General features: G+C 44.0%; 2 protein-coding genes across 2 annotated transcripts; one reads left to right on the forward strand and one right to left on the reverse strand.

The window, feature by feature from the left end:
* Window positions 1–9662: 9662 nt before the first annotated feature.
* mrps34 (mitochondrial ribosomal protein S34) lies at window positions 9663–16360 on the reverse strand. Its single transcript, XM_068055734.1, has 3 exons — window positions 15979–16360; window positions 10658–10700; window positions 9663–10062 (listed from the first exon to the last, which is right to left on the reverse strand). Exons 1-3 carry the CDS (start codon window positions 16333–16335, stop codon window positions 9770–9772), a joined length of 693 nt encoding a protein of 230 aa, XP_067911835.1. The 5' UTR covers window positions 16336–16360; the 3' UTR covers window positions 9663–9769.
* A 64-nt stretch (window positions 16361–16424) lies between these two features.
* Window positions 16425–82249, forward strand: LOC137383229 (group 10 secretory phospholipase A2-like). The gene is made up of 5 exons (XM_068055735.1): window positions 16425–16544; window positions 53706–53867; window positions 67034–67196; window positions 76623–76729; window positions 80697–82249. The coding sequence occupies exons 2-5, from the start codon at window positions 53828–53830 to the stop codon at window positions 80966–80968; spliced, it is 582 nt and encodes a 193-aa protein (XP_067911836.1). The 5' UTR covers window positions 16425–16544; window positions 53706–53827; the 3' UTR covers window positions 80969–82249.
* Window positions 82250–144179: the final 61930 nt, after the last annotated feature.

The raw sequence follows: 144179 nt of genomic DNA on the forward strand, positions 1-144179 counted from the left end.
GGGCTCTGAAAACATTTCGGCAATAGTACAGAAGACTTGTGCTCCAGAACAAGCTGCGCCTCAAGCATAGCAGTTCCAGTACAGCTACAACACTGGCATCTACCCGGAAATGTGGAAAGTTGCCCAGATATGCCCTATGCACAAAAAGCAGGACAAATTTAACCCGGCCAATTACCGCCCCATCAGTCAACTCCCGCTCATCAGCAAAGTGATGGAAGGGGTCATTAACGGTGCTATCAAGTGGCACTTGCTCAGCAATAACCTGCTCACTAATGCTCAGTTTGGGTTTCGCCAGGGCCACTCAGCTCCAGCCCTCATTACAGCCTTGGTCGAAACATGGACCAAAGAGTTGAACTCCCGAGGTGAGGTGAGAGTGTCTGCCCTTGTCATCAAGGCAGCATTTGACCGAGTATGGCATCAAGGAGCCCGAGCAGTACTGGAGTCAATGGGAATCGGGGGAAAACTCTCCGCTGTTTCATGTTTGTGGTCGTTGCAGGTCAATCATCTCAGTCCCAGGCCATCACTGCAGGAGTTCTTCATGGCAACGTCCTTGGCCCAACCACCTTCAGCTGCTTCTTCGATGACCTTCCCTCCATCATAAGGTCAGAAGTGGGGATGTTCGCTGTGATGATCATCTTAAATATATGCCCTCTACTTACAGACTCTCTGGTAGTGGGGAGTGGAAATAATTTTTCGTAATTTACCTGGTTGAAACCTTTCATAATCTCAAACGCCTCTTTCAATTCTTCTTTTCTCCTTTTTTGGTCTAATGAAGAATCCCAGTTTCTCCAGTCTTCCCTCATCATAAAATCCTGATCCCTGCAGTCTTCTTGGTGACTTTGGTCAGCTCTCTTTACAAGGTCTTGGTATCTTTCCTAAAGTAAGATCCCAAAACTGGACACAATATTGTGACTATAGCCTAACTGATTTGAATGAGTTTGGCATTATCTTTTTGTGTTTGCATTTTACATGCTTATTTATAAAACCAAGGATCCCATTTTTTCCCCTACAGCTTTATGAACTTGTCTTCCCACTTATAAAGATGTTATTATTTGAACGCTTAAGTATCTCTGCTTCTCTACTTTTAATGGTTTATCATTTAGCGTATATATCCTCACATTGCTTTCTCTCAAAATGAATGGAGGGAAAATCACAGGCAATGCATCATCAGTTTCTAATGAGCCTGGTTCTACATGAAAAGTGTGGAACTTGCAAAATATTCTCCCCATTCTCTTAAGGAGGGGGAGGGAGCAAGCAAGTTTTCTTTGGGTGGAGATGGTAAAATAAAAATATTGTTGGTGACATTGTAGTCCTGTAAGAACCAGTAGAAATCCTGGAAGAGGATGTGATTTGAAGGGCCAAATAATCTCTGCAGGCCCAGCTCCAAAAATTGCAGGCCTGCTCACGAACCACAAAGGGGGTAATTTTAACCTAACCTGCTGGGTGGGTTTGTGTGAACAACTTGCCTAATCTTTACTTTCCACTGACTTCTCTGAAGACTACAACCAGGTGGAGAGTAAAATAAACAGTTGATCTGAACCTGCCCAGTCGGTTCAGTTAAAATTACACCCAAGTTTCCATTTCCCCAATGCCAGCATGCAGGTTACAGTAACTCTCACTGTGAACTGCAATAACACATATCCCATGACAAGTATGGGTGAAACATCCATGGGGCACAAAAAAGCAGAATAAGTGATGCCCATAACAGGGAAGATACCAGGCAGTTTGGGGCCCCCTTCTGAAGGCTGATGAAACATGAGCATCCCTCCCCACCTAAATCATCGTGCAATAGGAGAAAACAGATCAACACAGGGGAAGGGTGAAATAAGCCAACATAAGCTTCATGTCTGAAACCTTGCTCTCCAATCTTTTTATTTACTTATCTAACCTCTTGATCTCTATTATTTGGATTTCTCACTCCTCTATTTATCATCATAGTCTGGATCTTCTTGCCTGTATTGGCTGTCTCTTCTATTGAGGTTCTCACATATGAACATATGAAAAGTGACAAATAGGAAGAGGCCGAATGGTCCAATTGACCTATCCCATACAATTGCGATGTTGTGTGCAGTGAACTTCCCAAGGAAGTTCATCAATGAGATTGCTGTGGACGACAGAACAATATAACAGAGTAGAAATATTTTAAAAAACGCAAATGTTAGAAATCTGCAATACGAACAGAAAATGCTTGAAATAGACAGCTGTCAAATCTGTAAATGGGTGAACATTTCTGGTTTAGTCATTGTCAGAAATGATGGTTATTCCAAAATTGTACATCTTTGAAATGAGATCATCATATTAGCCTGCGGTTTCCACAGGGGTTCTCACAATTTACTGCCAGAACCTTGGCAGATCAGCCATTTACATTGTTCCTCCAGGGTTTTCACTGAAGTTACAGCAATAGATCAGAAAGACACAATTTAAATTCTCCCCCATGTGTAGTCTGACAACTATCTTTTGTTGTAGTTTCTTTCCAAATATTAATGGAGAATTTCATAGGAACATAGGAACAGAAGTAGGCCACTTGGCCCCTCAAGTCTGTTCCACCATGCAATGAGATCATGGCTGATTTGTGGCCGAACTCTATATATTTATCACAGATGCACATGTCCATGACAGTATTGGTAGGACTGACCACTACACAGTCCTTCTGGAGACTAAGTCCAGTCTTTACACTGAGGATACCCACCATCATGTTGTGTGGCACTCACATCACGCTAAATGGGACAGATTTCGAACAGATCTAACAACTCAAAACTGGGCATCCATGAGGTGCTGTGGGCCATCAACAGCAGCAGAATTGTATTCAAACACAATCTGTAACCTCATGGCCCGGCATATCCCCACTCTACCATTACCATCAAGCCAGGGGACCAACCCTGGTTCAAAGAAGAGCACAGGAGGGCATGCCAGGAGCAGCACCAGGCATACCTAAAAATGAGGTGTCAGCCAGGTGAAGCTACCACACAGGTCTACTTACATGTCAAACAGCGAAAGCAGCATGCGATAGACAGGGCTAAACGATCCCACAACCAACGATCAGATCTAAGCTCTGCAGACCTGCCACATCCAGTTGTTGGTGGACAATTAAACAATTGACAGGTGGAGGAGGCTCCACAAACATCCCCATCCCCAATGACAGGGAACTCAGCACATCAGTGCAAAAGACAAGGCTAAAGCAATTGCATTCATCTTCAGCCAAAAGTGCCAAGCGGATGATCCATCTCGGCCTCCTCCTGAGGTCCCCAACATCACAGATGGCAGTCTTCAGCCAATCCAATTCACTTCACATGATATCAAGAAACAGCTGAACGCACTGGAAACTGCAAAGGCTATGGACCCTGACAATCATACTGAAAACTTGTGCTCCAGAACTAGCTGCACCCCTAGCCAAGCTGTTCCAGTACAGCTACAACACTGGCATCTACCCAGCAATGTGGAAAATTGCCCAGGTACGTCCTATGCACAAACAGCAGGACAAATCCAAACCAGTCAATTACCGCCCTGTCAGTCTACTCCCGATCATCTGCAAAGGCCACTCAGCTCCTGATCTCATTACAGTCTTGGTCCAAACAAGGACAAAAGAGCTGAACTCCAGAGGTCAGATGAGAGTGACTGCCTTTAACACCAAGGCAGCATTTGACTAAGTATGGCATCAAGGAGCCCGAGCTAAACTGGAGTCAATGGGAATCAGGGGGAAATTCTCCACTGGTTGGAGTCATATCTAGCCCGAAGGAAGATGGTTGTGGTTGTTGGACATCAATCATCTCAGTCCCAGGACATCACTGCAGGAGTTCCTCAGGGCAGTGTCCTAGGCCCAACCATCTTCAGCTGCTTTATCAATGGCCTTCCTTCCATCAATAGGTCAGAAGTGGGAATATTTGCTGATGATTGCGCAATGTTCAGCACCATTTGCGACTCCACAGATACTGAAGCAGCCCATGTCCATATGCAGCAAGACCTGGAAAACATCCAGGCTTGGGCTGATAAGTGGCAAGTAACATTCACGCCACACAAGTGCCAGACAATGACCATCTCAAACAAGACAGAATCTAACCATCTCCGCTTGATGTTCAATGGCATTACCATCGCTGAATCCCCCACTATCAACATCCTGGGGGTCACCATTGACCAGAAACTGAACTGGACCTGCCACATAAATGCTGTGGCTACAAGAGCAGGTCAGAGGCTTGGAATTCTGCGGTGAGTAACTCACCTCCTGTCTCCCCAATGCCTGCCCACCATCTACAAGGCACAAGTCAGGAGTGTGATGGAATATTCTCCACTTGCCTGGATGGGTGCAGCTCCAATAACACTCAAGACGCTTGACACCATCCAGGACAAATTCAGCCAACTTGATTGGCACCCCATCCACCACCTTCAACATTCACTCCCTTTACTACCGACGCACAGTGGCAGCAACTCACCAAGGCTCCTTCAACAGCACTTTCCAAACCCATGACCTCTACCACCTAGAAGGACAAAGACAGCATATGCATGGGAACACCACCACCTGCAAGTTCCCCTCCAAGCCACAGACCACCCTGACTTGGAACTATATCACTGTTCCTTCACTGTCTCTGGGACAAAATCGTGGAACTCCCTCCTACACCCCCAGGACTGCAGCAGTTCAAGAATGCAGCTCACCACTACCTTCTCAAGGGCAATTAGGGTTGGGCAATAAATACAGGCCTAGCTGGCGATGCCCACATCCCCCAAAAGAATTTTAAAAAACTTTGTCCCATATCCCTTAATGTCTTTGGCTAACAAAAAATCTATCAGTCATATTTCCAAATCGATTAAGTAAAATTAAGAACTTTGAAGGTTTGAAAACCGACACAAATTGCAGAGGTTTTTTGTTCCACATCAGGGGATTGTAAGGATGATTTGGAGCATTACCTCACGGTTGAACAGTATACCTACACAACATATGCAAACTCCACAGTGCATGTATGCATTCATGTGAGACAGGAGTGTCTTTGCTACTTTGTGAGGACTTTATAACACCAGTAAGGGTATGAAGCATAAAATGTTTTAGGAAATATCCCTTAAACTCTGTTAACATGATATTAATTCAACCACCAGCTACTCATATATTTTAACAAGGTTTTTTTTTAGGGCTAATTTCAGAGAAACAAAAGGAAAATTTCTGTGGTGCTCTGCCACAATTTCTTTTTAAAATTTTGTTAGCGAATCAACACTACATGATTTACAGAAGTTACAACCAGTAAGTGCAATAATATGGAAGTTGAGCAGCACTCTAGGGGTAAAAGCAGAACATGCTGGAAATATTGAACAGAATAGATCTTCTAATGAAGGTCATTGACTTGAAATGTTAATTTGTATTTCTGTTTCCATAGATGTCTGATCTGCTGAGTATTACCAGCATTTTCTGTTTGTATTTCAGATTTGCATCACTCTAGGGCCATGTTTTAGAAGAGTTTTGCATTGTAGTAGTTGATTGATTGTACCCCATCGCTATGTGTGCTCAAAGACAGACTCATCGTGCTTTAACTGTACCATCTACTGGTTAGCTGCAGAGTAACACTGAGAGTGATCATGAACAATTCCATAGTTCAGCCCACTCCTCTACTAATCTGATCTCTGAGGACAAAGTGATGAGTGGCATCAACAATTGAAAAAATGGGAGATGATATAAACATTTTGAAGATGAAAAGTGTCAGTAATCGCTTCAAAATCTGCCATAGTTGTTACGTCCTCACTTGGTCATAAACACGGGCTGGGCACGTCCTCACAGGTGCTCCCTTTTTGCTGCTGTAACTCCGCTGGAAGTGTGCTAGCAGCCCGTTTACATGCATAAATGTGGTTTTCACTGCATTTCCAGCAGTTATGATAACAGAGTGAAGTAGGTTCTAGGAAATTCTGGCCTGTGGCATCCTGTGGCCACCTCTCATGTTGCCTACATTCATAGTACCAGGCCATTTCTTTATTAACTTTGTAAAGAAATGATTGCTACAATTATTCAGTCTATTTGCTTATCACTAAGCAACTGTCTGATTAAATATGTTGCTTGATTTCATATGTAGACTGTAATTATTTATGGCTGTTAAAAGTGAGGCATTCAGTCCAAACTACAAATTAAAAAATATAGCTTTTAACACCATTTCTCAGCAGTTTTCACAAATGTTGCCCTGAAGTTACAAAGGACATTTGTGAGAAGCTCAGCAAAAATTCAGTCCCTTAATATCTTTGCCTACCAAAATCTATTAATCTCAGTTTGGAAATTTTCAATTGAATTAGCCCCAATAGCTTTTTTTTTGGGGGGGGGGGGGGGGCGCTGGTGGGAGAGTTCCAGATTTTCATTACCATTTGAGAGAGAGAGCTTGTGGTACAGTTTCATGCACACATTTATAGCAGCTCTGAATATACAGCACAAAGAATACGAATATGTTGTACCACTCCAACACTTTTCTATACAAGGCATGCTACAACCATCAAATAAAGGGTCCACTTAGTAGGAACTTAGAACAGTACTACAGCTCCATCTAGTGCCAGTTATGCCTCAACCTAATTGGTTTCATATAATGCACAGTGAAACAAATTAATATTGCAGAATCCATTTTTCATACATCACTTCTAGGCCAGCCCCATTAACAGGTAAAAACTGGTAATTCCTGTGGAAATTCTATTACCTGATTCCTAATTATTAATATCTGATTAATAAGTAGGCATAGGACAGGTGAATTACAGGGCAGAAGGAAACTCAAATACTACCCAACATGCAGAAGTAGTGCTATATTAACCTGTTTCATTCTAGATTTCTGACATGGGCCACTGGTTATCAGTTGTAACATCAGAGTAGCAGGGCACTAGAAGACACTGGGGTAGAATTTTCAGAACTGTTTGTCTCATCTCTCACTGCAACTTCAGCAGAAATCAGGGAACAGTAAAATGGGCATTTGTGCTGATTTCCCAGGGTTTCCACCAGTTACAGTGGGAGATTGGCAGAAACCCCACAGTGCAACCCCATTAAGGTCAGAGTTTGGATGAATAAATTGTACTATTCTGCTGCATGCTTTTCAAGTACAAAGTAACTTTTCATTTGGAGAGGCATAGGTTAATCAAGGAGAGCCAATATGTATTTGTTAAAGGTAAATCCTGCCTAACTTGAGATTTACTGATGAGGTAACAGAGAAGGTTGGTAATAGGGCAGATATTGTACAAATGGACTTTCAGAAGGCATTCGACAAAATGCCACACAGGAGATGTGTTAAGAAAATGGAAGTGCATGAGAATTAAAGGGAAAGTGGTGGTATGACATAAAATTGGCTCAATGAGGAAGCAAAGGATGGTGATAGATGGATGTTTTCTGATGCAGTGGTCTTCCCCAAGGGTCAGTTTTAGGTCAACTACTTTTTGCAGTTTTTATAAACGATCTAGACTTATTTAGGGAGCAGAAGTTTGTAGATAACACAGAACTCAGAAAAGTAGATAGAACAAAGAACAAAGAAAATTACAGCACAGGAACAGGCCCTTCGGCCCTCCAAGCCTGCGCCGATCCAGATCCTCTATCTAAACATGTCGCCTATTTTCTAAGGGTCTGTATCTCTTTGCTTCCGGCCCATTCATGTATCTGTCTAGATACATCTTAAAAGACGCTATCGTGCTCGCATCTACCACCTCCGCTGGCAACGCATTCCAGGCACCCACCACCCTCTGCGTAAAGAACTTTCCACGCATATCCCCCCTAAACTTTTCCCCTTTCACTTTGAACTCGTGACCCCTAGTATTTGAATCCCCCACTCTGGGAAAAAGCTTCTTGCTATCCACCCTGTCTATACCTCTCATGATTTTGTACACCTCAATCAAGTCCCCCCTCAACCTCCGCCTTTCTAATGAAAATAATCCTAATCTACTCAACCTCTCTTCATAGCTGGCGCCCTCCATACCAGGCAACATCCTGGTGAACCTCCTCTGCACCCTCTCCAAAGCATCCACATCCTTTTGGTAATGTGGGGACCAGAACTGCACGCAGTATTCCAAACGTGGCCGAACCAAAGTCTTATACAACTGTAACATGACCTGCCAACCCTTGTACTCAATACCCCGTCCGATGAAGGAAAGCATGCCGTATGCCTTCTTGACCACTCTATTGACCTGCGTTGCCACCTTCAGGGAACAATGGATCTGAACACCCAAATCTCTCTGTACATCAATTTTCCCCAGGACTTTTCCATTTACTGTATAGTTCACTCTTGAATTGGATCTTCCAAAATGCATCACCTCGCATTTGCCCTGATTGAACTCCATCTGCCATTTCTCTGCCCAACTCTCCAATCTCTGATCATAATGAGGATAGTTATAGGTTTTAGGATGGCTTAGACAAATTGGTGAAAGGGACAGAACATGGCAGTTGCAGTGCAATGCAAAGTACGAAGTATGGAAGGACAGAATACAACAAATTACACAATTTTGAAAAGTGCTGATGAGCAGGGAGATATTGACGCCCATATACATAAACCCTCGAAGGTGGCAGGGCAAGTTGATATGGTGATTACAGAAGTATATGGGTTACTTGGGTTTATAAACAGAGGCATAGAATGGAAAAGAGATCGTGCTAGAATTATATAAATTACTGGTTATCCCGCAGCTGGAGTATTGTGGACTATTCTGGGCACCATTCTTCAGGAAAGATGAAAAGGCCTTAGAAAGGATACAGAGGAGAGTTACCAGGGCGTTACTAGGGATGAAGGTACTGAGGTGAGCTTAGGAAAGACAGGACTTTTCTCCTTGGAACAGAGGTTAAGAGGTGACCTAATAGAGGTTTTCAAGATGATGAAAGGTTTTCCTCAGAGTAAATGGGGAAAAAAAATTCCTTCTGGCAAGTGGGGCAATGACTAGAGGTAATGGATTCAAAATCATTGGAAAAAGATCGAGAGGAGAGATGAGGAGAAATGCTTTCACTCAGTTGCCAGGAGCTCGAATGCTCTATCTGAAAATGCGATGGAAGCTGACTCCATAAATAATTTTAAAAAGGAGTTGGACAGGTACTCGAGGGTTTATGGACACAAAGCAGGGTTGTGGGACTAAGCGTGACTCCCCTTTTAAAGGGCCAGCACAGGCACAATGGGCCGAACGGCCCCCTTCTGTGCAGTACGTTTCTATGATTCTATGAAGTAATAGTGAATTTTACAGACCAATGCCCAATAAGATTCTTTTGCAGTTTTCAGCTATAAATCTGACATTGAGGATTGGATTACTTTTAGCACTTAAAGCATAATCAATACATTTTCAATTTAAATTAAAAATAATTTTCACAATATCATCCAAATAACGAAGCATAGTCATAACACTGCACTTTGCTACCACCTTCATCCAAGGGAACCAGGCCATTCTGCCATATCAAGAACACAAAAAGGGGAGTTTTCTTGGGGGGAAAGTTGCTTGATACCGTCAAGAGGCAGCTGGACACATTCTTGGCTGGGGCAGAGAACACATCATAGAAAGTAAGCAGCATTTTAGATAACGCTTGGCCCAATTGATCACATAGATTGCCTGAGGGGGATCATCTAGACTTTTTTGTTTCCCTTATTGGCCCTGGGTTTTCATTCTGCTTCTTTGCCTCTCCCAGGAGATTACATGGCTGTGGAGCGGAGGAAAAAAGGGTGCAGGTTCTAGTCATGATACTGAGTGTTTGAGAATTTAAAGCTTAGTACAAAAAAATTTATTATACATAACTAGCGTGGTGTAAATTTCTGGAAACAATAACATTTAGTCCATCAGTAGCTATAAGTAATGCAGATTCTCATTATACTGGGGTGCCCTCCGCCTGCTTCTTCAAGTCTTGGTTTTTAAAGTAGTCCTTAGGAAAGTGACGATTTCTTTCCAGATCAATCATAGGTTCCTCTCGTAAAGGGTCCCTCACTTTCTGTCTATGAGCCAGTATCATGGCACGAAGCAAAGGAGGATAAGGGACATAGCGGATACTCGTCTCAGGAACAGGTGTAAAGCTCTTGAAAGCTTCTTCTTCATGTTTTGGTACCAGACGCCAATCATGGTACATGACTTTATCTATTTCTTTAACCGTATCTTCAGTCTTTCCTATGTGCAGAAAACAAGAAAAATAATTTGCCTGACAAAACACAAGTCTTGGAGGTTCAGTAAACCAAACCCAAGAATCAAACGAAATGCCTGCTTGAATCACATGCATTATTACATATAGTACAACAGTTTAATTTTGTTCTTACTCTACTTTTCAGAAATAGTTTCAGTTTTTCTACACCTATTTAGGTCTCTCCATCTCATGATCCACTTCCACCTAAGTTTTTAGGCTATATCTTTGCTTAAACTAGCTGTCAGAATCACAAGAGGTGATTTGCTCAATTTTCCTTCCATTTCAGAGAATATTTGTATCCCAAGGCCTTCCTCCCATTCCCACGCATCCTGACTCCCTTCCATATCCCTCCCTAAGCACCCTTCCTAACAGACCTCTCCATCTCCAGAGGTGCCTCCCCTCCCTCCCCTCATGCCCTCCCTCCTCTCCACACGTCCACTTTCCTTCCCCTCTACTGATGCTCTCCTTCAGATGATCAAATGTGATATCACCGACAAAGCCAAGTCCCAACAAGTCAGCTACCATTTTTCTGTAGAGTTTTACGATAAGGTAGCTGTTAAAAGTGTACTGCCAAAGTTTTACCTCTGAATGTTAGCACTCCCCATGCTTTTCCATGGTCCATATCCTGTAAAGAGAAAAACAGCTTCATTACAGTAACAGCAGTAACTTTAATCATTTACTTTTACAAAGTTTTGGATGATCACTTAAGGGGATGCTGATGACAGCTGGAAAATTAGTGACACAGGAAAATATGCTAATGAAAAACTAGCATTTAAAATTTTACAGGATATGGAATGTGATATGATTATGTACTTTCAAGTATCCTGTCGAAGCTCAGTTTTACACAAAATCTGGAGTAAGATTATCAACAATCTTATTCAGTACAATGTCTGTCCTGCATGGCCCCATGTATGCGATATGAAAAATCAAACTAAAAAAATTAACATTTGCAATTTGGTTTTCAGCAGAACCTTGCTGTGCAGGCCTCACAGACACTGGAATCACAGAGATCCAATTGATGTTCTAATGAAAGGTCAATGACCTTAATTCTTGATGTTAACTCTATTTCGCTCTCCATAGAGGCTGCCTGATCTACTGCTGAGTATTTCCAGCATTTTCTGTTTTTGATTGAAACATAGAAGGTCTTGACAGGGTGGATCTGGAAAGGATGTTTCCCCTTGTTGGAGAATCTAAAACTAGGAGTCACTGCTTAAAAATAAGGGGTTGCCAATTTAAGACAGAGATGAGGAGAAATTTTTTCTCTCAGAGAGTCGTGAGTCTTTGGAATTCTCTTCCTCAAAAGGCAGTGGAAGCAGAGTCTTTGAATATTTTTAAGGCAGAGGTAGATAGATTCTTGATAAGCAAGGGGGTGGAAGGTTATCGGGGGTAGGTGGAAATGTGGAGTAATCAGTTCAGCCTTGAACTTATTGAATGGCGGAGCAGGCTCGAAGGGCCGAGTGGCCTACTCCTGCTCCTAATTCGTATGTTCAGATTTCCGCATCTGCAGTATTTTGCTTTTGTTTTAATGTACAATAACGCCCTTTGGTCATTCTTTCTAAATAGGATTATTCTAAATATAGAATAGGAAATAGAATGCTCACCCGCAGCATTTTTAAAATAAGGGTTTATGTCACAAATATCTGCTGTTTTACATTCACTACAGAGCAGGAAACACTTCAGGGACAGCTTCCTGCACAGCATCCATGTCACATCATTGGTGTCAGCAGGATTGATGCATGCAGACTATTTACTGAAATATTCAGTTGATGCTACAAAATAATAAATCTTTAAACCACAGTTTTTCAAACTGTGATCCATGAAGGCATCAGATTTCTGTCGACTGGGAATGAGCTCCACACAATGAGCTTAATGTCTTAACAATTCTGTATTCTTTCCATCGATTTGCTGCATTTGATGATGTTTCAGTATGCTACTTCTGTTGCTATGCACTCTCTTTCAATACAGAACAGCTGTACAAGTGTAAGTTAAAGTTATTGCAAAAGGACCTTTTTGTAGTGAAGGTACTGCTTTCTTTTCATAACCCGACAGGGCTCCCAGCACAAATAAATGCACCGTAAGATAAATTCACCAATATGTTCCTAGCAGGGCTATAGAACTGATTCTCTGTCCCACTGACTGTGAAGAATTGCTAAATTTAGCCTCAAGATCATCTGCTCAGGCTCTACAAGTGTGAAGCTTACAGAATGAAGCAACAGCCTAGGACACCTTGGAGGAAAACACTATCATTACAGCACTTTCCATGCTTAAACTCTCACGCTCCCAATCCAACAGTAGAGCTTGATTTATAAATTTTCCCAAATCATGTGGTTTTCCAAATATAAATATCGGTTTGCACCCTTACCAGTGCATAGCATAAACAATTGCATTATTGAAATGTACACTTCAGAGGGGAATCTTGAACAAGGCAACACATCCATAATCAAATTCTTGTCCTAAACCAGCTTTCATTTTGCAGTGATTGGCAAGGTATTTCAATTTTTCATATGCACATTATTTAGCATCACATTTGTGTGAGTGCTCTTCTCAAATAAGGTTAGTGCTAATGGCAATTGTGCAACATCAATGGTGGGATAAGGCAAAACAAGTTTGTTCTATTGTTTTAGAAAAGGTGCATAATTATATTACTCCTACAGGACCATGGTCAAAAAGATGATATTTAAATGTATAGGGTTATAAAGAACCTTGTTCATATTGCAGCAAAACGTATATATATAATTACTAGTTAATACTCTATAGTCTACATGCTTTAGAGCTGCCAAAGTCAGTGCACTACAAACTAGGAATTTCAGCCTCATTTGATGTTAATTTTATATTATAATTTTCAGCTATATGCCCATTTGGGTGCTGTTAGTCAAGTCACAATTATCTTTAAGACTGGTCAGAGAGACAATAGTTTTTGTTTGATTAAGCTCTTTGACCAAGCTATTGGTCACCTGGCCTGATATCTCTTTTATAGAATAATAGAACGGTTGCAGCACAGGAGGAGGCCATTCTGCCTGTTGTGTCTGTACCAGCTCTCTGCAAGAGCAATTCAGCTGGTCCCACTCCCCCACCTTCTCCCTGGAGTCCTGCAAATATTTTCTCTTCAGATAATTATCCAGTTCTTTCTTGAAGATCTCAACTGAATCTTCCTTCACCACACTCTCAGGCAATGCATTCCAGACCCGAATCACTCCCTGCGTAAAAAGGTTTTTCCTCATGCCACCTCTAGTTCTTTTGCCAATCACCTTAAATCGGTGTCCTCTGAAAAACAGCCATTCACAACTACTCTCTGTTTCATGTCACTCAGCCAATTTTGCATCCATGCTGCTACTGTCCCGTTTACTCCTTGGGCTCTAACTTTGCTGATAAACCTGTTATGTGGTACTTTATTAAATGCCTTTTCAATTTATATTCTCCCAGCTGCCATGGTGGGGCTTGAACTCATGTCCCTGCAGGCCTCTAGATCACTAGTACATTAACATTACTGCTATGCTACAGTCCCTCCGCTGCTACAGTACCCTGTTCAGTGTCAAATTTTGTCTGATTGTGCTCCTTTGGCGTGCCTTGGGCTGTTTTACTACATTAAAGGCACCATATACATGGTATTTGTTGATGTCCTTCTCACTCCTGCACATTCCTATGCACTTAACCCTCTCCACCTTTGCACAATTGGGTTTGTTCTGGATAATTTAGAATCGTGATACAAATTTAATTGAGAAATAGCCACAAAATTCTTGCCACTGCCCTGCCATTGCCTCATACAGTGATTGTGACATTTTTAATTGTATGGGAGGGCAAACATCCCAAAATAGAAACACCCAATCACATTAAAGCACAAGCTGAAATGTAGGATTGCTACCAGCCTGCAAATGATTTCTAAACTGTAAATCTTTTCAACAGAAAGGTTTCCGCCTAATCCTGTGGCTGATGTAGTGACACCACCAACTTGCATTTATATAGCACCTTTAATGTACAAAAACATCCTAAGGTGCTTCAGAGGAGCAAAAATTGACACCGAGCCAAAGGAGGACATATCAGGACGGGCAGCCAAAAACTTGGTCAAAGAGGTAGGTTTTGTGGAGTGTCTAAAGGGAGGAGAGAGGTAGAGGGGTTTAAGGAGGGAGTTCCAGAGTTTCAGACCTAGATGGCTGAAGACAACACTGGCAATAGTGGGGTGAAAGGTGTGAGGGATGCAAAGGCCACTGTTCAGGAATGCAAAGTGAGATGCCTACGAAAGGTTAAACATAGGGAGGGTCGAGGCCACATTGGAACTTGAACACGAGACTGAGAATTTTAATTTTAACATCGAGGCTTTTTGTGGACTGGAAGTCAATGTAGCTCAGCTAGCAGAGAGTGATGGATGAACAGGATTTGGTGCAAGTTAAGATACTGGTAGGAGAGTTTTGGACGAGCTCAAGTTTACAGAGGGCTGAAAGAGAGGCTGGTTGGGGGACGTAACAAAGGCAAGGATGAGAGTTTCAGCAACAGCTAAGTTGAGGCAAGGGTGGAGATAGGTGACGTTATGGAAGTGGAAGTCAGCAGTCTTAGAGATGGAGAGGATAAAGGATTGGCAGCTCAACTCCAGGTCAAATAGGACACTGTGTTGTGAGCAGTCTGATTCTTGAAGTCATTCCTTTGGATGATGCCATTAAGGGACAGCATGTATATCAGAAATAGGAGTGGGCCAAGGATAGATCCTTGGGGGAACTGCAGAGCAGGGAAGATAAGCTATTGCACAAGCTTCTCCGTCAACAATCGGACGGGAAAGAGTGGAACCAGGTTACGGCAGTCCCACTCAACTGAACAACAGAGAAGGATGGTGTAGTCAACCATGTCAAAGGATGCAAAGAATTAAGGATGAGGAGGTATTGTGTCCTATAGTTATAGTCACATAGGATATCATTTGATTAAGGCCATTTCTACACTGTGACAGGGGCAGAAACCTGATTGGAGAAGCTGAAACATGGAGTTGCAGGAAAAAATGTGCAGAGATTTTGGAGGCAACAGCATATTTGAGGACTTTGGAGAGGAAAGGGAGATTTTATATGGGACATTAGTTTACAAGGCCAGAGAGATAATGGGTGGGTTCTTCAAGGAAGCGGTAATAATCGTAGATTTCAAATGGAGGAGACAGTAGGTGAGGAGAGGGAGCCATTTACAATATTAGCTAGTATTGGAATCAGGGAGGGAAGTCAGATGACCAGCAGTTTAGTGAGAATATGGTCAAGCAGAATGTGGGTCTCATGGAATGGGCAAAATGAGTTACGATGCACGAGAGATGAGCTAAGTTAAAGAAAGATGCAGGTTCAGGGCTCGGGCAGCTTAGCGAAGGAAGGGAATTGGCAGTGGCAGAGGCAGCCGAACAGATGGTCTCAACATTAGTGATAGAGAGAAATCCTCACAAACTGCTGGAGGTTATGGTGGACAGGGGTTTAAAAAGACAATCAGTAGTGGACAAAAGAAGCAGAGATAAAAACGGAAAATGTTGGAAATACTCAAGTCAGACAGCTGTGGAAAAAGAAACAGCGTTAATGTTTCAGGTCTGTGACCTTCCATCAGAACTGGGAAAAGTTAGAAATGCAATAGGTTTTTGCAGGTTTCCAGTTCTGATGAAAGGTCATCGACCTGAAACTTTGATTCTGTTTCTCTCTTGACAGATACTGCCAGAACTGCTGAGTATTTGCAGCATTTTGCGCTTTTATTTCAGATTTCCAGCATCAGTGACCAGTGTAGACAGAGGACAGCATGGCCAAGGCTGTCTGCTGTGGCCCAGCCAGATCTGTTTATTAAAGTCTTCCATCGTCGGCAAAGGCCTTGACCGAGCCCTCAGCCTCGGTTTTGGAGTTAGGGGCAGCCCCGGGATACCGGGGGGGGTTGCTTTCAGGCCGTGCTGGGCTAACCTGGGCCGTGTAATCCACCTTGACCTTGCTGATGATCCAGTAACAGGGCTCGTCGTAGGCCAGAAGCCAGGACTTCTTGGTGACGAGGCGGCCGATGCCGAAGAGGGGCAGGCGGTTGAGGAACTGGAAGAGGCGGCTCTCGGCGCGGATGTCGCGGTGCGCCAGGATCGGCAGTTTCTTGCCGCTGGCCAGCCGCCTCATGGTCTCATAATCCAGGGCGAAGCGCTCGCTGTCCCGCGGCCGCTGCTTCAGCGCCCAGTATTCGCGCACCTTGCGGGCCAGGGCAGCGATGGCGCGGACCTTCTTCTTGCGGCCCATCGCTCGGCTTCTAACCCGGCAGGCCGGACCCTTCAACATGTAACACCGGCAGCTGTGCTACCTTCCCCCCCCCCCCCCCCCCCCCTCCGCCCCGAATAAAGGTTCCGGCCTGAGCTGTGGAATCCTGGCGCCTCTCACAGGAGCAGCTGGCACTGAATTCACCCAGAAACATCAGAGGCAGAGACACAGCCCGCTCCTCATCATCTCAATAAAAAACAAAACCCAAAAATACTGGAAACAATCGACAGGTCAGTTCATATTCTGCAGAGAACAGATAGGTCAGGTGCAGAATCTTCCTGATCATTTAAAATCGTTTTATAGCACTAAAAATCCAATTATTTGAATTAAGCAAGGTAAATAAGATAATAGTGAGAATTTAGCAGTAGAAATTACCCAACACTGATTTGAATTAGGCAACTTTGAAATATCAGTAGACTTGTCAGAAAAGTCAGCACCTGAACAGTTCTGCCTGAGGTCCATCCCATATTGGGCCTCATTTATTTCAGGCCAGCAGGCTGCCAACACCTCCTGGACATCCCTGGCATCTCACCAAAGAAGAACATTTGAATTTGGGAGTAGCTGTCTCAAGTTGACCTGGAGCGGAAGAATGACCAGGAGATTGGGGAGGAGAAAGAGGAGGGGTTGAGTGAGGAGGAAGTAAGGAGGGTTAATGAGGAGAAAGAAGGCAGGCGAGGAAGAGGGCAAGGGTTGGGTGAGGAAAGGAGGGGGAATGTAGGGAGGAAGACAGGCAGAGTAGGGCGAGGAAGAAGAATGGGAGGGTGAGGGGAGGGGTGAGAGGCAATCAGGAAATTGAGGGAGGTGACTGGGAGAGGGGAATGACTGGGAGAGGGAGGAAAGGGTAGAAAGGATGGAGAGAGAATGGGAGGGAGAAAAGGAAGGGAAGAACTGGAAGAGAAGGGAAGGGTTGGTGGAGCAATGGGGAGAGAAAGAAACGGGAGGACCGGGAGAGACATGTTTTTCTTTTCAAGGAGCTTAAGTTAGGGAATCCATGCTGCAAGAATCAGTTACACATACACCACATGAATATAATGAAATACTAAATTACACCAGTATTTGTTTTAAAATTTATAATTTATAAAATTTCATACTTAGACGACATAATTAAATAACCAGGTTACTTTTGTCTCTTTTTGATTCAACCGTACATTGGTCAATTAGAGGAACTAAGTGCTCCATTTACTGTAACAAAAGCCAAAAACTTTAAAGGAAACTTAGTCACTCAAATTAAAGTGACATTTCCAGGGTGATGATGCATTCCAGTCCCCCTGGTGCCCACCCATCGCAGAAGACCCCAAGCATACCAGCAGCACTGTGTGCTCTCTCTCCAGGGACACCCGGGTGCAGACATACCTGCAGTAGAGGAGCACGTAGTTGGGACAAACAACTCCCTCGACTGCCCGCTGCCTTGTCCTGTTAATGGTCACTTTGACAAGGCCCAGGAGCAGTCCCATGAGGAGGTCCTCCGATCTGCCCGCTCCCCTCTGCCCCTCCGGGTGGACCGAGATCAGAAGGGTGGGAGTGGAGTGCAGCCAGAAATTGATGAACAGTCCCCTCAGGTAATGAAAGATGGACTGCAATCTCATATTACCTATATAAAGGTTAAACATGGGCTTCTCCAGGCTGCGGAAATTACAGGTGCCCTGGGAGTCCATGAATCGACTTAACCTTCTATTGCATGGGACTGTAGTGTGCAACACCTTCTATGCCAAATCTCCAAAGGACAAAGGGAGGAGTCCTGCATAGAGAGCCTCCCACCGGAGAACCCCACCTCCTCCGGTCGGCAGGATGGAACACCATGGCATGTCCAGACGGCAGACGGAGGCGAGGAACGGGAGGGTGTGCAAGAGCAGCCTGTACAGGAAGCCCCTCCATGCAGAGTGGAATGGTACAGAGGAGGTTTCCAAGAGACGGCTCAAGTTGGGGGGCGGGGGTGTCTGAGGGAGGTTTCAGAGCCGACAAGAAATTCTGTCCGAGCAGGGCTCAGCTGGGATGGGAGTGTTTCACACACTTAAGATACCTCGATACATCAAAGAACAAAGAACAGTACAGCACAGGAACAGGCCATTCAGCCCTCCAAGCCTGCGCCGATCTTGATGCCTGCCTAAACTAACACCTTCTGCACTTCCGGGGCCCATATCCCTCTATTCCCTTCCTATTCATATATTTGTCAAGATGTCTCTTAGACGTCGCTATAGTATCTGCTTCCACCACCTCCCCTGGCAGCAAGTTCCAGGCACTCACCACCCTCTGTGTAAAAAACTTGCCTCGCACATCCCCTCTAAACTTTGCCCCTCGCACCTTAAACCTATGTCCCCTAGTAACTGACTCTCCCACCCTGGGAAAAAGCTTCTGACTATCCACTCTGTCCATGCCGCTCATAACTTTGTAAACCTCTATCATGTTGCCCCTCCACCTCCGTCGTTCCAGTGAAAACAATCCGAGTTTTTCCAACCTCTCCTCATAGCTAATGCCCTCCAGACCAGGCAACATCCTGGTAAACCTCCTCTGTACCCTCTCCAAAGCCTCCACGTCCTACTGGTAGTGTGGCGACCAGAATTGCACACAATATTCTAAGTGTGGCCTAACTAAGGTTCTGTACAGCTGCAACATGACTTGCCAATTTTTATACTCTATGCCCCGACTGATGAAAGCAAGCATACCGTATGCCTTCTTGACTACCTTATCCACCTTTGTTGCCACTTTCAGTGATCCGTGAACCTGTATGGCCAGATTTCTCTGCCTCAAGTGCAGTTTTTTATTTTTTTTATTTATTTAGAGATACAGCACTGAAACAGGCCCTTCGGCCCACCGAGTCTGTGCCGACCATCAACCACCCATTTATATTAATCCTACACTAATCCCATATTCCTACCACATCCCCACCTGTCCCTATATTCTCCTACCACCTACCTATACTAGGGGCAATTTATATTGGCCAATTTACCTATCAACCTGCAAGTCTTTTGGTGGTGGGAGGAAACCGGAGCACCCGGCGAAAATCCACACAGACACAGGGAGAACTTGCAAACTCCACACAGGCAGTACCCAGAATTGAACCCGGGTTGCTGGAGCTGTGAGGCTGCGGTGCTAACCACTGCGCCACTGTGACTAAGCACCACTTTTTTGAGCTTCTCGTTGGCTTTGGCTGTGAGCTTGATGCCACCCAAAGACGCATGCCAGCAGGTTACTTCTGACTCATGTTCAACAGTATATTAGTGAAATCACACACAATATATAAAACATCAAATTATATGTTCTATGATAAATCATTTTAAAAAATAAAACTGAGGTTAATATCTGTGTGGGTCGGTTCCAGCCTGCCAGTGGCAGCTAAAACTCTGGTAGCATTTCCAGGTGGATCTAGCCTAATGAATGTGTTATGTATATAGTGGGCTACTGTGGCCTCCTTCAGTGCTGACCAATTACAGTGCATTAGCTACAGTGATCTTGGATTCTGACAAATCCTTGGACCTTTGCAGATTCTGCTTACATTTCTCAACAGAAACACCTTGGATAAGACCACATAGACAAGTTGGTGGAATGGGCAGACAGGTGGCAGATGAAGTTCAATGCAGAGAAATGTGAAGTGATTCATTTTGGTAGGAAGAATATGGAGAGACAATATAAAATAAAGGGTACAATTCTAAAATGGGTGCAGGAGCAGAGGGACCTAGGTATATATGTGCAAAAGTCATTGAAGGTGGCAGGACAGGTTGAGAGAGCGGTTAATAAAGCATACAGTATCCTGGGCTTTATTAATAGGGGCTAGAGTACAAGAGCAAGGAAATGATGTTGAACTTGTATAAGACACAAAAACAAGAACTGCTGGAATCACTCAGCAGGTCTGGCAGCATCTGTGGAAAGAGAAGTAGAGTTAACGTTTCGGGTCAGTGACCCTTCTTCGGAACTCCGAAGAAGGGTCACTGACCTGAAACGTTAACTCTGCTTCTCTTTCCACAGATGCTGCCAGACCTGCTGAGTGATTCCAGCATTTCTTGTTTTTGTTTCAGATTTCCAGTATCCGCAGTATTTTGCTTTTATATTATTGTATAAGACACTAGTTTGGCCTCAGCTGGGGTATTGCATCCAATTCTGGGCACTGCACTCGAGGAAAGATGTGAGGGCATTGGAGAGAGTACAGAGAAGAGTCACGAGAATGGTTCTAGGGATGAGGACCTTCAGTTATGAAGATAGATTGGAGAAGTTAGGACTGTTTTCCTTAGAGAAGAGACGGCTGAGGTGATTTGATAGAAGTATTCAAAATTGTGAAAGGTCTGGACAGAGTAGATAGTGAGAAATTGTTACCACTCGTGAAAGGATCGAGAACGAGGGGGCACAGATTTAAAGTATTTGGTAAGAGAAGCAAAAGTGACACGAGGAAAAACTTTTTCACACAGCGAGTGGTTAAGGTCTGGAATGTGCTGCCTGAGAACAGAGGCAGGTTCAATTGAAGCATTCAAAAGGGAATTAGACAGTTGTATGAAAAGGAAGAACATGCAGGATTACAGGGAGAAGGCAGGGGAATGGAACTGAGGGAATTGCTCTTTCAGAGAGCCAGTGCGGACACGATGGGCCGATTGGCCTCCTTCTGCATTGTAACGATTCAGTGATTCTGAGAACTTTGGTAATGTCTTTAAAGAGTAGCATCCTGAGCATGGCCAATGGATATATTTGGCTCTTTCACACATTGGACGCATAGATGTTGTCCCACTGTGTCTCCTGACAACACAGATCAATTACCCATGTCATCCAAAATGCGTCCAAATAATACAGCATTTGCGCATACGGCTGTAGTACACCACCTATTGGTGGTGGTGTGAGCAAACATGTTCATGTTGTCCAGGAAGCACCTTTGGAAGGTACTACAGCTATATGGATGCCAGCTAAGTTCACAAACAGCTGTCTCCTACATGATAATATGCATATAACAGTACTATGCAATGGCTCCACTACAGACTCCTTCCCTATCAAAACAGGTGTCAAACACAGTGTGTCATTGCACCAACACTATTCTTAATCTTTCTTGCAGCAACGCTGCAGCTTACTACTAACAGGCTCCCCCCAGGTGTGGGAATGACTTATTGCACTGATGGTAAACCCCTCTACCTCAGTTGGCTGAAGGCCAAACTCAAGACAAGAACCACTTCTGTAATAGAACAACAGTATGCTGACGACGCCCAAGTTAGTTCTCACTCTGAAGAAGAACTACAACAGATAGTTGACGTATTCACCGAAGCTTACAAGAGCATGGAACTTGCCCTGAACACCAGAAAGACCAAAGTCCTTTACCAACCCCCACCAAATGTATCAAATCCAATGCCTTCAATTGCGATTCATGGTGAAGTGTTGGAAAATGTTCCTCACCTTCCATATATTGGAAGCTATCTGTCCCAAAAGCTGACATTGATGAAGAGGTACACCACCAAATCCAATGTGCTAGCTCAGTCTATGGTAAATTACATACTGGAGTTTTCAAGAGTCATGAAATCAGACCCGATACTAAACCCAAAGCCTATTGGGCAGTGGTTCTTCCCTCGTTTCTCTATGATGCTGAAGCTTGGACAATTTACAGATGCCATATCAAAGCCCAACAACAACATCATCAGTGCTGTCTTAGGATCTTGCAAATCAAGTGACAGAGCAAAAGAACAAACATGAGTATCCTCCAAGGCACAGATCTGCCAAGTGTAGAGGCCATGATAATCTCACATCGACTGAGATGGATGATACATGTCAGAATGCCCTACTCAAAACTGCCCAAACAGATCCTCTACTCGGAGCTACGCTAGGCGGCCCACTCACACGGGAGCTAAAAGAAATGTTTCAAAGACCATCTCAAAACCTCCATGAAGGTCTGCTGTATTAACAACATCACACGGGAAGCAGATGCCCAATTGCGACCAAAATAGCGATCCATTATTGAAAATGATGTCAAGACTTTCAATCAACAAGAGCAGCCAGTGACAGAGAACGTCGAGAGAGATGGAAAGAGAGGGCAGTTGCTTGAGCCAACGGTCTGCCACCACCTTTACCTACCGACAACCAATGTTCTCACTGTGGGAGAGCCAGAAAGGCTGCGATAGGGCTGATAAGCCATCTGCGGATTCACAGCCAACACTGAAATCTCATTTTCATCCTTGCAAGGAAGAATCATCCTCGACTTGAGGGATTGCTGATGTCCAGGATTTTGCTCCTGAAAAGCATTACTGGAGGAGTCTCTTCCCCTGCAAAGGTAATGTTACACTGAAAGCCTACATACAGAACCATCTTGACTTGGCAAACATTTTCAGATTCAAATTCGAGTAGATTTAACAAAAAGCTACCACCATTCTAAATGCTATTTACTTGCAGGGGATTAGCACTGCCTAAGCCTTAAACCACCTATCAGGCAAGCATTACCGCAAAAGGCTGTCCACAGAATATTAGCACTTCTTGGGGGATCCAATACAAAGGTATCTGATCATTTATCAAGTCTCCGCGCCTACTGCCGACCTCCTAGACAAGACTCTGGAATATCAATTGCACTGCCTTGGTAAAACACTTATCCTCTTGCATCAGAGATGCCAGGCACACAAAAATAAAAGCAAAATATTGTGGATGCTGGAAATCTAAAATAAAAACAAGAAATGCTGGAACCACTCAGCAGGTCTGGCAGCATCTGTGGAAAGAGAAGCAGAGTTAACGTTTACTCTGCTTCTCTTTCCACAGATGCTGCCAGACCTGCTGAGTGGTTCCAGCATTTCTTGTTTTTATGCCAGGCATACAATCTGGCCAGCAGTGCTTCAGAGTTTCTAGGCTCAAATTATCTAGAACCAGCATCCTGAAGAGTTTGGCCTGTTGACGTCTATGTTCTCTGCTGTACAGAAGTCTGTCTCCAGATGTGTCACATTTCCTGCTGCAGCAATCTTAAAGGGTGGCAGAATTAATGGTAAAGGCAATAGAAGGACAACCAAATAGCAGATGCTGCTATTGTAAGGAAGCCTTATGTCTGTTAGCATGCCTTCCACTGATGGGGCACTCATCCTAAACGAGACTTTTCTTGAGTTCACCTCAAGCTACACATGTTCGACATAATCCTGAAACCATTGTTACATGAGCATGATTTCCTAATTACTGGTGAATGATGGCTTGTATGTCAAGATTGCATAGATTCATCTGGACACTATGCAAAGTTCAGCAATTGGGAGGCTCGGCATTTTCTTTGTCAGGACTCCATCAAGAGGCCTGAATCATCATTGCTGACTCAGGAAGTTTTGAAATAACCAGCGTTGGTACTATGTTAAGCTGCTTCATCTGTAACAGAGACTGCGTAATTAAACTCCTTTCTCAGTAAGCTGGTCTGGCCACTCTGACGTCCTATTTACTTCAGGGTCATAGCAAGATTAATATAAATCCACTTGTTTGCCTTTTCTTACCTGTCAAGAAAATTTCTATTTGATAAACAGTTTGTGGCTGATTCAGTAAGGTCCAACCCAGCTCTGTTAAAAACTTTTTGACAGTCATTGTTTTGGTGGCTGTAACGGAAGTGAACCACTTTGAGGAAGATTTTCATCTTAACTGCCTAGACGTTCAGCGTCCCCTTGTTTGAAGCGCATTTAGGGAAATCTAATTGGGAGGACTGCAGACCAGGAACACAATCAGCCCAATTTCCTTCCAATGAAATTAATCCAGGAAAAAAATTCCAGGGTTTGGTGAGGCCAATGGCATGGTGCTGATGCTGGGTTAGTGGGAGCATGGCTACACAGTCAACATGGCATCTCTGTGAAGCGGCAAAAAATTCCACATCCTTCTCTGTTCATAATGCTCACATCCTTCTTTCCTAAAGTAATGGGAGACAGAAGGAAGAAGATGTTGATCACGGAGGATACTGATGAGGGAAAGGAAGCCCACCTGGACCTAGATCCTACTCCATCTTCCTCTGACACAACCCCTTCAATATCACCATTTGTATCACTTGCATGCACCATATATTTTCATACTTTTATTTTTTCATTCACAAGATGGTATCACTGCAAGGCCAGCATTTATTGCCCATCCCTAACTGCCCTTGTGAAGGTGTTTATAACAACTGAATGGCTTGATAGGCCATTTCAGAGGACAGTTAGGAGTCAACCACATTGCTGTGGGCCCAGAGTGACATATAGTCCAGACTGGGTAAGGACAGCAGATTTCCTTCCCTAAAGGGAACCTGATGGGCTTTTACAACAATCTGGAAGTTTCATGATCACAATTACTGACACTAGTTTTTTATTCCAGATTAATTAATTGAATTTAAATTCCTGACCGGCTGTGGTGGATTTAAACTCTATTGCAGAGCATTGTCCAGGCCTCTGGATTACTAGTCCAGCATCATAACCATTATCCCATGGGTACTCATAAGAAGGATATTTGAGGAATATTATACATACTTACATACATACAACATCAAAGAAGCTTTTTCTTTGTTACAGATGTACGTGGAACATGTAGCACCTTCATTGGAACTTGCAATAGCATTCCCACCTTAAAAGCAGACGGGAGTCAGTTGCTGCCTCCTCCTCCACTGAAGCCCAGATTGCACCACTGGTGGTAGTAGGGGGCTGATTACATAGTCCACCACATTTCAGCTTTCAAGATAGCTGCCCTCAGACCAGCCAGCTCACTGATCAGCAGGGACATGGATCCAGGGACCAGAGGAATTGTGATGGCTGGAAGGGATCAATCTGAGGCCTGTTGTTTCTCAGACAGCAGCCCATGCCAGGCCTCCAGCCATCCCCCACAGAACATCGCTCCAATAGCACATAGGAAGTGACACAATTCTTCCAGGACAAAGCAGTGATGCAGCCATTAGTGGCTTTCTCCCAAACTACCATGAGAAGAGGGGCACCTTAGTCCCATTGGTCTTTTGTAGTATAGGAAAAGCGAACCACCTCTTGTGACTCTCCAGTTGCACCAAAGAGAAGCACTTTAACAGGAGAAAGAAAGGCACATTCAAGCATCCAGGGGAAGCACAAGGTCAGGAAAGTATAATAAAAACAGAAAGTGCTGGAAATACTCAGCAGGTCTGGCTGCATCTGTGGAGAGAGAAACAGTTAATGTTTCAGATCTGTGACCTTTCATCAGATATCAGGCAATTGTGAGGGCATGAGAGCTGCACTAGCTAAAGTGAACTGGCAAATTAGATTAAGAGATAGGTTATTAGAGATGCAGTGGCAGACATTTAAGGGGATATTTCAGAATACACAGAATAGATTCATTCTAACGATAAAGAAAAATTCCAAGGGGAGGACTCAGTCTCTGGTGAACTTAAAAAGTTAAAGGTAGTATCAAACTTAAAGAAAAAGCATTTAACTGCGCAAAGATGGGTGACAGGTCAGACGATTGGACAGAATATAAAGAACAGCATAGAATGACTAAAAGATTGATAAGGAGGGAAAAATTAGAATACGAGAGAAAGCTAGCTAGAAATATAAAAACAGATAGTAAGAGTTTCTATAGATCTTTAAAAGTGAAAAGAGTTAACAAAGTGAGCATTGGTCCTACAGAACATGAGTCTCGGGAATTATTGGAAAATAAGGAGATGGCAGATGAATTGTACAGGTATTTTGCATCAGTCTTCACTATAGAGGATACAAGTAACATCCCAGAAATAGCTGTAAATCAGGAAATGGAAGGGAGGGAGGAAGGAACTCAAGAAAATTACAATCACCAGGGAAGTGGTACTGAGCAAATTGTTGGAACTGCGGGCTGACAAGTCCCCAGGTCCAGTTGGATGTCAGGCTAGGGTCCTAAAGAAGTGGCAAGTGAGATAGTTGATGCATTGGTTTTGATTTTCCAAAATTCCCTAGATTCGGGGAAGATTCCATTAGATTGGAAAATAGCGAATATAACTCCTTTATTCAAAAAGAGAGGGAGACAGAAAGCAGTAATTTACAGGCCAGTTAGCTTAATATCTGTTTTAGGGAAAATGTTAGAAGCTATTATTAAAGACGTTATTGCAGGGCAGTTAGGAAAATTCAAGTTATCAGGCTGAGTCAACATGGTTTTGTGACAGGAAAATCATGTTTAACCAAATTATTGTTCTTTGAAGTAGTAACATGGATAAAGGGGAACCGGTGGATATACTGTACTGAGATTTCCAGAGGGCATTTGATAAGATACTGCATCAAAGGTTATTGCAGAAAATAAAAGCTCATGGTGTAGCGGGTGACATAATGGCATGGATAGAAGATTGGCTAGCTAACAGGAAACAGACATTAGGCATAAATGGGTCATTTTCTAGTTGGCAAGATGTAATGACTGGTGTGCCGCAGGGATCAGTGCTGGGGCCTCAATCTTTTACAAGATATATAAATGGCTTGGATGAAGGGACCGAAGGTATGGTTGCTAAATTTGCTGATGACACAAAGATAGGTAGGAGAGTAAGTTGTGAAGAAGACACAAGGAGGCAACAAAGGGATATAGGTAGGTTAAGCAAGTAGGCAAAGATCTGGCAAATGGAGTATCATGTGGAAAATGTGAAATTGTCCATTTTGGCAGGAAGAATAAAAAAGAAGCATATTCTCTGAATGGTAAGAGATTGCAGAGCTCTGAGACGCAGAGGGTGTTCTAGTGCATGAATCACAAAAAGTTGCTATGCAGGTTCAGCAAGTAATTAGGAAAGCTAATAGCATGTTATCATTTATTGCGAGGGGAATTAAATACAAAAGTAAGGAGGTTATGCTTCAGTTATACAGGGCATTGGTGAGACCACATCTGGAGTACTGTGTACAGTATTGGTCTCCTTATTTAAGGATTAATATCTGGAATGGGCGGGTTGTCTTATGAGGAAATTTTGGACAGGCTAGGATTGTATCTGCTGGAGTTTAGGAGAGTAAGGGGCGACTTGATTGAAACATATTAGATCCTGAGGGGTCTTGAAAGGGTGGATGTGGAAAGGATGTTTCCCCTTGTGGGAGAATCTAGAACTAGGTGTCACTATTTAAAAATAAGGGGTCGCCCATTTAAGACAGAGATGAGGAGAAATTCTTTCTCTCAGAGGGTCGTGAATCTTTGGAACTCTCATCCTCAAAAGACGGTGGAAGCAGAGTCTTTGAATATTTTTAAGGCAGAGGTAGATAAATTCTTGATAAGCAAAGGGGTGAAAGGTTATCGGGAGTAGGCAGGAATGTGTAGTCAAGGTTACAGTCATGATCTTATTGAATGGTGGAACAGACTCGAGGGGCCGAGTGGCCTACTCCTCAACTAATTTGTATGCTCGGAAGTATGTTCGTAATTGCTGGCCAGAAGAAATACTTGTCCTGCTTTAATACAAAAACAGTAAGGGACTTCAGAGCCATCTCCCTTATCCAAGCTGCACATTTCTTTACTGTTATCAAATTTTCTAAGGTACAGGGATTTCTTGGAGCTCAGATGAGCTCATATAATAACATGAGGCCTTTCATGCCCTGAGGTTTGTGTTGAACTTGATTCAGTTACGATGGTGTCTTTATTTCAGGACTTATTCTGTTACATGTTTAGACCCTTTTGAGTGTACTTGGCTTTCTAAGTGACTGCTGTTGTAGCTCTGCTGCTTTTTTCACAGACAGCTTTGCAGGGTATTAGCAGCAATTAACCCTTTACTTTTGTATGTATCTTCTGATTTAATTAAAACATTAGCACTTCAGCAAACATAAGCTTAAAACAATACCAAAACTTCAAACTTTTATTTCTATCGTCTCTGCAAGGCTTCAGTTCACTTAATGTACTTAGATGCTATGGATTTACAATGGCATTAGATTACATTTTGAAAGTTAATCTCAGTTTAATAATACTCCCCAAAACCTTGGGTGGTTCTAGTCCTGGATGGGCCCCTAATAAATGTAAAAGCACTGGGATCAGTGCCCTCATAAATCTGGAAAGAGATTTAATCAAATGGCAAGAGATATTAATCAAATCCTAGACTGTTTCACCTTAACTCCTCATCAAAGAAGCTTGTGGAAATTTATTATCCTTCTATATAATGAAATACTGGATTCCTGAATTTGTTTCATTGCCTCCATCTTACACCAACCAGACCAAATTTTATTAACAATTATGCTACTAGACCCCATCAGGATGCGTATCAGCACTTGCTAAATACATTAAAGAGGAAGATGAACTATAAAAATCATGAACTAACATATCTTCATCAACACACTGATGATAATGCAATTCACACTATGACAATATTAAACAGTAAGGAGACCCAAGATACTGAGGTAGATATTATTTATTTATTTAGAGATACAGCACTGAAACAGACCCTTCAGCCCACCGAGTCTGTGCCGACCAACAACCACCCATTTATACTAACCCTACAGTAATCCCATATTCCCTACCACCTACCTACACTAGGGGCAATTTACAATGGCCAATTTACCTATCACCTGTAAGTCTTTGGCTGTGGGAGGAAACCGGAGCATCCGGCGAAAACCCACGCGGTCACAGGGAGAACTTGCAAACTCCGCACAGGCAGTACCCAGAATCAAACCCGGGTCCCTGGCGCTGTGAGGCTGCGGTGCTAACCACTGCGCCACTGTGGCGCCCTATTGACTGATAGAATTCAAATCCAAATTTACAATGTCAGTTCAAGTATATCACAGTATTGATTGGGCTCGACTTGTTTTAAGTTGTTATATGCCAGTGACAAATTAACACTCACTCTTCTACACTCTAAAAAGCAACAATTTCCCACTTAAAAATTTAAGCAAAAAGCAGTAGCAATTAAAATATGTACAAAATTAATTTGTTCAAAGTACCAACTGCAAATTGGAGAAATGGATGTGCTCACTTTGTTACACAAGAGAAAATTGGTTCAATATCTGCTAAGGTTGATGTTTCTATGGTAATGCACACTGAACCTGACCTGAAAGAGTCAATATCATCCTTTCTGATAAATGAGAGTTTACTTAAGACCAATGGAATCCTTTACTAAAATGTACTGGCAGTTCTGTGGAAGATCAGCATCAATAATTAGGTGAGTGAGTCTGAATAGAACTGAATAGAATTCATAGATCTGTTCTGTAAAGAGTCAAATTAATCATACATCAAAGGCTGAAGCTGGGCATAAGACATGGGAATGAGAGGAGATGTTTTTGTGGGCAATGACCATGTCATACAGCATTATAACAGCTGTAGGGGCATGTTGGTCTTCAAGGTGTGCAGCCATGCAAAGAATGTAACTTCTGTGCTAATCTAGTAATTTTCAGATCATAGCTACATCCTGATCCCACGCTAATAGCTCACTACTCTACAAGAAATGATGCACCAGGTTCTGACACATTATAAATTCCAACATCAGGTAACATTTCTAGATTCTGGAAAAAGGAATCGGACCATCTTAATAACAACCTAGACTGTTACTATAAGAATTTTCTTTACCTTGTTATAATCATTCGTTTAGGGTGTTGCATACAGGGCTAATTTACAACAGTATGGTGTTGAATGGAATGAAAATTGGGCAGGTTGTACAATGGGTGGGCGATCTGCTCTGCCAGGTTACCGCTCAGGCGATGAAGTTGAAAGTTACCACCTCCCCCATTGCCTTTGTAGTGTACAACAATACAACACGCAGTATATGTGTTACAGAAAAATAATCCATGATCCATTGCAGTGGCTTCCATACAACCCTTAGCTTTTCTCATATAGTTAGCAAGGCCTTGTTTCCACACAATGAGGATAATTTTCACAAAAGCCTTTTTGATAAAAAGTGTATTTCCCAATTACTTTTCTGATGTTTAGAATGATTGAAGTTGGCAAAGGTGCTTTTGATTAAATGAAAAACTAGAATTTATAAGCTGCCTTTCACAACCTTAAAATGTCCCAAAGTCGTTAGCAGCCAAAGAAATTCTTGTTAAAGTGTAGTCACTGTTGTAATGTAGGAAATGTGGCAGCCAACTTACACACAGCAAGCTCCCAAAAACAGCAATGAAATAAATAACCAGCTAATCTGTTTTCTTGATGTTGTTTGAGGGATAAGTGTTGGCCAAGGCACCAGGAAACCTCTCCTGCTTTTCTTCAAAATAGTACGGTGGGATCTTGTATGCCTACCTGAAAGGGCTGATGGGGCCTCGGTTTAAGGCCTCATCTGAAAGACGGTGACAGTGCAGTACTCCCTCAGTACTGCACTCGAGTGTCAGCCTAGATTATGTGCCCAAATCTCTGGAGTGGGTCTTGACCCATAACTTTCTGACTCGGAAGTAAGAGTGCTACAAACTAAGCCAAGGTTGACACTTAATCAATTAAAGTATTTTTAACTCAAATAAAAGGGCTTGCAAGTTCCATTCTTAATACTTTTAATTTGAACTAGAATCAAATGACTGCAGGCAAACCCGGTCAACCAGAACCAGATTAAAATACAAAGGGCAGGATTTTAGATGCCACTGGGGGCTGGAAGGGAGGCGGGCAGGGCCTGAAAATAGCAGCGCCAGCCGGTGTACCGGTTTCCCATCATCATTCCTATCACCAGTCAGTTTCACCTGAATGAGGGAAGGCTAGCTCCGGAAACATGTCCAATTCAGCAACAAGACCAGTTAAGCTAGTTGAGGAGCTCAGTGAGAGCTGGTAGAGGGCCAGTTTGGGATTTGTGGGTGGACGCACGGTTTGCACACTGGGTTGGGGCAGACATGGAGGCAGCAACACAACAGGGAGTCAGTCATGGGCGTTGGCTCATAAAAGGGAGCATGGCTGAGATGGGCATGCAGCCAATGGCACACAGGTAGTATCTGGTGTGCACAGGTTGTGGGAGAATGGTCACCATGCGCATGGGCATTGCAGAGAGTCATCACCCTCCTGGCATTGCCGGGCCATAAGAAGAGTGGGGGTTGGGGGGAGGAAGGCTTCCAGACTTTATTGGGAGTCCATCTGAGCACAAGGAAGGCAACAGCTGGTGATGGGAGCACGACTCTCTGATTTTGGGCCTAGTGACAATGAGGAGGAACATCCTCTGCAGGAGATACAGAGCCCCGGGCATGAGGAGGACAGTGGAGAGGGACAAGGGGCATGAAGGCAATGGAGGCCATACCCTCAGCATAGGATCTACTACTGCCAAAGACAGAGCTACCTGGACATGTCGGAGCAGCAGTGCCGCAAGAGACTGCGACTCTCTGGCAGATGGTTACAGAGATTTGTGCCCTCGTAGCACCTCACAGCACTGGTCGCCATGCCCTGCCAGAAGCTGTCAAAGTCACTGTGGTCTCGAACTTCTTCGCCACTGGTTCCTAATAAGGATCAGGTCAGGATCTTAGTGACATCTTACAAACGACTGCATACCATTACATCTCGCAGGCCATTGATGCCCTTTTTGCCAGAGCTGGACAGTGCATTCAATTCCAGACAGATGGAGCCTCACAGGCAAGAAAGGCAGTGCGTTTCGCCTCCATCGCTGGATTCCTCCAGGTGCAGGGTGTCATCGACTGCCCCATGTGGCATTAAGGCACCCAGTGACCGACCAGTGACATTCATCAACAGGAAGGGCTTCCACTCCCTCAATGTTCAACTGATCTGCGACCACAATATGAGCTTCCTGCATGTGTGTGCTCACTTTCCTGACATTCTCCTTCATTCTTTAACACAATCCAGGCTGCCACAGCTCTTCATTCCACCCCCAAACTACGAGGATGGATTCTAGGGGACAAGGGCTGTCACTTGAAGAGATGGCTACTCATTCCTTTATGGGACCCTGAGGCGGAGTCACAGAGATGCTGCAACTGAAGCCATTAACTCACAAGGGCAACATCAAGCAGGCCATTGAGCTTCTGAAGATGTGGTTCTAGTGCCTGGACTGGTCGGGTGGTGCCCTGCAGTATACTCCAGCAAGGGTCTCCCGCATTGTGGTAGTTTGCTGCGCTGTCCATAACATGGCACTCCAGAGAGGTGTGGGCCTTGATGAGGGTAAGGCCCTGGAATGACACTGTTCATCAGAGGAAGAGGAGGAGCAGCAAGTGGAAGAGGAGGAGGAAAAGGAGGCGGAGGGGGAAGATGCAGAACACAGAGGTGCCAAGGCTGCACAGGGAGGTGGCCAGGGCCGGCGCAGGACTCGAGGTTCTGGTCAGGTGCCATCAACATCAGGGATCATCTGATCCAGACACGTTTCAGCTAAGCCCATCTGACCCAGGAGGATGGCATGAACTGGAACTCACTTGGAGTTGCCTGTGAGAACATTTCGATTGAAGACACAGCCTGAAATATATCCACTCTTACTGCTAATGAAGGCTGGAAATCTGTCCAGAGGTTTCACAGACTCCTTCAAGGCCCTTGCTTCCCTTCACCACCTCTTCTTTCTTTTCCGGTCTTGCCGTTAAAGTATGAATGCTCAGGTCTGGCATAATGTGTCCATATTTATATTTATACACATGCTTCCCATGTTCAGGAGCAGCATGTACCCTCGGGCTCCTTGGCTGGTGTATCTGCTGGAGCTGCAATACCCAGAGGCCTGTCCTGAGGGTTTGGCATTGCACTCACCTTGCCAGAGTGAATAAGGTCATTGAAACGTTTCCGGAACTGGACATAGTTCCTCCTAACCACACTTCGTCTGCCAACTTCAGCAACCTCAATCCATGTCTGCTTGGTTTGGGAGGCTGGCCTTCTCCTGCCACCCTCCGGAAAGAGGACCTCCTTCCTCTCCCTCACTGCCTCAAGGAGGACCTCCAGGATAGTGTCTGCGAAATGAAGGGCAGCCCTGCCCCAGGTTCCAGCCCACTGCCTTACCTCTTCTTTGACTGCTACTGTAATTCAATGAGTAAAGCAGCAGTCACAGTAATGGCTGCATGGTCTCTTTAAATTGTGCCGCGCTCGCACTGACCCGCCTGCATGACTGCTAATTGGCAGCGCAGTGCACCCTCCAGCCAATTAACATGCTGTCCCCGTGAAAATTGTGGCCCATGACTGCTTGCCCATCACCCAAGAGGGGATGGGGACCTAGAAACAGCCCCGATGTCTGTATCCTAACCCTGGAAGGTAAATCAGGCCCTGAGAACATCTTGCAAATTTACCCATTCAATCAGTGCAGATATTACCAGAATTTTCAATGCATTTCCATCAGCTCCAACTGCAAAGTAAAAAAAATACTTGCATTTATATAGCACCTTTCGTGACTGCAGGGCGTTCCAAAGCACTTACAGCCAATTAAGTACTGTTTTTTGAAGTATAGTCACTTGTAATGTGGGAAATGTGACATACTCCTTTGGCCAGCGTGAGAATGCAATGGCTTAGAAATTTACTTGCATGCAAAATAGGCACACAGCAGTCACTGCACACGCCTGTTAACATTGACTAAGGCAGCACATAATAATTCTGCTAGCTGCTGATTATCATGAGCCAGGCATGCAGTTAGCACTGTGCATTGGCTGCACACCTGTGTGGGGAACTGGATATTGGGCCTCTTTGACATCACATGTAGTTAGCCAGAAACTCTTAAAGGGGCTGTAGATGAAGACAACAAGGAGACAGTTGTGAATTGGAGAAGTGGCTATTAGGCCTTTAGATCATGACCCATGTTCAGTGATGCTGCCTTGGAGGCCTTGGGCAAGGCAGTGGACAAGAGGAGGGACAGCCTCTTGCCGTGCCCCACTCGCCACAGGATGCCCTTCAAGGATCAACTCTGTTGCTAATGGGACGAGGTGGTAGAACAAGTGCCTGTCAGGAGCTTAGCTCCCAGGACATGGCAGGAATGCTGGAAAATTTCAATGATCTCACTAGAGATATCAAGGTAATGTAAGGAAAGGATTAATTAGACTGCCTCGATGTCTTTTCATATTGCAACAATATTAACATTTAGCTTTTGCCTGTTACGTGAGCCTGTTGAAAGAATGAAAGTGCAATCATAAAAGATGCTTGCTTTATTTTATTAATATAGATGGAGTGAAAAGCATTGGTCAGTTTAAGAAATGGTCAATTTAAGCAACAGTCAGTTCGAGCAGTAAAACCGAACTAAAGGACATTCCACTCAGAAAGCTTTAATTGATAAGTTTTCTTTTATTCATTTACTGGATCTGGGCATAACTGGCCAGGCCAACATTTATTGCCCATCCATAATAGCCCTTGAGAAGGTGATGGTGAGCAGCCATCCTGAACCGCTGCAGTTTGTGTGATGAAGGTGCTCCCACAGTGCTGTTAGAAAGGGAGTTCCAGGATTTTCACCCAGTGACAATGAAGGAACGGCGATATAGTTCCAAGTCAGGATGGTGTGTGGCTTGGATGGGAACTTGCAGGTGGTGGTGTTCCCAAGTACCTGCTGCCCTTGTCTTTCTAGGTGGTAGAGATCACGGGTTTGGAAGGTGGTGTCTAAGGAGCCATGGTGAGTTGCTGCAGTGCATCTTGTAGATGGTACACACTGCTGCCACTGTGAGTCGGTGATGAAGGGAGTGAATGTTTAAGGTGGTGAATGGGTTGCCAATGAAACAGGCTGCTTTGTCCTGGATGGTGTCGACCTTCTTGAGCGTTGCTGGAGCTGCACCCATCTGGGCAAATAGTGAGTTTTCCATCACACTCCTGATTTGTGCTTTGCCGCTGGTCAAAACACTTTGGGAAGTCAGGAAGTGAGCCATTCACCACAGAATACCCAGCCTCTGACCTGCTCCTGTAGTCACAGTATTTATGTGGCTGGTCCAGTTAACTTTCTAGTTCATGGTGAACTCCAGGATGTTGATGTTAGGGAGTTTAGCGATGGTAATGCTGTTGAATGTCAAGGGGAGATGGTTAGATTCTCTCTTGTTGGAAATGGTCATTTCCTGGCACTCATGTGGCACAAATATTACTTGCCACTTATCAGCCCAAGCTTGGTTGTTATCCAGATCTTACTGCATGTGGGTACAGACTGATTCATTCTCTGAGGAATTGTGAATGGAACTGAACACTGTGCAATTATCAGCGAACATCCCCACTTCTGACCTTATGATGCAGGGAAGATCACTGATGAAGCAGGTGAAGATGTTTCGGACTAGGTCATTACGCTGACCTGGAGCTGAGTAGATTGGCTTCCAGCAATCATCAGTTATTGGACACAGAAAAGGCAGAGATGTTTTCTTTGTTTATTCAAGCATTGAAAGGTAAAAGATCGACCTGAGAAAATTAGGGAGTGTGACATGCTAGGGAATTACGGATCTGTGTGTTGCAAGGACAGGACAATTAAATCAGTGTTGAGTGATAACTATGCATTAGGTAATACTACAGAACATGCCAATTGTCACAAAAAGGATATAAAGCGTGGGTGGTAGAACAGTTGCTTTGGAATTCAAAGGCTCGACCAATCTAGTACACAGAGCTCGGAACTGTAATCTGAAGATTCTGTTGTAAGTGCTGTTGTTAAGTTTATGTTTAATTATTGTTAATAATAGTTGTTACTATATTTTTAATGATTCTGTAAATGTCTACATTCAATGCGGTGAACCATATTATCTTGAGGATTAGCAGTTGGGATCCTAAAAAGGTAACATTTATATAATAAAAGCAAAATACTGCAGAAGCTGGAAATCTGAAATTAAAACAAAAAGTGCTGGAAATACTCAGCAGGTCTGGCAGCATCTGTGGAGAGAGAAACAGAGTTAACGTTTCAGGTAAGTGACCTTTCATCAAGTAACATTTATGTTGACCTAAAGGGGTATCCTAATGGTGGTTTTTAAAATGATGAAGGGGTTTGACAGGGTGGACAGAGAGAAGATGTTTCCACTTGTGGGGAGTCCAAAGCTAGGGATCATAAATATAAGATAGTCATGAATAAATCCAATAAGGAATTCAGGAGAAACCTCTTTACCCAGGGAGTGGTGAGAATGTGGAAATTGCTACGCCAAGGAGTAGTTGAGGTGACTAGCATAAAAAAGAAAGACTTACATTTATATAGTGCCTTTCATGACCACCAGACATCTCAAAGTACTTTACGACCAATGAAGCAATGTGATAATGTCCAGATAATCTGTTTTTGTGGTGGTGATTGAGGGATAAATATTGGCCAGGACACAGAGAAAGCATTTAAGAGGAAGCTAGATAAGAACATGAAGGAGAAAGGGATAAAAGGCTACTCTGTTTGGGTGCGATGACGTAGGAGGTTCATGTGGAGCACAAACACCATTTCTCTGATCGGTAGAATAGTGCTTCAAGCCTTCTACTGACTTTCAGTTACATTAAATAAATGCACGTCAGAACATAAACTAGATGAGAATTCACAGAAATTTATTCTTGACCATCAAGGATTGCAATTTGCATTGGGCACAGTCAGACAAGAAGATGTATTTAAGTGGTTTAGAGCATTCTTTGATGAGGGGTCTTAGACCAAAAGGGGCCCGTCCAAGGGTTATCGATAACCCATCAGGTCTTGATCAAGCAATTACAACACTGTAATAAATGAGTGAGAAGGTATGTAAGGAGTGTACTCATAGCTTAAAGGAATGTGGAGGAATGTTTGTTCAGCATTGAAACCATCAGTGGGAGAGGCAGTGATAAACTTGAACTTTTGACTGGTGCCCCAGTGCCTCATCCTCCTGTATTCTGTGGCATTACACCTCTCCCTGTGTGCAAAGTGAGGACAAAAAAGAGAGAACAAAGAAAATTACAGCACAGGAACAGGCCCTTCGGCCCTCCAAGCCTACGCCGATCCAAATCCTCTATCTAAACCTGTCGCCTATTTTCTAAGGGTCTGTATCTCTTTACTTCCTGCCCATTCATGTATCTGTCTAGATACATCTTAAAAGACGCTATCGTGCCCGTGTCTACCATCTCCGCTGGCAATGCGTTCCATGCACCCACCACCCTCTGCGTAAAGAAATTTCCACGCATATCCCCCCTAAACTTTTCCCCTTTCACTTTGAACTCGTGTCCCCTTGTAATTGAATCCCCTACTCTGGGAAAAAGCTTCTTGCTATCCAACCTGTCTATACCTCTCATGATTTTGTACACCTCAATGAGGTCCCCCCTCAACCTCCGCCTTTCTAATGAAAATAATCCTAATCTACTCAACCTCTCTTCATAGCTGGCGCCCTCCATACCAGGCAACATCCTGGTGAACCTCCTCTGCACCCTCTCCAAAGCATCCACATCCTTTTGGTCATGTGGCGACCAGAACTGCACGCAGTATTCCAAATGTGGCCGAACCAAAGTCTTATACAACTGTAACATGACCTGCCAACTCGTGTACTCAATACCCTGTCCGATGAAGGAAAGCATGCCGTATGCCTTCTTGACCACTCTATTGACCTGCGTTGCCACCTTCAGGGAACAATGGACCTGAACACCCAAATCTCTCTGTACATCAATTTTCCCCAGGACTTTTCCATTTACTGTATAGTTCACTCTTGAATTGGATCTTCCAAAATGCATCACCTCGCATTTGCCCTGATTGAACTCCATCTGCCATTTCTCTGCCCAACTCTCCAGTCTATCTATATTCTGCTGTATTCTCTGACAGTCCCCTTCACAATCTGCTACTCCACCAATCTTAGTGTCGTCTGCAAACTTGCTAATCAGACCACCTATACTTTCCTCCAAATCATTTATGTATATCACAAACAACAGTGGTCCCAGCACGGATCCCTGTGGAACGCCACTGGTCACACGTCTCCATTTTGAGAAACTCCCTTCCACTGCTACTCTCTGTCTCCTGTTGCCCAGCCAGTTCTTCATCCATCTAGCTAGTACACCTTGGACCCCATGTGCCTTCACTTTCTCCATCAGCCTACCATGGGGAACCTTATCAAACGCCTTACTGAAGTCCATGTATACGACATCTACAGCCCTTCCCTCATCAATCAACTTTGTCACTTCCTCAAAGAATTCTATTAAGTTGGTAAGACATGACCTTCCCTGCACAAAACCATGTTGCCTATCACTGATAAGCCCATTTTCTTCCAGATGGGAATAGATCCTATCCCTCAGTATCTTCTCCAGCAGCTTCCCTACCACTGACGTCAGGCTCACCGGTCTATAATTACCTGGATTATCCCTGCTACCCTTCTTAAACAAGGGAACAACATTAGCAATTCTCCAGTCCTCCGGGACCTCACCCGTGTTTAAGGATGTTGCAAAGATATCTGTTAAGGCCCCAACTATTTCCTCTCTCGCTTCCCACAGTAACCTGGGATAGATCCCATCCGGACCTGGGGACCTGTCCACCTTAATGCCTTTTAGAATACCCAACACTTCCTCCCTCCTTATGCCGACTTGACCTCGAGTAATCAAACATCTGTCCCTAACCTCAACATCCGTCATGTCCCTCTCCTCGGTGAATACCGATGCAAAGTACTCGTTTAGAATCTCACCCATTTTCTCTGACTCCACGCATAACTTTCCTCCTTTGTCCTTGAGTGGGCCAATCCTTTCTCCAGTTACCCTCTTGCTCCTTATATATGAATAAAAGGCTTTGGGATTTTCCTTAACCCTGTTTGCTAAAGATATTTCATGACCCCTTTTAGCCCTCTTAATTCCTCGCTTCAGATTGCGCCTACAATCACGATATTCTTTCAAAGCTTCGTCTTTCTTCAGCCGCCTAGACCTTATGTATGCTTCCTTTTTCCTCTTAGCTAGTCTCACAATTTCACCTGTCATCCATGGTTCCCTAATCTTGCCATTTCTACCCCTCATTTTCACAGGAACATGTCTTTCCTGCACGCTAATCAACCTCTCTTTAAAAGCCTCCCACATATCAAATGTGGATTTACCTTCAAACAGCTGCTCCCAATCTACATTCCCCAACTCCTGCCGAATTTTGGTATAGTTGGCCTTCCCCCAATTTAGCACTCTTCCTTTAGGACCACACTCGTCTTTTTCCATGAGTATTCTAAAACTTACGGAATTGTGATCACTATTCCCAAAGTAGTCCCCTACTGAAACGTCAACCACCTGGCCCGGCTCATTCCCCAACACCAGGTCCAGTATGGCCCCTTCCCGAGTTGGACTATTTACATACTGCTCGAGAAAACCCTCCTGGATGCTCCTTACAAATTCTGCTCCATCTAGACCTCTAACACTAAGTGAATCCCAGTCAATGTTGGGAAAATTAAAATCTCCTATCACCACCACCCTGTTGCTCCTACATCTTTCCATAATCTGTTTACATATTTGTACCTCTATCTCACGCTTGCTGTTGGGAGGCCTGTAGTACAGCCCCAACATTGTTACCGCACCCTTCCTATTTCTGAGTTCTGCCCATATTGCCTCACAGCTCGAGTCCTCCATCGTGCCTTCCTTCAGCACAGCTGTGATATCCTCTTTGACCAGTAATGCAACTCCTCCACCCCTTTTACCTCCCTCTCTATCCCGCCTGAAGCATCGGTATCCTGGGATATTTAGTTGCCAATCATGCCCTTCCCTTAACCAAGTCTCAGTAATAGCAATAACATCATACTCCCAGGTACTAATCCAAGCCCTAAGTTCATCTGCCTTACCTACTACACTTCTTGCATTAAAACAAATACACCTCAGACCACCAGTCCCTTTGCTTTCATCATCTGCTCCCTGCCTACTCTTTCCCTTAGTCACGCTGACTTCATTATCTAGTTCCTTACAGGCTTTAGTTACTACCTCCTTACTCTCCACTGACCTCATTTGGTTCCCATCCCCCTGCCACATTAGTTTAAACCCTCCCCAACAGCGTTAGCAAAAGCACCCCCAAGGACATTGGTTCCAGTCCGGCCCAGGTGTAGACCGTCCAATTTGTAATAGTCCCACTTCCCCCAGAACTGGTCCCAATGTCCCAAAAATCTGAGCCCCTCCCTCCTGCACCATCTCTCAAGCCACGCATTCATCCTAACTATTCTTTCATTTCTACTCTGACTATCACGTGGCACTGGTAGCAATCCTGAGATTACTACCTCTGAGGTCCTACTTTTTAACTTGGCTCCTAACTCCCTAAATTCTGCTTGTAGGACCTCATCCCGTTTTTTACCTATATCATTGGTGCCTATGTGCACAACGACAACTGGCTGTTCACCCTCCCCCTTCAGAATGTTCTGCAGCCGATCTGAGACATCCCTGACCCGTGCACCTAGAAGTTAAAAGCTCACTGCAAATAAATGGATGGGAGGAAAAGGCGGTACAAGTAAAAGGCTGCAGGATTTCTTCTGTTCTCGTTGTTCTGTGGCTTTAAAAATGTCTGTGAATAAGTTCACTTTTTCAGAGCCTGATGGCAACGACTGGTTGCACCCCTTTTCCAGCTGCAGTGTTAACCCTTTTCTGTAAACCTTACTTTAGACAATATTAAGTATATTACAAAGATTTTAATCTTTATTTAACTGCAAAAGCTAATATTTTCTTCAGTTATATTCAGTTTTACAGTCATTTGGAAAGGAGCCTGCAGAATGAACAAGAGGAAGATGTCTTGTAACTTACGGGGTAATTGGTGTCTTCTATAACTTTATATATATGTATATTCAAATTCTCCAATCCAATCCCAACCCACCACCAAACCACCCACTTCCAGTTTTAATGCATGGAGGCTGGACTTCCCGGCTGATTAAAAAGAGGTGGGAAAAGCTGGATCTGAGGTAAGTGCCTTTATTGCACCCCTTGTGGGTCAGGAGGAGCAGGAATGTTCCCCCAGGCTCAACAAACCTATCTCTTCACCACCTGCCGTTGTGCTCAATTTCCCCCTGCCCCACAATTTCCCACGTCTCCCATCATGTCTGACCCTGCCCCGTTTTCTCTGACCCCAGTTATATCTAACCCTGCAATATCTCATCTTCCCTGTAATGTACCACCTCCCCGTGATGTCTGACACCCCGCGATGTCCTAAGCCCTCCTGCAATGTCCGACCCACCCCCCAATTGTGTCTGACCCCACCAGTGATATCTAACGCCACCTGCGATATCCACTGCCTCCACCGTGATGTCCGATGCTCTTCCGCAACCCCACCCAGCAATGTCCGACCCCTTCCGCAATGTCTGATTCTTCTCTCCTCCCCATGATGTCCAACCAGTCCCTTGCCAGCCCTACAATGCCTGACACCTCCTTTGCCCCCCCCCCCCCCCCTCCCCACCCACCATGTCCATTTCCCCATTAATTTGGCTGGCTGTCGGGAGGAAACCTGCTGAAAAAATATAAATTTGGCATGTCATGTGAGAAATCCTTACTTGCAGGTTTCCCATTTTAAAATACTTCCCTACCTCTCCTGTTACCCCTTACGCTCTCTTCCTGGCTTCCAGTAAATATTGAGGGCCATCGAATCCTTCCATTTTTAAGGCTGAACAGAATTGGAGTAATTGAGGTTAACCTGAGTCTACAGATCGAGTGTCTGATCAAAGTATTAAATTATGAAAACTCGAATTTTATTGTGGCCACAATAAAATACTGATTATTGTAAATTATGTGACCAGTCTCTGGTTCGTGACTTGGGATTGTCATATAGCAATTGGCACTTATGAGTTCATCACCCATAACAGAGTATCAGGCTGGTGAATAGGAGATTACAAGCCAATGTGTGTGTAGTCTGTGACACCGTGGACCCTGGGGAACCCTGCCATGCAGGCAAAACCTTGTGCTGCCTCATCCTGCTTTGCTCTGCCCATGGTGAATGAGATGTAGGTGTTCCTCTTGATGGAGAGCCTCAGTGACCCCTTTGATATAGCAGTGACTGTAAACTGGAACATGTCGCTGATGTTTCCTGCTACAGCCCGAAAGTAGCATCTCAGTTAAGTTCCATGATGACCTTGACAGCCGCAAGCAGTGCTGAACATGCCCTTGTTCGAGATGTGGCTGCTGCAGGCAAAATAGCTCAATGACAGCCTTCTTTGTAAAGTAAAGGCACTGGAGTCCTTGCCCAGTAAAGCTGAGGTAAGAAAGGTGCTTCCTGCCCACCCCTGTGGGTATGACCTTTTGTGCAGTGACCTCCTCCTCTCTCCCTTGTGACAGCTGCACCTACTTGCTGGTGTCTTCTTTGCTGCTCCCCCTCATTCTCCAGCCTCAAAGGCAACCTTTCACCACCCCTGATTGCAGTCAAACTACTTATAAGGCAGTCAACATCAACAAAATCTTGCTTTTTTTTGACAAAGTGAATCTTTCAGAGTGATAAAACACACCAAAAAAATGGATAAGTTAACCAGCAGCCTGAAATGACAAACCAGCAATTAACCTGTAAGTTTTGCATAATCTCTTTAAATAACACCACTGACGGGGTCTTTCTTGCCTATTATCGCTGCATGTCGTGGGCAAGTTCAGCATGTGGCAAGTCATGCACTGAGGCAAGCTAAAATCAGAACAGGGTTTTGCAAAAAGCACAGGACCACAATTTACATTATGTATTCATTGTTTCAAATAGTTCTGTGCACTCGTGACACCAACAGAGAAGCCCAATCCAATATGGGGAGCCGCGCAGTTCCAGCTGGAAATGTGCTTGCTGTTCCTGCCTGCATTACTGGATGCCTAGGTGGTTGTTAGCACCCGAAAAATCAGAACTGTGCAATTGAATTCCTACAGTAGTTTAAGTATATCATATTTGATCTAGTAACACTGGTGTTAATGGCCAGAAGATACTTTTATGAATCTTGTGAAGTGCTCTTGTGAGCTTGGTAAGTCAAGTGCATTGTTTACATGTTGGAACACTACCTGGTAACTATTACAATGTGGTTCTGAACTAGACAGGAGAGGCAGATTCAAGCTATGATCCTGTGTCTATAACCCTGTATGAGCCAAGACACCATTGGGGGCACAGCTCCTGGGTTGAGGAGAGAGAAAAAAACAGCCAGGTTTCCCAGTCAGCTCTTGTCAAATAGCCAGGCAAAACTTCACAATCTAGACTAACGTGAAAAATGGTTTAAGAGCACTGCTGGAACACCTGTGACCATACTTCAACATAAGTTGCAGGAATTGAATCACAGTGACTTGACAAAATAAAACACATTTTCTCTACTTGAGGTTTTCGGGTTTTATTGTTTTGGAAATCATAATTCGTCATTCATTTTGTCATTGCTTATACAACGTGCCAAACGGCTGTTTTAGGTGGTAGTCCTGGACACCTGAAAAATGACCTGCCCTAATTTTGTGCTGGGCATTATTCAGGCATCCTTAGGGTGCAAGGTGCTGGTCCCCGAAATCATACCTCATTGCACTCGTTTTACACCTTTAACATGTGTGCAAAGAGTTTCTGCTCGCTATATGTTCTGTGCAGTGTTTCTGTTTCTACTTCTGCGTCTCTGTGTTTGTCCAGGATCTGTTACTTATTGATTTGGGTGGCACTCTGGTAACTGGTAAGATGTTCCTTTGTTCTTTGCACATAGGGAGTATGTATTTTCTGCTGACAATTGATATATTTCATCTACGCTCTGGTAACTACTGTAAACACTGGTGTAGTTTACTCTGCATTTAATTTAGTTTTCCTCGATTTTGCTAGACAGCTCAAGTGGGCAGGTCTCTCACCTCTGAGTCAGAAGGCTGTTGATTCAAATCTCACTCCAGAGACTTGAGAATAAACTCTAAGCTAGCACTTCAGTACAGCACTGAGGGAGTGCTGCTCTGTCGGAAGTGCTATCTTTTGGATGAGACATTAAGCTGAGGTCCTGTCTGCCCTGTCAGGTGGATGTAAAATATTCCCATGACACTGTTTTGAAGAAGCGCCTGGATGTTCTTCCTGGTTGCCTGGCCTGTATTTATCCTTCAATTAACATCACTAAAATAGATTATCTGGTTATTATCTCTTTGCTGTTTGTGTAAACATGCTAAGCACAAATTTGCTGCCAGACTCATTTAAATGTGGTGGGGGATGGGGATAGATCATGGAGGAAGGGGTTCCAGGGTGGCAGCGGCTCTGACTATTTTTGTGAACTCCGAAGGAGTACTGTTGTTCTGCCAGTACCCATAGAATTAATTCAGCACTAACATTTGCTGGGCTTCTTTGGCTCCACTGCCTGTGGAGCTGGTCAGAGCATTCATGGCACAGGCTTGGACCATTTCTGACCTAAAATGGCAATTAGGGTCGTATTTATGTCATGGAACCCCAATTTTAATATTAAAAGGTGCCTATTGCCTGAAACAGCTAGGGGACAGTAATGGTCTCAAAGTTGGGACAGTAGCCTTGCCAGCCTATTAAAACTGACAATGTGGCCGATTCCATTTTGAAAGGCACCTCCTGCCAGGTGCTTTGGACACCCACAAGGAGGTTCCTTTCAAAATAGCGTTAATGGGACCGTAAGCCTACCAACCCCATTTTGAGTGAGAAGATACAGTTGCCTGAGTGAGATGCATTTACCAGAGTGAAGTTGGAAATTTGGTGCACATGAGAATTCGGCGCAGAAGTGGAAAAAGGGGCTCCTTTTCCTATCTTTTTCAACTGCCAGCAGCTGGTGAGTCTTCCTTTGACTCCAAGGTAGTTGAGTGAAACTTTCCATTACTTCAGCTTAAATTATTAACTAATTGATTAATTCAAAAATAAGGTTGTACAGAGATGACAAGGCTGGTGGTGTGCTGCAACTGCAGCATGTGGGAATCTGTGGAATGCCCAACAGTCCAGGACAACCATATCTGGAGTAAGTGTCTGCAGCTTGCACAACTTCAGCTCAGAATTGCTCAGATGGAGACTGAGTTGCAGACATTGTGGAGCGTTAGGGGGAGGAGAGTTATCTGGACACTTTGTTCCAGGAGGCAGTCATACCCCTTAGAGTAGGGAGACCATTAGACTTGACCAATGGTCAGGGACAGGAGGGTGTGACTGTGAGTGAGGCAGGTAGGGGGAATCAGCATATAGTGATGGAAGAGCCTCAGCCTCTGACTGTGTGCAACAGGTACGAGGCCCTTGCTACCTGTGTGAATGAAGAGAAGAGACAGTGGTCTCGAAGATGAATTTGTAGAATGCTTTTGTGACAGTTTCTTGGAGCAATACATTGTAGAACTAACTAGGGATAAAGCTATCTTAGATCTCATATTGTGTAATGAAGCAGGGTTAATAAGCAATGTCATAGTAAAAGATCCACTGGGAAATAGTGATCATAAGACCATTGAATTTCATGTTAAGTTTGAAAGTGACACATTTCAATCACAAACAAGAATCTTAAACAAAGCCAATTACAAAAGTATGAGGGGAGAACTGGCTAAGGTTAATTGGGTAAATAGACTGAAAGGTATGGTGGTAAATGAACAGTGGGAAACATTTAAAGAAGCTATTCAAAGGGTTCAACAAAAGTACATTCTGTTCATTAACAGAAACTCATCAAGAAAGACCCATCCGTGGCTCACTCAGGAAGTTAAGGAGAGTATTAGACTAAAAGAAGAGACTTACAATGTTGCAAAAAATAATAGCAAGTCTGAGGATTGGGAGTGTTTTAGAAACCAGCAAAGGGCCACCAAAAAGTTGATAAAAAGGGAAAAATAGAATATGAGAGTAAACTAGCCAGCAATAGAAAAATAGATTGTAAGAGTTTTTATAAGTACATAAAAAGGAAGAGAGTAGCCAAAGTAGACGTTGGTCCCTGAGAGGCAGAGACAGGAGAAATCATCCTGGGGAATGAGGAAAGTGGCAGAGGCATTGAACAAATATTTTATGTCTGTTTTCACAGTAGAAGACACAAGTTCCATACCAGAAATAGGCAGTAACCTAGGGGCTAAAAAGAGTGAGGAAATTAAAGATATTGATATCAGTCGAGAAAAAGTATTGGAAGTAGAGTGGCGCAGTGGTTACCACTGCCTCACAGCTCCCTAACGAACTGAGGTTCGGTTCTGGGCACTGTTTGTGTGGAGTTTGCAAGTTCTCCCTGTGACTGGGTTTTCGCCGGGTGCTCCAGTTTCCACCCACAGCCAAAGACTTGCATGTTGATAGGTAAATTGGCAATTGTAAATTGCCCCTAGTGTAGGTAAGTGGTAGGAGAATGGTGGAGATGTGGTAGGAATAGGGATTAATGTAGATTTAGTATAAATGGGTTGTTGTTGGTCGGCACAGACTTGGTGGGCCGAAGGGCCTGTTTCAGTGCTGTATCTTTCTATGACTCTATGACTAAAATCTGACATGTTCCCAGGATCAGATGGCCTACATGCTAGGATTCTAAAAGAGATAACTGCAGAAATAGTGGATGCACAGGCAGTAATTTTCCAGAATTCCTTAGATTCAGGAATGGTCCTGTCAGATTGGAAGTTGGCAGATGTTACACTGCTTTTCAAAAAAGGAGGTAGAGAGAAAACAGGGAACTACAGGCCAGTTAGCCTAACATCAGTCATTGGGAAGATGCTGGAAACTATTATTAAAGAAGTCTTAACATTGCACTTGGAAAAGCAGAGTATGATTAGAATAAGTCAGCATGGTTTTACTAAAGGGAGATCCTGTTTGACAAATTCATTAGAGTTTTTTGTGGATGTAACTAGTAGGGTAGATAAAGGGGAACCAGTAGATGTAGTATACCTGGATTTTCAAAAGGCATTCGATAAGGTGCCTGTCAGGCAAACCCCACTTGCCAAAATTGAGGCACACATTATTTCGCCACATGAACATTAAAACTTTAAAAATTGCAAAATCTGACTGGAAGAACATTTGCATAGTACTAGACAATGTGGAGACAAAGGGAGCCAATCCCTGTTCCTCCAATACATAGAAGTGGTCAGACCAGTTTTAGTCACATGACTCACTGGCTGTTGCAGAGTTTTTGAACTCCCAGCAAAGTATTAGAAGAGACAAATCCGTGTGTTCATGGAGTAAACACCCCTCCTGGAACTGAAACAAGAGTTACAGCCTCCCCTGTCTGCCTTCATCTCTTCCCAGGGAACTGAATCTTGTGAAAAAATGTGAAACTAAAAGAGAGAAAGATTTCCTAAGTGAACAAGGTTTAAGACTAATACTGGGCTCCAATGCAATGCAAGACCATACCTTCAATCAAGGGCTACAGTGAGCTCGAGGAACCAGTGACAATATATTGCCTCAAACTTTTCTACTTATCTTTTCTTCTGTTCTTTTCTGTCCCTATTTTGCATGTTGATATCAGATGTGCATGCTAACGTGGGTGTGTCGTATATCCGTAAGCATGAACCGTATTAGAGTTTAAGTTTAAGGTTTAATAAATGTCACCTTTCTGCTTTAAACCAAAGAAAGCCTGTTTGTGTTCAGTTATTTGCCTTATAATTGGAAACTGTGAACAAGGATTCACACAAAGGGGAGTTCAAAACACAGTGTGTTTAAAAAATTAAACCCTGTTACAATAAGACCAGGTAAAGATTACAAAAGACCCCGAGACATTGCTCACCTGCTCGTAACAGAAATTGGGTGCTAGCGTCCGGGTTGTTACCCACAGACAAACAAGTGAAAATTGAAGTGGGAAGCTAAAGTGTTCCCAATCAAAAACAGCAAATCAATTCAGCTTTTCTTGTGGTTGTGTGTGATTGTATACTAACATGTCTGCAACTGAAGTGAGTAGCTCTCCAAGCCAGGGTGAAGTAACGTGGGATGAGTTAAAAGCACCTGTCTACAGAGGAGTTGAGAAAAATGGCTGAGCAGTGTGGGATCACTGTACCTGGCAAGGCTAGGAAGTCTGAACTCCAAAAGCTCATGGCCAGCCATTTTTCCCTTGAATCTGATGAAGCCGAAGCAGTGTTATAAGCAGACCCAGACAGGGTACTTCTAGCAAAGATACAGTTGGAACAAAGGAAACTTGAATTAGAGGGAAAAAAGAGAGAGAAGCAGGAGAGGGAGAAAGAAAGAGCCTTCCAAATGGAACGAGAAGGAAAAAAATGACAGGAGAAGGAACGAGAGAGAGAAGAGAGAGAAAGAAAGAAAATTCCAGAAAGAATGCGAAGAAAGAGAGTTAAAGCGGCTTGCGCTAACTAGGGGGTGACAGAGAAACCTAGTGAAAGCATGGCCAATATGGAGGATCAGAATTCAGGCTTGGGTACAAGATCCCTAAAACTCACCCAATTGATTCCAAAATTCAATGAGGAAGATGTGGAAATGTTTTTCGTGTCTTTCAAGAAACTGGCAAGGCAGCTAAAATGGCCAACTGAGACCTGGTGTCTTTTACTACAAAGCAAACTAACTGGTTAAAGCCCATAAGATCTATTGCTCACTGCCAGATGAGAGTCCATCAAACCATGAACTGACCAAAAATGTGATCCTCGGGGCATATGAATTAGTACCCGAAGCCTACCGCTAGAAGTTTAGAACCCTCAAAAAGCAAGCCAATCAAACCTATTTGGAGTTTGAAAGAAGCCAGCAGCTGGCTTTTGACCAGTGGCTGAGGGCTTTAAAAATACAGCTCAGCTACAAGACTCTCAGAGAAGTAATCCTGTTAGATGAATTTAAAAACTCTCTCTCATTCTCAATAAAAACTCCTGTCGTGGAACAGCAGGTTCAGGGAGCCCAGCAAGCAGCCTTTCTGGCCAATGAATTTTCTTTAATCTATTCCCAGGGGAGAACCTTTCCTGATCACCCCCTTAAATCCGTAAACGACAATGGGTGGGAAGGTGATAGAAGCCCAGGCAGTGCTGGAAGAGAAAGGATAGCAGGAGACACAGGGGGCCCTCCTCCAGCCAAAAAGGAAGGTGTTGTGAGCAAAAGTGAGACCCGGAGACCTATGAGCTTCCATTGTAACAAGGCAGGGCATTTAAAGGCTGACTGCTGGAAACTAAAGGGGAAACACGTAGGATTAATCAGGGCACACCCACTCAGCGAAGATGAGGGCCTGATCGAAAACACAGAACGATCTGTGGCTTTGACTGCAGTAAGGGTGCAACCCAGGAAGCTTAGTATGGCCAGTGCAGGAAAAGATAATAGGATTCCTGAAGGTTATCAGGATTTTGTATCTGAAGGGAAAGTCATCCCAAATCTCTCAAGTGGGGCAAGCAAGCCCATAGTGATTCTCAGAGACACAGGGGCCACCAGATCCCTTTTACTGGGAAAAGGCCTGACCTTTCCCCCAGAGAGCACAGTGAACACCAAAATAGTAGTGAATGGTATTGGAGGGAAGTGTATTTCTGTACCTGTACATCAGGTGCACCTGGAGTGCGACCAGTTTCGGGACCTGTGACTGTAGGGATTGTCCCTAGTTTGTCTGTGGACTAGGTTGACCTGCTCCTAGGTAATGATCTGGCAGGGGTGAAGGTGGTAGCCGTCCCCCCCGCCCCCCGCCATAGTGAAAGAAAGATCGCAGGAGGTCAGAGAGACAGGGCAGTGGCAGGAGACGGTCTCCTGTAGAGTCCCTGAATGTGTAGTGGGTCAGGTCATGATCAAACCAGCTCCCCCAGAGGAGACTGCTTTGGCACTGCAGGCAAATGACCATGAGGTCTGCCTGTCCGAGACTTTCTTTGGAAAGTTAGGAGAACCAGGGAATTAATTAAATGGATTTTCCCCAGCTGAGGCTCAGCGAGCTGACCCAGTATTGCGAGGGTTAGCACAGGCTGCCCAGTCTGAAAGTGAAGCAGAGGGATCCCTGATTGCTACTATTTAAAGAATGAAGTACTGATGAGGAAATGGAGTTTTCCTCACAGATCTAAGGGCCAGAAGTGGACAGTAGTTCACCAGTTAGTGGTGCCACAGAGGTACCGGGGAGAAATATTAAGAAGGGCCCACAGGACTACAGTAGCTGTATATGCCGGTATACAAAAGACCAAAACCTGCATAAGACAGCAGTTTGATTGGCCAAAACTCTTCAAAGATGTGGTGGAGTACTGCAGGAGTTGCCACATGTGCCAGGCTGAGGGGAAACCCCAACCTACAGTGAAACCTGCACCCCTAAGTCCTGTACCGGTGTTAGGAGGACCCTCCAGCAGAGGGCTGGTAAACTGTAAGGGACCCCCTCTGAGAACAAAAGGGGACAGGCAGGCACATGGCTGGCAAAAGTTTAGAAAGACAAGGGGAAAAAGTGACCCAGAGGGCAGGTTAAAAAGAAGTCCGGGAAGAATCCTGATGCAAACTCCTACCGCCCAGTCAACCAAACCAGAAAAATGTGAAATGTTAGACCCCACGCCCTCCTATGTAAAGGCAGACTCTAGAAGCACCCCACCAGAGTTGCTAACAGCATTTACAGGAACCTGCAGAGACAAAGAGAGACCTCTAGGGGGTAGAGATACCATGACGGCAATGCCTCACCTAGTTGAAGTATCACTAGAGAATGCAGTTAAGTCTGCACAAATATCTGCAGGTAGGAGTGTCCCAAAGAACCAGGGGGAGAGTAACAGAGACCCCTCTCCCACAGTCAGAGGAAAAGGGAACCACCCATACTCTGAAGCCAAAAGTCTTGGCATGAATCAGGGAGTTCAGGATGGACACCCCCCACCCCCCATACTAACTCTCCTGGAGAAAAAAAAGGGAAATTAAAGCAGCCCTGGACCCCCAGAACAGACCGTGTTAATGAGTTTCAGGACTGGTGAATGAATGGAAATGAATGAGAGAAATGCATGGTTTTCTTTCCAGTATCTTATATTTCTCTCAAACTCTGTAATGAAATGCGCTATTTTCTTCAAATCGCATTTCATTCCCCTCGGTGTGGAAGTGTCAGGCAAACCCCACCTGCCAAGACTGAGGCATGCATTATTTTGCCACATGAACATTAAAACTTTAAAAATTGCAATCTCTGACTGGAAGGACATTTGCATAGTACTAGACAATGTGGAAACAAAGGGAGCCATTCCCTGTTCCTCCAATACACAGAAGTGGTCAGACCAGTTTTAGTCACATGACTCACTGGCTGTTGCAGAGTTTTTGAACTCGCAACAAAGGATTAGAAGAGACAAAGCCGCATGCTCATGGAGTAAACACCCCTCCTGGGACTGAAGCAATAATTACAGCCTCTCCTGTCTGCCTTCATCTCTTCCCACAGAACTGAATCTTGTGAAAAAACGTGAAACTAAAAGAGAGAAAGATTTCCTTTGTGAACAAGGTTTAAGACTAATACTGGGCCCCAATGCAATGCAAGACCATACCTTCAATCAAGGACTACAGCAAGCTCGAGGAACCAGTAACAATATATTGCCTAAAACTCTTCTACTTATCTTTTCTTCTGCTCTTTTCTGTCCCTATTTTGCATGTTTATATCGCATGTGCATGCTAACGTGGGCTACTTGGATGAGATACCAGAAGGTGATGTATGCCTGTGGAGCATATCAAAGCAAGGAGTCAATGCCAGCAAGAGAGGAGGGGAGAGGAAAAACTAGGAGAGAAGAAAACAAAGACTCAGGTTTTTGGGTGAAGTGGCTAGCACCCTAAGTTTCAATTCTTTCAAACAGGTACAGTTGAAGATTTGAATAGTGTTCTATTTCATTATTGGTTTGAGCTGTATCCAAGCAAAAATAAGGGAAAATTGAAATAGAGTCACCGTTGGATGATTTCTGGTGTCTGCTGACAGCCAATAACAGAGGCTGTGCCAGTGATCTTGGAGCAGGTTATGAACCTTCTCTCAGCTCTAGACATTAAACCTGACTGATAAACTCTAACCCTAATCCTACCTTTTCGATTAACATAAAAATATAGCAGTTAAAAAGGAATTGAGTGCATTTCACATTAAAGCTGTTTTAGTTTTACTAAGTTTTTATCATCTACCTTAAAAATCTAATTTTTCATGAAATATCACTTCACAGTTGCAATGTGTAAGTCAGCACAGCTATTGCCTAAAGTAACAAAGACTGAAAACAGTGAGATTTTCATCCAATATTGCCTGCAATTGATAAATCCATGCATTTCCACATTTCTAATCCCGATTAGTTTGGATTAGGGCCAACAAAACAGCTGATCTCGAACCACTGAAGGATTGCCCATGTGCAGAAAAGGTGAATCTCAATGTATTACATGGCCAGTTCAACAGTTCTCAAATGAAGTCTTCTGTGGTCCCCATATAAAGAGCACTAGTTCCAATTTTAACCTGGAGCAGCACTCAGGCAGGTGAAGAGTGAGGCAAGCACTAAATCCCTCTGATCTCAGCAGTTTTAACCCTCTGGGTTCATCTGCATGATGTTGGTCAACTGCCCACCTCAAAAGGGCTGGAATTGCCAGTGGGCGGATGTGGAATTCTGGGCAGCAGAGGAAGCTGGTTGTCATCAAAGGAAGGCTTCCTCACAGGTAAGTTATTCGAAGGGATTTCGGAAGGGACCACTGGAGGAAGGGATAGCAACCAGGGGCAGAGGACATCTAGATTTTTCTTGTGGGACCTGGAGGACAGCTCCTGCTGCTCCTAACCCCACAATGAAAGTTAAAAAAATTACTCTAAATGGCTTTTTCTGGACCTTGATCCTATTCGCCATGTCTTCATCTGGGAGAAAAGCCACGATGGCTTTCCTGCTCAATCAGAGGTAAAATTCCAGTCAGGACCTGATAACATCAGTGGACCCCAATTTGAATTTTTAAAGAAAGACTCCGTCTTCTTCAGAGGACATTCAGCAGATCAAAATTGAAGACAGTGGATGTCAGCAACCAAGTCACTCGGTCTATTTGAACTACCTGCCTGCCCACTCTTTGCCAGAGGGATAGGGTCAGAATTGGCCCTAGCATGTCCACTCCAAGAGTGGACAGTTCACAACTATGAATATGAAATAACTTTGGGCAGTTTCAATCCAGTTCCCAGCAGGCATGGGCCCATAGCATGCAACTTTCCCTAATCAGCCTCTAATTGGCAAATTCACACAGAGGCTAGACAAATGCAAAATACTGCCGATGCTGGAAATCTGAAATAAAAACAGAACATGCTGGAAATATTCAGCAGGTGAGACAGCATCTGTGGAGGGAGAAACCGAGTTAACATTTCAAGTTGATAACCTTTCATCAGTTCTGACAATAGGTCATTGACCTGAAATATTAACTCTGTTTATCTCTCTACAGATTCTGCCAAACCTACTGAGTATTTTCAGCATTTTCTGTTTTTATTCCACCAGAATGAGTGATGTGGAGAAAACATGTTGCACTAGTTCAGTCAAAGGTGCTTTACAAGGTTGGGAGCAGGGCATGTTAAACAGTAGATGGAGGAATTCTTATTTGGCTCTCCTTGACTGGGAATGCCTGATCCCTCAGTATATCACCTTCACCTCAATGCAGACAAAATGTAACTCAGAATGGTGATAATTACCTCTGAGGTATCCTGTGTACCAATGTGAAAAAGTGCTGATTCAGATTCTACAAAGTAATCTTACATTACTTTGAAATCCAGGAAACAACATACTATGGACTGAAATTAACAAAGTCTCCCTTGTACTCATGCAACAAGGACAGGTTTAAATAACCTTGCGTTGCACGCTTTGAATTTTCAAAAACTTTGAGATTTTCTTTCACGCTACACTGTACCAGAAATTTTGCTGCTTGAGTTACTGTGATTTGTGGCAGTGCAGGGCATTCTCGCTGTGGAATAGATATTGGCATGTCGAGAAGCTTTTCTAGTACAGATTTGCATTTGACTGAATATGAAAAGTGTTAACTTCCAGTTCCTTTTCAACAACCATGTAACTCAAAAGTGGAAGTATAAGACTACTTGGTAAACCTAGCTGGAACAGAGCTGTTACTATATGTCTGCTTTCAGGAAATGATGGTGTTGGAGCGTTTAAGCAGCTGGCATTAGTTCCAGACCATTTGAGAAAACCAGAAAACCATCAGCTCATCCCATTCCTGAGTCCAAACCTAGATCTGTCAGTGCTTTCATCAATGGAATCCTTGCTGTTTGGTCTATTTTTACTGCTATCAGGTAAACAATTTTTAACATAACTCTTTATTAAATTCTCTGATTTTGTTTCACTTTTGTCACTTTAATTGGAGACATTTAAGGACTAATACTTTGTTACGAAGAGTATTTCTACTAATACCATGCTTCAAAGTTCTACAAGAAACACTAAAAGAGTAATTATGGTAAATTTAACCATGCATTTAATATTGCATATTTAAAGATATATGTATCCCAGCGAGTCATTAAGGGAATTTAACTACATGTGGAACTTCTTTTGTCCGTCCTAATGTAGAAGATCTCAGGTAGATAACAGAAACTGGTGAATAATTGAGCATTCCCAAATTTTGGTCCTAAATCTATGATGCAGCAATATCCTGGGAATGAAGTACAAAATGAGAATAGCATAAATTGAACTTGATATTTCAAAGCTGTGAAATTTATTTGCAATAGATGGGATGGATTTTTTTTTGCAAGCTTTCTAACAACAAGGTTTTATCCTGTGAAAAATCTGAAGGATAATCAGGAAGGCAGTTAATTGGATTACAGATAATAGAGGTTCCACTGTAGTGCCCTGCCAGAATTGCTCTTTTTTCTCTTTCTTTATGCTCACTGATAGTGATTTCCATAGAGACAATGAATATCGGTCCGATATGCAGGGCTATGTCCTGGAATGAAGGAGTTAACAGTTTACTGCTCCTTTGTTGTTGTTTTGATTTTTGATTTTTTTGTTCTGACTCTATATAGGCTTCATTGTATATAATTTGGTTGCTTAATTCGAGGTCTGCTTCACTTCCTTTTGTGACTTGTGTGACTTCGAAGTGGCCCAAGCTGCCATTATCTTTTAGATGTTGTGTTGTGCGGATGCCAAGATTAGCTGTTGCTGATACAATGATTGACTGGTATGCACATCATTTCATCAGTGAGATTCCAGAGAGCACTGGGGTGTGTTTTTGTTTTTAAAATTGTAAATGCCACAGATTTTTGTTATTATAGTATATAAATATGACCAGACAGCAACAATGACACTAGTGCCATTTTTTAAGTCAATGCCATTTATTGAAAATACATTCTTTTAGTGTTGAATATATAGCTTTTAAAATATAGTATGGATCATAGAACAGTGCAGGATCAGAAAAGACTGCAGTTCATCTGGTCCCAAAAACTAATATAGAGCAACATGAGTAAATCATTCAGCCCCTCGGGTCTATTATATTTTTCAGTGAGATCATGGCTGATCTGTATCTTAACTCCATCAACCTGCCTTGGCTCTACATCCATCCTTTTTATTTTATCATGGGATGTGGGCATCGCTTGTAAGGCCAGCATTTATTGCCCATCCCTTATTGCCCTTGAGAAGGTGGTGGTGAGCCACCTTCTTGAACTGTTGTAGTTCATATAATAAAGGTACTCCCTCAGTGCTGTTAGGAAGGGAGTTCCAAGATTCTGACATAGCAATGAAGGAACGATGATATATTTTCAAGTTAGAATGGTGTGTGACTTGGAGGGGAACTTGCAGGTGGTGGTGTTCCCCATGAGATGCTGCCCTTGCCCTTCTTGGTGGTGGAGATCACAGGTTTGGGAGGTGCTGTCAAAAAAAGCCTTGGCGAGATGCTGCAGTGCATCTTGCACTCATGGTGGAGGGAGTGAATATTTAAGGTGGTGGATGGGGTGTCAATCAAGCTGCTTTATCCTGGATGGTTTCAAGCTTCATGAGTGTTATTGGAGCTGCACGCATCCAGGAAAGTGGAGAGTATTCCATCACACTCCAGACTTGTGTCTTGAAGATGGTGGACTCTTGAAGATGGTGACTTTGGGGAGTCAGGAGGTGAGTTAGTTGCCACAGAATACCCAACCTCTGACCTGATTTCATAGCCACAGTATTTTTTTGGGCAGTCCAGTTAAGTTTCTGCTTAATGGTGACCCCAAGATATTGATGGGTGGGAGATTTGGCGATGGTAATGCTGTTGAATGTCAATTGGAAGTGTTTAGACTCTCTTTTGTTGGAGATGGCCCTTGTCTAGTACTTGCGTAGTGCGAATGTTACTTGTACTTATCAGCCCAAGCCTGAATATTGTCCAGATCTTTCCACATGTGGATATGGACTACTTCATTAACTGAGGAGTTGTGAATAGAACTGAACACTGCACAATCATTAGCGAACATCCCCACCTCTGTCCTTATAACGGTCATTGATGAAGCAGCTGAAGATATTTGGGCCGAGGACACTGCCCTGACGAATTACTGCAGCGATGTTCTAAGGCTGAGATGATTGGCCTTCAGCAACCCCAACCATCTTCCTTTTGTCCTTTTATACCCTTGTCCAGCAAAGATCGATCAATCTCAGTGTTACGACCTCAGCGAGATCGTTAACGTGAAAAATACAAGATATGAACTCCCAGACCAATTTAACGAATTACATGACTAGATGACTAGGGCGGCACAGTGGCGCAGTAGTTAGCACTGCAGCCTCACAGCTCCAGCGACCCGGGTTCAATTCTGGGTACTGCCTGTGTGGAGTTTGCAAGTTCTCCCTGTGTCTGCGTGGGTTTTCTCCGGGTGCTCCGGTTTCCTCCCACAAGCCAAAAGACTTGCAGGTTGATAGGTAAATTGGCCATTATAAATTGCCCCTAGTATAGGTAGGTGGTAGGGAAATATAGGGACAGGTGGGGATGTGGTAGGAATATGGGATTAGTGTAGGATTAGTATATATGGGTGGTTGATGGTCGGCACAGACTCGGTGGGCCGAAGGGCCTGTTTCAGTGCTGTATCTCTAAAACTAAAAAGATCTTACATTTTAAATCTTCTTTTGTAACAGCTAAGCTAAAAGAAACCCCTAATTAACTAAATTGTACTTTGTAAGTAGCTTGTTACGACTGGGTGAGAAAGGGATCTAGGGTTCCCTCTCAGCCTTCACCTGGTCTTACCATAACAGGGCTTTATTTTTAAATACACCATTTTCTTAGCTCTCCCTTAGTGAATCCTTGTTCACTAACTTCCAATTATAAGGCAAAGAAACTAGCCAAACCAGGTTTTCTTAGGTTTAAAAAAAAAAGGTTGAACTTCATTAAACTTAAACTCTAATTCAGTTAACACTTACGGATACCCGACGCACCCACGCTAGCATGCATGCGCAATACACACATGCAGATAGAGACAGAAAAGAGCAGAGGAAATAAAGTGGAAAAGTTTGAGACAATATCTGATGACAGTTTTGGTTACTGCTCTTTGAGCTCGCTGTAAAGTCCTTGATTGTAGGTAGGTCTTGCTTTTCGTTGGGGCCCAGTATTCTTCTTTAACCTTGTTCGATGTAGGAGACGTTTCTCTCTTGAAGTTCATGTGTCCTCAGTGGGTCCAGAGGCTTGTGAGAAAGAGATGGGAGCAGACAGGAGAGGTCTTCTCACTCCAGGAGCAAAACAGTCTTTTCTTTCAAACTCTTTGTACAATTCAGAAAAAAACAGGTTGCCAAGCAGGTTAGTCATGTGACTAGCTGGTCTGACCATGTCTGTTTGTGGATACTCTTGTCTTAGCTGACCCTGGAATGTCTCTTCTTACACACAACACCTGGTGCTCAAAGTCCATTTTGTGTTAAATTGGAGTAGGGAATAGCCCCTTTGTCCCTTGAAGCACTGTCTGATAGTATGCCAATGTTTTTACCGACCACGGATGATCTGTTTAACAGGTCATTTCCTCGGTCCAGCAACAGTTTAAAATCAGTGTTCATGTGACAAAATTAATATGCTTCCTTCTTGGCAGGTTGGGGTCAAGCATGACAAGCTGATAGCCCTAAATTACAAACAAAGGTATTTTCTTCACATATTCAATACTTGAAAATCTCACACCACACTTGCACGTTACACAGTCCTTTTTGATGACAAAATCCTTTGCGGTTAAAAGTTCCAAACCCCTCCCAATTGCAGTGGATTGGATCTCCCAGACTATCCAAAAGTCAATCAATGTTTTCTCACTCCCTTCTCCGAGCACTTTGAACCTGGACATCCGTGGTTAATGTGATTTCTGGTGATCATGTGGGTCCTTTACTCCACCACATGCTTCGACTCTCAAAACAGCTTCAAATCCCCACAGCCTTTCGCTGTATATCTTCAGAGAGTAAGCATTCTCTCTCTCTCTCCAGCTGCCACTGCTGGGTGTCTTCCCTGTGAGGCTGCCACCACTGATGGCTTCCCTTCTTACAGCCTGCTTGAGCCACAACGTTATGGTTCCTTCCTTACAACCTGATTTCCTCCAGAAAGTCTGTTAAATTTTAGCTGGACTCAGAATTCAATAATTTATTGTTCTGCTCCAAAATGCAGACACCAGTAATCTGAGTTCCACAAAGCTACTTGGCCTTTCCATTGTCCGTGGGTATTATCACCTGCCTGATTCAATTTGCATGTTCTCAATGGCTAACTCCTTGTTTTATGATCCAAAAGTCTGCAAGGGTGAAATGCATTGTTCTTCAGGTGTTAGTGCTAGAGTCTCTGTTTTTCAGAAAACAGTCTGATCTGTTCTCTCTGGTAACCTTTTGCAGAGTGAAGGTGAGGTCAGCTGAGCTTCTGGATTCTATCTTGAACATTTGAAAACCACAATCTTTAGGACATAATCATGTTACAAGATCCAGCATTCATAAACCTCCATCCTAAAATTAGAAACGTCATTACCATAGTAATGAATTTTCTTACAACATAGTCACATATAACATTGCAAACATTTGATACCTTACACAGGGAACAGCAATATTTTATATTTCAGAGTTGTTTGTCTCCATTATACCCCATATTTAAATTCTGGCTAGAACATCGACAGTTATATTGCTCTTTCCTGGAACATGTGCAATCTTTAGGGTAAACAGTTGTAACATTAGGTTCCGTTGAAATAACCTAGCGTTCTTGGTTTTGTATTTTCCTAGAAACCTCAATGGATTATGATTGGTGTAAACTGCTGTTTCTTCTTTGCCATTATTGACGTATACTTCAAAATGTTGAAGACCCAATGCGAGATCTAAAGTCTCCTTCTTAATGGTAGTTTATTTCTTCTGGTACTCATTGAATTTTCTAGAAAAATAACTAACTAGTCGTTTGATTCCATTATCATCATCCTAGAGTCGTACTGCTCCTACTCCCACACCACTGGCATCAATGGCCACTTTAAAAGACATGCCAAAATTTGGTTCCGCTAGAATGAGTTCATTGATTAAAATGGACCTGAACTTTACAAATGCCATTTGACAGGGTTCTGACCACTGGATCTTCATGCCCTTTTTTAATAGAATCGTCAGAGGAGTAACTACTGTTCTGAAGTTAGCTACAAACTTCCAGTAGAACCCACACATCCCTAGGAATCTTAATATTTCCCTTTTTGTCTTGGGGACCAGAAAGTCTATTATCGCCTGAACTTTAGCTTCACTGGGCAACACTTGGCCTTGACCCACTACATATCCTAAATAGGTGAACTTAGCCTTAGCAAATTCACTCTTTGCTGGTTTTGCTACCACATTTGCTCTCTCTACCTGTCGAACAGAGCCTTTATGTATTTAACATGGTATTTCCAGGTGTCACTATATACCAACAGATCAACAAGGTACACAACACAATTGCTCATTTCAACCTGGTTGGTCAACCTTTGAAATGTGGCTGATACATTTTCATACCAAACGGCATGGCCTTACACTGAAATAGGCCATCTGGGGTCACAAAGGCAGAAATCTCTTTAGCTTGGTCGGTTGCAAATATCCTGTCCGCAAATCAATTTTGCCAATAACGATTGAATTCCCCACTCTGTCAATATAATCCTCAAGTCATGAGATTAAGAGTCTGATTTAGTTATTGCATTGACTTTCTGATCATACAAAATCTTTTAGAACCATCCAGTTTTGATATTAGCACCACTGGTGAATTCCAGTTACTTTGACTAGGTTCAATTATATTGCTCTTTAGCATATATTGAACCTCCTCTTTGACCTGATTCAATTTATCAGGATTGAGTTGATAAGGGTTCTGTTTAATGGGTGTAGCCGTTCCCACATCAACCTCATGAATAGTCAAAAGAGTTCGACTTGACTTATCTGCACATGTGGCTTTAAACTCTATTAGCAGTTCAGCTATATCCCTTTTATGCAGTTTAGAAAGATAGTGTAAGACTGTATTCAGGTTTTCTGACACTTCTGTGTTTGCCAGTTACATCACGGGGGTTCAATCTGAGAGTTCTCAGTCTCTGTCCTTTCTTCCAGCTCCTCAAAAGCAACACCATCTTTCACTTCCCCTTCTGTCATTTGATATATATTTACTGGCAAACAAGGTTCATGGTCATAGTATCTTTTCAACATATTTACATGAAATACCCTTTGATATTTCCTCTGTCTGACATACTAACCAAATAGGTAACCTCACTGAGTTTCCTCTTAAGTAAGTAAGGTCTGCTGAACTTAGCTTTGAATGGTTCCCCAGGCAAAGATAACAAAACTAACACCTTGTCTATAAGGCTGCAAACTACAAACCTTAGCTTTTCTTTCTGCTTGGATTTTCATCACTCGTTGATAAATCTTGAGATATTTTCTGGCCATCTCACATGTTTTTGTGAGTCTCTCTCAAAATTCTGATACATAATCTAAGAGGGTAGTTTCCTCTTCCTGTGCTAAGAATTTCTCCTTAATGAGTTTAAGGGGACTCCGAACCTCATGCCCATAGATCAATTCAAATGGACTGAAGCCAGTGGACCCATTAGGTGTGTACCTGATGACAAATAATAAAAATGATATCCCCTTATCCCAATCATGGGGATATTCAAAACACTATGCCCTTATCGTACTTTTAGGGTTTGACGATATCTTTCCAAAGCGGGTGAAAAGCGGACGATTTGAGCTGCTTCACTCCCAAATTACTCATGACCTCTTGCAATACTCCTGTCGTGAAATTTGACTCCTGGTTTGACTGAATTTCTTTAGGCAATTCATATATAGTGAAAAACTGAATTAACGCCTCAATCACAACCCTCGGAGTAAAGGCCTGCTCGTGTGTGAAAAAAAAAACCCGAACCAAGCCCGACAGAACCACATCGGACCTGAGCCTGACCTGGCCCGAGTCCTTCCATTTTTTCCCGCGCCCGACCTGACCCGAGCCGGACCTGACCATAGTGCACTCACTGTACTTACCATTTTTGGATGGAATTAAAGGAAGCTGTAGCATGAGCACGATGACGTCATAGAGACGCTCACTCGCTCATTGCGCAGACTCAGAGTCTGTACGTTTCAGAGATGCACGTTTCCCTCCTTGACGTCCCGGACTCCCAGCTCAGGCAGGCTTTTCAAATTTTGACGCTTACTTACTCAACCTCCCTTTTCCTCCCAGCAGAACAAAAGGTACTACTGTGTGTGTGCCCGACCCAACCTGGACCTGGCCCGACCCGGCCCAAGCCCGAAAGCCAGACCCGGGAGAGCGACCCGACCCGAACCCAACACATGTCGTCGGGTCCCGTTGGGTTCAGGTCGGATAGCAGGCCTTTACCTCACAGTGATCTTTTTTAAAGGTATTGCCTCTGGAAAGCTAGTGGGCAAAGCCATGATGGTTGGGAGAAACTCGTGACCTGACTTACTTGTGGGTAAGGGTCCGACACAATCCACAAAAACCCTACTAAATGGTTCGTCAAAAGCAGGTCTTAGTATCAATGGGGCTGGCTTTATCGAAGGCTTCAGCTTCTCAACTGCCTGATATGTATGATAAGTTCTGCAAAATTAAACCACATCCTCATGCAAGCCTGGCCAATAAAAATGCTGCCTTATTCTGGCCTAAGTGTTTCAAATACCCACATGACTTTCCCACTGGAATCTCATGGACAATTCTCAAAATTTCACTACGGTACCATGGGGGAACAACAACCTGATGAACTATAGCCCAATCCTCATCAGCAGGCCTTTGGTAAGGTCTCCACTTTCTCATTAGAATATCATTCTTAATATAATAGCTCTCAAGGACCTTTTTAGCTTCTGCCTCAGAACACACTGTTTGACACAACTTCTTAAGTCAGGGTCTGCCTGTTGGGCTTTAATCAAAGACGATCTACTAAACAATTCACCATTGCTAGCCTTGGAGCCTTTTTTTTGAACCAACATCTGCATCCAAATCCTTGAAAAATGTCTCAGCCAATCAAATATCTGAATTATCCTCCACAACAACTGAATCCTCCTTCTCTTGTTTAATTTTATGAGCCTGGGGTCTTGTCACTACACAATCTGAGAATAGTCCAGGAAATTCCTTCTACAAAATTTCAGTTTCTGCAACCTTAACTGGCTTTTCCAAAACTACTGGAGGCACCAATATTCTATCCCCAGCTAAAAAATTCCCAAACAACAAATCCACCTCTTCAATATGCAAATCTGGAACAATTCCCACTGTTACTAGACCGGTGACTAAATCACAACGCAAATTAACCTTACGCAATTGAACGGATAAGTGACCTCCTTCAATGCCTCGCACCATGACTTTTGCATTCACAGCATTATTTGGGGTAAGATCTACATCCTTTCCTGCCAACAATGACTGAGTGGCCCCTATATCCCTAAGCAGCACAATCGGTTTGCCTGCCTCGTCTGACAAATATGGGGCTACTGAGTGCAAAACTTCTATATCCTTCAGGTACCTGACTTAATCTGTTAGCACACATTGCCAAAGCCCCTGGCTTATCAACACCTATGCCACCTACTGGGGCATCTTTTTTGGGACTGGCTTTCAGTAAACCCACTGAAGCAATGGTTTCCTCCTTAATTTCCAGCATTCTGCCTTTATATGCCCTCTTTTATTACAAAAATAACATGTTGGTCCTTTTGACTCGATTCTAGTCTCCTGACTATCTCTTTTACCACCCTGAGGGGGGTGGGGTGGGGTGGGGGGGAAATGGAGGGTGGTGGATACCTGTATCCTTCCTCTCACTAAAACTGATTCTTTTCTCATTATCTATTCTTCTATCTTTCCAATTCCTTTGAAAGTTCCCAAACTGGGGGCTGGAACTACTGCTTTTGTGGGTCAATTCGTAGTCAGCCGCCATCTACGCATTCCTTAACTTGCATCCAGCCTCCAGCACTGGGCCTGGTCCCGAGGCCTCTTGCGGTATTGACAGTGGCCACCGCTCCCGGTGGCGTTGTCGATGCTGCTGAGCTGCCAGCCCTGTGATTGGCCAGCAGCTCTTGGAGGTAGAATCCCCATCTTTAAAGGAACTGGGAATCTGGCACTGGGCTGTTAATTGGCCTAGTGCCATAGACTCTCTGCGTGGTGGGGAGGGCGCACTGGCTGGGCGAGGCAGGATTCCTTCCGCAATTCCGGCCCGGTGCTGGGAGCCCCACAGTAGGTACAGAAAACGTCTGTGTGTGGCTAATCTGTCTGCTGTTCTGCATAAACCTTTGTTGCTATTCTACAGTACTCAGACACCACGGAGGGGGGATGGGGCTGGAAGCTCCCATGAACTACCACGCTGTCCATTTACTTATGCAGCTTGGGTTCAAATTCGGTCTTTACTTGTAGAAAGAAAGTTTCCTCTGTCTGCTGGCTTTAAGGTTTCCACCCATGCAATGTGCCAGTTTCAATTCTATGGCAAGCTGTGTAAGACTTGTCCTGGGAGTGGTTTGTATTGACACTGGGTAAAAGACATTGAAGTAAAAAAATTCCACTCCTCAGAACTAACATCCTATGAGTTAAAAAAATAAGTTTACACAAAAAGGCTCCATTTAACCTAATTCCCTCGTGCCTGCTGGCTCTGCAAGTCATCTGAATGTATTATAGAATATTATGCCTAGTTAGCACCTTAACCTTGGTTTGGGTGGATACTCATTTAAGAAATCTGAAGTTTGGTTAAAAAAATAAACATTTGTTGAAAAAAAGATAGCTATACATAAATGAGTGCTGTACATGTCTCAATGTGCAAACATCGGAGGGAGGCTATGGGCATGGGAGGTGGCAGCCATGTTTTTCCACAGAAAATACTGGAAATGTACAAAACACCGTGTTTGAAAGACAAAGATTAACGTTTTGCAAACCTTCATCAGAATTTGCCTGTAACATTAATGTTTCTTGGGGGGAATTTTAACTCGGAGACAGTTTCAGCTACACGGCCCTGGGGCAAAAAATAGAGCGTCATAGCCATTCGACGTCATCAGGTTGCAGTCTAAACTATTTTAATTCATGGGCCTCATTTGCATCTCAGCAGCCAGCCTGCCCAGGCGGAAAGAGGCAGCTTCAGACAAGGTCAAAATCGTGGGGCCCAGAGGCTGTTGTTACGACCGCTCAGGACAAAGCCCCCAATCAAAATATATGATTCTGATTGCAGTGGGAGAAACGCACTGTCAATTTAGTCCTGCCGCTCCACAGGTCACATCATACATATCTTTAAGCTTTCCAAATCAAAGAAAGCAGCAGCTGAATTGAAATAATCTAGTAACCCCCGGATGAGGTGAACCAAGCCAGATATCTTTAGATATCAACAAATTAACTATTTATTAAAAAAACTAAAATCTTAAACACTACTAAGATAAACCAATATCCAAAGACCTTACAACATATTTAAAGAATCTAACTCCCACATTGGCATACATATACCCAAACCAACAGTAAGTTGGTGTTTAATTAGCTGCCCGAAAAAATAGAAGTAACAATAAAGTCTTTGCAGATTACGCTTCCTGACGAGCAGTTGTCTGATACAACACAGTCAAAGTCCACTTGAATCCGACAATAGGAATTCAGCAGTTCAATACAGCAGTGAAATGTTAAACTCTTCTGTTTTCCAGCAATGAACACAGCATATCAATAATTTGTTATTTCTTTAGGGTACTAATCTAGCTTGAAGTTTTCTCAGAACTTTGAGAGAGAAGCTAAGCAAACTGACTTAGAGAGCTCTCCTTTCTCCCTACAGTACATGCTGGGCACAGCTGTGTCCGTCTGTCTCTGAACAAACCAGTTCGCCCGTTTTTCAAATGGCAAACAGCAAGATTGTATTTTGTCTCTTCTCGATTTGTATGGTTGTAGCTAGGCCAACAAGAATACACCTTCGCTTACAGTCGCTGAGCTTGCTGCCTGAAAGAAGTACTGATCTTTTATAGCCTTAAAGGCGCACCGCAATATTTCCCAAGGAGAGAAAAAAAAGGATTGTGTGACACCTCCGCCCCTGGCGAAATGAAACGCCATTCCCGAAATGCATTTCATTGCAATGTAAAAAATAGAAATTGAAAAAACAGTAGCATTTTTTCCCCAATATATAGATATACAATTTTCAAAAATGGTAAGATTACAGCAATAAGTTCCATCAGAACATTTTTGGCTTTAAATTTTACAAAGGTTGTCCCGATTAGCCCACTTCAAATTTCCAAACATAGTCTGCCAGTTGTTTCGTTTTTACCTTCCAAGTGTCCCTATTGTCCATCACCTCAGCCAGGTCAATTGCACAGCTAGGAGCACTGGCCACTACTGGGTTCACTATTCTCTGAGAAGTTTTTCGAGTGCCCCTTAACCTGTGTGGCATCACTTAATACTGAAAAGCCCTGTCCGGTGCAACAGAAGCTGACTTTTCCTCATCTTGGTGTGTCAAAGGAATTTGACAGTATCCCTCCAATACATCTGTCTCTTTAAGACACATGGTTTTGCCCACTCTGTCCATACAGTCCTTTAAATGAGAATTTGGGTGGGAGTCTGCCTTCTTTACCGCAGTTACTTTTCTATAGTCTATGCAAGTTTGAGCCGACCCACCAGGTTTAGGTATCAAGACCATCTGCGAATTCCAGCTGTCCTGACTGGGTTCAACTAAGCTGTCCTTCAGCATGCATTGTACCTCTGCTTCCACTTGGGCCTGTCTGTCCGGACCTAAGCAGCAAGGATGTTGTTTTAAAGGAATGGTCCCTGCTGTACCCACATCATGTGTGGCTAAGATTGTACATCCCGGCTTATCCCTACAAACTCTTCTAAATGTTGTGAAAAGCCTGGTTTGGCCTTCACGCTGTTTTGCCTCTAAGTGCAAAAGCATATTGTCTAATTTTCCTAGCCATTCTGTATTCGCGAATCTGACAGCTGGAGGTTCATTCTGAGAATTTCCTAGGCTTGCTTCTGCCTCATCTTCACTATCCTTTTCTTTCTGAACAGTCCCGATTACCTGACGTATCTGTACTGGCTTATCCTCCTTCCTGCGGTAATATTGCTTGAGCATATTAATGTGACACAACCGATTCTTCTTCCAGAGATCAGGGGTGTCAATCAAGTAATCTACCTTACCCACTCTTTTGATCACTCTATATGGGCCACTGAATCTGCCTGTAATGGTAACAACACTAATACTTCATCCCCAGGTTGAAAATCACGGGCTTTTGCATTCTTGTCTGCCCATTTTTTCATATTGGCTTGGGATGCTTTAAGGTGTTCCTGAGCTATACTGCAAGCTTTTGTGAGCCTTTCCCGGAACACAGATACATAGTCTAGTATCGAAGATTCATTCTATTGTTCCAAGAATCTGTCTCTTATAAGTTTTAGAGGACCTCTTACTTCATGTCCGTAAACCAATTCAAAAGGACTGAAGCCTGTAGACTCATTCGGTGAGATTCTGTTGGCAAATAAAAGAATGTCTAGTCCTTTATCCCAGTCGTGTGGATATTCGTGACAGTATGTTCTAATCATTGTTTTGAGAGTTTGGTGAAATCTCTCTAAAGCTCCCTGGAGCTTGCTGCCTTAAAGAAGTTCTGTTCTTTTATAGCCTTAAAGGTGCACTGCAATATTTCCCCGAGGAGCAAAAAAACAGGATTGTGACACTGTCCACCGACAACAAAGAGAGATGGGGATGGGGGAAGTTGGGGCTGTTTTGTAATGGAAAAGAGGTGAAGAGGGTTGTATGGGGTATGGGGCAGCAGCGGTGCAGACTTTCCTTGTGAGGCCTGGAGTACCACTCTTGCTTCTCCTAACGTTGCTTTCAGTTTCATTGCCCTCAAAAGAACTACATATCAGACAGGGTGTATAATGGTTGGCAAATGCATTTCCTTCAGTCTTGCGTCTCTGCCGATGTCCAGTTTCAGCCCTACTGAGTTTGTCAGTGGCTGCAGGGGTGGGGGAGGATTGTGTTTGGTACATCTTGAAATTAATGCATTTTTTGCTGACAATAGGCATACTCTCATCTGTATTTATGCACATCAATGTCAGGGTGTAATTCTGTTTGTGGTTTTGAACCAGTGCATGTCACAGCCGTGAAAGAACACCACAGACGGCAAGCAAGAAGTATTTTGGATCTGGTCGGAATGCTTCGGTGTAGCACAGACCGCTCTATTTCGTACCTCGTGTATGGTTGTTACTGCGGAATTGGAGGGAGAGGCTGGCCACGGGATGGCACAGATTGGTAAGGAAGGCTACTATACTCTGAAGTTAATATGGGTCAGAATTTATTTTTCTTGGATTTAGTCTTTGTAAGTCGTCAAATTTATTCGTGAAGCCAAAGCCAGATCCTAGTCCTGACTGTGAAAACAATCTGACAAAAGTGCCACAGAACATAGATGCATAAGTTTCACACCCACTAGATCACCAGATAGTTGTCACGAATCTGCCTGGCACCAGCACCTGCTCCCACACAGTCCACAGCACCAAGATCAATAGTGTTTACAAACATCTATTCGCCACTAGACTTGCAGGAATAAGATTGCTTCTCCCAATGCTAATTTTGTGGTCTAAAAAGAGATTTGTAAAAGGTAACTGAAAGGTAGCAGTAATAAATCAGTAATTTAATCTACATTCTTAAAATAAGACATTTCTGATTATACTGTCTCCCTTCCTCCCATTCTCCAGGAATTGGTTCTTCCGTAAAGGTCTAGGGGTAATTTTAACTTTTATTGCAGGGAAAAAAGATTTAAATTACCCTGGTATTTTCTGCTTTCTTAAAAATATCTTTCACATGTTGCAAGCAGTATCTGACTTTGAGATGTTCGATACCTGCTGATCGTAATAATTAATCAAAGAAATAAAGACTTGTATTTATATAGTGCCTTTCATGACCACAGGATGTCCCAAAGCGCTTTACAACCAATGAAGTACTTTTGAAGTGTAGTCACTGTCGTAACATAGGAAACACGGCAGGCAATTTGTGCACAGCAAGGTAATGACCAGTTAGTCTGTTTTTGTGGTGCTGATCATTTAAAAGAAGAGCTTCCCGCCCCTACTGGAAAGTAGCTGAAACATGGAGCCTGCCTTATTTCTACAGGGTGGAAGGATTTATCTGCACAAATGAAAACCCATGGCTAAATGATTTCTAGAAATAAAAAGTACCACAGAAAAACGTCCCTTATGGTCATGTATGTGAAGGCACCATCGTGTGCATTACTGAATTATAAAGGATGTAAATAGGAGCAGCAGTAGGCCCTTGAGCCTGCTCCACCATTCAGCAAGATCAGGGCTGAATTTCTACATCAACTCCATCTTCCTGCCCTATTCCCATATCCCTTAAAAAAAAAGTATTATTGAAGAAATAGCACTGGAGTAAGTAAAAGGACTAAGAGTCCCATTAATCCTTACTGTTACACTCCAACCCCTTTGCAATAAAGGCCAACACCCCATATATGATGTAGTGGCAATGACGGAAACATGGCTTAAAAATGCTGAGGACTGGGTGTTTAATATTCAAGGATACAAAGTGTTCAGAAAAAGTAGGGAAGGAAAAAAGGGAGGTGTGATGGCAGTACTGATTAGGGAAGACATTGTATTGGTGGAAGGAGAGGATGTCCTTGAGGGGGCAAAGACAGAATCCATTTGGTTAGAGTTGAGAAGCAAACAGGGGATGATGACACTATTGGGGTTATTCTATAGGCCTCCAAATAGTGAGAGACATAGAGGTGCAAATCTGCAGGGAAATCACAGAGATGTGCAAGAACTATAGAGTGATAATATTGAGGGACTTTAATTCCCAAATATCGATTGGGATAATGTTAAAGTAAAGGGAAAGGAGGGAGAGGAATGCGTTCAGGAGAACTTCCTTGACCACTAGGTTCTCGGTCCAACTAGGAAGGAGGCATTGCTGAATCTGTTGCTGGGGAATGAGGTGGGCCAAGTGGACCAAGTGTCTGTGGGAGAACACTTGGGTAAGAGTGATTATTCTATCATAAGGTTTAGATTGGCAATGGAGAAGAGCAAGGAACAATCTAAAGTAGAACGTCCATATTGGAAGAGGGCTAACTTTAATGGGATGAGAGGGAATCTAGCCAGGGTAAAATGGAATAAAAGATTGTTGACAGAAAAAACTGCAATGGAGCAATGGATGATCTTTAAGGAGGAGCTGTTTCAAGAACAGGCTAGGTGCATTCCAACAAGGGTGAAAGGTAACAGAATTAAAGCCAGGGCTCCTTGGATGATGAGGGAGGTAGGGAATATGCTGAAACATAAAATGATTGTGTATGCTGCATGTCAAGTGCATTCTTCAAGCGAGAACCAGGCCAAATGCAATCAGTTGAGAGGAGAAGTGAAGAGAAAATACATCTGGCAAAGAGAGAATATGAGAATAGAACGGCAGTTAATATAAAAAGGGACCCAATAATCTTCTACCGACATGTAAACAGTAAGTGGATAGTAAGAGGTGAGATGGGGCCTATTAGGGACAAAGAGGGTGTTTATATGCTTAGAGGTGCAGGGCAAGGCTAGAATACTTAATAGGAACAGAGGAATATAGGAACAGGAGTAGACCATTCAGTTCATTGGGCCTGCTCCGCCATTCAATTAGATAATGGCTGATCATCTACCTCAATATGACTTTTCTGCACTATCCTCCTATCCCTTGATGTCAGTCTGTCGATTTCTGTCTTGAACATGCTCAATGATTGAGCTTCCACAGCCCTCTGGGGTAGAGAATTCCAAAGATTCATCACCCTCTGAGTGAAGAAATTCCTCTTCATCTCAATCTTAAATGGCCTACCCCTTTTATTCTGAGACTATGTCCCCTGGTTCTAGACTCACCAGCCAAGGGAAACATCCTATCTATGTCTACCCTGTCACATCCTGTAAGAATTTTGTAAGTTTCAATGAGATCACCTCTCATTCTTTGAAATTCTGGAGAATACAGGCCCGGTTTCCTCAATCTCTCCACATAAGACAATTCCACCATCGCAGCGATTAGTCTGGTAAACCTTCGTTGCACTCCTTCTAAGGCAAGTATATCCTTCCTGAGTTGAGGAGACCAAAACTGCACACAATATTCCAGGTGCAGTCTTACTAAGGCTCCAGACAATTGCAGCAAAACTTCTTTACTCTTGTACTCAAAATCCCTAGCGATGAAGGTCAACATACCATTTGCCTTCCTAATTGCTTGCTGCACCTGCATGCTAGCTTTTAGTGACTCATGAACAAGAACACCCAGGTCCCTTCGGACATCATCACATTTTGAAAGATAACCACCAATGCATCCACTATCTCTATAGCCACCTCCTTCAACACTCTGGAATGTAGCTCATCTGGTCCAGAGGATTTATCAACCTTCAATCCAGTTAATTTTTCGAGTACTACCTCTTTATTAATAATAATTTCTTTCAGTTCCTCATTTTCACAAATCCCTTGGTTCCCTAGTTTTTCTGAAAGATTTTCTGTATCTTGCTCCATGAAGACAGACACAAAGTAATTGTTTAGTTTCCCCGCCATTTCCCATTTCTCCTATCTCCAGCTGTAATGGACCCACATGTATCCTTGCTAATCTTTTCCTTTTCACATACCTAAAGAAGCTTTTACAGTCCGTCTTTATGTTTCTCGCTAGCTTGCAATCATATTCTCTTTTCCTTTTCTCTATCAGTTTCTTGGTCATTCTTTAACTTCTTTTGTTAGCCATGGTTGATTCATCTTTCCTGTTGGATTTTTGTGTCTTCGTATTGATGTTTACTAAGGAAGAGGATGTGGACGAAATATCGATGGAAATGGAGATGGTCAAGTTAATGGATGAGGTGAAAATTGATACAGGAAGTACTGGAAAGGCTGGTTATGCTTATAGTGGATAAGTCCCCTGGTCCAGATGGCTTGCATCCCAGGTTGCTAGAGGAAGTGGGAGTTGGAGATAGTGGAAGGGCTTGCCATAATTTTCCAATCATCCCTAGACATTTAAGAGGTGCCAGAGAATTGGAGAGTGGCAAATATGACACCCTTATTCAAGAAAGGGTGTAAGGACATTCCTAGTAACTAGTCTAGTCAGTTCAACATCTGCGGTGGGTAAGGTTTTAGAAACAATAATTAGGGAAAAAACTAACAGGCACTTGGAGAGGTTTGAATTAATTTGGGAGAGCCAGCATGGATTTGTAAAAGGCAGATTGTGCTTGACTAATCTAATTGAATTTTTTTGATGAAGTAACTGAGAGCATTGATGAAGGGAAAGCAATGGATGTTGTCTATGTGGATTTTAAGAAAGCGTTTGACAAAGTACCACATAAAAGGCTGGTTAACAGAATTGAGGCTCATGGAATAGGAGGGTCAGTGACAGCTTGGATAAAAAAAAATTGGCTTAAGGACAGAAAACAGTGAGTTTTGGTAAATGTTTTTCAGACTGGAGGATGGTAAACAGAGGTGATCCCCAAGGTTCAGTGCTTGGACTACTGCTTTTTTGATATACATAAATGACTTGGATATTGCAATAGAGTAAAATTTCAAAATTTGCCAATGATACCAAACTTGGAGGTGTAGCAGACAGCAAGATGATACCAATCTACTTCAACAGGACATGGATAGGCTAGCAGAATGGGCAGGCAAGTGGCAGATGGAATTTAATACACAGAAATGTGAGGTGATGCATTTTGGCAGAATGACTAGGGAGAGGCTATATAGTTCAGTTCGAAAGAGTGTCAGGGACCGAGAGACTTGGGGTTGATTTACATAAATCTTTAAAGATGGCAGGATATATTGAGAGAGTAGTTAAAAAAGGATATGGGATCTTGGGCTTCATAAATAGAGGTATTGAATACAAAAGCAGGAAGGTTATGTTGAATCTTTATAAAGCTCTGGTTATGCCCTAACTCAAGTATTGCATTCCATTCTGGTTACCACACTTTAGGAAGGATGCAAGGGTCCTTGAGAGAGTGCAGAGGAGATTTACCAGAATAGATCCAGGGATGAGGGATTTTAGTTACGAGATTAGGTTGGAGAAGCTGGGAGTTGTTCTCCTTGGAACAATGAAGATTGAGGGAAGATTTGATAGAGGTGTACAAGATTCTGACAGGTTTGGATAGGGCAGATAAAGATAAGTTGTTCCCATTAGCTGATGGTATGAGGACTAGGGGACACAGATTAAGGCATAAGACATAACCTTCCTGCTTTTGGGCAAGAGATGCAGGGGCTGTGAGCAAGAACCTTTTTGCATATCGAGTGGTACTGACCTGAACCTACTGCCTACGAACATGGTGGAAGCTGAGATGATGAATTCAAAAGGAAACTGGATGGGCGTTTGAGGGAAATAAACTTACAGGGCTACAGGAATAGAAGCAGGGAATGGGACTGATTTGATTGCTCTACAGAGACCTGGCATGGACTCGATGGGTCGAATGGCCTCTTTCTGTTCTGTTATGATTCTATGGCTATAATCTTGCCTTCAGAAAGTGGCCATCCTTGGAGGCAGGGGGAACGTAAAATGTCGAGTCATGATGTCTGATCAGGCTGCTGACGACATGACGCCAGAACGCCATTTTGTGCGCATCAGACGGCAAGAGAAATGGGAGCTTCGCTCGCCATATCATTAAAAGCAATTAAGGTCTACACTCATACACATGGTCCATCGCTACAGTCTCCGAGTCACCACCTCACACACGTACATATCGCATCACTGAATTGATACATTCATAAGCAAAAAGAGACATTTATAAAGGTTTAATGTACTAATCAGAAATTCACATAACTCAAATTCACATCTGTGAAGCCCAAGTGCTGCTACATTGATTTCTTACATTTTTTTCCAGTGCTTCTACCTGTTGCACCCACTTTGCTGCCAGCTGTGGTGGAGGCAGACTGCTGACCAAGCTACCCCTTGGCTTGAGATGACCTTGGTGGCTGTCCTCTGGCTGCCTGAAGCCGTGAGGACCCCTGTATAATGAGGTGCTCCTGAAGGGTCCCTGGAGCATCCTCCATCTTCCTGGCAAATTGAGGTGCTGGTGTCACTGGCAGAAGGGCCGAGGAGCCCCTGTCCGCATCAGGAGTGCCCTGAGAGGAGCCCCCAGATGCAGACTGCTATTGTTCCTCTGCCGTCGAGAGGCACAATTGGACCTCCCTGTTGACCTGAAAAGGATGAGAACCTAGTGGAGACTCCAGGTGCCTCATACCCCTATCGCGTTGCCATTGCTGCATAGAGCTCACGGACACTGCGATGGTGTGTAGGTCTGCGCACATCTCCGGCAGCCACTGGTTGGTCTGCTGAATCTGGCTCTCGATGAGAGTTGCTAATCTCCAGTAGAGGAAGCCAGATGCGCAGACGAGAGAGAAATGGCAGCACTCATAGCCTGGAAGGACTCCTCCACTCTCAGAGTAAGAGCACGTATACCCTCTGGTATCTCTGCCAGATCTGCACGCACCTCACGCTGCACCTCCAGCATCTTACAATTCATGGACAACTGCAGAGGCTAGTCATCAGCTTGAGGTTCAGCATAGGCCTGGTCTCCCACAGTCCTTGAAGTATCAGAGGTCTCAGCTGAAACTGCCCCTGGCAGCTTGTCCAGCACTTGTGCTGTGCTTCAACCAGGTTGTGACACCGAAACTCTACGCATGCTTTTCCTTACTGAACTGACTGTATCTGAGCTGGTGATAGATGTAAGGCAAGGATGTGTCACTGCACCCTCTGAGTTCTCCTCCTCCTCCTCAGAAGTGGTTGGATCTCCCCTGGAGATAACGCCTGGATATTGTTAGGATTTACTCGCAGGAAAAAACAGAAAGATCATGTCCGTGCGACACTCCAGACTGAAGGACTTTTCTTTGGCTGCAGCTTGGCAATATGTCTGTAACTTTGAACGCAACCAACCTTCATGATTGTCTTTTGCTCCCCACATGCCCGTAACCTGAGGAACTCACCCTCCTGACCAGGTGCTCCGGCCTCACCATCCGCGATGGATTGGCCTCCTTGATCACTAGCCAGTAGCAGTGCCTCTTCTTCCACTGATGTCGGTATGGCCAAAAGAGGCATGTCACCACTGGTCCGTGCCCTTTATCGGACATTGTGGGCTGCCTTCTCCTGTGGAGACACAAGAGACTTGTTTAAACTGTTGGACTTGAGAGACCACCCGCTCATCACTCTTGCTGTATGTTGCCTCTGGGGCCATTATCATGCAAGTGTTGGACTGGCACACGACTGCACCATTGTGTGGGTCAGATGTGCCAGGCACATGACCCATGACAGAGCTGCAGCCATTCCCTCCATCTGGAGGGCTTCCACGTTCCAACATCCACAACCACCCATCTGATTACGAACCAATGGAGACTGAGGTTTGCCACTCACCCTGGCAGAGCAGAGAAGGTTATTGACCTGCTTGTGGCACTGAATTCAGGTTCTCCAAACAACCCAATAGCTGCTTACCACCTCTGCAACCTCCATCCAGGTCTTCTTGGTAAGCTGGGTGGTCTCATTTGGTCTCAAGAGAAAAGAACATCCCACCTTGCTTCAGCAGCCTGGAGGAGGACATGTAGGGAGTCATTGCTAAACAATGGGGCTACCCAGGTGCTTGTCTCTGCCATGGCCACAAGCAGGTTAAAGTCCTCCCAAGGTGTAGCGGTGTAGCCTTAGGGTCGTGTAGGTTGTCCATGTCGTCAGTGGCAAGTGAATGGGTGCTCTGAGTGGTCTTGAGTACTGCTATCACTGCTTCCCGGTGCTCTGATATTTATGTGCAGTACCTATAAATCTTTGAAATGATGGTCTCAGTGCCACTGAAGGTGCTGCCAGCACCTTCTTCCAGCTCTTGTCCAGCTCTGACGGATGCCGACCTTCCCGTTCGCATGTGCCTTTTTACAAAAGTCTGTCAGCCAGCTGTTTTTCAGATGGCTGGCGCGCAATTGCAGCAGGAGTTGAGGTTGAAGCAGGAGGGTCTTTGCCACCTGCTTCGGCTTCCTGGACCATGACCCCAGTGGGTCGCGTTAAATTCTGGCCTATGAGACCGGTTGCCTTCTGTATCCGCAAGTTAACTTTCAAGGATACCCAAATCCCTGTGAATACTAACATTTACTAGTTTTCACCTTTAAAAAAAAATTGCTTTTCCATTCTACCTATCAAAGTAGATAATTTCACACTTCCCCACATTACAGACCATCTGCCAGCTTCTTGTCTGATCATATAGCCAGTCTACATCTGTTTGCAGCCCCTTTGCGGCCTTCTCACAGCTTACTTTTCCACCTAGTTTTGTATTGTCGGCAAACTTGGATATATTACACTCAGTCCCCTGATCTAAGTCAATGATAAAGATTGTAAATAGCTGAGGCCCAAGCACTGATCCTTGTGGCAATCCACTGGTTACATCTTGCCATCCCAGAAAATACCCGGTTATTCCTAGGCTGTGTTTTATTTATTCCCTGGCATTTGCTCAGTTAAGGCAATCTTGGGCAGGAGAGCAGTGGGCCTGCAAGAGGCTTTCGTGCTCCTGGGTTAGGACAAGCAGCATTGAGTTTGGATTCGTGTTATTGATTATTATCCAGTGACTTTTTCTGGTTAATTCATTTTGATAGGAAGAATGAGGAGAGGCAATATAAATTAAAGGATACAATTCTAAAAGGGGTGCAGGAGTAGAGAGGTCTGGGGGAATATGTGCACAGATCATTGAAGGTGGTAGGGCAGGTTGAGAAAGTGGTTAATAAAGCATATGGGGTCCTGGGCTTTATAAATAGGGGCAGAGAATATAAAACGAAGAAGTTATGAAAATCTGTGTAAAATGCTGGTTTAGTCTCAACTGGAGTGTTGTGACCAGTTCTGGGCACCACACTTTAGGAAGGAATGTGAAGGATTTAGAAAGGTTGCAGAAAAGATTCACGAACATGATTCCAGGGATGAGGAACTTCAGTAACATGGATAGATTGACAAAGCTGGGGCTTGGAGAAGAGAAAATTAAGAGGAGATTTGTTTGAGGCCTTCAAAATCATGAGCGGTCCAGACAGAGTAGATAGGGAGAAATTGTTCCCATTGACGGAAGGATCCAGAACCATAAGACACCAATTTAAGGTGATTGGAGAAGAAATGGCAACATGAGGGAAAAAAAATTTACGCAGCGAGTGTTAAGGATCTGGAATGCACTGCCTGAGAGTGTGGTAGAGGCAGATTCAATAGATGCCTTCAAAAGAGATTGAATAATTATTTGAAGAGAAAAAAAATTGTAGGGTTACAGGGAAAAGGTGGGGGAGTGGAACTAGCCGAATTGCTCTTGCAGAGAGCCGGCATGGGCATGTCAGGCCGATTGGCCTCCTTCTGTGCTGTAACCATTCGATGATAATGCATGTGTGTGCGTGATGGATGAGGTTCAGCTACAATGGTCAAATAATCTGCCAATACTCACTATCTAGGTACGCACATGAGCAATGGCCAGTGAGTAAGGTATGAGAGACACTCTTAAAATTGTACCCCGAGTGAGAATCAGTGCATTCAGAAGCAGAGGGGAAAAAATTGACAGGGAGGGGAAAGACCACTTCTCACTTGCTTCTGTGGCTGTAGGCAGACACTGGCATCCATAGAGACAAATCTTTTTGTGAGATACTAGCAGTGCATTTTGTCCCTCCACGCACTCATATTAGACTTAGCACCCAGCCAATTGGTTTATTTTTCTCATTTGTTTATTCCTCCTTTGTTCTGAAGGTGCTGTTTTACTCACGACTGCTGTTATGCGGAAGCAGAGAAAAATGGCTGTCATCCCAAGTCCGACAGTTATGACTGGTCTTGCATATACGGTAGTCCAAGATGTGGTGAGTATTTCATGACGTAACTCTTAAAGAGGTCGATTTTAACAGGAGGCAGGATTGGGATCAGTGCACGAGGCCAAGGTGAGCGGTGCATCCGGAAGTCGGGAACCAAGCGAGGCCCGGTCAATTTTTTAATGGCTGGGCCTCACTTACATGGAGCTTGTCAGTTTCCCAGGTGAACCCATTGCTCGGCCAGCACACAGGGGTAGGATTTCTGACAACAGGAAGCTGCCGCTGGGGACCCGCGGGAATGGTCACCAATCCTAAAGTAGGTTGATTGGATATAGGGAGGGCCCAGAGTGGGGGACGTCTAAGGTTTTCTTGTGGGGCCTGGAGGAAGACTTTACCCCTCCTGGCCCACAAGGAGACTTAAATAAATTTTTTTAAATTTACCTTACCAACCTGCTTCTGGCCCTTGATCCAGCAGGTTTAACCTGGTGGAGAAACCCCCATTGCTACTCCACTCAGGCCTCTGGTTAATATTACAGTTGGGCCTGATGACATCATTGGAGGCCACCTGCAGTTTTAAAGTAAATTTACAAAAGATGACTATCAACAAGAATGACCAGTATATATAGATTTAAAACAATTAGTAGGACATAGTTAAAAGTATGTGTCATGATACTAGATTAATAGGTAAAATAAGCTGTTGGATATTTCACTTCAGGTATTGAGAGTGGAAATGTTTTTTTGTCCTAGGCTTACCGAATGTTACAACATGACTTGTTTTAGTGCTTTTTCCTGTTCTGGAGACTGAAGCCACAATGTTTGTAACAGCAATTAGTGTGTCAGAATATTTGCCCTGTGTAACAAGCATTGGTAGTATTTGATGATAGAACAAAGAAAAAAGAAAATTACAGCACAGGAACAGGCCCTTTGGCCCTCCAAGCCTGCGCCGATCCAGATCCTCTATCTAAACATGTCGCCTATTTTCTGAGGGTCTGTATCTCTTTGCTTCCTGCCCATTCATGTATCTGTCTAGATACATGATGTTCTAATTTGTAATCAATTTTATCAAAATCAAATGCAAATTATATCTAACATTTTAGAAATGTGATGCTCCTTTTTTGGAGTTGAAGCATTCTTCCATGTTTCAAAAAGATCAGATATAGGATCAGTGTTCACAAAGAAGTTGTCAAGAAAACATGCTATGCCAAATGAAGACTTTAATTCATCGGTTGGAAACCTACAATAAACTTTTAAAAAGGAATGCTGGGATCCTACATTTAACTATTAAAAAGCTGGCAGACAAGATGGCCACCACAATTTGCATTGAAATACCTTACACTTCATAGGAAAGATGAATGTCTGAGCGAACCACCATTAGAACAATGCCTCATGAATTTGGAATCAACAACAGCTTCAATTCTAATGGCAACAGCTTCAAAGCCATCTTGAAACAATGAGACCAGGGGGAGATGAAGAATTTCAAGACTTGAATCTGATTAAATTGCAAATGAGGACACTGGACAATCATGTGACCACCTCCCCATCTGTGAAAAAGCTTGCAACCTTTTGCTACAAAGGGTCAAGCTGCTGAGACTGTGTGCAGAATGTAAGGGGTGCTCTCTCTCCCCTTAGCTCTCTCTCCAGGTGACCTTGGGGGCGTTCAAAGCTTGCCTGCTGGTTGGAAAAGATCGAAGACAAAGACCCCCGGGAAGAAGACCACCTGCTGCACTGTCTCCAAGAACATCTACTAATCACTGACTTCAGGATCACACCCTCAGCCAGAAGACGACTGAATTAACCGACACCACAGACTGTATGTTATTTTTACTTGTTCTGGACTCTAATCCAACCCAGAGCTATTCCTCATCACTCTGTAATCTATTTGTGTGATTCTCGTGTATGTGTGTGAGTGAAAGTGTGCGTAATTTATTATTTTATTTCGATCGGGTTTTTTTTGGATAAGTACAATAAACTCACCTCTTTCTTGTTTAAACTCAAGAAAACCTGTCCGATTGGATCACAACAAAGTAAAAGGTAAACACTCACTGAAGTGGTGAGCACATCCACTGTTTGAAAAGGAATAAACCCTGTTGCGGTCAAAGGGGAAGGACAAGAGGGGAGCCTTGCAACCCTTCCCCACGTGATCGTAACAAAGTCTACTTTGTAATAATGTGTTTGAGAGGGATGAATGAAGGAAACACTTTGGGGAGAATTTTATGGGCGGTGCAAAAGTGGATTTGGTGGTGTGCAGGGTGCTTTAATTTGGCTGGAGCTGTTTTTTTAGATTCCCGATGGTGGAATATTTTAGAGAAGTTAAGTCGCTGGCCTGTTGCAGCTTTCCAAGGTTCCCCAGAACAGTGGCGGATTGCAGCTTTGCATTCATTTACATGTAGTGAATACTCATTACCCTACGCATAGCTACGATTAAGTCCTACCCGCTAGTTTAAGTGAACGGCAAGTGATATTCCCATGCCACCTGGTTCACGATTGTTTCACTGTGACGTGCAACATAGTCGGATTTGTGCAGTTGACTCTCAGGTCTGTGCTGTTCTCTCTTTAACTCATTGGCAAAACGAACGCCAGCTTTGGAATGGATGTTTAGCTCCAGGCTCGGCACCAGAAAGGGTGATTCTTTTCAGAGGATGGTGGCAAAGGCATGTGAGGTTCTACATGGAGGAGCAGGTGAGGGTACTCGGGGAGGACAGGGAGGGGTGATCGGGTGCATGGAGGAGCAGGGGAGGGTACTCGGGGAGGACAGGGTGGGGTGATCGGGTGCATGGAGGAGCAGGTGAGGGTACTCGGGGAGGACAGGGTGGGGTGATCGGGTGCACGGAGGAGCAGGGGAGGGTACTCGGGGAGGACAGGGTGGGGTGATCGGGTGCACGGAGGAGCAGGGGAGGGTACTCGGGGAGGACAGGGTGGGGTGATCGGGTGCACGGAGGAGCAGGGCAGGGTACTCGGGGAGGACAGGGAGGGGTGATCGGGTGCACGGAGGAGCAGGTGAGGGTACTCGGGGAGGACAGGGTGGGGTGATTGGGTGCTCGGAGGAGTAGGGGAGGGTGGTCGAGGAGGACAGGGTGGGGTGATCAGGTGCATGGAGGAGCAGGGGAGGGTACTCGGGGAGGACAGGGTGGGGTGATCGGGTGCTCGGAGGAGTAGGGGAGGGTGGTCGGGGAGGACAGGGTGGGGTGATCAGGTGCATGGAGGAGCAGGGGAGGGAGGAGCGTGGTATCCAGGGTGTGCAGTGGTTGCTATTGCTGCTGAAGCTGGATGTGGGTGGCTGCGAGGATGCTGGGTTGAGCCTTACAGTCAGAAGTTAGTCAGCAATTGCCTAAAGGGAGGAATGAGCGCTGTCAATGTCGGAGACCTGTGGGGCAAATGCAGGGTACTGGCTGGCAAAGGGAACGGTCACAGTCAATGGGGCAAATGAATTCTGTAGGGGGGGAGGGTCAAAGTAATTTGGGCACAATATGGCATTATCCAAAAGAAGGTAAAAGGTAGTTTTTACAGGAAATGATTGCTGGGTACAGCAATTGCTCAACTGGGTATTCAACAATTTCATAGGGAGGGGAACAGAACTCGGCAACAATGTTCAGGTCGATTTGAGGAGGATCAAGGGTCAGAGTCGGCATGTCGATAGTCACAGGAGTAGGAACGAGGGGGAGGGATAGTGTGAATACATTGATGATTATACAGTACATGGTAATGGGGGGAGGTTCAAGGGTCATGGTAGCATTGGGTGGGTCAATGGCGATGGGTTCAGGCTGGAAGGTTGCAGGATGAGGTTGGAAGGTGGGGAGACTTGCCCTAAATTCCAAGCGCACCATTTTCTCCAACAATTGTGCAAACTACATGGCCACTCAAGGATAGCAAGGAGAGTGGGAGGAGACAAATGATAGTGGATGTGTCTTCTACCTGGCCGCAGTCTTAAAGCAGATGTTAGGGAACTGCTCATTGCCTCGATGTTTTAGCTCACTAGCAACAGACGGCTGAATCTGTTTATTGTTTATTTATTGTTCAGAAAAGCCACAGCGACAGGGTCTCATACACCCAATTTGTCTAGTACCACAGGAAGAAGAGCAGAGGGAACAACTAAGGAGGACTCTTTTCCCTCAACTCTTGATCAATGAGTGGCAGCAACAGACAGAACAGAAATGTGAGGATGGTCCAAATGATAACAGCCAGGAATGGCCTTATCGAAGACGGGCACTGGCACATCATCACATACTCAGAACAAGGACAAATCACCTTCAAATGTCAGAGAGGCAATGTCAGAGGCACCTAAGGATGTAACGTGAAATGGTCCCAGAAATTTGTAGGATCCTGCGGCATGAACTGCTACTGCTTGGGTTTGATGGGAATCCCATGCCAGTTGCCCTCAAGGTGACTGCTTCACTCAGTGTTTTTGCTGGTGGGTCCTTCCAGGGATCCACAGGCGACATATGTGGCATCTCACAGCCTGCGACTCATAGGAACATCAAAGGGGTGACCAATGCCCTTTCTCGACATGCCAATGCTTTCATCCACTCGCCTGTAGATGAGGACAGCCAGGCAGCAAGGTCTGCAGCCTTCAGCGCCATCGTTGGGTTCCTTACAGTGAAAGGGGTGATCGACTGTAGTCATGTGGCCATGAGAGCTCCCTGGGACCAGACTGCTGTTAATCGAAAAGTATGCTCTTTAAGCATATAACTGATTTGCAACCACAGAAGAAGAATCATACATGTTTGTGTGCGTTTCCCAGGGAGCTGTCACGACTCATACATTTTGAGACAGTTTATGAGGAACCAGCTGAAATGGACAAATGGATCCTGGGAACAAGGGTTTCCCCTTTGAAGATGGTTGATGACACCATTGCAGCATTCCCAAAGCACTGCTCAAGAGAGATACAATGCTGCTCACACATCCATCAGAGCCATCATTGAACACACCATTGGCATGCTGAACTACAATTCCATTGCCCTGACCGATTAGGAGCTCTTCAGTACGCACCGCAGAGGGTCCTGCACAACTTAGCAATTAGACATGGCAACGTTCTGCAGGTCTGTAGTTTTCCTCAGATGAGGATGACTATGAAGAGGGTGAGAAGGTGGACAGCAATGATAATGGTGCTGTCGTCAATATGATGGTCATGGAGAGACGTGCAAGAGACATCATGGAGAACCTCATATTTGCACTTTTCAGACAACATTAAGCCACTTCATCAAGGAACGTTGGGAGGAGAAACATAAATATGCCTATGCCTGAAGTCTTATTCGTTGCTGTTATCTGAAAGAAGCTTTGCTGACTTTGATGTGACCGGCAGATGAAATCTTCTATGGGCTACGATGGAACCAATAACACACCACTGCAGCAAAGTTAAATTGTGACCACAGAACCACAAATGTAAGGCAGGTCAGTAGTGAAAAAAGTGAATAATCATCAAATGACAAACAGCCATCATTGAGGACTGAAGGCTCAAATAGCAATGAGAAATGGACACTGGACATTTTCAGAGATGCTTTGCAAGCATCAGTGCGTTCCTGCCCTAGGCCTCCAATGACATTTTTGTTTTCATCTGAAACCAAGCAAAATATTTACAAGAGTGCATCAAATGTTAAAGTAAATAAAGATGTATTGAAAATTATCGACCAGTTGCACACTATTTACAATGCCCGTCCCACCTTCTTGATCAGAACTGTTTCATTTTTCATTTCTGCCACTACGTCTAGGTGCTACCCTGGCATTAGCAGCTGAAGTGGAGACAGTCTGCTCAGCGCACTGCCCCGTCGCTGTGAATGACTGTGACGGGCGTGCTTTGGAGAAATGGGGCCTTCATTGCTCCATCCTACTGGGAACCTACAGCAATGGTGCTTGAGTATCCCCCCTGTGCTTGCCTGCTGGAGGTAAGGGGGTCAATGCCAGTGGGAAGGTGCTGCTTACCCTAGGGGTGTCCTGAGAGGTAGGCCCCGGGGCAGCTGGCACACGCTGCTCCTCCATCTGTGTGCACGATGGTACCTACCTGTCTCCCTGAGGGGAAGGAGCACTCGTAGGAAGGTCCAGGTTTCTCGATCTCCTCTCGCTTAGACTCTGCTGCATGGAGCTCACGGCAACAGCGATAGAGAGCAGGTCAGATCTCCAATGGCTCGAGTGCTCAACCAGTCTCACCGCGGAGCTCGCCAGACTCCGACTGAGGAAGCCATACGTTCAAATGCCTGAGACATGGTAGACATCGTGCTTTGCATGGACTCCTCCATGGCACGTACAAAGCCACGTATGACCTCAGACATCTCTGACATATTTACATATGAACATATGAAGTAGAAGCAGGGCCCCTTTGAACCTGCTCCACCATTTCATAAGATCATGGCTGATCTGATTGTGGCCTCAACTCTACTTTCTCGCCTACCCTCGATACCGTTTGACTCCCTCGTTAGTCAAGAATTTATCTACCTTTGCCTGAAAAATATTTAATGACCCTGCCTCCACCACTCTCTGGGGAAGAGAGTTCCAAAGACTTACAACCCTCTGAGAGAAAAAAAAATTCCTCATCTCTGTCTTAAATGGGAGACCCCTTATTTTTAAACTGTGTCTCTTAGTTATAATCTCTCCCACAAGGGGAAACGTCCTTTCTGCATCCACCATGTCAGGTCCCCTCAGGATCTTATATGATTCAATAAGGTCACCTGTCATTCTGCTAAATTCCGATGGATACAGACCTAACCTGTCCAACCTTTCTTCATAGGATAACCCCCTATCCCAGGTATCAGTCAAGTGAACATTCTCTGAACTGGCTCTAATGCATTTATATCCATTCTTAAATAAGGAAACTAAAACTGTACACAGTACTCCCGATGTGATCTCACCAATACCCTATACAACTATAGCAAAACATCCCTACTTTTATATTCCATTCCCCTTGCAATAAACAACAACATTCCATTTGCCTTCCTAATCACTTGCTGTATCTGCATACCAACCTTTTGTGATTCATGTACCAGGACACCCAGATCCCTCTGTACCTCAGAGTTCTGCAATCTCTCTCTATTTAAATAATAAGCTGCTTTATTAGTCTTCCTACCAAAGTGGATAAGTTCACATTTTCCCACGTTATCCTCCATTTGTCAAATTCTAGCCCACTCACTTTAGCCTATCTATATCCCTTTGTAGACACTTTATGTCTTCTTCACAATGTACTTTCCTACCTATCTTTGTGTAATCAGTAAATTTAGCAACCATACTTTCAGTCCCTTCATCCAAGTTATTGATATAAATTGTAAATAGTTGAGGTCCCAGCACTGATCCCTATGGCACTGCACTCATCACATCTTACCAATCTAAAAGTGACCCATTTATGCCCACTCTCTGTTTCCTGTTAGCTAACCAATCCTCTATCCATGCTAATATGTTACCCCTAATGCCATGAGCTCTTGTTTTGCTTAGTAACCTTTGATGTGGTGCCTTGTCAAATGTCCTCTGGAAATCTAAGTATAGTGGTGCAGTGGTTAGCACCGCAGCCTCACAGGTCTAGGGACCCGGGTTCGATTCTGGGTACTGCCTGCGTGGAGTTTGCAAGTTCTCCCTGTGACCATGTGGGTTTTTGCCGGGCACTCCGCTTTTCTCCCACAGCCAAAGACTTGCAGGTTGATAGGTTAATTGGCCATTATAAATTGCCCCTAGTATAGGTAGGTGGTAGGGGGATATAGGATTAGTATAAATGGGTGGTTGATGGTCGGCACAGACTCGGTGGGCTGAAGGGTCTGTTTCAGTGCTGTATCTCTGAATAAATAAATAAATAAATATAGCACATCCACAGGTTCCCCTTTATTCATGTTGTTTGTTATTTCCTCAAAGAACACCAATTAATTAGTCAAACTTGATTTCCCTTTCATAAAACCATGTTGACTCTTCTTGATTACATTGAGATTTTCCAAGTGCCCTGCTATAACCTCCTTAATAATAGATTCCAGCATTTTCCCTATGACAGATGTTCAGCTAACTGGCCTATAGTTTCTTGCTTTCTGTCTCCCTCCCTTCTTGAATAGAGGAATTACATTCGCTATTTTCCAATCTGATGAGATCTTTCCAGAACCTAGGGAACTTTGGGAAATTAAAACCAATGCATCTACTATCTCAGCAGCCACTTCTTTCAAGACCCGAGGATGCAGGCCGATAGGACCTGGGGACTTGTCAGCTTTTAGTTCCAATAATTTTTTCAGTACCCTTTCCTTGGTGATTGGAATTGTTTTAAGATCCTCCCTCCCTTTCACCTCCTGATTCACAGTTATTTCTGGGATGTTATTTGTATCCTCTACAGTGAATACAGATGCAAAATATATGTTCAATTCATCTGCCATCTCCTTATTTTCCATTTTTAATTCCCCAGACTCACTCTCTAGAGGACCAGCACTCATTTTACTTACTCTTTTCCTTTTAAAATACCTGTAAAAACTCTTACTATCTGTTTCTATATCTCTAGCTTGCTTTCTCTCATACAAATATATGAACATACGAATTAGGAGCACAATTAGGCCATTCAGCCCCTTGAGCCTGCCCTGTCATTCAATAAAATCGTGTCTGGAATTCCATGCTCCCATCTGCCCCCGATAACCTTTGATTCCCTTGCCTAACAAGAATCTATCTACGTCCACCTGAAAAATGTTTAATGACCCCCCACCTCCACCACCTTTTGAGGCAGAGAGTTCCAAAGTCGTACTCAAATTTCTCCCTCCTTATTAACCTTTCAGTCATTCTTTGCTATTCTGTATATTCTGCCCAATCCTCTGACCTACCACTCATCTTTGTGGAATTTTATGCTTTTTCTTTCAATTTGATACTATCTTTAACTTCCTTAGTCAGCCATGGATGGAGCGTCCTTCCTTTAGAGTCTTTCTTTCTCACTGGAATGCATCTTTCTGAGTATTCTAAATATCTCCTTAAATGCCTGCCACTGCATCTCTACTGACCTACGCCTTAACCTACTTTGCCAGTTTACTTTAGCCAGCTCTGCCTTCATGCCCTCATAATTGCCCTTATTTAAGTTTAAAACACTAGTTTTAGAGTCACCCTTCTCCCTCAAACTGACTGTGAAATTCAATCATATTATGATCACTGCTACTGAGGAGCGCCTTCACTATGAGGTCATTAATTAATCCTGTCTCGTTGCACAATACCAGATTAGATTAGATTAGATTAGAGATACAGCACTGAAACAGGCCCTTCGGCCCACCGGGTCTGTGCCGACCATCAACCACCCATTTATACTAATCCTACACTAATCCCATATTCCTACCAAACATCCCCACCTGTCCCTATATTTCCCTACCACCTACCTATACTAGTGACAATTTATAATGGCCAATTTACCTACCAACCTGCAAGTCTTTTGGCTTGTGGGAGGAAACCGGAGCACCCGGAGAAAACCCACGCAGACACAGGGAGAACTTGCAAACTCCACACAGGCAGTACCCGGAATCGAACCCGGGTCCCTGCAGCTGTGAGGCTGCAGTGCTAACCACTGCGCCACTGTGCCGCCTCACTGCGCAGATCTAATATAGCCTGCTCTCTGGTTGACTCTAGAATGTGCTGCTCCAAGAAACTGTCCCAAAACACTCTATGAACTCATCATCCATATACCTTTGCCAATCTGATTCGTCCAAACTACATGTAGATTAAAATCACCCATGATTATCATCGCACCTGTTACGACAGGGTGAGGAAGGGATCTCAGGCTCCCCTCTTGCCCCTTTCTTGGTTTGACCGTAATAGGGTTTATCTTTTTAAAACAGTGATTTTAGCTTACTGCTCAGTGAGCTTTTGCTCACTGCACTCTAATTGTAATTGCAAATGAACCAATCAGACAGGTTTTCTTAGGTATGAACAAGAAAGATGTATGTTTATTAGCCTTATCACTCTAACTCAGGTAAAATTACTAAAATACGCGACACAACCACGCTCGCATGCATACGAGAGAAACACATACACAAATAGATACAGAGGAGAAGAAAGAATTGGGGAGGGAATGTTGAAGTAGAATTTGTAATAAATAGAATTCCGTTACTGGGTGGTAATGTCCTTGATACAATGTCCTCAATATAAGTTAAGGTCTTGGAGTCCTCACTGGGCCTCAGTGCACAAATTCAAGCTTGCTTCTCTGGTACCAGAAGGCCGAAGGGAGGCTTTATCTGTAGTCTTGAAACGTAGAAGTTGCCACCATGGTTTTCCTGGGTCTTTGCTGGAGAGAGAGACAGAGGGAGAGAGAGAAGGACTTTTCCTTCTGCCAGTCCAGTGGCAGTCTTCCTTCTTAGTGCTCGAATTGCAGTCTGTTTCCTTTCTGTGAGGCACAATTCAAAAAAGCCCCAGTCTGGCCAGCAGGTAGGTCACGTGACCATCCCTGTTTGAAAAAGCAGCTTCTAGGAGGGTTGACGGATTTCAAAGCTTTCCAGAAACACTCGGTGGAGGGTTGAGTTCTGTCTCTTACACAGTCAAAGGACGTTGATCACCACTATTGACAAAACCAATCTTGTTAATTGTATCAAGGAGCACTCCCATTGTCCCTCTATTCAACTGTCTCTCAGAATGCAAATGTGCAATCATGTTTTCAGCCGCTCAATTCTGTTTTTTTAAACAAGTTCTTTGCCATGTCCGGTAAAAAAAAACTTCAAGTAGTGTCCCAGATGACAAAATTAATATGTTTCCATTTGACAGGTGTGATTTCCGTCCCATACCTTTCTTACAAGCCACCATTATTTCATCCCATATACCCCGCCCTTCGGTGTGGTGACTGTTAGGGGGCTTATAAACCACTCCTACAAGTGACTTCTTACTTTTACCATTTCTCATCTGTACTCAAACTGATTCTATATTTTGATCTCCAGAACTAAGGTCATCTCTCTCTAGTGTACCAACGTCATCCTTAATTAACAGAGCTACTCCTCTACCTTCTGCTAGCTTCCTCTCCTTCCTAAATGTCATATACCCTTGAATTTCAGGTCCCAGTCTTTGTCATCTTGTAGCCTTGTCTCTGTACTGGCTATCAGATCATATGTATTTATTACTATTTGCACTGTCAGTTCATCTGCTTTGTCACAAATGCCACGTGCATTCAGATACAGAGCCTGTAGTTTTCTCTTTTTACTATTTTTGTAACCTCTAGTCTTATCTGCTGGTGCACTCTTAGGTTTGTATACTCTGTCCCTTCCTGCCACACTCTGATCATCATTTCCCTTATTGCTACCTTTCTTTTTTGCCTTATCCACATGGCTTTGCTCCACATGCAGCAGACTTCTCGTACAACAAACAGAATCATCATGAGTGTGGGGCTGAGCAGGGGCCAGGTCCGCAGCAGTCCTCCGATTGTCAGGGGACCCATCTGGTACATGCTCCCTCAGTTGCTGGGACATGTCTTTGTCGTGACCTAGATTCTAATCTTAAATCCCTCGAGGACCATGTGGCTGTATCTGTGCTGGCAGAAGTGGAAGAAGAGGCAGGTGACAGTGCACTCTCTGGGACATTGTCTTCCTCTTCCTTCCCAGAGGAGGAGTCTTAGGCCTTGTGACTTCCAGACTTCAGATGCAGGCACCTGCAGTGGAGACGCAAACAGAGGCCCATTAAGAATCAGCTTCGCATGAGTTCAGACACTTTCAGTTGCTGTGGACGCATGGCTGCAAGACTTCATCGTTACGCCTTGAGGATCCTGCTTCACCATCTGGTCTGGCTCTGCGTCCCTCCTCTCTCACTATTTGTGCAGCCTCCTCTTCAGTCGGTGTCAACACTCTAATGTCAGTGACTCCTCCTCCTGTCGTGGCTCGCTCATGCTGGTTGCGGGTGCGTTCGTCCTGCAGCAGACAGTACACATTGAATGAGATTTTAGTTTCGATGCATCACAACTATTGTAAACATGCATCAACATTACTCATTCAGGACTGGCTTTAACACGACACATCCAAGCACATCAACAATGCCAATCGCCAACTTTGTGCACAGTCATTTAGTGTTGACAAGGCTGCTTATGCAATCCAATGCATGTTTGTTTGCCCTCTGTCTTAAAGAGATGGAGCTAGGGAGAAAAACTATTGAACAGTTTCACCAAGACCACTTACCCTCGCCGATCTGAGCAAGTCATTGATGCTTTTGTAACACTGTACCCATTTTCGCCACATCACCCCAGGGTTTGAGACCTCCTCTGCTACCTCCATCCAAGCCGCCTTGGTCAGGCAGAAGGGTCTTCACACTCCATCTGTAGGGAAGATGACCTCCCGCCTTTCCCTGACAGCCTAGAGGAGAACCTGCAGGGAGGCATCTCTGAACCGTGGGGTGAGAGGCTGCCTGCTGGCTGACATATTCTTCTGCAGAGATAAAATACATGATGTGAAGTTGGTGCAAGATTACAGAAATTAAGGGAAGCAAAAACATTTTGGATTGATTTCAAGCTTGATTCCAGGCTCCTATTCAGACACTTACATGACAGGAAGACTCCTGATCCTTGAGGCTACAAGCACAGAATGCTTTATAGCTGTGGCGATCATGGTGCTTGGGCCAGTGACGGCAGGTTCCACCAATGAATGGCCGTCCCCGCCGCCAAATCCCATGTGTCCCCCGTGCCTGTCACTGCATGCTTCATTTGCATATTAAATCACACAGGAAACCTGGCAGAAGCAGAATTTATGCCAACTTGTCGTTCCGCAGTCGGGAACGCCGCAGGACTCATGAAATCCTGGCCTTTCAGTCTGAAGTTCAAATGGGAATCTACTTTCTTTCCAGTCCTTGAGACTGATCTCACAGCTTGAAAGCTATTAGAAGTTGAGATGCCCAGAGGCACAGTTTGAACATCAAGATAAAACAATGTACAAAAATCACAATTGTTTTGGTTCATCAACTTTATTATGGAGAACATGGTGAGTGGTGAAAAGAGCATTCAGTACACAATGGGAAAACATCATGTCTATAAACAGATGCAGTTTGTACTCTGGGACGATGCACTGTAATCAGCAGCACAGACAACTTGTAAGTAATTGCTGATAATTCCCCATTGTTTGACTGATGTGATTTATTTCAAATTTCTTTCCAATCGCTTAAGAGGTGGTCTAAGCATTCGGACTCCTTTTAAAAATTCAATTGCAAGAATTCATTTCTTAAAATTACCTTTTTAACCATTTATTTACGTTTGCTAAACTTTTGATTGTTGTTGAACAGTGAGTGCTCATGATATCAAGTGAACTGGATTAAGAAGTTACTGTACCCAACAGCTAAGTTAACATCATCAAAGATTACAGTCACTAGCCCCAAATGCTCCAAAGTTATTTTATTTTGACTGTGTATGTTAAATCTATCAGCTGCTTAACTCCAAGTCTGTCAGTGATGTCATCAGAACTCAGTTGAATTTCTTGTCTAAATCTATAGAAATGACAGAACACAAAGGTTGATAGATTTAATTATGATTTTTGGTAACTCTTTAAAAGATGGTATGCAAATCCACCTGCCATCAAGAGAGCAGGTGTGTAGTCTACTTCCTCACACTGACAGTTGTGTCTCTAATAGAAGTCAAGAGTAGCTGGGTCAAAAGGCACTGAAAGTGCAGAAAAGTTCTTCTATTTTAAGCATGAAGCTGATGGCTCGACGTGAAAGCTCGTAAAAGTTATTCTTATGTATCTCGACATTTATACTGCAGTGAAACAAAAACCTGTAAAGTTTAAAGAGGGATTACAAAGTCAGTCCTATTAAAAATCAAATGGTCACTGGCCGAAGGGTGACACTGAGCACGCGAGCACTAAGTACCCTGGCAAGACAATGTGGTTGGTCTCAGGAGTGGACAAGTATCTTTTAGTCCATTTAGTTACCAATAAATCTGCCCCATGACCAGTCTATTGAGCAAACCCTTTAATATTGTTTGTTTAAATTTAAAAAAAACAGGAGATTGCAAATTGAATTTAACCCAAGTGTGTTAAATTCCAGTCAGAACATTTTAAAATCTGTAGCTCATATTTACTTTAATTTACTTTGATCTTTTTATATGGTAGTACTGTATCAAAATAGACAGTGCTGCCAAACCTGGCTAACCTTGAGCTAACTGTAGTAACAGATGTGGATAGTGAGCCTACTGCATTTATCATTTCACTACACAAAGAAAAAAGTCACCTGAGCTGCAATTTCTGCATTTGGTTTGATCTAAGTGGGTCCAATGAACATACAGGATTCTTCATTCTCATTTTCCCTTTCTTGATAAAAGAAAAAGTATGTTTCAAAGATCCGTGCTGGAATTAATATATTATTGGTTTCCACACTTAGTCCGGGAGGATACCCTGGACCAACCATTTATATGGTTGTTTAGTTTAATGAAGAAGAAGTTGCATGTATGTTACATCAGTGGTGGGAAAGTTATTGGAAGGGATTCTGAGAGACAGGATTTATATGCATTTGGAAAGGCATGGTCTGGTTAGGGATAGTCAGCATGGCTTTGTGCGTGGGAAATCATGTCTCACAAATTTGATTGAGTTTTTCAAGGAGGTGACCAAGAGGATTGACGAGGGCAGGGTGATGGACGTTGTCTACATGGACTTTAGCAAGGCCTTGACAAGGTCCCGCGTTGTAGGCTGGTCCAGAAGGTTCGAACACATGGGATCCAGGGTGAATTGGGTACAAAACTTGGCTTGGTGATAGGAGGCAGAGGGTGGTAGTGGAGGGTTGTTTTTCAGATTGGAGGCCGGTGACCAGTGGTGTGTCGCAGGGATCGGTGCTGGGCCCTCTGTTGTTCATCATATATATTAATGACTTGGATGTGAATGTAAGGGGCATGATTAATAAGTTGGCAGATGACACCAAAATTGGTGGTATAGTGGACAATGAAGAAGGTTGTCTAAGGTTACAACAGGATATAGATCAACTGGGAAAGTGGGCAATGGAGTGGCAAGTGGAATTTAACGCAGACAAGTGTGAAGTGATGCATTTTGGGAAGTTAAACCAGGGCAGGACATATACAGTGAATGGCAGGGCCCTGGGGAGTGCTGTTGAGCAGAGATCCCTTGGGGTGCAAGTACATAGTTCCCTGAAAGTGGCAACACAGGTAGACAGGATGGTGAAGAAGGTGTATGGCATGCTTGCCTTCATCGACCGAGGCATTAAGTATAAGAGTTGGGACGTCATGTTACAGTTGTACATAACTTTGGTTAGGCTGCATTTGGAATACTGTGTGCAGTTCTGGTCGCCGCACTACAGGAAAGATGTGATTAAGCTAGAGAGGGTGCAGAAAAGATTCACAAGGATGTTGCCTGGTTTGGAGGGTTTGAGTTATAAAGAGAGATTGGATAGGCTGGGTCTGTTTTCCCTGGAGCGAAGGAGGCTGAAAGAGGACATGATAGAGGTATATAAAATTATGAGAGGCATAGATAGGGTAGATAGCCAGAGTCTGTTTCCCATGGTCGGGGTGACTAAAACTAGAGGGCATAGATTGAAGGTGAGAGGGAAGAGGTTTAAAGGGGATCAAAGGGGTAAATTTTTCACACAAAGAATAGTGGGTATCTGGAATGAGCTGCCTGAGGAGGTGGTGGAGGCAGGAACAGTAGCGACATTTAAGAGACAGGTACTTGAATGAGCAAGGCATAGAGGGATATGGAATTAATGCAGGCAAATGGGATTAGTATAGATAGGGATTATGGTCAGCATGGGCGCGGTGGGCCAAAGGACCTGTTTCTATGCTGTACAACTCTATGACTCTATTACTCTATGTCACTCCTTACAAGTCAATAGGACATTCCAAAGTCCTCCATAGCAATTGTTGTTTTGTACATAGAGAAAGGTTCTGCAACAGCAATGAGATAAACGATCAGTTAATTTTTTTACTGTTGTTGGTTGAAGGATGAATGTTGGCCAGGCCATCAGGAGAAGCACAATGATCTTCTTGAAATAGTGCTGTGGGATATTTTACATGCATCTAGCCACACAGATGGTTTACTGTTTTATCTGAAACAATGGCAACTGTGACAATTCAGCATTCCCTGTGTACTGCACCTATGCAGCAGCCTATGTAGTGTGCTCAACTCCTGGAGTGAGGTTTGAACACATCACTTTCTGTTTCAGGCGACAGTACCATCAACCGAGTTTTTAGTACCAATTACTTAGAATCAAGTAATGATATTCCTTTAATTTTTTTATTACAGGGAACTTCTTTGACCATTGCAAAAGGAAGATTTGCAAATGTGACATGCAGTTATCAAACTGCTTAAAGAATGCTGTATACCGGAAGAGATATGCTCTGTGGCCCAATTTCTTTTGTGGAGGGAGTAGACCACAGTGCAATTACTATTAAATAATATGAGTATTTTCTGAAATGTGGGTCATGATTGAATGTAGAGCTAGCTTTGACTTGAGTGAGCAAATAAGTGATCAGCAAATTTCTATGTAATTTTTTTTCTGATGCCACACTTACAGCGGGGAACAGGGAGTAGATTGTCAAAAATTACAGCCATGCATCCTCTGATATTCCATATTTTAATATTAATGAATGAAAAATCAAAGGCTGCGCAGCCGTGATACACTCCCTGTGAGAATAGCTGCCTGCTGGCATGCAGGATAGCAAATTCAATCCTCTACATTACCCAATCGCGATAAACTTGTGCTTTAATAGTGGTGTTACAATAAATCTCATTTTTAGAGTTCCAGCAATTACCACATAAAAAGGAGACAAAGGCAGCAACAGCTTTGATTTACATAGTGTCATTAATGTAGTAAAACATCCAAAGACACTTCACAGCAGTAATTATCAAACAAAATTTGACACGGAGGTACAGAAGGTGATATTAGGACAGATAGCCAAAAGCTTGATCAAAGAGGTAGATTTTAAGGAGTGCCTTAAAGGAGGAAAGTGAGGTAGTGAGATGGAGGGGTTTATGGAGGGAATTCCAGATCTTAGGGCCTCGGCAGCTGAAGACAGGACCACCAAATCATCGAGTGATTAAAATCGGGGATGTTCAAGAGGCCAGAATTAGAGGAGTACAGATATCTCAGAGGGTTGTAGGGCTGGATTACAGAGATAAGGAGGGGTTGGGCCATGGAGAGATTTGAAAACAAGGATAAGAATTTTAAAATCAAGTCACTGCTTAACCAGGAGCCACTGTAGGTCAACAAGCACAGGGGTGATTGTTGAACGTGACTTGATGTGAGCTAGGAATGGGCAGCAGCGTTTAGGATGACCTCATGTTTATGAAGAATGGAAAATTGAACGCCAGCCAGGAGAGCATTGGAATAGTCTAGAGGCAACAAAGGCATAGATGAAGGTTTCAGCAGCAGAGCTGATGTAGGGCAGAGTTGCGTGATGTTACAGAAGTGGAAATAATGTCTGTGGTTGGAAGCTCATCTTGGGGTCAAATATGACACCAAAGTTGCAAACAGTCTGGTTCAGCCTCAGACAGTTGCCAGAGAGAGGGGTGGAGTCAGTGGCTATGGAACAGAGTTTGTGGCAGGGACCGAAGAAAATGGCTTCAGTCTTCCCAATATTTAGTTGGAGGAAACTGCTACTCATCCAGTATTTGATGTCGGACAAGCAATATGACAATTTCAAGACAATGGAGGGGTTGAGAAAGATGATGTAGAATTGAGTGTCATCAGCATACCTGCAGAAACTGCTGCAGTGTTTTCAGATGATGTCACCAAGGGGCAGGATGTAGATGAGAAATAGGAGCAGGCCCAAGGAAAAATCCTTGGGAGACACCAGAGATAACGTTGCGGGAGTGAGAAAAAAAGCCATTGGAGATAATTCTCTGGCTACGACTGGATGGATAAGAATGGAACCAAGCAACGGCAGTCCCACCCAGCTGGACAACAGTGGAGAGGCATTGGAGGAGGATGGTGTGGTCAACCTTGTCAAAGGCTGCAGACAGGTCGAGAAGGATGAGGAAGAGTATTTACCTTTGCCACAGTCACATCGGATATAATTTGTAACTTTGATAAAAGCCATTTTGGTATAATGGCAGCGGTGAAAATCTGATTGGAAGGATTCAAACATGGAGTTCCAGGAAAGAAGAGCATAGATGTTTGAGGCAACAGCACGTTCAAGGACTTTAGAGAGGGAAGGGAGATTGGAGATGGGATGTTTACAAGGACAGAGGGGTCAAGGGTGTTTTTTGAGGATTGGTGATGATGGCAGATTTGAAGGAGAGAGGGACAACACCTGAGGAGAGAGAACCATTAACAATATCAGCTAACATGGGAGCCAGGAAGGGAAATTGGGTGATCAGCTGTTTAGTGGGAAACTGGGGGGGCCAAGCAGGAGGTAGGTCCAAGATGAGCACAGAGATGAGGGGAGATAGGAGAGAAACTACAGAAAGATGCAAGTTCAGGGCTAGGGTAGGGGGAAATCTTCGAGGAGATTTGGCCCAGTAGGCACAGAGAAAGAGCAGAGGCAGCTGATCAGATGTTTACGATCATAGTGATAAAGAAGTCCATGAGCTCTTCTCACTTGTTGTTGGAGGTAAGGGTAGAAGGAACAGGGGAGAGGGGTTTAAGAAGATGGTTTGCAGTAGAGAGAAGAAGCCAAGGCTTATTACTATATTCCTGGAATATAGTGAGCAGTTTTGGTAGACAACAGCAGGACTTGATAATGCTTTATGTAGGTCAGCCAGATATGGCAGTGAATGGCTAAATTAGTTACCCACAATATCCTTTCAAGTTTGCATTCCTTGGACTTATCATGGGGAATGGTCAAGGTGAGAGTAATGGTTTTAATGGAGACTAGGGCATCAAATGTGAGGGTGTGATTGAGCAGAGCAGTAACTGCAGAAATGTTATGGTGGATGGAGGGTCAAAGGCTGGACAATTGGGATTTTGAAAGTGAGACCACACATGATGGTAAGGTGAAGAGGGTAGACATGAAGATGCATTGGGGAGTTAAATGGAGGGAAGAGATTAAGTGAGGATAGGAGAGAAGTGAAGCCAACCTTGAGCATAAACAAACCCACTTACTTCCCAGCAGCATTTATTTGCTAGTAAACAGGATAAAGAATTATAGATAGTTTTTTATCCTCGCTACTGTTGTAATACTGGCCGAGATTAGTTGCACCAGAGATTGATCTTCAAGTGTTTGCAATCTGAGTCACAAGGTTGTGGATTCAAGCTTCACTTCAGAGACCTGAACACATAATCAGGCTGACACTTCAGTTACTGAAAGATTGTTGCACTGTTGGAGGAGTCTTTTGGATGAGATGCAAAAAGTCCCTTGGCATTTTTTGAGGAAGAGCTGGAGAGTTCTCCTAGTGATCTGGACAAACTTATCTCTCAACCCCCATCACTTTATCAGATTATCTGGTCATTGATCCCATTGTTGTTTGCAGGAGCTTGCTGGTTGTAAATTGGTTGCCATTTTTCCCTATTTTATAATAGCGACTATGCTTCAAAAGTACATTATTGGCTTTAAAGTGCTTTGGAACATCCCTGAAATTGTGAAAGGTTCTTTATAAATGCAAGTTCTTTCTTTCTGGTCTGTGTGGTTCGGATGGACTACCGAGTGGAAGTGAATTTGCCCATTAAGCCATAAAGAAAAACCAATTACTGGTACTGCACTGACAGTAAATTTAAATAGTGTCCATTTTATGCATTTCAATATTTAATTATTTCTTTGGGGCATTCCAAACACTATTGGACATAGCTACGAAGCCAGGATTGCTTACTTCCTGTACTGCCAGTTAAAGGCACAGGGGTTAAACAGGATGGTGTTTGTGCATTGTGATTTCATCATATTGCCAGCACCATCCACAGGATCTCAGATGGTGTTTAAAAATTAGCAGCTGGAATTTCTTGTGAGGGCATAATCGGAAGGTTAGATCCGGAATTATGCCCATTCATGTGACCATTTTGCCATTATCAATTATTGAGATCCTGATGAGCTCATTAGCATACGCCAGAGCATAAAAATCAACATAAATGAGTGGAAATCAGAGTAAACAATTGGGGCCCAAGGAAAGTGTCAAAGTCGCTCCATATATATCATGCTTTAAGCATGAAAATTGAAGTTGCAAGTTATCTCACTGTCATTCAGGCACATTATGTACAGCATGTTTAAGAACACAGGATATGGAAAGACATTGCAAACTTGTAGAATGGGTGTATAATTGACAAATGAACTTTAATATAGATAAGTGTGAGAGTACTGTGATTAGTTTAAGTCTCCATACTATAAAGAGGATATAGAGGTACTGGAGAAGGTGCAAAAACAATTTATTGTATAATACCAGAACTGAGAGGTCATATTTATCAAGGAAGATTGAACAAATTGGGGCTCTTTTCACTAGAAAAAAGACTGTGGCGTGATCTGATAGATGTCTTAAAGATTATGAAAGGGCTTAATGGGTGGACGCAGAGATGTTTCTGCTTCCTGGGAGACCAGAACTAGGGGCCATAATGATAAGATAATTTCTAATATATCCAATAGGGAATTCAGAAGAAACTTCTTTACCCACTGTTAAAGACTGAATTGAGAGAGAACTGAAACCCCAGTTCTCTTCCCTTTAATGTCCGCAATCAGTGTGGTTTTTTTGTTGAAAAGTAAGTGTGTTTCTTAACCTCTGAATGGCCAACTCGAATAACCAGCAGCATGCTTTTCATGTGTTGAAATAAAGAGGATTATTTTTATTCACACATTCACCCCGAAAGTCTAACGCTGCATCACTCACTCACCACACACACTCAAGAAAGAAAGCCATTAAAGAGGATAGTGCACTTTTGCAAGATACAAATGAAGGAATAGTTCGTAGGTCACATGATTTGGCTCATCTTGGGGAAAAGGCATGCATTGTGGGCCCGGCAAAAAAGGCGTTTCCACTCCTGAAGTGTAGTTAGGTGGATTCAATAGCCGGAGTCCTATATTGAAGTTGTTGCAGGATTCTCTCGAAGGAGTGGATTTTCAACAGGTCATGAAGTTGGTTGCTTGTAGTCTTATTATTAGGAGGTCTGTGTTCTGTTCTGGTGGAACAGGCTTGGATGCCTTAAGATGTAGCAGTCTCCAGTTTTAAGGCAATGGTGTTTTGCCTCAGCTGCTGTCTCTGCAGCTGTTGTTTTTAGACTGCTCAGTCTCCCCCTGGTGCTTGGAGTGATAAGATTTATATTTGTCAATTAGTTTTGGTTGGGTGACCACCTGATCATTACTTCTATTGTCTACACCCTGCCTCACACCCTTCCACTTCTGGTTTTAATGGCAGCGGGACGAGGGTGTTGGCCAACCAAACTGTTCCCAGGAGGTGGGTTGCTCAATTAAGCATTTTTATGAGGCTGCTTGCCTCAGATTTTTATCTCTCTTCCAGGTTTAATGCTAGTGGACCAGGTTTCCTGGACTTCAGGAATCCCAGCAGCTAAAGGGAGGTGAGGACTTCTGTGTGGAAGAGATAACTGCTTTGCCAGCACTGCATGTGGGCCAGGAGGAGCGGGAGCACTTCTCCCCTGGTCCCCCAAGTTAACCTGCTTCACTCCCCGTGATGGGGCCCCCCCCCCCCCCCAGAGATCACTGCATTCCCTTCCCAACAACCATCGCCCTCACCCAATCCCACCCTCCTCATCTCTACCTTTGATCTCTGGGTGACCCCCTGCAATCACTGCTCCCCCCACACCGATCCTGAAGTCATATTGCATCCCTTCCACCATCTCTACTCCAGCAGCATGAACTTGCCTGCTCCTGGGCTGTGGTCTTTTTTGCAGACTTCCCACCCAACAGGGAGCCAAACTTGTCAATAAGCCTTGCTTCTGGGCAGAGACACTGCTGGAAAAGAAAGACAGAGCATTTGTGGAGCAGAACTCCTCCCCACCCCTGGCTTGGAAATCCTGTGCTCTATATAATTCTGCCAATTATAGTTAATGTTTCATGTCAATGATCTTTCATCAGAACTGAATGAAAGGTCCAGATCTGAAATGTTAGCTCTGTTTCTCTCTCTACAGATGCTCCCAGACCAGTTATTTGCAGCATTTTCTGCTTTTAATTTAGATTCCAATCACCTGCAGTATTTTGCTTTTGTATTAGCAAATTATAGTGTTTTAGTGTTTATTACTGCTGATTGCAGGATATTTAGCCTAAACCATAAGCCTGAAAATATGATATGTGAGTAGTAGAAAGCCATATGTAGCATGTTAAGGGATATATTAAAAAAAAAGATAAGCCATAGGAAGTAGCTAATAATTGAGCTCGAAGTGTGGAGGATATGAGAGTGATTGATAGCCTGAGGGTGATAATGGGAGCAGTCTGGCTGTCATAGAATCCAAGCTGAATTAATAGGCCATCTGATTCAAATAAGACTATACAAAGCCTTTCACACTGAATATGTTATATATGTCATAATGAAAATGCAATTAGAACAAGAATTTAATCCCAAAACTGATTTTAATAGGTCAAACCATGTTATGAAGACTGAAAATATTTTGTTCTGGTTAAAAAGATTACGGTGATTAGGAGCTCTTTTTCTCCTTGTGAAATTTATATTGTAAAATCTTCAGTTATTACAGTTTTCTCATTTGCAATGCATTCTCAGATGTAATGAAGCTCAGTGACTCATTTGCCAGATTTTGTACTGCAATAAAATTTTATCCAACTTGTTTATGTTAAATTTCCATGTATTGAAAGTTTACTCTGAGTTAAATGCCACAGAAAAATGTACAAGACAAACAGCCCATGTGTTCTTGATTATTTTTGGACCAATGCCAAATGAAAAATACTGCAATGTTGTGATTAAATTAGAAAGACAAAAACATAAGAAAACAGAAATGTTCAATGTTTGAAAATGATTTTTTTGTGTTCATGTGGGAATGGTACACTTGTAATATTTTTACTTCTACTTTTATTTCCCTACATTAATTCTCATATGAGGATGGAGTATGTTCAAATCCAAGTATTATTGCAATAACAGCAATAATTTTGATAATTTTCTGTATTTTCCATAATCTCTCGGGAATTACAGTATTTACATGGTTTGTCTCCAGGGGTTTCAATTTTCTAGTTCTTGCACATTATGCCACTACAAGCATGGGAACATGCCTCCATGAGTGAAATGTACCCACCCCCAGGACTTGAGTGGCAGGTCAATGCAACGGGCAAATGTTTTGCCCTGTGGCAATTCTGCAAACGCAGATTTGTATCCTGGCATATTCTTTAAGGTCTACGTCTGTGTGCATTGGTGTTGTTTATTTAAGAGTGGGCTAATTTTTTTCAATTTTTGACTTCCTTCAGTTGGAATCACAACTGTCGTGTAGCCCTAGACTGATCAGAATTTATATATAAATTATAATTAATGAATCATTATACAAATGATCTTAGAATGGAAGTCTGAATGCCAATTCCATTTGCGGTTTAGACTGAGCTTAAAACAGTGTAAACTTGGCCAATATTTATCCCTCAATCAACATCACAAAAACAGATTGCTGTTTGCAGGATCTTGCTGTGTGAAAATCAGGTGCCATATTCCTAAACTACAACAGTGACTGCACTTTAAAACTACTTCATTGGCTGTAAACTGCTTTGGAACATCCAATGATTATGAAAGACACTATATAAATGCAAGTTAATTTGTAAATCAAATTAGAACTGACCTACACCTGAAGATGAACATCTGCTCCATGTTTTCCAGTCAAGATCACTGGATAGTAATCAGGATCAGGAGTCCTGCCTGATAATTCCACTTCCTAGCACAATGGCCAGTTGTAAACCCCATCTGCTGCCCTGACTTAGATCAGTAAACAGACTGGGAATCAAACCAGGGAGCTTCCGGTCTGTACAGTTGGGGAAAATGCTTCTGCCCACTTAACGATTTGGAAATCTTCAATAAAACAGAAAATTCTAGAAAAGGTCAGCATGTCATCACCTGCTGTCTGAGAAAACATTAGCTGGTGCCTTCAACATGGGCACAAAATCATGATTCTATTTAATGGTCCTGATATTTACAGGGAGCTAGATTCAGAGCTTGAGGTGAGCGTGGGGCAGGGTGTGTGGTCCTGGATAGGAAACCTGGATGTATGCATTTTTCATACATTTTATAGATAGTCCCACAGCCAAGGAGCAGAGAGCAGGTAGGGAGGGAGGGAGTAATCACTGTTGGGGGCTCTCATGGTCTGTCAGGGCATATTGGGGTTGGGGGGGTGGGGGTGGGGGGCGAGGGATGGAGAGATCGCCAGGACTGTCGGCGATCATGGAACTGGAAGCAGGTAAGATTAGGGCAGGGGAAACACTCCAGCTCCTCAACAGGCAGTACTGTAAATGCACTCACCTTATGGATGCATGCCTTTTTCCTCCTTTTACCTTTAACTTTTTCCCGAGGCCTGGGAAACCCAGCAGAAATGGGTTAAAAATGAAAAGCATGCTAAAATGGAAGCATGAGCCTTCTTAAAAACTGTTATCGACTGACCCCTGACCCTTCCCCCCACTGCCCCCCGCAACTTCCTGAGAGTGGATAGGTGGCCCATCCCGCTTTGGTTAAAACTGGAAGCGGGCAGGTTGGGGTCAGGTTTGACGTTTTTAAAATGTTAGCTTTTCACCCGACCCAAACCCACCCATTCTTAAATTTAAAATTGCCCCCACAGCTTTTAGTGATCTAAGTCTGAACTCTAAGCTCCTTTGCTTGCATGTGTCCTGTGCATATAAGTCAGAGGACAATAATGCAGATAGTTTATTGAAGAAAGTTCTAAGCTATTGAAGCAAGATGACTCAGGAGCCTCTGTGCACTTTTGATGAAAGAGATGAAAACATTCCGAGGCTATTTTGCTAGGAGACTAAACATTGATCATTAATGTGTAATTATTGTGCATACTGCAGAACAAAGGGATTTAAGGTCACAGGGATGAACAACTATAGAAAAATAATCTAATTTTCAGTGAATAGCCTGTTCAAATTAATGTTCCATTCACACGATAGTTCCAAGTGCACGTGAGTGAAGCATTTAAAGGTGTTTTAGACATAATCACGTGTATAATACAAATTTGATTCTGATCCACAGAAAAGTTACTCACCTGCAATTCTGGGCTTGTCTGAGACTGGGAACAGGATATATACATCTGGTTAATAGTAATGGCATATTTATATTTATACATTATTTGGCAATTGAAAGGCAACAATTATGTCAAGCGAATAATTGACTCCTCACTCAGGACTGGACTAATGAGAAACTGTACCCTGGTCAGGACAGGGTCCTGAACTGACTTGAAATGAATATGATCTCTAAGGGAATAAAACAGAAGAGAGCACTGTACTGCTACACTGCAGCAGTCCTGACCACCGCACCACAATGTAGTAGGATGCATGTTTACATGCACAATTCCCCATAGGGTGTGTTCCCAATCCCAATTGTACCACCATGAGACATGCCAAGCAGAGACTAAATACTTCATCACAGGGAAGGAGGAGAGATTGAAGGTGTCAATCACTCTGACTTGCACCTACCAGCTCTTGTAGAGGACTATTACTAAGTCTCTAGTTGATTCTTGACACTGGCATGGCAAGTGCTATAAATTCGAGTCTGCTGTAGATATCTTCCAGGGATCAGTGGTATCCCATTCTAGTTGTTTTTCCGATAATGTCTCCCTTATTAATTTCTTCAAGTCACAGGGACATAGACTTGAGCACATCTGATGCACAGCTGTCTTAGCTTTACATTGCTAGAGCTGGTGAGACCACATGAAGCCCTTCTTTTCCTAGCCCTTGTGCTCGCTGTCACTGGAAATGGTTCCCTGTCCTCAGGCCCTGTGCCCCTCTCTTTCAAAACTACTGTCATTGCCCACTCCAATAAAATCCACCCTCAACCCCACTCCTGCCAAACAACCACCTCATCTCCAACCTCCCTACACTCCTTGAACTCGTTGTCAGCTCCCAGATCCATGCCATTTAATCTGTAACTCTGTTTGAATCCTTGCAATCAGGTTTCAATCCTTTCCAGGGCATTGAAATGACACGAACCATAATCATGAATGACTTTTTCTGAGGCTTTGGTGCACTACCCTTCCCTGAACATTTTGCAGTTTTTGACATAGTTTACCACAGCATTTTCCTCCAACATCTCTCCTTCACTGTCCACCTCTGAGGAAGACTGCCCTCATTTGGTTTCAGTTGTATCTATCCAATTGTAACCAATGGATTCCCTTCCTAACCCTATAATGTCACCCGAATGATCAGTCCTGGGCCCTCGCCTCTTCCTCATCTTTATACTGCCCCTTGCAAACATCTACAGACATAGGATCTGCTTTCATACATACAGTATTGATGCCCAGCTCTATCTATCCACCACCTTTCTCAATCCTTCCACTGCCTGTGGGCTGTCAGGCTACACGTCCAACATCCAGTCTTGGTTAAGCTGCAATATTCTTACTCTTAAAGATTGGGAAAACAAAATCCATTGTCTTCGGGCACCACCACAAACTCCCAGCTCCTTCCCACCAGTCTCAGGCAGAATGAGACAGGGCAACAGTTGCATGGGAACACCATCATCTCCAAGTCACACACCATCCTGCCTTGAACACATATCACTGTTCCTCCATTGTCGCTGGATCAAAATCCTGGGACTTCTTGCCGAACAGCACTGTGGAAGTACCTTCACCACATGGACTGCAGCAGTTCAAGAAGAAGGCTCACCACCACCTCTCAAATGCTGGCCTCGTCAGTAATGCCCATATCTTAATAATGAATAACATACATAATTTTAAAATTAGGTGGAAAGAAATGTGCATTAAAATGGATTTTTGCTCCAGAGCTTTAGGACTTTGCTTCAAGAAAATTAGTAGTGCTCCTGAATGTCTCGAATGACTCTTTGCCACCCAAGTTTAACTCACAGTCTTTAGCTTATAGTCTTTTTTTTAGCCTGTACTAGATGTTGCAATGCAGAGTGAGCGTATAAACAGTAAATATTGAACTGCTGTTGCTGTATTTTCTGAGCTATAAAAAGGACCTAATGAAATTTCACAGAACACAAAATGTGGTTATTGGGACTTCAACATGAGCATACATAAATAACCGCAGTTCATGTTTTTGCAGGAAATGATTTCTTCCAGTTAATCCCCTTAGAAATTAAAAAACGTAAGAGTTTCCACTCACTGTATTTATTTTATTTGCCCATGATCTGAATAGCAGCTCTGCATCATTTACATGTGTCAGCTCATGGCTGACCTACAGGGTAATCAACATAAAATATTTCTACTAAACAGAAATTCCAGGACGTAGTATGTGCGCAAAAGAAATACAATTAATGTCACAAACCAAATTATGACTAAAATATTGTTAAGTGTGAACTCTATTTCTGTACATTTCATTCTCACTGAGAAATGTCACTCATGGGAAATATCACCCCTGGAATGATTGCAATTGCTGCACACTATGGTGCTCGTGGGCTCACACACAGCTCTGGTGAAGGAAATAAAAGGTCTCATTTTTAACTTATTGATCGAGATCTAACTGCAACTCAAGTTACAAATCCTTTGTTTACCAACAGACTTGAATGGCCTTAAAGCTACATTGTCTCTTCACTGCTTCAAGTGTCCCTATTACAGGTGGAAAACTGAAGTGCACAGCACTGTTCCTCTAACATAGCTAGACTTTTCCTGTATACTATTTATCTTCTGTATATCCTTGAGGAGTGAAAGCATTCCAAGAAAGAAACAGGCACAAATAAATTGTTATTTTTGAGGATAGATTATCCACCAATATCTAACATCTGCCCACCAACTCCCACAGCTGTCTTTATTACGCTTCCTTGCTTCTCACTTCCTGTAAGGAGCCAATTCCATTCGTTCAGTTTCTCCATCTCTGTTGCAGCTGTTCTGAAGATGCCATCTTCCACACTAGTGCTTTCCATATCCTCAACTGAGGATTTCTCTCCACTGTGGTTGACAGGGCCCTCAACTGTATCCATCCCACTTCCCGCTATTCTACCCTCATCTTTTCCCCTCCCTCCCAGGACCACAAAACTGTCTACCTTGTCCTCACCTTCTCCCCACACCAACCTCCACATTCAATGAATTATCCTCCCCAATTTCCATCACCTCCAATAACAATTTCCATTCCTCTCCCCTTTCAGCATTCCAAAGGGGCCGTTCCCTCTGCAAAATCCTGATCCACTCCTCAATCACTCCCAACAACCCCTCCACTTCCCACAGCACGTTTTCATGCAAGCACAGAAGATGCAACGCTCCTTCCATGTGAAACAGCGACTTACTTGTACTTCTTTAAAATTTGTGTACTGTACTCACTGCTCACAATGTCATCTCCTCTGCACTGGGGAGACCAAACACAGATTCTCAATCCCATTCTCACCCTGACCTTGGCATCCAGTACTTGGACCATTGCTTTTTTGATATACATAAATGATTAGATATTGGAATACAGAGTAAAAGTTCAAAGCTTTTTGCCAATTATACCAAATTTGAAGATGTGACAAACAGTGAGGATGATCAAATAGACTGCCACAGGACAGAGATAGGCTAGTACAATGGGTAGACAAGTGGCAGATGAAATTTAATACAGTGAAGTGTGAGGTAATGCATTTTGGCAGAAGGGATAGGAAGAGGCAATATAGACTAAATGGTACAGTTCTAATGCATGTGCAGGGACAAAGGGGCCTTGGGGTCCATGTGCACAGATCCTTGACGGTGGCAGGACATATCGAGAGAGTGGTTAGCAAAGCATTTGGAATCTCGGGCTTCATAAATAGAGGCATTGAGTAAAAAAGCAGGGATGTTATGCTGAACCTTTATAAAGCTCTGGTTAGGCCCCAACTGGAGTATTGCATCAAGTTCTGGTCACCACACTTTTAGGTAGGATGTTAGGATCTTTGAGAGGATGCAGAGGAGATTAACCAGAATGGTTCCAGGGATGAGGGTTTTTAACTACAAGGTTAGGTTGGAGAAGCTGGGGTTGTTCTCCTTGGAGCAGAGAAGATTTAGGGGAGATTTGATTGAGGTGTACAAGATTATGATAGGTTTGATAAGGTAGACAAAGAAAAGCTGCTCCAACTGGTACAAGGACTAGGGGACACAGATTTAAGGTTTTGGGCAAAAGATGCGGAGGGAAAGTGAGGAAGAGCATTTTTACGCAGCGAGCAGTAATGACCTGGAACTCTTTGTCTTTGAGGGTGTTGCAAGTCGAGACGATGAATGATTTCAAAAGGAAATTGGATCGGCACTTGAAGGAAATAAACTTGCTGGGCTACAGGGATAGAGCAGGGGAATGGGACTGACTGGATTGCTCTCCAGAGAGCCAGCATGGATCGATGGGCCAAATAGCCTACTTCTAGCCATAATGACTACGACTCCTACACTGTTCCGATGAAGCTCAATGAACAGCTCCTCGTTTTTTGATTAGGCACTTTACAGCCTTTGGCCTGAACATTGAGTTCAACTTCAGATCATAATCACCACGCCCATGTTCTTGTCAGCAGGTGCTGGTAATGATTCTGCTGTGACCATTTACACCTCCTCTGAACCCATCTTTTCTTTCTTGATTAAAGAAAATCAGAAAATACCAGACATACTCAGCAGGTCTGGCAGCATCTGTGGAGAGAGAAGCAGATTTAGCATCTCATCCAAAAGGCAGAACCCCCTTATCAGCCTAGATTTTTGTGCTCAGGTCTGTGGAGTAGGACTTGAATCTACCACCTTCTGACTCAGAGGCAAGAGTGCTACCACTGAGGCATAACTGCTCTTGACTAGTTTGGTGCTAGAGACGAGGGTGCTGTTGAAGAAAGTTTAGTAAGTTACTGCAATGTACATGCTGCCACCATAGAGTGCTGTTAATTTAGAGGGTGAATGTTCAGTCCACTGATGTCAGCCTGGAACTCCCTACCTACCTAACAGTGGCACAGTGGCGCAGTGGTTAGCACCGTAGCCTCACAGCCCCAGGGACCCGGGTTCGATTCTGGGTACTGCCTGTGCGGAGTTTGCAAGTTCTCCCTGTGACCGCGTGGGTTTTCGTCGGGTGCTCCGGTTTCCTCCCACCGCCAAAGACTTGCAGGTGATAGGTAAATTGGCCATTGTAAATTGCCCCTAGTGTAGGTAGGTGGTAGGGAATATGGATTACTGTAGGATTAGTATAAATGGGTGGTTGTTGGTCGGCACAGACTCGGTGGGCCGAAGGGCCTGTTTCAGTGCTGTATCTCTAAATAAAAATAAATAAAAAAACAAGCTTCCAGTGAAAAGCAGAGTTAACGTTTCAGGTCAGTGACCTTACATCAGAACTTATTAAAGCAAACTGCTCTATCCTGGATGGTGTCCAACTCCTTGAGTGCTGCAGCTTCATGCAACTGGTGAGTATTTCATCATACTCCTGACTTGGGCCTTGTAAATAATGGAGGGGCTTTAAGAGGTCCAGTGCCAAGTGCTAAGTTACATATTACAGCGTACCCAGCCAGCGCCCTGTCATGGCAGCCACATTGCTGATTTGGGTGGTCCAATTAAATTTCTTGTCAATGGTGACTCACAAGTTTTGATGGTCTGGGAATAAGTAACAATGGTGCCACATACAGACACATTCACCTAACTTGTCTATATTATTCTGTAACCTACCAATTTTTTTCAAATCACCCACTTCGTGCACGCATATTTTTTAATCTGCAATGTTAAGAATGGTTCAATTATTGACTTCATCCAAATCATCATTTATGAAATATCCCAACATGGAGCCTTGTGCAACTCCAATAACTACCAGGCCCTATTCAGATCCACTCCCATTCATAACATCCTTTTCTCTCTGAGTTTTCAACCAGTTACCTAGTCAGCATTATGTCAGTCCTGTAATTTCATGAGATCCAATATTTTCAACAGCTGTCTATGCAGCACTTTATCTGTGCCTTTTCGGAAATCAACGTATTTGGCAATCACCTACAGGGCTACCTACTAACATCCACCATTCCTGTCACTTCCTCAAGGAACTCACTCAGGTTAGTGAAGAAGGAGTTACCTTTCCTGAAGTCATGTTAGGAATACTTCATAATTGGGAATCTTTCCAAGTGATCATACATCATATTCCACATACTTTCCAACAATTTCCCTCCAACTCACATCAAATTGACTAGCCTATAATTCCCAGGGTCCAATATCTTCCTCCATTCCGAAGAAGGGTCACTGACCTGAAACGTTATCTCTGGCTTCTCTCTCCACAGATGCTGCCAGACCTGCTGAGTATTTCCAGCATTTCTTGTTTTTATTTCGGATTTCCAGCATCTGCAGTATTTTGCTTTTATCTTCCTACTGAATCTGCCCTGAAAAGTTCCTCTAAGGACTAATATGATCTTTATTTGTTTTCTGCCTTCTAACATAGTTTTTCTTTAAAAGCCTTGCTGTCATTAATAAAATTGTCCCCTACCCCTTCATCTAATGCTTTTTTAGCATTCCAGATTCTGGCTTCAGTTAGCCTCAGCTTTTATTCTTTCATTGTAACTACTCTGCCAAAAGTTTCACACTTCACCCCCTACTGTCAGCCTGGGTTCAATATCAGCACTTTTGCTTTTGAGTTCAAAGATTATTGGTTCAAGTACCAACTGTCACGTAGACTCCCACCTGCCAAGATTGAGGCTCACATTATTTCGCCACATGAACATTAAAACTTAAAATTGTGGCTGGGAAGAAAAGAGGGCCTATCACAAGGAATTGCCAAGCCCCTGACTGGAAAGACATTTGCATGCCGGCAGACAGTGTTGGAACAAAGTACCCAGTCCCTGCTTCTCCAATATGCAGAAGACCTGGTCAGGCCAGTTTAGTCACATGACTAACTGGCTGTTTGAATTTGAACTTGCAGAGAGAAAGAAACTCAGAAAGCTGTTTGCTCCTGGACTGAGAACACCTCTCTCCTGTCTGCTCCCATCTCTTTCTTATGGAAAGGAAGACCCACTGAAGACACGTGAACTCAAAGAGAAAAAAAAATTCCTACGTGAACAAGGTTTAAGAAGAATACTGGGCCCCAATGAAAAGTAAGAGCTGTCAACAATCAAAGACTCTACGGCCAGCTGGAAACACAGAAACAGTAACAAGAAACCCCCTTCAGAGACTGCCTCAAACCTCTCTACTTTATTTTTATTCTGCTCTTTTCTGTCCCTATCTGCATGTGTGTATCACGTGTGCATGTTAGCGTGGGCGTGTCATATATCCGTAGGCGTTAATCGATTAGAGTTTAAGTAAGTTTAATAAATTTCACTTTTCTTCTTTAAACCTAAGAAAACCTGGTGTGCTCATTTCTTTGCCTTATAATTGGAAAGCTATGGACAAGGATTCACCAAAGGGTGAGCTCAAAACATAGTGTGTTTAAAAATGAAACCGTTACAATAAGACCAGGTGAAGACAGTAAAAGACCTCTAGACACCTTTCTCACCTGGTTGTAACAGAAATTTGGGTGCTAGCGGGACTTTTACCCACAGACAAATGAGAGAAATTGGAAGTGGGAAGCCAAATTGTTCCCAATCAAAAAAAAAGCAAGATTAATACAGGTTTTCTTGTGGTTGTGTGTGATTGAATACTGACATGTCTGCGACTGAAGCGAGTAGCTCTCCAAGCCAGGGTAAAGTAACTTGGGATAAGTTAAAAGCACTGTCTATGGAGGAGTTGAGAAAAATGGCTGAGCAGTGTGAGATCATTGTACGTGGCAAGGCTAGGAAGTCTGAACTCCTAAAGCTAGTGGCCAACCATTTTTCCCTTGAATCTGAAGAAGCGGAAACAGTGTTAGAAGTAGACCCAGACAGGGTACTGCTAGCAAAGGTACAACTGGAACACAAGAAACTTGAATTAGAACCAGGGGAAAAAGAAAGACAGGAAAGAGAGAGAGAGGAAAAAGAGAGAGAGAGGCAGGAGAGTAAGAAAGAGAGAGCCTTCCAAAAGGAATATGAAGAGAATGAAAGACAGTAGAGAGAGAGAGAAAGAACATTCCAGAAAAAATCCGAAGAGAGAGAGCTGAAGCAGTTTGAGTTAACTATGGGGTGACAGAGTAACCCTAGTGAAAACATAGCAAATATGGAGAGCAGAATTCAGACCTGGTTACAAGATTGCTAAAACTCACTCAATTAATTCCAAAATTCAATGAGGAAGATGTGGAAGAGTTTTTTCATGTCTTTTGAGAAACTGGCAAGGCAGCTAAAATGGCCAGCTGAGACCTGCTCTCTTTTATTACAAAGCAAACTAATTGGAAAAGCCCATGAAGTTTATTCCTTGTTGCCAGATGAGAGTTCATCAAATGATGAACTGACCAAAAAGGCTGTCCTTGGGCCATATGATTGAGCACCAAAGCCTATCACCAAAGGTTTAGAACACTCAAAAAGCAAGCCAACCAAAGTTAGCTGGAGTTTGAAAGAAGTAAGCAGCTGTCTTTTGACCAATGGCTGAGGGCTTTAAAAATACAGCTCAGCGAGAGGAATTTTAAAAACTCTCTCCCATTCTCAATCAAGACCCATGTAGAGGAGCAGCGGATCCAGAGAGCCCGGCAAGCAGCCATTCTGGCCGATGAGTTTGCTTTAATTTATAAGTCAGTTTCCAAGGGGAGAACCTTTCCTAATCACTCCCACAAATCTGAAAATGACAAAGGGTGGGAAGGTGATAGAAGCCCAGGCAGTCGTGGGAGAGAAAGAAAAGCAGGAGACACAGGGGGCCCTCCTCCAAACAAAATGGAAGGTGCTTTGAGCAAGAGTGAGACCTGGAGGCCTGTGTGCTTCCATTGTAATAAAGCAGGGCATTTAAAAGCTGACTGTTGAAAACTAAAGGGAAAACCAGGAGGGTTAATCAGGGCATACCCGCTCAGTGAAGACGAGGCTCTGATGGAAAACACGGAACAAGCTGTGGCTTTAACTGCAGTAAGAATGCAACCCAGGAAACTTAGTACGGCCAGTGCAGGAAAGGTTAATAGGATTCCTGAAGGTTATCAGGGTTTTGTGTATGAAGGGAAAGTAACACCATATCCCTCGAGTGGGGCAAGCAAGCTCATAGTAATTCTCAGGGATAAAGGGGCAACCAGATCCCTTTTACTGGAAAAAGGCCTGACCTTTCCCCTAGAGAGTGCAGTAAACACCAAAATGGTGGTGAATGGTATTGGAGGGCAGTGTATATCTGTACCTGTACACCAGGTGCACCTGGAGTGCGACCTAGTTTCGGGACCGGTGACCGTACGGATTATCCCTAGTTTGCCTGTGGACAGGGTTGACCTGCTCCTAGGTAATGATCTGGTGGGGGTGATGGTGGTAGCACCCCCCGTAGTGAAAGAAAAACAGCAGGAGGTCAGAGAGACAGGGCAGTGGCAGGAGATGGCTCCCTGCAGAGTCTCTGAATGTGTCGTGGATCAGGCCATGATCAAACCAGCTCCCCCACAGTAGACTGCATTGGCACTGCAGGCAAAAGGCCATGAGGTCTGCCTGTCCGAGATTTTCTTTGGAAAGTTAGGAGACCCAGGGAATGAATTAAATGAATTTTCCCTAGCTGAGGCTCAGTGAGCCGTCCCAGTATTGCTAGAGTTAGCACAGGCTGCCCAGTCTGAAAGTGAAGCAGAGGGGGGTCCCTGATTGCTACTATTTAAAGAATGAGGTACTGATGAGGAAATGGAGTGCTCCACACAGACCTGAGGGCAAGCAGTGGACAGCAGTTTGCCAGTTAGTGCTGCCTCAGAGGTACCGGGGAGAAATATTAAGAAGGGTCCACGAGACTACAGTGGCTCTACATGCCAGTATACGAAAGACCAAAGCCCGCATAAGAACAAAGAACAAAGAACAATATAGCACAGGAACAGGCCATTCGGCCCTCCAAGCCTGCGCTGATCTTGATGCCTGCCTAAACTAACACCTTCTGCACTTCCGGGGACCATATCCCTCTATTCCCTTCCTATTCATGTATTTGTCAAGATGTCTCTTAAACGTCGCTATCGTATCTGCTTCCACCACCTCCCCGGGCAGCAGGTTCCAGGCACTCACCACCCTCTGTGTAAAAAACTTGCCTTGCACATCCCCTCTAAACTTTGACCTTTGCACCTTAAACCTATGTCCCCTAGTAACTGACTCTTCCACCCTGGGAAAAAGCTTCTGACTATCCACTCTGTCCATGCCGCTCATAACTTTGTAAACCTCTATCATGTCGCCCCTCCACCTCCGTCGTTCCAGTGAAAACAATCCGAATTTTTCCAACCTCTCCTCATAGCTAATGCTCTCCAGACCAGGCAACATCGTGGTAAACCTCCTCTGTACCCTCTCCAAAGCCTCCACGTCCTTCTGGTAGTGTGGCGACCAGAATTGCACGCAATATTCTAAGTGTGGCCTAACTAAAGTTCTGTACAGCTGCAATTTTTATACTCTATGCCCCGACCGATGAAGGCAAGCATGACGTATGCCTTCTTGACTACCTTATCCACCTGCGTTGCCACTTTCAGTGACCTGTGGACCTGTACGCCCAGATCTCTCTGCCTGTCAATACTCCTAAGGGTTCTGCCATTTACTGTATACCTCCCACCTGCATTAGACCTTCCAAAATGCATTACCTCACATTTGTCCGGATTAAACTCCATCTGCTATTTCTCTGCCCAAGTCTCCAACCGATCTATATCCTGCTGTATCCTCCGACAATCCTCATCATCATCCGCAACTCCACCAACCTTTGTGTCGTCCGCAAACTTACTAATCAGACCAGCTACATTTTCCTCCAAATCATTTATATATACTACAAAGAGCAAAGGTCCCAGCACTGATCCCTGCGGAACACCACTAGTCACATCCCTCCATTCAGAAAAGCACCCTTCCACTGCTACCCTCTGTCTTCTATGACTGAGCCAGTTCTGTATCCATCTTGCCAGCTCACCTCTGATCCCGTGTGACTTCACCTTTTGTACCAGTCTGCCATGCGGGACCTTGTCAAAGGCTTTACTAAAGTCCATATAGATAACATCCACTGCCCTTCCTTCATCAATCATCTTCGTCACTTCCTCAAAAAACTCAATCAAATTAGTAAGACACGACCTCCCCTTCACAAAACCATGCTGTCTCTCGCTAATAAGTTTGTTTGTTTCCAAATGGGAGTAAATCCTGTCCCGAATAATCCTCTCTAATAGTTTCCCTACCACTGATGTAAGGCTCACCAGCCTATAATTTCCTGGATTATCCTTGCCACCCTTCTTAAACAAAGGAACAACATTGGCTATTCTCCAGTCCTCTGGGACCTCACCTGTAGCCAATGAGGATGCAAAGGTTCCTGTCAAGACCCCAGCAATTTCCTCCCTTGCCTCCCTCAGTATTCTGGGGTAGATCCCATCAGGCCCTGGGGACTTATCTACCTTAATGTTTTGCAAGACACCCAACACCTCCTCCTTTTTGATAATGAGATGACTGAGACTATCTACACTCCCTTCCCTAGGCTCATCATCCACCAAGTCCTTCTCTTTGGTGAATACTGATGCAAAGTACTCATTTAGCACCTCGCCCATTTCCTCTGGCTCCACACATAGATTCCCATCTCTGTCCTTGAGTGGGCCAACCCTTTCCCTGGTTACCCTCTTGCTCTTTATATACATATAAAAAGCCTTGGGATTTTCCTTAATCCTGTTTGCCAATGACTTTTCATGACCCCTTTTCGCCCTCCTAACTCCTTGCTTAAGTTCCTTCCTACTGTCTTTATATTCCTCAAGTGCTTCGTCTGTTCCTAGCCTTCCAGCCCTTACAAATGCTTTCCTTTTTATTTTTGACGAGGCTCACAATATCCCACGTTATACAAGCTTCCCGAAACTTGCCAAACTTGTCTTTCTTCCTCACAGGAACATGCTGGTCCTGGATTCTAATCAGCTGACGTTTGAAAGACTCCCACATGTCAGATGCTATTTACCCTCAAACAGCCGCCCCCAATCTAAATTCTTCAGTTCCTGTCTAATATTGTTATAATTAGCCTTCCCCCAATTTAGCACCTTCACCCGAGGACTACTCTTATCCTTATCCACAAGTACCTTAAAACTTATGGAATTATGGTCACTGCTCCCGAAATGCTCCCCCACTGAAACTTGACCACCTGGCCGGGCTCATTCCCCAATACCAGGTCCAGAATGGCCCCATCCCTAGTTGGACTATCTACATACTGTTTCAAGAAGCCCTCCTGGATGCTCCTCACAAATTCTGCCCCACCCAAGCCCCTAGCACTAAGTGAGTCCCAGTCAATATCGGGGAAGTTAAAATCACCCACCACGACAACCCTGTTACCTTTACATCTTTCCAAAATCTGTCTACACATCTGCTCCTCTACCTCCCGCTGGCTGTTGGGAGGCCTGTAGTAAACCCCCAACATCGTGACTGCACCCTTCCTATTCCTGAGCTCCACCCATATTGCCTCGCTGTATGACCCATCCGAGGTGTCCTCCCGCAGTACAGCTGTGATATTCTCCTTAACCAGTAATGCAACTCCCCCACCCCTTTTACATCCCCCTCTATCCTGCCTGAAGCTTCTAAAGCCTGGAACATTTAGCTGCCAATCCTGCCCTTCCCTCAACCACATCTCTGTAATAGCAACAACATCATATTTCCAAGTACTAATCCAAGCTCTAAGTTCATCTGCCTTACCTGTTATACTTCTCGCATTGAAACAAATGCACTTCAGACCACCAGTCCAGCTGTGCTCCACAACATCTCCCTGCCTGCTCTTCCTCTTAGTCCTACTGGCCTTATTTACTATGTCCTCCTCATTTATTTCACTAGCTGTCCTACTGCTCTGGTTCCCACCCCCCGCCACACTAGTTTAAACCCTCCCGAGTGATGCCAGCAAACCTTGCAGCCAGGATATTAGTGCCCCTCCAGTTTAGATGCAACCCGTCCTTCTTGTACAGGTCCCATCTGTCCCTGAAGAGAGCCCAATGGTCCAGATATCTGAAACCCTCCCTTCTACACCAACTGCTCAGCCACGTGTTTAGCTGCACTATCTTCCTATTTCTAGCCTCACTGGCATGTGGCACAGGGAGTAATCCAGAGATTACAACCCTAGAGGTCCTGTTTTTTAACTTACTACCTAACTCCCTAAACTCCCCCTGCAGGACCGCATCACTCTTCCTGCCTATGTCATTGGTACCGATGTGCACCACAACCTCTGGCTGTTCAGCCTCCCCCTTCAGAATGCCCCCTGTCCGTTCAGAGACATCCTTGACCCTGGCACCAGGGAGGCAACATACCATCCTGGAGTCTCTTTCACGTCCACAGAAGCACCTATGTGTGCCCCTGACTATAGAGTCCCCTATAACTATTGCTCTTCTGCACTTTGTCCCTCCCTGCTGAACAACAGTGCCAGCCGTGGTGCCACTGCTCTGGCTGCTGCTGTTTTCCCCTGATAGGCGATCCCCCCCAACAGTATCCAAAACGGTATACTTGTTAGAGAGGGGGATAGCCACAGGGGATTCCTGCACTGACTGCCTGCCCCTTCTGGCAGTCACCCATCTATCTGCCTGCACCTTGGGTGTAACCACTTCTCTAAAACTCCTGTCTATGACGCTTTCCGTCACCTGCATGCTCCTAAGTGCATCCAGTTGCCGCTCCAACCGATCCATGCGGTCTGTGAGGAGCTGCAACTGGGTACACATCCCGCAGATGTAGTCGCCCGGAACGCTGGAAGCGTCACGGACCTCCCACATCTCACAGGTGAAGCACTTCTCCCCTCTGACAGACATTTCTATCACTAATTAATAAATTCATTTAAAATAAATAAATGCTTATTAAATCCTTACTAAATTATGATACACTTAACTATGTGGTCCCTAGTGCTAGATTTCTACAATAAATACTAATTGCTATCTAAATACAGTAATCTCCTCCCTCTGGTTTAGTTACTCTACTTATTAATTAGTTAATTAGTGTTTTAATCAATTTTTATCGGTTTTATTTTCAAATTCGGTACAGATTCCCTCCCAGCCAATCAGGTCACAGCTTTCCTGTGACATCACTTTTTCAGTTTTTTTTCCCCACCTGAGGTAACTTACCGGTCTGGAACTCCACCCTCCGAGTCTTCTCCGAGAATGTAGGCCACGAATCCCCGAGGTAAGTTTTTTATACTTACCGGTCTGGAACTCCACCCTCTGAGTCTTCTCCGAGAATGTAGGCCGCGAATCCCCGAGGTAAGTTTTTTATACTTACCGGTCTGGAACTCCGCCCTCCGAGTCTTCTCCGTGAATAAGACAGCGGTTTGACTGGCCAAAACTCCACAAGGATGTGCAGGAGTTGCCACATGTGCCAGATTGAGGGAAATCCCCAACCTGCAGTGAAACCTGCACCCCTAAGTCCTGTAGCAGGGTTAGGAGGACCCTCCAGCAAAGGGCTGGTGAACTGTAAGGGACACCCGCCGAGAACAAAAGGGGACAGCCAGGCACAGGGCTGGCAAATGTTTAGAAAAAGAAGGGGTAAAAGTGAACAAGAGGGCAGGTTAAAGAAAGTCCGGGAGGAATCCCGGATGAAAACCCCTACTGACTGGTCAGCCAACCACAAAAAAATGTGAAAAGTTAGACCCCACTTCCTCCTACATAAATGCAGATTCTAGAAGCACCCCACCAGAGTTGCTAACAGCATTTACAGGAACCTGCAGAGACAAAGAGAGACTTCTAGGGGGCACAGAAACCGTGAGGGTGATGCCTCACCTAGTCAAAGTGTCACAGGAGAGTGCAGTCAAGGTAGGAGTATCCCAGAGAACAAGGGGAGATTAACAAAGAATCTGCCGCCACAGTCAGAGGAAAAGGGAACCACCCATCCCCTGAAGTCAAAAGTCTTTGCATGACTCAGAGAGTTAGAGTCATAGAGAGATACAGCACCAAAACAGGCCCTTTGGCCCACCAAGTCTGTGCTGACCAACAACCACCCGCTTATACTAATCCTACATTAACCCCATATTGCCTACCACATCCCCACCATTCTCCTACCTACACTAGGGGCAATTTATAATGGCCAATTTACTGATCAACCTGCAAGCTTTTAGCTGTGGGAGGAAACCAGAGCACCCAGCAGAAACCCACATGGTCATAGGGAGAACTTGCAAACTCCACACAGGCAGTATCCAGAACTGAACCTGGGTTCCTGGAGCTGTGAGGCTGCAGTGCTAACCACTGCGCCACTGTGCTGCCCTGTTTGGGATCAACCCGCCAATACTAACTCTCCTGAGAAAAAAAGAGGAAATCAAAGCAGCACTGGCACACAGAAAAGACAATTTTGATAGGCTTTAAGATTGATGAATGAATGGAAATGAATGAGAGAAATGCGTGTTTTTTCTTTTTGTATCTTATATTTCCCTCAAATTTTGTATTGAAATGCATTTTTTTTTCAAATCGCATTTCATTCCCCTGGATATGGAGGTGTCATGTAGGCCCCCACCTGCCAAGACTGAGGCAGACGTTATTTCGCCACATGAACATTAAAACTTAAAATTGTGGCTGAGAAGAAAAGAGGGCCTATCACAAGGAATTGCCAAGCCCCTGACTGGAAAGACATTTGCATGCTGGAAGACAGTGTTGGAACAAAGGACCCAGTCCCTGCTTCTCCAATACACAGAAGACCTGGTCAGGCTAGTTTAGTCACATGACTAACTGGCTGTTTGAATTTGAACTTGCAGAGAGAAAGAAACTCAGAAAGCTGTTTGCTCCTGGATTAAGAACACCTCTCTCCTGTCTGCTCCCATCTCTTTCTCATGGAAAGGAAGACCCACTGAAGACATGTGAACTCAAAGAGAAAAATAATTTCCTACGTGAACAGGGCGGCACAGTGGCACAGTGGTTAGCACTGCAGCCTCACAGCTCCAGCGACCCGGGTTCAATTCTGGGTACTGCCTGTGTGGAGTTTGCAAGTTCTCCCTGTGTCTGCGTGGGTTTCCTCCGGGTGCTCTGGTTTCCTCCCACATGCCAAAGACTTGCAGGTTGATAGGTAAATTGGCCATTATAAATTGTCCCTAGTATAGGTAGGTGGTAGGGAAATATAGGGACAGGTGGGGAATATGGTAGGAATATGGAATTAGTGTAGGATTAGTATAAATGGGTGGTTGATGGTCGGCACAGACTCGGTGGGCCGAAGGGCCTGTTTCAGTGCTGTGTCTCTAAACTAAACAGGTTTAAGAAGAATACTGGGCCCCAATGAAAAGTAAGAGCTCTCTACACTCAAAGACTCTACGGCCAGCTGGAAACACAGAAACAGTAACAAGAAACCCCCTTCAGAGATTGACTCAAATTTCTCTACTTTATTTTTCTTTTGCTCTTTTCTGTCCCTATTTGCATGTGTGCATTGCATGCGCGCGTCATATATCTGTAGGCATTAACCGAATTAGAGTTTAAGTAAGTTTAATAAATTTCACTTTTCTTCTTTAAACCTAGGAAAACCCGGTGTGCTAATTTCTTTGCCTTATAATTAGAAAGTGGTGAACAAGGATTCACCAAAAGGGGAGCTCAAAACACAATGTGTTTAAAATTAAATACTGTTACAATAAGACCAGGTGAAGATAGTAAAAGACCCCTAGACACCTTTGTCACCTGGTCGGCATACAACTCACAAACATAATCTAGACTGGCACAGCAGCGCAGCATGAGAGAGTACCAAACTGCTGGAGGTGTCATCTTTCTGATGAGAAGTTGGCCTGATGCCCTGTCTATGCTCTCCGGTGGATGTAAAAGCTCCCATGGTGCTATTTGAAGAAGAGCAGTCGAAGTGTCCTTGCCAAAGTTTATCTCTTAACTGTCATTACTAAAGCAGATTGCCTTGTTATTTATTTCATGTGCAAATTGGCTGCCGTGTTTGCTGACATTACAACATTTCTTCATAAATACCTAGTTAGCGTTAGAGTACTTTGGGATGTCCTGAATGGTGCTTTATAAATTACTATATAAACTTTGTGGGAATGTGAGTTGTGAAGAGGATGCAAGGAGGCTTCAAGGGAATTTGAACAGGTTAAGTGAATGGGCAAGAACATGGCAGATGGAATATAATGCGAATAAGTGTGAAATTATCCACTTTGGTAGAAAAAACAGAAAGACAGTATTTCTTAAATGGTGAGAGGTTGGGAAGTGGTGATGTCCAAAGCGACCTGGGTGTCCTTGTTCATGAGTCACTAAAAGCTAGCATGCAGGTGTAGCAAGCAATTAGGAAGGCAAATGGTATGTTGGCCTTCATCGCAAGGGGTTTTGAGTACAGGAGTAAAGAAGTCTTGCTGCAATTGTATAGATAATTGGTGAGACCGCACCTGGAATATTGTGTGCAGTTTCGGTCTCCTCATCATATACTTGCCATAGAAGGAGTGCAATGGATGTTCATCAGACTAATCCCTAGAATGGCGGAATTGTCTTATGAGGAGAGATTGAGGAAATTGGGCCTGTATTTTCGAGAGTTTCGAAGAATGAGAGGTGATCTCATTGAAACTTACAAAATTCTTATAGGGTATGGCAGGGTGGATGTGGATAGGATGTTTCTCCTGGCTGGTGAGTCTAGAACCAGGGGGCATAGTCTCAGAATAAGGGGTAGGTCATTTAAGATTGAGATGAGGAGGAATTTCCTTACTCAGAGAGTGGTGAATCTTTGGAATTCTCTGCCCCAGAGGGCTGTGGAAGCTCAATCATTGAGCATGTTCAAGACAGAAATTGATAGATATCTAGATACTAATGACATCAAGAGATATGGATATTACGTGGGAAAGTGGCATTGAGGTAGATGATCAGCCATGATCTAATTGAATGGCAGAGCAGGCTTGACGGCTGAATGGCCTACTCCTGCTCCTATGTTCCTATAAATGCAAGTCCCTTCTTGATTTTATTATAGGCTACTTTCCTTACAGACCTTGCTATTTAGCCATTTTGGCTTCTCTTTACCATAAAGTCTCTTTTCTAACCAACAGCACAGATTTGAATAAACATGGGCCTAGAAATTGGGCTGTGCAACATTAGTTTTTCAGGAACTATATGGACACCTAAGGCACCAAAATTACTGGCAGGAGGCATGTGCACGTTTGCCCCCGTTTTGGAGCTCTCCCTCACCGCAACAACATAACCCACCAGTCATTGATTCCTCCCCAGCCTTCGTTCCACCCTTTGACCTTGACTTAGCAGTGACCCAATCTTTATTCTATCTTCTCCAGAGGACTCCTCTTGCAACACCTCATAGTAATGAGGTCCATGGAACTCCCCATTTTAGTGCAGGGTTATAAAAATGTGTGCTGCTGAATTTCTGGGCTCGTGTTACTTCTGTATCACAGTAATTTTTACCCAGCAGTATATCCCAATGTAACTTCTCCAAATCTTCCCTCATAATTATAAATATAGCCCTCCTGATATCAAACACTACCATGAAATTATCAACAACATTGATTTGCATTACCAGCTGCAATCTAATGATACAATGATTCCAATTGTCTGGATATCGCCCAGAATGGAGATGGAATATTGGTTCAGGATCACAGCTAAAGTCCTAAATCTAATGAACGGTATTTTAAATTGTACACTGTTTTGATCAGAACCTACTTGTAGTGTTTTTCCAAAGACTGAGCTGGCTTTTACAGACCAGGAAGGTTCTAAGTGTGTTTCATGTTGCTGAGTTAGCTGATCTGGGGATGATACAATTGACCTCAGCATTTTTGGGGCAGTGAGGAAGGAAATCAGCCAATGTTCACATTATTAATCCATAACCAGTGACTCATGTCAAAAATCTATAATCTCCTTCTCTTTCTCCATATCTTCACTGGAAATGTGGCAGAAACTCTCTTTACACTGTAAACAAGGTTTCCACTACATTTCTGCTGACAGAGTGGGAGCAGCTCTGAGGAAATTCCCAGCCCACATGTGTGAGGACTAGATTAACAAATATTTCGCACATTTCTGGGAATGGTGACACTGAGAAATCTTTATGACAAAGCAGCATTACCAGATAAAAGCACCAGGGGCTGCCCATTCATTGTACTTGGAGGCGAGGGAAAGTTTCAAAGTTCCCAGTTTCAGATTGAAACATTTGACTGGACTTGTGAACTTCATCAAGATGAATATTCAGATGGAAATTTACTTGGAGTATCAGCTACAAACTATTTACATCTTTCAGTTTGCTTCTACCTATTAATTTTTTTTAAAAAAGCTTGTCTTTCTGCTACAGAAGGGAATGACAGAAAACCATTGCAAGAATCACTGAGTCAATGAAGCCAGAGGGTTTTTATTTAACAAAGTTATATTAAAGTACTGACATATCCATGATTTTGTAAAATGATTTTTACTCTAATTTCCAGACATCTGATTTTTTCAACATGACCAATCTATGATTTGCCACAAAACTTGCAGAACTTTCTTTTTGATCTTTAGTTCTTTATTTACCTTCTGTCTCTGTCAGTCTCCCTTCTCTTTCACTGGTGACGCTCTGATTTCTCTTCCATGTCCAGTTTTATAAAATACACATTTGTTTTGTATTTATATATACATTTTATGAAGTCACTTTGTAGTTTGTTGCAGAGAGGTTTGCAGAGACATACACCAGTACATTGGGAAGCCTCACATTGTGCATATTCTTTTTTTTTAGAGATACAGCACTGAAATAGGCCCTTCAGCCCTCTGAGTCTGTGCCGACCAACAACCACCCATTTATACTAACCCTGCAGTAATCCCATATCACCTACCTACACTAGGGGCAATTTACAATGGCCAATTTACCTATCAAGCTGCAAGTCTTTGGCTGTGGGAGGAAACCGGAGCACCCGGCGAAAACCCACGCGGTCACAGGGAGAACTTGCAAACTCTGCACAGGCAGTACCCAGAATCAAACCCGGGTCCCTGGAGTTGTGAGGCTGCAGTGCTAACCACTGCGCCACTGTGCCGCCCCATAGGATGTGAGGATTGCTGGCTAGGCCAGCATTTGTTGCCCATCCCTAACTGCCCTTGTGAAGGTGGTGATGCTGCCTTCTTAAAATGCTGCATCCAGGCTCAGGGCAGAGGACATACTAAGCCTCTGGGGCCATTCACAAAGAGAGTGCTCGTGGAGAAGCAAAGGTGTGGATTTTGGACCAAGTTCCCTGAGGCTGTGTGCACACTTGGGTAGAGGATGGAGGAGCCATGACTCTCACCATGACTCCGTCGAACGAGCACTTGGGTCACTCAATTTTAAGATTGGTCACCCTTATGGAAATCATGTACGCCAGACCAACAATCAGACATAGGAGCAGCGAGATGGCCTTAGCAATGTGGCTGCAGTGATCAGAAGCCGAGAGAGTAGTGTTGCAGAGATGGCAGGCAGATGCACAGAAGCACAGACAAGGGCTCTTCCACACCTACACAGCACCCAAGTGAGGTCGTGCCCTGAAAGGCTTGAGGCAGACAGGGCTGCTGGCGTCGGGGCTCCACCTCAGGGCACCACATGGTCATCGTCCAGCCCATTGGCCCCTCTGCCGGAGATACACATGCTGATACATGCCACCATGACTGAGGATGCCTCTGCACATCTGTAGGTGGGGCAGACTGTGGCTGAGCCCTCAAGGGCATGGTCATCCAGAGGACGGCGGCCACTGGCATCTCCTTTGGCACATCAGGGAACACAGCAGGCTGTCACCACGTCGGCCTCAGCCACAGGAGAACACAATGTAAAAGCGTGCGTCAAAAGTTTCGAAAAACACAGTAATTTCACCAGGTGCCACACCTGGGTGTATCTTGCATTGACTGTAAAATGTTCTATTGGTTTATTTGAATGAATACTCATTTGCTTGCCACATCAAAGTTGCCATATCTTTCCTGTAGGCCCATTTAAAAGGCCTGCACATAAGCGCTCTAGACTACAGGTTATATATAGGGCTGGCATGAAGTGTGGCAGTGGGAGGGGGAAAGGCGGTGGGTCGGGAGGTGCTGGGTTAGCTGATTGTTTGAGATGGGTCAGGCATTAGCTCAGAGATGAATGAAAGGGGGCATGTCTGAAACTGGTGACTGCAGACATGTCAGAGGACCGTCAGTATAGGCAGCATGTGCCAAGTGAGCTCCTCTTCTTTATCAGAAGATGGCCTGCGGTCATACCTGTCACCTCTCTCCAGCTCCTCTTCTCACTGCATGGCCATGTTGTGCAAGGTGCATCACACAACCACTATGTGAGAAACCCTTGTAGGTGAGTACTGGAGGCTCCTCTAGAGCAATCCAGGCATCTGAAATACATCTTGAGATGTGCTGTGTGTCTGTTCCATAGTTGCCCTGGTGGAGTAATGTCATCAGTCGTACCATTCCTCTGCCTCTGTTGACGGGTTCCGGACGGGTGTCATCAGCCAGGCCTTTAATGAACATCTCGTCAGCCAGAAGTCATCCCCAGATGCGATCTGCTGGGCAGAACAGTTGAGCCACCTGAGACTGCTTAAAAATGAAGGAGCCATGACAGACCCCAGGGAACTTTGCACAGACTTATAAGGAGCATTAACAGGGTCACAGACAAGCTGATTATCAGGAAGTGGATGCCCTTGCTATTCACAAACAACTCCGCATGTTTGGTTGGTGGCTTTAAGGCTACATGGGTGCAGTCTACTAGCCCCTGCACCTGAGGCAAAACTGATAGTCCGCCGTGCCTGACTGACCTCATCCATGGTGAACTCGATGTATTCAGAAGCCCTAGCGTACAGGGCACCGGTCACTTGCTTGAGTCAGCCATATGCGGCCAATTGAGAGATTCGACAAATGTCCCCACCCCGGGGCATCCAGAGGGCACAGATGTCCTCAACCACCTGCCATTAGAGGCACAACCTTCTACGGCACTGCTGCTCTGAAAGGTCTGCAAAGCTGTTGCCTATAGATTCTCTTCTGATGGAACCTCCCACTTCTCTGTACTACCTCCCTCCACCCTGTCTGCTGCTCTCCGCTTCCTGTGGCTGCCTGTGCTGATCTCCATTCTACACCTCTTCCGTGGTCCAGCCAACCACTGAGTAAATGGACCCATAACTGGGTCCACTCGTCAGTGCAGTGCAATGGGCAGCACTGGTCTCTTTGAAGCTTTTGTTGGCCCAGTTCACATAAGCTTTAAGTCACAGACCCTCTTTAATCAGGCACCATCAGGAAGCCCACTTCTCCACTCTTCCCTATTGTCTCCCCTTTCTAAACTCCAAAACATCAGATGCCTTTCATTGATCAATGGCCTCCTGCTGTGCAATCACCTCAGCTGTACTGCCGATATGCTGACACTGTGTGGGGCCTGTGAGACGCTGGGAAGATCTAACATTTGTTTTTTGCTGCTGACTTAATTGCCTTCAATTGCTAATTATTGGCAGGTTGCCCCTGCTTTTGATGAACTGCCTCTGGGAAGATGGCCCGGAGGTCAGCCAGCCAGCCCCGACACGTCTTTCTCTGAAAATTCTCAGAGTCCTGCCTTGAAGCCCACCCCTGAATCTTGGGAAGATTACACCCTCTGAGCGCTGATAACTGTTGGTATTTACTGCACTCCTTGCATCAAGTAGATTTAAATTTGATCTTCTGAAGTGATGCATATAGGAATTCACTCAAACAGCATTAGAGGGTGAAGAGATAACTGGCCCAGACAGGGAAATGGGATGGTTTGGGGGAGAAAGGAGGGTAGGGGAGAAAGCAGAAGGATACTGGGATAGGAGAAGAAGGAATGGTGAAGGGGAGGAGGGGAAAGACTATAGGAGAAAGCTGGGAGATTAATAGGAATAAAGATTATGAGGGGCGGGATAGGATGAGGACGGAGATGGTGTGACAGAGATGAGAAGAGACAGGGGTAGGAGGAGCTGTGGAAGATGTCTGGGTGATCGGTTGGCAGGAGGGATGGATGTGGAGCTGGACCAAGGGTAATTTCCCAGCTCAGTAGGAAGTTTGAGTGGGCCCAGGTCAGCCTCTCTTTCCATTGGGAATGGGGAATAAATGTTGATCAGAGCATTTCCCTGCTCAGTGGGAAAAGCAAGGTAAGTTTTACATTTAATCAGAAACATCTTACATTTATTTGCTAAGCAGTATACCTGCTTATACTAATATGGCCGCTGGCACAAAACATTAAGCTGCTCCAAAATGATACTCGGTGGCCAGACTCAGCCAGTTGTTTGGACGTTGCCACAATATACTATGTGATTCCAGCTGTTCCAACAGTTAAGGATACATGACATACAACTGAGGAACACTATTACAGCATCAATTAGAGGCAGAACTGCGTCTGTAGTTAAATCTTGTCCCTTGTGCAATGCATTTCCCATGCAAGATATTAGATTTTTACATGCACTTTGAAATATTGTAAGCCTCTCAACTATATCAACTCAATTACTTTTTCTTTGTACTGAATGCAATAAATGCAAGGTTTAAGCGTTTGTTAGCTTGTGTTGAATAAAATAATTTGCAACTCATGCATTTATAAATTCTTTAGAATTTCTTTTGGGCCTCCTTATCTCGAGAGACAATGGATACGCGCCTGGAGGTGGTCAGTGGTTTGTGAAGCTGCGCCTGGAGTGGCTATAAAGGCCAATTCTGGAGTGACAGGCTCTTCCACAGGTGCTGCAGAGAAATTTGTTTGTCGGGGCTGTTGCACAGTTGGCTCTCCCCTTGCGCCTCTGTCTTTTTTCCTGCCAACTACTAAGTCTCTTCGACTCGCCACAATTTAGCCCTGTCTTTATGGCTGCCCGCCAGCTCTGGCGAATGCTGGCAACTGACTCCCACGACTTGTGATCAATGTCACACGATTTCATGTCGCGTTTGCAGACATCTTTATAACGGAGACATGGACGGCCGGTGGGTCTGATACCAGTGGCGAGCTCGCTGTACAATGTGTCTTTGGGGATCCTGCCATCTTCCATGCGGCTCACATGGCCAAGCCATCTCAAGCGCCGCTGACTCAGTAGTGTGTATAAGCTGGGGATGTTGGCCGCTTCAAGGACTTCTGTGTTGGAGATATAGTCCTGCCACCTGATGCCAAGTATTCTCCGAAGGCAGCGAAGATGGAATGAATTGAGACGTCGCTCTTGGCTGGCATACGTTGTCCAGGCCTCGCTGCCGTAGAGCAAGGTACTGAGGACACAGGCCTGATACACTCGGACTTTTGTGTTCCGTGTCAGTGCGCCATTTTCCCACACTCTCTTGGCCAGTCTGGACATAGCAGTGGAAGCCTTACCCATGCGCTTGTTGATTTCTGCATCCAGAGACAGGTTACTGGTGATAGTTGAGCCTAGGTAGGTGAACTCTTGAACCACTTCCAGAGCGTGGTCGCCAATATTGATGGATGGAGCATTTCTGACGTCCTGCCCCATGATGTTCGTTTTCTTGAGGCTGATGGTTAGGCCAAATTCATTGCAGGCAGACGCAAACCTGTCGATGAGACTCTGCAGGCACTCTTCAGTGTGAGATGTTAAAGCAGCATCGTCAGCAAAGAGGAGTTCTCTGATGAGGACTATCCGTACTTTGGACTTCGCTCTTAGACGGGCAAGGTTGAACAACCTGCCCCCTGATCTTGTGTGGAGGAAAATTCCTTCTTCAGAGGATTTGAACGCATGTGAAAGCAGCAGGGAGAAGAAAATCCCAAAAAGTGTGGGTGCGAGAACACAGCCCTGTTTCACACCACTCAGGATAGGAAAGGGCTCTGATGAGGAGCCACCATGTTGAATTGTGCCTTTCATATTGTCATGGAATGAGGTGATGATACTTAGTAGCTTTGGTGGACATCCGATCTTTTCTAGTAGTCTGAAGAGACCACGTCTGCTGACGAGGTCAAAGGCTTTGGTGAGATCAATGAAAGCAATGTAGAGGGGCATCTGTTGTTCACGGCATTTCTCCTGTATCTGACGAAGGGAGAACAGCATGTCAATGGTCGATCTCTCTGCACGAAAGCCACACTGTGCCTCAGGGTAGACGCGCTCGGCCAGCTTCTGGAGCCTGTTCAGAGCGACTCGAGCAAAGACTTTCCCCACTATGCTGAGCAGGGAGATTCCACGGTAGTTGTTGCAGTCACCGCGGTCACCTTTGTTTTTATAGAGGGTGATGATGTTGGCATCGCGCATGTCCTGAGTTACTGCTCCCTCGTCCCAGCACAGGCATAGCAGTTCATGTAGTGCTGAGAGTATAGCAGGCTTGGCACTCTTGATTATTTCAGGGGTAATGCTGTCCTTCCCAGGGGCTTTTCCGCTGGCTAGAGAATCAATGGTATCACTGAGTTCCGATTTGGTTGGCTGTATGTCCAGCTCATCCATGACTGGTAGAGGCTGGGCTGCATTGAGGGCAGTCTCAGTGACAGCATTCTCCCTGGAGTACAGTTCTAGGTAGTGCTCAACCCAGCGGTCCATCTGTTTGCGTTGGTCAGTGATTATGTCCCCCGATTTAGATTTGAGGGGGGCAATCTTCTTGATGGTTGGCCCAAGAGCTCTCTTCATGCCATCATACATTCCTCTGATGTTTCCGGTGTCTGAGGCCAGCTGAATATGACTGCATAGGTGTTGCCAGTAGTCGTTTGCGCAACGCCTAGCTGTTCTTTGTGCAGTACTTCTGGCTGCTTTAAGTGCTGCGGATGTTAAATCGCTGGGGGCTTTCTTGTAGTTCAACAGTGCAATGCGCTTAGCGGCTATGACAGGTTCCAGCTCTTCAGGTAACATTAAAATCAGCCGGAAAGTTGTTAAAACACATTGTGAGTGACTTGCACCTCCTGCAGTGTGGAGCGAACATTTTCTCAGCTTCCTTTCACTATTGACTCAATCTGCTCTGCATTTTCTGCTTCGCAGATACAGTTGGGTTCATGGAACTTCCCAGTAAAATGAAATGGATTCCATTTAAGATTTCCAATTGCCTTTCCAGGGCTCTAATGAATCGAATTTACCGGCGTGTTTTGTTACATTGGACTCATCAGTGACTTCTGTGTAGAAAGCTGTAACCAGATCTGCATTACCATAGCAACATTATGAAGGCGTTCAGTGCTGTTACAATTTATCATGAATGTGATTCAAGAGAAATTGACTTTCTACACATGATTAACAACTCTTCACACTTTTTAACAGTCTTCTGTAAACATGCAGCTGTTGGCAATTTTGAATAATTTTACATTTGTACCTTTCACCTTTATAATATAATTGGTCTTTCCACCAAATGGATTTGTATTTCATTGGGATAATTGGTGTCACAAGACAATAGATATCAACAACTTTCATTTATATAGCACCTCTAATGTAGCAAAACATTGCAAGGTGTTTCACAGGAGCGATACCAAAAAAAGTTTGACAGAGAAATAAAGAGTCATAGAGTCTTGGAGTCATAGAGTTATACAGCACAGAAACAGGCCCTTTGGCCCATCATGTCTGTGCCGACCATAAAGCACCTAACTATTCTAATCCCATTTTCCAGCACTTGGCCCGTAGCCTTGTATGCTATGGTGTTTCAAGTGCCCATCTAAATACTTTTTAAATGTGAGGGTTCCTGCCTTTACCACTTCTTCAGGCAGTGCGTTCCAGATTCCAACCACACTCTGAGTGAAAACATTTGTCCTCACATCCCCTCTAAACCTCCTGCTCCTTACCCTAAATCTATGCCCCCTGGTTATTGACACCTCTGCTAAGGGAAAAAGTCTCTTCCTATCTAACCTATCAATGCCCTCATAATTTTGTATACCTCAATCATGTCCCCCCTCAGCCTTCTCTGTTCTAAGGAAAACAACCCCAGCCATTTCATAGCTGAAATGCTCCAGCCCAGGCAACATCCTGTTGAATCTCCTCTGCACCCTCTCCACTGCAATCACATCCTTCCTATAGTGTGGTGACCAAAACTGTACACAGTACTCCAGCTGTGGCCTAACTAGTGTTGTGTACAGCTCCATCATAACCTCCCTGCTTTTATATTCTATGCCTCGGCTGATAAAGGCAAGTATCCCATATGCCATCCTAACCACCTTATCTACCGGTGCTGCTGTTTTCAGTGATCTATGGACAAGTACACCAAGGTCCCTCTGACCCTCTGTACTTCCTAGGGTCCTATCATCCATTGTATATTCTCTTGTCTTGTTACTCCTCCCGAAATGCATCACCTCACACGTCTCAGGATTAAATTCCATTTGCCACTGCTCTGCCCATCTTACCAGCCCATCTATATCGTCCTGTAATCTAAGGCTTTCCTCCTCACTATTTACAATACCACCAATTTTTGTGTCATCTGCGAACTTACTGATCATACCTCCTATATTCACATCTAAATCATTAATGTACATGACAAACAGCAAGGGTCCCAGCACCGATCCCTGTGGTACACCACTGGTCACAGGCTTCCACTCACAAAAACAGCCCTCAACCATCACCCTCTGCCTCCTGCCACTAAACCAATTTTGGATCCAATTTGCCAAATTGCCCTGGATCCCATGGGCTGTTACCTTCTTAACCAATCTCCCATGAGGGACCTTATCAAAAGCCTTACTGAAGTCCATGTAGACTACATCAATACTTTACCCGCATCTACACATCTAGTCACCGCCTCGAAAAATTCAATCAAGTTAGTTGCCATGATCTCCCCCTGACAATGCCATGCTGACTATTCCTGATTAATCCCTGCCTCTCCAAGTGGAGATTAATCCTGTCTCTCAGAATTTTTTCCGATAGTTTCCCTACCACTGATGTTAGACTCACCGGCCTGTAATTACCTGGTTTATCCTTGCTACCCTTCTTAAATAATGGTACCACATTCACTGTCCTCCAATCCTCTGGTACCTCTCCTGTGGCCAGAGAGGATTTGAAAATTTGTGTCAAGCCCCTGCTATCTCCTCCCTTGCCTCACATAACAGCCCGGGATACATCTCATCTGGGCCTGGGGATTTATCCACTTTTAAGCCTGCTAAAACAGCTAATACAGAGATAGGGAGGGGTAAAGCTGTGGAGGGATTTGAAAGCAGGGATGAGAATTTTAAAATTGAGGCATTGTGGACTGGGAGCCCGTGTAGGTCGGTGAGCACAAGGGTGATGGGTGAATGTGGCTTGGTGTGAGTTAGGATATGAGCAGTAGAGTTCTGAATGACATCAAGTTTATGAAGGGTGGAAGGTGGAAGGCCAGCCAGAAGAGTGTTAGAATATTTTATTTTATTTAGAGATACAGCACTGAAACAGGCCCTTCGGCCCACCGAGTCTGTGCCGACCATCAACCACCCATTTATACTAGTCCTACACTAATTCCATATTCCTACCACATCCCCACCTGTCCCTATATTTCCCTACCACCTACCTGTACTAGGGGCAATTTATAATGGCCAATTTACCTATCAACCTGCAAGTCTGGCATGTGGGAGGAAACCGGAGCACCCGGAGGAAACCCACGCAGACACAGGGAGAACTTGCAAACTCCACACAGGCAGTACCCAGAATCGAACCCGGGTCGCTGGAGCCACGAGGCTGCGGTGCTAACCACTGCGCCACTGTGCCGCCCGAACCACTGCGCCACTGTGCCGCCCAATCGTCACGTATGAAGGTAATAAAGGCATGGAAGAGGGTTTCAGCAGCAGATGAGCTAAGGCAGGAAGATGTTACAGAGGTGGAAGTAGGTGGTCTTGGTGATGTACAGGAGATGGGGTCCGAAGCTCAGCTCAGGGTCAAAATGGTGCCAAATTGTGAACAATCTGGTAAAGTCAGGGAGAGGGATAGCTAGGGAATGGAGTTGGTGGCAGAGAACAAGACAATGGCTTTGGTCTTCCCAATATTTAATTGGAGGAAATAATTCCTGATTTTATGCTTACCTGTTTGGAAAGATAGAAATAAGTTAGAAGGCTGCAATCCAATTGATATATTCTAATGGCATCACAAAACACAAGCACGATACATAGGCAGCTACTAAATGTTTCCTTCACTCTGAGAGTTAGATTACAGCCTTGAAGGCACTCTTTATCTTTTTCATATTTATCTATGTGTTTTGTGTAACATGTCACGCGTTCAGTGACAGGTCATTAAATCTGCCCATGTAACAATAACAGCAACTTGTATTTATACAGCATCTTTAATACAATAAAATGTCCCAATGTTCTTCACAGAAACATTATAAAACAAACCATGATACTGAGCCACATAAAGCGATTTTAGGGCAGATGGCCAAAAGCTTGGTTGAAGGGGTAGATTTTAAGAAGTTTCTTAAGTAGGGAAGAGAGGCGGAGATGTTTAGGGAGAGAATTCTGAAGTTTAGTGTCTCAGCATCTGAAGGCACGGCCACCAATGGTGGAGTGATTAAAGAAAAAAAGGTTACGTGTCATTCTTCTCCAAATTGTCCAAAACAAACAATTTAGCCGCACTGATCTGTGTGACAAATTAATTTCAATATATTAAGTGTGAGGTGATTCATTTTGGTAGGAAGAGTAAGAAGGTCATGTGCACCTTGGAAAACAAGATTCTAGATGGGGAGAGGAGCAAAGAAATCTAGGGGTGCTGATACATAAATCGCTAAAATTAGCAGATTAATAAGGTCATTTAAAAAAAAGCAAAGCACTGGGTTTAATTTCTAGAAGAACAGAATTGAAAAGCAGAGAAGTCATGTTAAACTTGTATTGAAGCTTGGTTAGACGACACTTGGAGCGCTGTGAACAATTCTGGTCTCCGTAGTATAAAGGGAATAGAACGACACCAGAGAAATTGCAAAAAAGATTTACAAGGATGACGCCAGAACTGAGAGGTTATACCTATCAGAAAAGATTGAATGTGCTGAGGTTCTTTTCTCTAGAAAAGAGAAGGCTTAGGAGTGGCCTGATAGCGGTCTTTAAAATTGTGAAAGGATTTGACGTGGTAGATGCAGTGAAAATGCTTCCATTTGTGGGCAGACCAAAACTAGGAGCCAGAAATATAAGAGAGTCACTAATACATCCAACATGGAATTCAGGAGAAACTTCTTTAGCCAGAGAGTGGTGAGAATGTGGAACTTGCTACCACAAGGAGTAGTTGACATGAAAGCATAGATGCATTTAAGTGGAAGCTGTGAGATAAACACAGAGAGGGAGAAAGGAATAGAGGGCTATATTGATAGGGTTAGATGAAGAGGGGTGGGAGGAGGTTCATGTGGTGTATAAATTTGAGCAACGGACTAGTTGGGCTGAAAGATCTGTTTCTGGGCTGTCCATTCTGTGTAATTCTATGTAATAATTCGCCATACAATAATTTTTACATAGTATTCCCTGTGTCATATTCCATAGCCCTGTAGTACTGTCTCTATCCACACTATGTCTTGGTGGCCTGGGATTTACAGCCCATCCTTACCTCCAGCTTCATTTTGTAACCTGTGGTCTCCAATCTGTGATTTTCCCTTACTATATAACTCAATCACACATGCTGGATCCCTTTCAATTTTTGCACCAATTTTGATTCTTTCTTTCCTACCCTTCTAGAATACCCATCTGCTTACCCAGACTGTTGGTATTCCAATTCCCTACCACTTATTGTATTCTTTACTTGCCCACCTGCTATCAAACTTCCAAAGAGGGATTCCTATTTCTCCCCATTTGCCTTTTCCCGACTTGCTCATCCAGACGATGTTTGTGTGTGATGGATTCTTTATTCAACTCTTTCTTGCTGGTGACAGTAGGCACAAGGGTGAATTAAATACAGTCAACAAGTTGAGAAGAATACACATTTCAATCTGGCATCTGTTGCCCTGAAAGGCTAAAGCTGGATGTCCTTGGCTACAGACCTATCTCACAGATTATTCAAAGTATTTGGAACTGATCAATGGATCCATCAAATACAAGCATCTAGTGGGTGTTGTTTATGGTTCTTTTGTTTGGCAGCCCAGATATATATTTTACAGCTGGATTTTCAGTGGAAAAGGTGAGAAATCAGGGCAGTGAGGCTTAACATCGTATTCCTGCCTCAATCTCAATCTCCCTCTCCTCACCCCTACTGGGATGGCCACCCTTCCTCCACCCACTACATGTAAATTATGACAGGGATACTGGGCCCAAGGCCTTTGGCCGCTGATTCCTCCTCAGGATCTGTGAGGAGAAGAATGACAGTCTCTGAGACAGTGGCATTATGCCCACTGGCCCCTCTTTTAGAGTGAAGGGGCCCTGTACCGGGCACCTCTCACTCCCATTAAGACTCAGACACTTAGGGCTGAATTTTATGGCTCTCCCAGGGATGGCAACAGAGGTGGGAGAGCCCATAAAATTGCATCAGAAAGACTTCCAATTTAGTCCGGGTAGGGAAGGCTACCACCACAGGCCAATTGAGGCCCTTAAGTGGCAGCCAGATAAAGCCTGGCAGACTCCTGGTGGGGTCAGGGGATCCCTCCTTTGGGCCCCCCTGGTGGTGATCGCTTCCCTTACAGAAAGACCACCCACCCTCACCAACCACCACCCCCACCTCCCCCACCCCGTCGACAGGGCCTGGCTGAATGGCTCTGGTGGCCCCGACCCCACTTACCTCTCCCAGGGTCTCTTCCACTGCTCCCTGTGGCACTGCTAGTAATGAACATAAGAACATAAGGTCATAAGAACTAGGAACAAGAGTAGGCAATTCAGCCCCTCGAGCCTGCTCCGCCATTCAATACGATCATGGCTCATCTCATCTCAGCCTCAACTCCACTTTCCTGTCCATTCTCCATAACCCTTCAACCTATTTCTAATTAAAAATCTGTCTATCTCCTCCTTAAATTTACCCAATGTCCCGGCATCCACCGCACTCTGGGGTAGTGAATTCCACAGACTCACGATCCTTTGAGAGAAGTAATTTCTCCTCATCTCTGTTTTAAATCTGCTACCCCTTATCCTAAAACTATGACCTCTTGTGCTAGATTGCCCCACAAGAGGAAACATCCTCTCTATGTCTACTTTGTCAATCCCCTTAATCATCTTATATACCTCAACTAGATCTCCTCTCATTCTTCTAAACTCCAGAGAGTAAAGGCCTAAACTGCTCAATCTCTCTTCATAAGACAAACCCCTCATCCCTGGAATCAATCTAGTGAACCTCCTCTGAACTGCCTCCAATGAAACTACCTCCTTCCTCAAGTAAGGGGACCAAAACTGTACGCAATACTCCAGGTGCGGTCTCACTAATGCCTTGTACAGTTGCAGCAACAATGCTGCTAGCTGCCCGCCTTCTGATTGGCTGGCAGCTCTTGGAGGCAGGAGATCATCCCTTAAAGGGGCTGCGTCCCCAATGGCGGGCAGTTAATTGCCTGCCCTCCGTGGAATTGCAGGCTGAGGCACGGTCTCTCCTCCACCTTCTGGCCTGCTGCCGGGACCCCCATTGTCAAAACAAAATTCAGCCCTTAGCTTTTTATATCTTGGCAATCAGAATTGTCCTTGATGGCAGCAATGGGCTCCTTCTTGCTGACAGGGATCCCACTGGGAGTCTGCACTGCTTAACTACAGTGCCTAACCCAGTAAAATGGGTTAGGATCAGGGCAACAGGCAGAAGTCCAAGCTCAGCCCTCTTCCAGCAGAAAAATATTGGAGCTACAGCTTAGTTGGTGTTGCACAAATACAATGGTCAGCCTGAGATCATTGGGGTTATTAGGCTAATCAGAGACTCAGAAACATATGAAGTGATCATGTTTGAAGAATTGATTTTATGTTGAGGTTTTTGACATTTATAAATTAGTTGTTTGGTAGTATAGAACTTGAGTATTGCTGAAAACAGAGACATGTTGTCAAAGCTTTTCATCTTGCACTCATCTGGACAATCCACAAGAATACCAATGTAAGGGGAAGCAACAACCTTATACTGTATGAGAAGAGAGTGCTGATAGGTTGGCAGGTGAACTCTGATTGATAGAGGCGTTGCCATGGAGAAAGCACCAGTTTATGGTGACTGACAGTTAACTGTCAAGCTTTGTTTGAGATTTAAACCAGGCCGCTTAACTCTGATTGGTCCAGACATTGCCCTGAGGAATGAACCAGCGAATGGCTGTCACTTATTTTGTTTAGCTGAAACAGGTGCATTGTGTATACATGTTCTTTCTGTCTGCAAAGAACAGGGCCCTGCATATTAATATATGTAACTTCCAGTACGTGCAAATGCACCACACTGTGAGCTCTACTGACAATCTTAAATTGGTTGTCAGCATAATTCTTAGCACACTGAGGATTTAATGGGTGCATTCAGGTGTAAGTGAATTTATCACAGTCTTAGTTATTGCCAAACAACCTCTCTAGCCCTGAAAACTTAATTTTACAAGTATGGAGTCTCATTCATCCAGAATTTAATTATTGTTGGTAATTTATTGTTTTTTCAATTTTTGTCTTTTTTTTATCTCTTTCTCTCTATGTTAATTCCATGTTTCTTTTCCTCTCCAGTTCTCTTTTTATACATGATTTTACATTGAATGAAATATTCTAGTTTATACTTCCTGTTTGCAACTCTGCATGGCTCAGTGAAGATTCTTCAATCTGATTTGTTGAAGAAACAGACTGTTGTTGGCCCTGCTCAGTAATGCCACAGATCCCCTGTAGAAGCTGCCACACTGAAAAGGATCTCTTAAGTTGCTGCTCAAAAGCTGACAAGAAGGTTGTAGGCAGCTGTAAGTGTAATAAATGGCAAGTGTGTTTCTTCGCCACTGTCTGCACAATCCAGGCAATTTATTTAAATCCATTATTCAGATGTACTTTATAAAAATCTAATTCTTGAACCAAAATAATATAGTGGTAAGATTTCATTAAGCATGCTATGTATCTTTAGCTTGCCCAACATGGTATAAGTTTATAGTTTACAAAATGTAAAGAAACTGTGACTGCTGGAAATGCACATCAGGTCCATTAACAGTTGAAAGAGAAAAAATAGGTCCATTTTTCAGGTGAAAATCCTTCATTAGAACTGGAAGCAGGAGGATAGGGAAATGTGTAGCTATGACTAAACAAAACAAAGATTGATGGGAAATGGGGAGAACATTGGTTAAACAGTAGACTTTATACTCATTTACTGTCTCCCTAAGACAGGAGTCATTATCCTTTACCTATCTCTCCGAATGGCAACCATAAAACCCCCTCCTCCACTTTAACAGGGTAATACCACATCTCTTACTTCAGTTCTCCCAGGTCACCTGACAGATATTCCTTAATTGCTAGCTTTCACCAAATTCATTCACTTCTGTTGTCGGATAAATTGATGCACATGGTCTGCAAGAAGTAGAGCACAAGAGAAGGCATCCCCTCTTTTAAACACCTCATCCTGCGGGAAATGGTGAGGATAAGGGAAATGGCACCAGTGCCAATATAGTGACTGAACAACTACATGGCCACAATGGCACCGTTGTGAAGAGCAATGCAACCATAATATACCACCCAATTCTCCGTCTCTTTGATCACATGGGATTAATACTCACTCATTCTTTGCTTGTATTCTCCTTGCCTACAGTATTACCAGAGCAACAGAGCACAGAAGATAATGATAGTGAAGAGGAGAAAGAAACAGAAATTCTTCCTCATGGATTATGAGAATGATAAAGGTGAGTAAGATGATGATGTAGACAAGGACAAAGTCAAAGTCAAGCCCAACTCGGAGATGCTGCCATGACCTGCTGCCCCATGTTCCTTTGCCCAACCCTCAGTATTATTTGCATTTTCTTTACCACATGCCAGCATAGGTACCTTTACCTGGGTAGTGTCAGTGAGGATGTGATTCACAGAGTACCAGAAAGCCAATGGAGTGGGAAGTGGCTGAACAAGTGCCACCTTCCCAGCAAAGACCGAGGGGAAACCTGCCCAATGGTTTCAGAGTTGTGGAAACCAAAACTCTTTGGCGCTTTTTGGGTAAGAAGGTTGTTCGAGAGAACATTACACCTACACAGAGGCTCTCAGTGTATACAGCAACCAACAGGTGTAACTGTTAAGGGTAGGATTTTCCATGCAGACTTCAGTACACTGCTATCAGGTTGAAATTGGGGTCAGAAGCCCTTACTTGATGTGATTTTCCCCAGATTGGGCAATTAGTGGCCAGTTGGCAGGCTCACCACCCAATTTAGGGCTCTCGAAGATGGAGGTCCAATAGGAGGCCCTCCAGCTCGGAAGAAACTGCAGGCTCCCTTTCCAGGTACGTGAGGGAGAGAGGGGCCCATGATGGAGGCGCCCTTTCTCCAACTTTTTTAACTTTTAATTTAAAAATGGTCTCAGCAGCCCAGCCACCAATGTTTGGAGGAGGGGAACACCCCTCCACTGGGTGGCTTGTGGCTGCAACTGAACCAGGCAGACAAGGAGGGTCTCTAAGCCTGCTTGGAGTGCTGGACCTCCCCCAGGTTTGCCGGTGGGAGGCCACATCCAGGCTGCATCATGTAGCACAAGGGACTGAAAGGGTTAATGTTGAGAAAGTGTAAAGAATATCTCCGAACATGATGATGTAAGAGATTACATATGAGAAAGATTTAAGAGAGATGCAGACTAGCTTCAGAGGAGTCACACAGACTGGTGTGGAGCTGTACATAGTTATAATGTAATAAAGGTTAATGTTCTAAGTACTCAAGACTAGTGAATCTCTCTAAGCTCAACTAACAAGTATATTAAAGTGGCAGCATAGCAACCAAGCATACAATATGATGATCAGCAATGAGATTGTGAACAATGGTGGTTCTTACCATGCAACACCCAGAAGAAGAATTTGAAGAAATACTTTGAAAAGGGCTGACCTGAAAAAAGTGCCAAAACTGCAGAACTCGAGAAGAGGCGGTGGAAAATCTCCAGAGCTGCTCCATGGATGAAAGAGGCATGGAGAGTCAGGGAATCTGCTTGCAGAAATCCAGTCCAGTGATCACAGGCTTCAAGTTGGAGAACCAAGCAATGATCAGGGATTTGGCAAGCAACCCTGAAAGAGGGTAAAAAATTTGTTCCGAACGACACTAGGCAGGCTGGGAAAATCAAAAGTCCTCAGCGAGGTAGGATCTGATCTCAGCGTCATTACATGTGGCAACTGGGGCGAGAGAGAAAAAAACCAAAACTGCAAATACTCGATACTCTAAGAGAAGTAAAAAGAGTATAGCAAAAATGCCACAAAACCGCATGTAAATCAAAGAGGAAATAAATCCAAAGTCTAGCGGCGAGACTTCACAGGGAGAAACGGGAGTCAGCATGGGCTGAAAAGCATGGGAAACTTCCGATATGCGAGGGAAAAATTCAAAAGTGAAAGTAAACCAAATGGAAGGTATGGATCTTAAATTCACAATACCAGAGAGGTTTGGACACATTCAAGGACCAAATCAAACTCAGAATTGGCGACTCTGGCGAAAAAGATTTTTGAGATACGGAATTGCTTCCAAATTAGACAACCAGTCTGATGCAGAATAAGTTAACACATTGTTATATTCCATTGGGGCAATAACAGATGATGTTATGGCAAGACAAGGCATGAATGAGACATCAGCCAAATTTGATGATGTTTTAAAAGCCTTTGATACTTACTTCAACCTGCAGAGCAATACGATTCTAGAAAGGGCAAGATTTAAGAGAAGGGTCCAGAAACCAGGTGAAACTGTAAATGCTTTTATTAATGACCTTTCCTTCTTAGGCAGTCCCTCGGGAATGAGGAGGGCTTTCTTCCATTCCAGGGTTGTGGGTCCTTAGGTGACTGAATAGTCCAATTCTGGATCCCCACACTCTGCCACAGGTGGGGTCGGAGGTGTTTGATGAGGCGAGTGACTGGGATGCTTGAATTTCTGAAGGCTCCTTCCACTTGGTCCTGGCCTGGGCATGTCGAAGTTGCATTGTTGGAACTGGCCGCCACCTTTGTGATGCTTCTTCTGCATTTTGGGCGGTTTTGGGAAAGCGATTCCCGTGAATCAGTGGAGATGTCACATTTTTTCAGGGAGGCTTTAAGGATGTCCTTGTAGCATTTCCTCTGCTTTCCTTGTAGCCTCTTGCCGTGACTGAGATCGGAATAGAAAGCTTGTTTTGGGAGTATTGTGTCAGGCATGCGAACAATGTGGCCGGCCAACATAACTGACTAGCCATGACCCGTGTCTTGATACTGGGGATGCTGGCCTGAGAGAGGACACGAATATTGGAGTGCCTGTCCTGCCACTAAATTTGCTGGATCTTGAGGAGGCACCACTGGCTCTCCAGCGCTTTGATATGTCTCCTGTACAGTGTCCATGTTTCCGACGCATACAGGAGGACAGGTAACACTGCAGTCCTATTGACCATGAGCTTGGAAGATGGAAAAGAGCGTTGGTGCGATGACACAGCCTTGCTTGACCCCAGTTTGTACTCAGATGACCTTTACAGACTAGCTGAGGGATGTGAATATGGAGACCTAAGGGCAGAATTAATAAGAGACCCCATTGTCGTAGGTATTACTGATGAATCTCTATCAGATTTATTGCAGTCAAAAGAAAACCTCACCCTGGACAAAGCAATTCAGCCGGTGAGACAAGCAGAGGTCTGTAAGCAGAACAGAGCAATCCTGAGATGTGGAGAAAGACCTTGGTTCCAGAAACCTCCAGTACCTGTACAGTTCCTTTATCAGAGGGCTGTAAAGGAAGCACCAGAAAAGAAGGTACACTTTGGGGGGGTGGTGTGGGGCGGAGGGGGAACGCAAGACGTCATGAAACCCTGCCAGTGCTATTGCACCAAAAACATCCACGGACACAAACAGTATGCTACAAACAAAGCAGAATAAGAAAATAGAGTAGTTTGAGAAAATGTGCCAAAAGTAAAATCTCTACTCCAAGTCTGAAAGAAAAAGCATTCGGGTATAGAGTTGTTAACAAAGTTATGCAATCTCCATCAGGAGAGAAATCAAAACACTTTCTTGGTGAGATCAATGATCTTAATCAAGCATTTTGGTGAGCAGATATATATGTCAACAGAAATATCACTAATTTTAAGCTGGACACTGGAGCAAGTGTAACAGTCTTATCAGACAAAGAGCCGTGGTTATCAACACATTACCTGCAACCAGCATAAACTCAGTTACATGACCCAGGAGGATTGAACTGGAAGTTAAGGGAAAGCTACAGGCAACACTCCAGTACGAGGGATAGCCGATATTGGAAACACTGTATGTTCTAGGGAATCAAGAATTCTTTCTTTTAAGTAGAAGAGCATGTACTGACCTTCATCTTATAAAGCAAGTGGAAGAATTTAAGCATCAAGAATCAAGGAGTCACTTCCAAAAAGAATTCCCAAAATTATTTGCCAGTATAGGAAGACTGAATACCGAATATAGTATTACTTTGCGACAAGATGCTAAACCAGTATGTCTTCTTGCACCTAGGAAGATTCCACACCCACTAATGAAGCAAGGACAACATCAACCAGAAGACATTTCAGTTGTACATAAGATTGGTTAGGCCGCATTTGGAGTACTGTGTGTAGTTCTGGTCGTCGCACTACTGGAGAGATGTGATTAAGCTAGAGAGGGTGCAGAAAAGATTCACAAGGATGTTGCCTGGTTTGGAGGGCTTGAGTTATAAAGAGAGATTGGATAGGCTGGGTCTGTTTTCCCTGGAGCGAAGGAGGCTGAGAGGGGACATGATAGACGTATATAAAATTAGAATTAGAATTAGAATTAGAATCAGAATTAGAATTAGAAAATTACAGCGCAGTACAGGCCCTTCGGCCCTTGATGTTGCGCCGACCTGTGAAACCATCTGACCTACACTATTCCATTTTCATCCATATGTCTATCCAATGACCACTTAAATGCCCTTAAAGTTGGCGAGTCTACTACTGTTGCAGGCAGGGCGTTCCACGCCCCTACTACTCTCTGAGTAAAGAAACTACCTCTGACATCTGTCCTATATCTATCACCCCTCAACTTAAAGCTATGTCCCCTCGTGTTTGCCATCACCATCCGAGGAAAAAGACTCTCACTATCCACCCTATCTAACCCTCTGATTATCTTATATGTCTCTATTAAGTCACCACTCCTCCTCCTTCTCTCTAACGAAAACAACCTCAAGTCCCTCAGCCTTTCCTCGTAAGACCTTCCCTCCATACCAGGCAACATCCTAGTAAATCTCCTCTGCACCCTTTCCATAGCTTCCACATCCTTCCTATAATGCGGTGACCAGAACTGTACGCAATACTCCAGGTGCGGTCTCACCAGAGTTTTGTACAGCTGCAGCATGACCTCGTAGCTCCGAAACTCGATCCCCCTACTAATAAAAGCTAACACACCATATGCCTTCTTAACAGCCCTATTAACCTGGGTAGCAACCTTCAGGGATTTATGCACCTGGACACCAAGATCTCTCTGTTCATCGACACTACCAAGAATCTTCCCATCAGCCCAGTACTCTGCATTCCTGTTACTCCTTCCAAAGTGAATCACCTCGCACTTTTCCGCATTAAACTCCATTTGCCACCTCTCAGCCCAGCTCTGCAGCCTATCTATGTCCCTCTGTACCCTACAACATCCTTCGGCACTATCCACAACTCCACCGACCTTAGTGTCATCCGCAAATTTACTAACCCACCCTTCTACACCCTCTTCCAGGTCATTTATAAAAATGACAAACAGCAGTGGTCCCAAAACAGATCCTTGCGGTACACCACTAGTAACTAAACTCCAGGATGAACATTTGCCATCAACCACCACCCTCTGTCTTCTTTCAGCTAGCCAATTTCTGATCCAAAGCTCTAAATCACCTTCAACCCCATACTTCCGTATTTTCTGCAATAGCCTATCATGGGGAACCTTATCAAATGCCTTACTGAAATCCATATACACCATATCCACTGCTTTACCCTCATCCACCTGTTTGGTCACCTTCTCGAAAAACTCAATAAGGTTTGTGAGGCACGACCTACCCATCACAAAACCGTGCTGACTATCGCTAATGAACTTATTCTTTTCAAGATGATTATAAATCCTGTCTCTTATAACATTTTCCAACATTTTACCCACAACCGAAGTAAGGCTCACAGGTCTATAATTACCAGGGCTGTCTCTACTCCCCTTCTTGAACAAGGGGACAACATTTGCTATCCTCCAGTCTTCCGGCACTATTCCTGTCGACAGTGACGACATAAAGATCAAGGACAAAGGCTCTGCAATCTCCTCCCTAGCTTCCCAGAGAATCCTAGGATAAATCCCATCTGGCCCAGGGGACTTATCTATTTTCACACTTTCCAAAATTGCTAACACCTCCTCCTTGTGAACCTCAATCCCATCTAGCCTAGTAGTCTGAATCTCAGTATTCTCCTCGACAACATTTTCTTTCTCTACTGTAAATACTGACGCAAAATATTCATTTAACACTTCCCCTATCTCCTCTGATTCCACACACAACTTCCCACTATTGGCCCTTGATTGGCCCTAATCTAACTCTAGTCATTCTTTTATTCCTGATATACCTATAGAAAGCCTTAGGGTTTTCCCTGATCCTATCCGCCAATGACTTCTCTTGTCCTCTCCTTGCTCTTCTTAGCTCTCCCTTTAGATCCTTCCTGGCTAGCTTGTAACTCTCAAGCGCCCGAACTGAGCCTTCACGTCTCATCCTAACATAAGCCTTCTTCTTCCTCTTGACAAGCGCTTCAACTTCTTTAGTAAACCACGGCTCCCTCGCTCGACAACTTCCTCCCTGCCTCACAGGTACATACTTATCAAGGACAAGCAGTAGCTGCTCCTTGAATAAGCGCCACATTTCGATTGTTCCCATCCCCTGCAGTTTCCTTCCCCATCCTACGCATCCTAAATCTTGCCTAATCGCATCATAATTTCCTTTCCCCCAGCTATAATTTTTGCCCTGTGGTATATACCTGTCCCTGCCCATCGCTAAGGTAAACCTAACCGAATTGTGATCACTATCACCAAAGTGCTCACCTGCATCTAAATCTAACACCTGGCCGGGTTCATTACCCAGTACCAAATCCAATGTGGCATCGCCCCTGGTTGGCCTGTCTACATACTGTGTCAGAAAACCCTCCTGCACACACTGGACAAAAACTGACCCATCTAAAGTACTCGAACTATAGTATTTCCAGTCAATATTTGGAAAGTTAAAGTCCCCCATAACAACTACCCTGTTACTCTCGCCCCTGTCGTGAATCATCTTCGCTATCCTTTCCTCTACATCTCTGGAACTATTCGGAGGTCTATAGAAAACTCCCAACAGGATGACCTCACCTCTCCTGTATCTAACCTCGACCCATACTACCTCAGTAGACGAGTCCTCAAACGTCCTTTCTGTCGCTGTAATACTCTCCTTGATTAACAATGCCACACCCCCCCCTCTTTTACCATCTTCTCTGTTCTTACTGAAACATCTAAATCCCGGAACCTGCAACATCCATTCCTGCCCCTGTTCTACCCATGTCTCCGAAATGGCCACTACATCGAGATCCCAGGTACCAACCCATGCTGCAAGCTCCCCCACCTTATTCCGGATGCTCCTGGCGTTGAAGTAGACACACTTTAAACCAGGTTCTTGCTTGCCAGTGCCCTCTTGCGTCCTTGTAACCTTATCCCTGACCTCACTACTCTCAACATCCTGTACACTGGCACTACATTTTAGGTTCCCATTCCCCTGCTGAATTAGTTTAAACCCCCCCGAAGAGCACTTGCAAATCTCCCCCCCAGGATATTGGTACCCCTCTGGTTCAGGTGAAGACCACCCTGTTTGGAGAGGTCCCACCTACCCCAGAAAGAGCCCCAATTATCCAGGAAACCAAAACCCTCCCTCCTGCACCATCCCTGCAGCCACGTGTTCAATTCCTCTCTCTCCCTATTCCTCGCTTCGCTATCACGTGGCACGGGCAACAACCCAGAGATAACAACTCTGTTTGTTCTCACTCTAAGCTTCCACCCTAGCTCCCTGAATTATGAGAGGCATAGATAGGGTAGATAGCCAGAGTCTGTTTCCCATGGTAGGGGTGACTAAAACTAGAGGGCATAGATTTAAGGTGAGAGGGAGGATGTTTAAAGGGGATCAAAGGGGTAAATTTTTCACACAAAGAATAGTGGGTATCTGGAATGAGCTGCCTGAGGAGGTGGTGGAGGCAGGAACAGTAGCGACATTTAAGAGGCATCTGGACAGGCACTTGAGTGAGCAAGGCATAGAGGGATATGGAATTAATGCAGGCAGGTGGGATTAGTATAGATAGGCATTATGGTTGGCATGGACGCGGTGGGCCGAAGGGCCTGTTTCTATGCTGTACGACTCTATGACTCTAAGACATGACCAGGATGGGAGTCATTTCTCCTGTCACTGAACCTACAGAGTGGTGTTTGGGAATGGTTCCAGTTTATGAACCTAACAGTGACCTTCACTTAACGTTATAAGGCTGAGGCACAAGCAGTTCATCCGATGAACTCAGTGGACAAAAGCTTGGCAAAGTTATCCAAACGTACTGTTTTCACAAAACTTGACGCGAATAGTGGCTTTTGGCAAGTTCCATTGGATAAGAAGTCAAGATTATTGACAACTTTCATTGCTCCGTTTGGAAGATTTTGTTTTAATCGTCTACCTTTCGGTACAACATCAGCACTGGAAATATTCCAAAGAACTGTATTGAACATTCTACACGGCCTTAAAGTTGCAATATGGATGACATCTTAGTTCATGGTGAGTCCATTGAAGAACATGACCTGAGGGTTAGGGCGGTTTTGAATCATAAAGGCCTAACACTTAATGAGAAGTGAGTTTTTGAAAAAGTCTGTTCGTTTCTTAGGACACTTCGTCAGTAGCAGTGGCAAAATGGCAGACCTGCAAATGATGAGAGCCATTAATGAATTCCAACTTCCTACAAAGAAGAACTGGATAAGAGTCCAACTATGGAGGAAA

This window comes from Heterodontus francisci, chromosome 24 (genome assembly GCF_036365525.1).
Source record: "Heterodontus francisci isolate sHetFra1 chromosome 24, sHetFra1.hap1, whole genome shotgun sequence".
NCBI classification, from domain to species: Eukaryota; Metazoa; Chordata; class Chondrichthyes; order Heterodontiformes; family Heterodontidae; genus Heterodontus; species Heterodontus francisci.

What these genes read in the sequence shown, in the direction of transcription:
- LOC137383229 (XM_068055735.1), top strand. Translation starts at nt 53,828, where the DNA reads ATGGAATCCTTGCTGTTTGGTCTATTTTTACTGCTATCAG. An exon ending in CCACGGGATGGCACAGATTG is followed by an intron (nt 67,197 to 76,622) that starts GTAAGGAAGGCT and finishes TTTGTTCTGAAG; the next exon opens with GTGCTGTTTTACTCACGACT. An exon ending in ATACGGTAGTCCAAGATGTG is followed by an intron (nt 76,730 to 80,696) that starts GTGAGTATTTCA and finishes TTTATTGTTCAG; the next exon opens with AAAAGCCACAGCGACAGGGT.
- mrps34 (XM_068055734.1), bottom strand. Translation starts at nt 16,335, where the DNA reads ATGTTGAAGGGTCCGGCCTGCCGGGTTAGAAGCCGAGCGATGGGCCGC. An exon ending in AGGTGGATTACACGGCCCAG is followed by an intron (nt 10,701 to 15,978) that starts GTTAGCCCAGCA and finishes TTCTCTTTACAG; the next exon opens with GATATGGACCATGGAAAAGC. An exon ending in GGGAGTGCTAACATTCAGAG is followed by an intron (nt 10,063 to 10,657) that starts GTAAAACTTTGG and finishes TTCTGCACATAG; the next exon opens with GAAAGACTGAAGATACGGTT.